The 140,247-nt window shown below is 40.9% G+C and overlaps 7 protein-coding genes across 11 annotated transcripts; 4 read left to right on the forward strand and 3 right to left on the reverse strand.

The window, feature by feature from the left end:
• The first annotated feature begins 9,047 nt into the window (after positions 1 to 9,047).
• Positions 9,048 to 13,150, forward strand: LOC138211316 (uncharacterized). Of its 2 annotated transcripts, none has more exons than XM_069171093.1 (4): positions 9,048 to 9,268; positions 10,049 to 10,251; positions 10,349 to 10,708; positions 11,773 to 13,150. In XM_069171093.1, the coding sequence occupies exons 2-4, from the start codon at positions 10,062 to 10,064 to the stop codon at positions 11,808 to 11,810; spliced, it is 588 nt and encodes a 195-aa protein (XP_069027194.1). In that variant the 5' UTR covers positions 9,048 to 9,268; positions 10,049 to 10,061; the 3' UTR covers positions 11,811 to 13,150. The 2 variants fall into 2 exon arrangements, with proteins under 2 accessions (XP_069027194.1, XP_069027195.1); XM_069171094.1 differs by having other exon boundaries at positions 10,055 to 10,251.
• Positions 13,151 to 16,972: 3,822 nt separating this feature from the next.
• Positions 16,973 to 23,539, forward strand: tmtops3a (teleost multiple tissue opsin 3a). Its single transcript, XM_069170974.1, has 4 exons — positions 16,973 to 17,385; positions 20,027 to 20,355; positions 21,877 to 22,110; positions 22,930 to 23,539. The coding sequence occupies exons 1-4, from the start codon at positions 17,019 to 17,021 to the stop codon at positions 23,152 to 23,154; spliced, it is 1,155 nt and encodes a 384-aa protein (XP_069027075.1). The 5' UTR covers positions 16,973 to 17,018; the 3' UTR covers positions 23,155 to 23,539.
• Positions 23,540 to 27,272: 3,733 nt separating this feature from the next.
• On the forward strand, positions 27,273 to 29,200 carry cd40lg (CD40 ligand). Its single transcript, XM_069171142.1, has 4 exons — positions 27,273 to 27,710; positions 28,215 to 28,242; positions 28,332 to 28,427; positions 28,550 to 29,200. Exons 1-4 carry the CDS (start codon positions 27,510 to 27,512, stop codon positions 28,921 to 28,923), a joined length of 699 nt encoding a protein of 232 aa, XP_069027243.1. The 5' UTR covers positions 27,273 to 27,509; the 3' UTR covers positions 28,924 to 29,200.
• A 1,434-nt stretch (positions 29,201 to 30,634) lies between these two features.
• On the reverse strand, positions 30,635 to 57,116 carry arhgef6 (Rac/Cdc42 guanine nucleotide exchange factor (GEF) 6). Of its 2 annotated transcripts, XM_069170836.1 has the most exons (22): positions 56,483 to 57,116; positions 55,305 to 55,388; positions 53,375 to 53,459; positions 49,819 to 49,937; positions 49,284 to 49,491; positions 48,447 to 48,499; positions 47,610 to 47,704; positions 47,236 to 47,331; positions 46,258 to 46,380; positions 43,820 to 43,958; positions 43,465 to 43,524; positions 42,444 to 42,590; positions 41,396 to 41,482; positions 40,432 to 40,513; positions 39,847 to 39,962; positions 39,505 to 39,684; positions 37,406 to 37,426; positions 35,170 to 35,266; positions 34,541 to 34,627; positions 34,253 to 34,352; positions 33,587 to 33,641; positions 30,635 to 33,280 (listed from the first exon to the last, which is right to left on the reverse strand). In XM_069170836.1, exons 1-22 carry the CDS (start codon positions 56,645 to 56,647, stop codon positions 33,161 to 33,163), a joined length of 2,319 nt encoding a protein of 772 aa, XP_069026937.1. In that variant the 5' UTR covers positions 56,648 to 57,116; the 3' UTR covers positions 30,635 to 33,160. The 2 variants fall into 2 exon arrangements, with proteins under 2 accessions (XP_069026937.1, XP_069026938.1); XM_069170837.1 differs by lacking the exon at positions 37,406 to 37,426.
• A 310-nt stretch (positions 57,117 to 57,426) lies between these two features.
• On the reverse strand, positions 57,427 to 63,064 carry rbmx (RNA binding motif protein X-linked). Of its 2 annotated transcripts, XR_011179299.1 has the most exons (10): positions 62,773 to 63,064; positions 62,555 to 62,676; positions 61,792 to 61,898; positions 61,545 to 61,710; positions 61,289 to 61,432; positions 60,932 to 61,049; positions 60,425 to 60,553; positions 60,248 to 60,339; positions 57,828 to 57,920; positions 57,427 to 57,575 (listed from the first exon to the last, which is right to left on the reverse strand). XR_011179299.1 is itself a non-coding variant. In XM_069170384.1 (9 exons), the coding sequence occupies exons 2-9, from the start codon at positions 62,661 to 62,663 to the stop codon at positions 59,196 to 59,198; spliced, it is 1,182 nt and encodes a 393-aa protein (XP_069026485.1). In that variant the 5' UTR covers positions 62,664 to 62,676; positions 62,773 to 63,064; the 3' UTR covers positions 58,255 to 59,195. The 2 variants fall into 2 exon arrangements, 1 of the variants encoding a protein (XP_069026485.1); XM_069170384.1 differs by lacking the exons at positions 57,427 to 57,575; positions 57,828 to 57,920 and adding an exon at positions 58,255 to 59,512.
• A 2,644-nt stretch (positions 63,065 to 65,708) lies between these two features.
• On the forward strand, positions 65,709 to 75,714 carry tm9sf5 (transmembrane 9 superfamily protein member 5). 2 transcript variants are annotated; one of them, XM_069170381.1, is made up of 18 exons: positions 65,709 to 66,012; positions 66,495 to 66,562; positions 66,693 to 66,786; positions 66,904 to 67,031; positions 67,118 to 67,247; positions 68,318 to 68,445; positions 68,599 to 68,713; positions 68,803 to 68,882; positions 68,991 to 69,096; positions 69,657 to 69,707; positions 70,050 to 70,182; positions 70,908 to 71,027; positions 71,127 to 71,184; positions 71,363 to 71,522; positions 71,625 to 71,776; positions 71,915 to 72,026; positions 72,941 to 73,112; positions 74,904 to 75,714. In XM_069170381.1, the coding sequence occupies exons 1-18, from the start codon at positions 65,875 to 65,877 to the stop codon at positions 74,969 to 74,971; spliced, it is 2,013 nt and encodes a 670-aa protein (XP_069026482.1). In that variant the 5' UTR covers positions 65,709 to 65,874; the 3' UTR covers positions 74,972 to 75,714. The 2 variants fall into 2 exon arrangements, with proteins under 2 accessions (XP_069026482.1, XP_069026483.1); XM_069170382.1 differs by lacking the exon at positions 69,657 to 69,707.
• A 1,962-nt stretch (positions 75,715 to 77,676) lies between these two features.
• On the reverse strand, positions 77,677 to 81,592 carry gpr101 (G protein-coupled receptor 101). Its single transcript, XM_069171438.1, has one exon. It carries the CDS (start codon positions 80,795 to 80,797, stop codon positions 79,451 to 79,453), a length of 1,347 nt encoding a protein of 448 aa, XP_069027539.1. The 5' UTR covers positions 80,798 to 81,592; the 3' UTR covers positions 77,677 to 79,450.
• Between the last annotated feature and the right edge of the window lie 58,655 nt (positions 81,593 to 140,247).

A 140,247-nucleotide genomic window follows, 5' to 3' on the forward strand; every position in this document is an offset into this window, starting at 1 on the left:
GGAATAAAGATCGACATCACAATTAATATATCACTTACAATTATGCATAATTGTGTTCTTCGGGTTCCCTTTTCCTTTTCCAGACTTCCCATGACCAACAAAAGCGGTGGGTGACTATAAATATTGACAGATAATTTGAATTATGGAGAAATCTGCCGAAGTATCTTCGTCATACTGTAACTCAATGTGATTTGTATTACAATTCAGAATAGACATTACTAAAACACTGTTGTTCAAACCAATGTTGTTGTTATAACTAGTTGCATATTTCACCAACAGATACTACTCTGCCTTCCATGTTCAGGATTACAGCATTAATACTGTGGCAGAAATCAAAACATTCATTGATGCTGCCTTGACATCAGACTACAAAAATGGCTCCATTATCATTCAAACTATGGGAATGGAGATCAAGCATATAAGTAAGCTGTGTTACTAAGACAAAGAAAAAGAAAAAGATGCACTAAGTTATGAAATAAGACTGTCAATGTACACTGTTTATTTGTTTTCCTTTCCAGTGCCTGAAAACTGTTTAGAAGAAACGATGTCAACAATCTATGGACAGTACATATGGGCTGAAACATTTCCACAAGTCATCGAAGAAATGGGATGCAGGAAGCCACAATCAAAAAGAGCCACCAGACTTTGGTAAGACGTTTCCAGCTCTCTTTTACGCAGTAGATTTAGTATTTGACCATAAACAACAAAAATCGAATTGCCAGATTTCAAGATAACGACATGAACATAAGCCAAAAATTAGTTATGACACTAACATAGTTTATTCATGGGTTTATTCACAAAAAATAGGGACATCCAAGCCAGTATCAGTAATAATTTGAGGGTTGAAAAAGGGGGGTTCTTTATATATTATTCTTCTAACTTGTGCAGATCATCTTTGTCAGAACAATCTGTTTCCATAGAGACAAGAGAAATCACCCATTACAATGTCCTGTTCCAACCAGTCATCCCACGCCATTGCACAAGCTCTGACCCCCAACACATGTAATGCTGATGGATACCTGCCAGCCTGCAACTCAAGGAAAAATCTATTTCCTATTAGTGAATTAGTAGGGTAATGAAGGGCTTTGATTTCCATGTATCCCATCTGCCAAATGTGACATGAATATCACTCAAGGGACAATGACTGAGTAGTTTAATATGGATAATCAGGTTTATGGTCTCCTGGTAAAACACTGGATTTATGTTTATTAAGTAATTATTATTTTTTTTTTTTACTCTTTATCACCCTTTGTCAGAAATGATCTGACAAACTCAGGATGAAGATAAAGATACAAGAATATACAAATTTAACTACATCTCAATCAATCAGAAATAGATCAGGGTGTTTTTTTTGGTTGTCTTCTGTCTGTAATATTTCCTGCTCCCATTTTTTCTCTTCTTTCTTCAGTAATTTAGACATTGAAACTGACACGACCAGCTGGGCTGAGCCTAATATGACAAACTGCGCCCAACTTGTGGAAATATCAGACCTCGACAACATCACTGTTACTACTGGTAAGAGAATCGGTCACACATGCAGTCTGGTTAATTTCCATTGCTTCAAAGCATGCCCAAATTTAACAACGTAAATGATCTCCAGGTAATGCGGCGGAGGTCGTAGACGTGATTCAGGACCTTGTAGAGGCTCAGTTAGTTAACAGTGAGGAGCTCTCTGCCTCCCAGCTGGATTCAGTGGTGGAGAAGCTCAGTAAGGTGGTCGATATAAGCGTCATCGAACCCGCTGTTGGAGCCGACATTGTCAATATTGTTGCCAATATCCTGCTGTCCAAAAGTGATGTCACACCAGTGGCGAACATGTAAGGAAAAAGGGAAATGGTACATAACCTTTACACTCTTGTGTGTGAGATTTTACAGAAATGCTTCCTGTGTTTTCTAATTTTGTTTCCTTGTATGAACTGTGTGCAAGTGTTCTAAATCTGACGGATAGGATGGGCCACAATATGGATTTTGAAGAAGAATCCATGAGTTTGACAGCTCCCTCACTGGCCCTTTCTATCATCAACGTGGAACAAGGGGAATTCAGTGGCCTCACCTTTGGTGTGTCCTCTGTTTTGTCAACAATGAACCCAACGGTGAGATGTTTCAAATGCAATAATAGAGGTGACAGTAGATTTAACTTAATAATAATAGTAGCAGTTGATAATATCAACAACAAAAGAAATGCCTGATTCATGTTTACTCAAAAAAACAGTTCATCCTGACTGTTTAAGGAAAACATCAACTGCATTACTGTACTTAAGCAACCAGAAACAGTTGGAAACGGCCTCAAGCAGTCACAACGCATCTAAAACACAGAGTTTAGATTGACAAATGATTAGAAAAACTCCATGAAAAGATTCATGGACTTGGTTTTAAAGTAATTATTAGCTGTGTGATTCCGTTTTACTTTTCTTCCTCAGGTCTTTCTCAACCAGAGCTTTGGGAGTGGACCAATCCCTGAGACAAATGCAAGCATTTCACTGCCTTACACACTTCACGAATTTTTCCCTGTTGGAGTGAGAAATACAACTCGCATTCAGTTTCAGTTCTATGGAACTCATGAGCTTTTTCAGGTACTTTAAATCCTCTTATGTTGCTGTTTCTTATCTTGTTTCATTGTTGTTCTCACAATTCCTTTTTCCTTCTCCTTTTTTAAAGGAAGTATAACTTCATGTAGCTATCTTATAGACCACTTAATGTTTGTGGCATTTGAAAAGTATAGTTCAACATTTGGGGAACTGTCCTCCTTTTTTTTTTTCTACTGCGACTTAGATGAGAAAAATTTATACCACTCTCATATTTGTAGGATAAATATGAATTTGTTAGCTATAAATATGACAAGCCTAGCATAGCATAAAGACGGGAAAACAAGCTCCTCTAAAGCTCAATGACTGCATTTAATTGATGGGGAAAAAATATATATATAGCTGGTTCATGTATTTCATCCAAAACACATCAGTAAATGTAAGAAGAATCCTTTGTGGTTTAACAGGTGTGTTATGTACCAGACTATTTCTTGGGTGGGTGCAGTGACTTCCCGAAGTTGCTAGACAACCACTTTTACCGATTCAACAAACAACGAGAGCCAGATTTAGTTACCATTGAACAGAGTCAGCCTAGTTGTGATTTGTTTGCAGACTTTATGCTACATTAAATTTACTAGCTACTGGCTGTAGCTTCATATTTATCTTTACAGACCTGAGAAATAGCATCTGATGTTTAATGACAATATCTGAAAGACAGCGGATAAACATATTAAAAAATGTCAAACTAATTATTAAAAAAAAAAACAGCCACAATCAAAAGCTACTTCATTTACTTTTTAAATAACGCTTATCCAATAACCTTTTCCACTGCTTATAGATAAAATAATGAAAAATGTGCAATAAATATGACAACTCCGCTCTCTGATGTTTCATCATTTAATGCCCAGCCTTAATACAACTTTATTTGCTGTTTACTTACTGTGACTTAAAGCCCTGCTTGTTAATTTTATTAACAGGATCCGCTCTCAACGAATGAAACACAAAGCAGCTGGAAAATAAACTCTTATATAGTGTCTGCCAGCATTAATAACAGCCATGTCATTAACCTAAAGGATCGAGTTGTGGTAACACTCAGCCATCAAAATCCCACAAAGGTGAGAAATGAATGCTTTTCAGTTTGTAAGTTATACAAATCCATTTGTATGGAGCTCCAAAACCACCACCACTTCCCCTTATTTATAGGCAGACGACAAGGTACAATGTATGTTTTGGGATTTCCAGAAGAATGGTGAGTTAATCATTATCTATTATATCATGTAGAGTTAACTGTAACATGTATCATGTAACTGGGTCTCATTGTACTTTTTAGGAACCAATGAGAACAATAAAGGCTCCTAAACAAAGGAAGCTGTGCGTCTGTTGATAAGAGGGTTTAATCAAATGTTGGTGTGTGCTTTCACTGCTTTGTGTGTGTGTGTGTCAGATGGGCAGGGTGGTTGGAATGACAGCGGCTGTGAAACCCAGAGTATTTCATCTTATCAGACCAGCTGTCTCTGTGATCACCTCACACATTTTGCCGTGCTCCTGGTGAGTCATTGGTTTGCTATTTATAAATTAAACCAGTGAACAAACTCTCACAAGCTCCAACATACTGTCCGCAATATGGTCTGTTTGCTTGCGTGTTTTTCTGGCAACAATGCAAAATGCTGATATTAAAGCCACTATGTGTGAATATCTATATTTTTTTTAAATAATTGTGGTAGGATACGCTTCAACAGCTGCTCCCTGTCATATCATCTGCTTTCATAATGCTATAAGATGATGCAATTGTTTGACATTTTAAAATAATCACTTTAAATGTAAGATTTGTCCTGTTTGTATATTTTGTTTCAGGACATATCCAGAGCCCCCATCAGTGAAGTTAATAGTCATATTTTGACAGTCATCTCATATCTTGGTTGTGGTATATCCTCCATCTTTCTAGGCATCACTCTACTCACCTACCTTGCTTTTGAGTAAGTCACATACACAAAATCAACATACTGAATTTGTAATTTTGCAGTGTCGTCTTACTGCAATAAAATGACCACAAGGAAGCTGGAGGCTGAAATTGCTTTCGGGGAGACTGGAGATGCTGCTTCGTAGCAGCTTGTCTTACTTAGTCATTAAAGAATTTATAGAAAATGTTCTAGATTTTTAAACCACCTGTTATAAGCAGAACACTTTGAATATAACATGTTTTACAACAAAAAAAAAAGCTTAGTGTTAAAGGAGCAATTTGTAGGATTTAGTGAGCTTGCAGATTGCAACCAACCAAACACTCCTTACCTCACCCTCCCCTTCCCAGCATGAGAATCAACGGTGTAAAACGCAAAAGGCACTTTAGATTCAGTGTTTGGTTAGTCTCTTATGGGCTTCTGTAAAACATGGTGGTTCAACATATAAGGGGACCCACTTTTTTATATTTGTATGAGGGGCTCACTCTAAGGTAATGAAAACACAGCGACTCAGAGTTTCAGGTGATTATACATTAATGGAAACATAGAAACACACCATTTCTGGCATTAAATCCCCCCCAAATCCTGTGCTGAACCTTTAAGGTGGCCCTAAAAATAGTCGTATAACTAAACACTCTCAACTCGAGGTCCAGTTGCCAGCTACTGTTCCTGGAGTTTTTAAACACAATATAGAGTTGAGTTCTTGAAATCCTCAGGATACAGTTAAATGCTGTAGAAAAAAATAAGTAGACTCTGAGTAAAAATTGCTATGTCACGAAAGTGCTACATGTTCTCATTGAATTTTTGCATTTGTTAATAATTAATTGAAGAATTAGTAGTAATTTTGTGGTGAATATCAAATTTGCAGCATGAAGCACTGAAACCTCTAAACGAACTTTAGGACTATTAATTTGTCTTTCTGTCCCGGAGTCTCACTGTGCTTATCTGCCACTGTCATACATTCTCAGGAAGCTGCGTCAGGACTACCCATCTAAGATACTCATTAACCTGTCAGCTGCACTACTAGGGTTAGGCATGCTCTTTCTTCTGGACTCTTGGCTCTCATCCTTCTCAAACTATGGCCTGTGCATCGCCACTGCAGCAACGCTGCACTATTTCCTGTTGGCCTCCTTCACCTGGATGGGCCTGGAGGCTGTGCACATGTACCTCTCATTGGTTAAGGTCTTCAACACATATATTCCTTCTTACATCCTCAAACACTGTGCTGTTGGATGGGGTAAGACTGAACTTTATGCACCTCTTAATAGGGGGGAAATTTGTTAGGTTGATTTAGTTCTGAGACCGGATATGATTCGATGGGTGAACAGCATAAATGTGGATGTTTTCTGTTCTCACAGGCATTCCTCTGTTGATAGTCAGCCTGGTGCTGGCCATAGATAAAGATGCTTATGGCAGCACCGTGCCTGAAGATACTGCAGTGGTGCTTCAGTCCACTGACCAATTGTAAGTACTGCAGCACTGGGCTGGAGTTGAAACACACGCCAGATAGAGCCAGGCAAAGTGAGCATTAACTTGATTAAATGCACATTTCTAAAAAATATGCTTTTGTTGGAATTAAGACAAACATCTCTGGTTTGTACTGGCTTGTTTGCGGAGATTTGGGTAAATTATAATACTATATGTGTAGTTTGCTGTGTGCACTGTAGTTGATAAGAAAAACAAATTTCCCACCAGAGGCTTCGATAAAGACAGGAAGTCGCTGGCCTTCATCATTAATCCCTGTGTAAATTAAACAATGACCAATCCTCTCTCTCCCTCTCTCACTCCAGCTGCTGGCTGCAAAATGACATTTTCTTCTACGTGACCGGGGTGGCATTTGTTCTTCTGATCATGTTGTGCAACATGTCTGTGTTCATCCTGGTTCTGATCCAGATCAGACGGATGAGGGCCAATAAGCCGCCAGCAAACAGCCATAACACGCTGCATGACTTGAGGGCAGTGGCCAGTCTCACTGTGCTGTTAGGCTTGACCTGGTCAATGGGCTTTTTTTCATTTGGGCCTGGGAGAGTGGCGCTGCTGTACCTGTTCACCATCTGCAATAGTTTACAGGGTAAATATGAGCTGTATTTGGGATTAAGTAGACATTAGTTATAAAAAAGCAAGTAATTTTGATCAAATCTAATTTTTTTTACTTTTGTAGTTTTAGCAATATCCCTAAACATTCCTCACCGTGACATTTTTACAGTTTATTTCATTTTATCATAGTTTATCTAAAACTAGTTCATAAATGTCATTTTATCAACTCATAAAGAAGCACAAAATGAGGAGTTCTTCTTTTTGAGAATTAACACTAATGGGGAAAAAGTGCAGACAAACATAGTTCAATAAAAACGTATGAAAATGAGTGTTAAGAGAAACAAACGTCGATATCATTAAGTGACAGATTGACCGGGGATTGTGTCAACTATCTCTGCTTTGCTCCTTTGTCGCAGGGCTCCTTATTTTTGTGTTCCACTGTTTGATGAAGGACAATGTGAGGAAGCAGTGGAGAATCTACTTGTGCTGTGGACGTTTCAGAATCAGTGATTACTCAGGTATCTCGTTGCTTGTTCACATTTTTCACATCTTGCAATATAACAGCCACCTGGTTGTGAGAAGTATTTTCACTGTTGCACTATTTTCTCCTTTTTCTTGTGTCTTTTGTGCAGACTGGAGCCACTCAGCGACGGTGGGTGAACTCTGCAAAAAGAACAATCTCGTTAACTCAGTTTCAGTTAACTCTGACAACACCTCCAGCATGCCTCCTCTCCAAAATAAGCATTAAAGCACCACCACCAGGGGGCATGAATTGTCCTCTTCATGAGTCATTCTGTGTACAGTAGCTCTTCATGGTCTATTGTTAAATTCCATTCCTGATAGCAGTGAGGTTAACACAGCTTCCTGTCTGTCATGGGCCGGGAAAGTTCAGATAAACCACAATTTCAAGAAGATACAATGGATCCATCAGCACTCCTGCACCTTGCATTAAATTAGCCATGAAAATTACTGTAAGTACTGCATGAGTTCAAAGTCTCACTGTCAGCTCAAAGTAAAGAATTGTGTTCTGAAGAGTGCACAGTTTATGCAAGCAGCTCATACTTAAAGTTTAAAAGCCCAAATCTCACCTTCAAGGTTAACATTACTGCTTTCACTGTACTGATACTTGGCCAAATAATATTTTGTGCTCATATATCTAAAGTAAAGTAAATGTAACTGCACATATCAGATCACAGTAAAACTGTTCATTAAGAAAGCACATAATACAGTCAACTAATTAAAAACAGATGGGTACATTTCAACACATAAAACACTAGACCTGCATTCAAGTGCATTAAAACCATGGGGTGTGTTGCACAATTTTGTGCTAAGTTTAGAGAGTTAAGGAGGCGGACAGTGTCAGGATGTGCAATCCTAAAATCTGGATGTTCTGGTCTTAATGTGAGAGGGAGGTAAATTAAAAAGTGTTTGCGAGGAGAAAGGTGTCTTATAGAATTTATTAAGCTCTACATTTGTCATGTAGTCTTGTAGATTTCCACTTAGGATGGGAGATCATATTCAATAATTCTGGGTGAGGTATGTACCACTTTGTGTAACTCATAAACATTTTTAGGAATTGTTTTTAGGAATTTTGGTTCAAAAACCATATTTATGAGGACAAATATACTTTGTGAGGAAATTTAGGCTGGTCCTCACAAGTTTAAAGTGCAATTTGAGGGTTAAGATTTGAATTTAGGGTTAAGGTTCGAATTAGATTAAAGTTAGGGTAAGTGTTGAGGTTAGGCACTTTTTTGTGATGGTTAAGGTTAGGTAAAGGGGCTAGGAAATGCATTATATCAATGAGTGTCCTCACAAGTATAGAGAAACATGCATGTGTGTGTGTGTGTGCGTGCATGCGTGAAGATTTGAGGTCAAGATATAATTTTTCTTGACTGTAAACTAACATAAAGTAAAGTTTTGACTGGAACATTTCTGGGAACCTGTAATGCTGTGTTGAAATAAGATGAATATTATCTCCTATTTATATCCTGTATAAGATATTGTGGAAAATGAAATTATCTTATCATTTGCTTACAAACTACAACTATTAATTTCTGCATTAACCACACTGATTGTTTCATATTGCTTTTTTTTTCAATTGTTTTAAAGATACATTTCGTGTTGATCACTTGGTTTTAACAAATGCAAATGTCAGCCAAAGAATCGTTTTTTTTTTTACAGTATAGTAAGTATAAAATTTCTTTGTGAATGTTAAAAAATACAAACTGAAGATTTACTCAAACTGAATTATTGTATAATGAGAACATCAATTCAAATACAGACTTAAAATGGTTCATGGAGATCCATCTAAAAATGTATAAATTTATATTGTTGAATTTTTTTTAAATCTAATGAAAAGTTTAGCTCATGTCACTTCAGACTTGCTGTTTAAGTGGGTATAACTTTTTGACTGTTACTGAGGAATGTTTCAATAAGCTGTCATTCAGGTTCTGTGGGAACTTGCCAGATAACATTCTGCTCATAGCTCTGTGTTCATGAAGCTTCACACACCCTCTGAGGCTAACACATCGAGTGACTTTGGAGGCTCACTGAGCGAAATGTTTGTGTGTACAAGAGGGGAAAAACACTTGACGTTGGTTCTTCGAATCTAATCAATGACGCCGATGCTTAAACTGAAGTCAGGTGATATTTTTCCCAACAATTTTGGCTGGTGTTAATTTTTGCATTGATCAACCGGTCAATGTAAGGTTGTGCTCTTTGGTCACCTTTGGTCAATCATCAGGTCAGGTAAGAGAAGCAAGTTACTTCAAATACAACCGCAAATCGTTTGGTTCTTTATTCACAAGCAGGGTTAACAATTAAGTTATAATTAAGTTTACAGTAGGATAGACTTCAATATTTTCAGTCCTTTATATAGATTTAAGCTTTAAAAAGCTGATGTTTTCTCCAAAACATGGAATATTATTATGAATTTCAGCCCCTTGATTTAAACATCTTTCAGTTCAAACCTAAACAATACATTTGTTATTAAGTATTTTTGATGAATCGTCATGCATTGTAACAACGTTAAGTAACAATAGTCACAATTTATGAGCCATGAAAAAAAAAAGTGCTTTACATTCACGTTTACTTCACAAATTGAGATTAGAAGTAAGAAGAAAATCTGTCCTCATGAGGATTTCATTTTCCTTTTCAACAGTGAAAAGTTAAAAAGACAAGGGTTGTGAAAAAAACAATGAAATAAAAAGATTATAATCTCTTTCATGTTATATTTCAGGTTTATTATTAACAACTGACCAGGGGTTAGGGTTAGGGTTTAAACATTTTTAAAATAAAAACCTTTTTATCACTATATGTAAAGTCAAACTGAATGTGTTATTTTGTTTACATTGAAACCTTTTAAGTAGGCCTGCTGCGTTATGATTTAAGCTGTTTTTTTGCATGTTTGTAAATACACAAAATATCAAATCGTTTGTTACATGTGGAGAAATACAAGATTGCGATTCATTATTCATTGCATAAATTAAGATTAATTTACTAATTATCCTGTCTTACCTCTGTGTTCAGTTACAGATGACCCATGGAGGACAATATGGAAAGTCCAATAGCTGTTAAGGCGGAGAAACACTCTAAGTGTGTCATCCTGACTTACTTCCAGGGGGACATCAACAGCATGGTGGATGCTCATTTCACCCGCGCTCTCAGCAAAGGCTACAAGGCCAAGACACCTGCAGCAAAGACAAAGAAAATCCATAAAACTATTAAATTGGGTAAACAACTGAAATCCCCACTGTATGATTTGGCTACTAATGAAACCTTTAATCCCTTTCATTTTCACTGCATGGCCTCTCTCTTTGTTCTCGACAGACGACAGCATCTCCTATCAGGGCAGCGTTGCTGACTCTTACATAGAGTCACAGGTCCCCCCTGTAGCAGGACGTCTCGTGACCTTGGGCGCTGCAGAGGACACCCCTGGCTCCTGGCGCTCGTTCACTACCAGGACGGGAGAGGGCCCAGGGTTTCCGTCCATCACATACTCCCTATCCCCAGAAGGGTTGGGTCTTACTGGGCAGCAATATGCCACATCCCTGCTCAACCTACTGCATAGCGACCGGGGTGAGATGGGACCCAGCATGGCCACCAGCTCCAAGCCTGAGCTGCTTCCCAACTGGACAGTGCCTCAAGGGTTTAGAGAGCCTGTGGACCCTGCTGTGGGCTTCGAACCTGGTAATCCTGCAGCAGCATTTCAGCCCCTTAACATGACCTTCTAACCAGTAAAATTTGAATAACTGTACCTCAGAAAGACAAACACTTTGAAATAAGGTCCACCAAATCCAAAGTGATTATTAAGGAACATATTAAGAAGTTAATTTATCATGAAATATGAAGTGATAATTAGTTAATCAAAAATTGTTCAATACCATGCAATCAGAAACGATTATCTGTGATTCTATACACACCACTTTCTCAATTAAGTTATCCCAGTTAAAAGGGACCTTCATTGATTTTATATGGTAAGAATAATTGTAAATTGTCCTCTGTGGTTCAGGAGGAGATTTGATAAACAACTCAGTAAATAACCACTGGTAGCGGCATCAGTGTTGTTTAGCTCAGAGTTAATGTGAAGATGGTATCCAGTAGCATAGAGTCCAGTATTTTATATTAGATTGTTGTATTTTGGGATCTTGACATATACCAGAGCCTGTAATTAAAGCTACCTCTACCTCTGTGTCGTTAGTTTACAGTGGAAAGTGGAAATCTAACTTGCTGGAGCACCATTTGAACTTGAAACCAGTTGCTAAATGAAACTAATAGCCTACTTTTTTATTATGTAGGTCAAATAGAGGCATCACTTACCCAACATTATTGCAAAGCTCTACATATTTATCTAAATAACTTCAAAGACAGTCATCACATTACATCAACCAGATTAATATTAACAGATATTGTCTGCAATCAAAGCACTTCCTTGCAACAGTTGTATCATTTAAAAGAACTAAGTGTTTTAAGATTTAATCTTAATCTTTGATTAAGAGAGTGGTCCGTTTTGTAGATACACAGTAGTTAATCATTTCACGACAGAAAATCTTATTTAGATTAGTTATTTAGAAAGTATTTGGTAAGTGTTTATTAATTATCAGTTACTTCCCGACTTCCTTAATTGCCTCTTAATCACTCAGGAATTTTGGGCACCCTGTTCTGCGAAATGCTACTGTATGAAAAACATACCTGGTTATGTGCATCTATTAGAACTGTTTTAAATTGCTTTGCATTTGTTTCCACTTTGTCAGGACGGCGCCTGGACAAGAAGGACTTGTACTGGTACTGAGGAGATAACAGCAGAGACACAGAGCTGCTCCAACTACACCACACACCAGTGTATCTACACAGCCACACGTCAAACAGCCCTCTGAGTGTCAGCTGAGAACACAACTGGAAGAGACAGCAGTGTTTCCATTCCCTGCCTCGCTTTCTCCATTCCTCATTGAAATGACCTCAGTACCTCGTCAAGTACTAACTGGAAAACCAGTCTGACAAACTGGTTCTTCAACTCGGTCATTCCTCTTGTAAATCTCACAGCACTGTATATTTGTAGCTCCCTTTGCAGTGGAGTTGAATGGAGGGCATTTTCTTGGGCCTTTCTTTGCCAATTTTCTGAATGGGCCTACACTAATAAATAGACCAGTATTGATTTTGAAAGTTGTAAGCTTTAGTGTAATAATATTGATGGTAATTCCAATTCACATGGGCAAGTTTAAGTTGCTGTGGGGATATTTTATATGTGCGACCAAACAAAAAAATGAAGGATAGTGATGTCATATTCACGACTTGTTCTCTCTGATCTTGTGAAATCTTTAAAGACTGTTTTGTGGTGTACAAAAATATTGTACACAATTCAATAAATATCTAAGCAGACAAATAAAAATGTCAAAAATCACTACTGTTGAACACAGATAACTACTTAATGTATACATTATGACTATAAAGGGGGAAAAAAAGGTACCAGAAACCTATACTTTTAAAAATAATGAGCAGAGGGCAGCAAACCATTAAAAAAAAAGATTAATACTGACACCTAAAGGCAAGTTTGATATTACAGTCTCCCTGATGTATTATGCAAGATTTTTAGGTGAAGTCATAAAAGGCTTAAGAGCAGTGGTGAAGAGTAACTAAGCCTATTTACTTCAGTAATGAACTTAAGTACAGTTAAGTACTCTACTTGAGTACCTACTCTACATTTCTGCAGCACAATGGGAAATTATGTGTAATGTACTTCTTTTAAAAGTATTACTTTTCTCATAACAGTTTACATCTAAAACACATGGTTTACTTCAAAAAAATCAAACTATACACAACAGTAAAATTAGCATTAAACATTAAACTACATTAAGTTACATGTTAATCCAAATCATTCAACAGGAGTCACTCTGTACACTTTAAACTTCTTCATCTACTGCTTATGAATTATCCTGACCATTAATTATTGTTCAGTATCAAGTAAATCAACTAAATATTATAACATTCATGATCTTGTGAATAATAATTACAAAATGCGACAGTCTGTATGAAATCACTGTTAATGATTGTACTCCATTTGTCTTGATTGACAAAGATGTCATTAATAAAAATCATATTAATATGTTTTTATAATAAAAAACAACAACTGCTGGACCCAAAAGAAAAAAAACGATTTTTCACAATGTTACTGTTTCCCTACGTTGTTTATATATTTAGTTTGCTATGAGACGTTATATCATGAATAATAGTTTTATTCATTATTGAGTCAGGTCTCTCTAATTGCCATTTTTCTTACATTAAAGTTTGTCAAGCCCAGCAAATACAATATAGATCAAAATCTGTTATTTTATAGTTGAACAGAGATCTGCTGCTGTGTGAGAGGCAAACACATTAGAGCTACATTAGAGTGCCACTCATGAGTCAGTGATTTCTTGACTGGACTTTCACTATTATTTGTCTGCAGAAAGTGTCAAGCAGAGATGAGTTTTAAATTAGTCTGTGGATAAGCTGCTTTTTTTGAGGATACACACCACCATTACCTGATTTTCACAGCTCTATTCACCTGTTTGTACTTCTGTCTTTACACATCCAGATGACCTATTTCATTTAGAGATCCAGGAAGAAGATGCTAAAAGAGTTACCTAATTAAAGCTGTGAAAACCACAGTGGGTGTGGAAAGTCTGGTGGCATAAATAGCGGTTATGTTCACACCGCAAGGTTGGCTCTGTCAACAAGAACTTTAGCCTTTGTGAGGAAATTAAAACGAATGAACCTGATCAAGTTTATTCAAGTAGAACACTGCTTATTTTAAGATACTCTCATCTTATTGTTATGTTGCCGAAGACAAACAAAAGTAAACAACTGCAAACAAACAACCATAGCTCTGTGAGGTTGTACTAACCCAGAGCAGTGCTTTGAGCTAAATGCTAAAATTAGCATGCTAAGATTCCCACAATGACGATGCTGACATGAGGATGTTAAACAGGCATAATGTTTACCATATTCACAATCTAGTGTATTTAGTGTGTCAGCATGTTGATTAGCACAAAATACAAAGTGCAGCTGACACTGGAACGTTCTTAGTTTTTCAGGTATTTGGTCATAATTGTCGACTTGATGAGCAGGAAGAGGAAAGTTTTAGAGATGACCAAAGTTATCACAATTCATCCTGAAGGGGACATGAATGTCTGTCAAATTTCATGACAATGAATCAATTACTTATTATGTTATTTAAGTCTGTGCCAAAGTGGTGGAGCAATCAGCCGATGCTGCCATCACCGGAGCCATGTTGTTAGTGTGACTTTTAGGATGCATATATAAATAACCTTTTTTTTTTTTTTTACGAAAATCTTTCTTTTTTTTTTTTTATATTTTAGGTGTGACTTCATCCACACTATTAGCATTTACTGAAAGCTCTGTTTTTACCTTGGACCATGTTCAACAGTCCGGCTAGAACTACTCCTGCTGTCTTGTATCCATTACTATATGTGCATACGTCCATGAAGACATTATTACTCATATGCAACTTACTAATTACTAATCCACCCTCATCATGAGGAGAAAGCTCGTGTGTGCTAATATTCGTCACTTCCCATCTGGTACTGCATTACCCATGGATGGGCAACCAAATGGGCCATCTGGGCAGTGTTCTGAGGGCTCATGGACCTCAAGCCAGGAGCAGGTGGACAAAGAGCCTTTTTGGTGACTGTGCCCAGGTCCCAACATCTCAGAATCAGACCAAGAGCTTAACAATGCCTGTATTTAAAGTACGACAATGCCAAAGCTGGAAAATGTTGCAGCCATGGTTACTGAAAAACACACAACATATTTGCTGGTCAAATAGACAAAAGCATATGCACACATGATGCTTACAGTCTGTACAGACACCTCTGACGATAGATCTGCACAACATCAATTCGTCAGTTCAGTTAGTCATATGCTCAATCATTTACACAGAGTAAGTCTTATACACACAGACAGGCTGTTCTTCCACCATAATCATAACATTAGTGTCATTCTGAGGCAGATCAGAACACAACATTGCTCTTTGTCTGATTGAGGCTGACATGGAGTCAGTTCTGAAAAGCCAGAATCCAGGTCTGAAAGAAGCTGTAGCTGCTGTGGATTGGAGAGGCTTCACGTTAACAATGTAAGAATCTCACTGGTGGCTTTTTTTTTTTTTTAAATACTGTAGGTAGAAGATTGGCGTGGGTGGTGGAGGAACAACAGACAATCTGCAGTATTCAGAAGGCTTGAGTCCATAATTCCTCTTCTTCCCCTGTGTCAGGCATAATCAGGATCGAAACTCCATATTTGGGGGAGGAGAGGGACATGCAATGGGGTCTGAATGCCCATTGATCTTTCAACAAGCCAACGATGCTGATTGCAGAGCAAGAAGAAGGGGCATTAGGTGATCACGACTGCTACATGTGGGTTCCAGCTGACACTATCATGACCACAGATTGACAATTGAGAGTTACAGAGATCTCCCCTGCAATGGCGGGATGAATGAGCAGAATGACGTCAGTCCTTACAGCCATGTATCCACTGTGATTTCACTTAGCTCATCTTTACTGGCGCAACAGCATCTCTCTTCTAGATAACCTAGATAAGGGATTGAGTCGGGATTTTCCAGGTACCCTGTCTTAATTAAACCTTTGTTCGTTTTCAAAAAATCAGTGGCATACAAATTACCATGGAGATTTAATCTGTGAAACTAGCCTGGTCCAGGCCAGGTTAACAGCTAGGTTTACTTAATCCTGGTGCCTTTCAGTCAGTGTTTACTCTCTTACAGTTATTCCCTGTCAAAGGGAAGTTTTTCTAGATACATAGGTACAATATATATATATATATATATATATATATATATATATATATATATATATATACACATGTATATTCTCTGTCATCCTGGATTTCTTAATTCTGCTTTTGTGAAACAAGCCCCAGGTTTCCATTTATATCATGATAGATCAACATTTGTTTGTATTGATTTGTAATCTATTACTTTGCACATCACGTCTGCTTTTTCCTTTGTTGTTTATTTCTGTTAACATGCAACAAACAAACTTTCACAACTTAGACTATTTGACATATTTACCTATCTCAAGTGTCAATAGTTTTGAGTCGATAAATTCAAATAATACTGAAATCAATGGGAACTATTGGCTGCCTTTGAGGACAATTTAAAATGGTTAAAGTAATTTGAATAGAATATAAACATTAAAAAAAACACTTGAATAGTCCTCATAAGTTATTGTGGATGCTGGTTTATTCTATAGTGGGATGTGCAGAAAAGAAAATGCTGAACTGATGGGAAACTCTCTTTGGTGACTTTCTTTGTGCTCAATTGAACCTGCTGTATGCAGCTATACACAGGAGCAGTCTGGCACAGACAGCAGCAATGAATATGAAACGCACAGCTTAGCAAAATCATGCAACAAAGTTTGTATTTCTGGAGTGGAATGCCTCGAATAATTTCCTCCAGTGTGATTGTAAAATTAGAACTTCATTTTGGACAATCACTTAATCTGGCCTATATCTGCCATGAAAAATCAAGAAACCCAATGGAACTCGGTGTGACTGCGAATGTGAATCACGTCTCATGAGCTCAGCACAGTGACTTGAAAAGCACTGCGTCTGCAGCTGGAAAGCTATAAATCTAGGGGATTTAACCTATTTACACAGGCAGTTGTGATCAAAAGGACTTGTTATAATAACTGGAGAGATTCCAAGAAAGAAAGAAGAAAACACCAGTGAGTGTGTGTGTGTGTGTGTGTGTGTGTGTGTGTGTGTGTGTGTGTGTGGCATGGTGGAGGGGTTGGAAGTATTTGCATATATTACAGAGCAGGTATAAAGAAGTGACAGGGCACGCTCAACTCTCCTCACACTTTAATAACTGTGTTATACTGGCCTCACAGCGTGCAGAGCTGCTGTACCGGGGCTGAGCAACACTTTGTGCATCTTGCTGTCCATCGTGTCCAGCTCCTCTCCAGTCCTCATCTCTCGCCTCACTGCTATGGTCGCCTACCTAAGCGGTTGCAATTCCAGCACCACAGACAGCTCCCTCTCCAGCTCCAGCTCCAGCACAGACGCCACCCTGTGGGACTCCGGTGGTTTGAGCCGGAGCGGGCACACGGTGGTGGCAGTATGCCTGGGCTTCATCTTCGTGGCTGGAGTCCTCACCAACTTTCTCACTCTGCTCATATTCGCAAAGTTTCGCTCCCTCTGGACGCCCATCAATCTCATCCTGTTGAACATCAGCCTGAGCGACATCCTCGTGTGTGTTTTCGGGACGCCATTCAGTTTCGCTGCGAGTCTGCACGGGAGATGGCTCATTGGAGAGCACGGCTGCAAGTGGTACGGGTTCGCCAATTCCCTCTTTGGTGAGTGACTGCACGACGTTTTGTCTGTTTACTCTTGTTTTTCGCCCGCTTGTATAGTTGTAGAAAGTTTTATGATGAATTCAGAAAGTTGGGAGTCGAAAATGTGTGACAGTTCGTGGTAGTCATTTCAGAAGAATTCAGATAAAAGGTCAAACTCAGGCAACAGTAGTCTGCCGGTAACAACGCCGTCGTGTGAAAGTACGCAAATAGGCTACAAGTAAAAGTCCTGCATTCAAAATGCAGAAAAATAAATATTAGCAAATATTTTAGTTGAGAATAAAGTAGCCATACCCAAAGTAAAAGTAGCCTACGTAACTCCCTTCAAAGGGTTATATTTTAGAGAAAATACATTTTTAAATGTGGTCGATTTGTATATAGTAACATAACTGTCAATGTAGTGGATGAAAAGTAAAACATTCAAAGTACCTCAAAACTCAACTTAAGTAAGTACTTAAGAGTAAAAGTACTTAATGCATCCACCACTTGATGAATAAGCCAACAACAAGCAGAGGTATTTAGTTTGAGTTTTTTCCATTTGTTTTAAACGAGTTTGTATCATCAATACAGTTGACTGGATATTTAAAAATAACAAGACTGAGATTCATGAAAGCTCAAAGTTTGGGCATCTTTGGACAAACAGCATTGTTAACTTTTCGAATCAAGTGAAAAGAGGTAAATGCAACCACTGCGGCAACCACACCTTAAAAAAAACAAAATTATTGAAATGTAAATGCATTGTTACTTTTTATTTCATGAAATTAAAAACTGTAAAGAAATTAAACAGTTAGGCGCCCTTTGAATTGTAAAATCCGACATTTTCATTGACTTATTAGACCTTAATTGTGTCATTGGCACTCAATTATCAGAAATGTTCATCAAGAATTGTCAACTGATGACAGTTTCAGAGCTGATTATTTCTCTGACTCTTCAAAAACTCAACATCCAAGGGCTCCTCAAAGCTACTGACTGATCTGGACCTGAAAATGAAGCTAACTGATGCTACAAAGCAGGGTCAGGCCATACAAGGATATCAACATACTTTCAATTTCCACTGTTCAAAATGTCATTAAAGTAGTATTAAAGTGGGCCTGTGGAGGTCAAGACAACTTCTGGAATATCAGGAAAACTTTCAAAAAACTGTGCCACAAACTGTGTATTTTAAAATGCAAATAAAATATGAATTATTAATTTTACCTGGGGGTACCTAAATGTTTGCTTACAACTGTATGATGCTACATAGGAAGCCAATGACAGAGACATAAAGTGCTGATGCAGCCTATTGATCTTGTGTCAAGGTAAAGATGACTGAGGTCTAACATGTCCTTTCATGAACTTTATTCAGTTTTGAACCATTCACCTTGTTTTCTGTTTAATCCTGAACACCCCCCCCCCCACTACAGTCCAAAACACACAAACACAAATACTGCAGGACTGCATAGGACACATACAAGATTTAATCACAGCCTTCAGCTGAAGGTTTTGTTGCGACTAAATTTGAAATTCCTTCAAAATGTGTTTCCTGAAAACAAAATCTGTATCTTGTCATCCCACTGATGTGTCACAGTCAATACACAATATCTCTGTTGGCAGTCTGAGGGCAATATGGGAATTTATTCATTGAAGTAAGGCTGGAGAGCTGGATAGGAAAAGTGGGATAAGAAATAAACATGTCTGCAGCCACACTTGCGGCCCTGTAAAGCTGTATTTAGACACAGTAGGGCTTTTCAGAGAATGCTACGGTCAGCATGCTCTTAATGTCAATATTAGCATGCAGCAAGCAGGAATAATGTTTAACAATGTTCACCATGTTAGTTTCGTGAGTTAGCATCCTAATATTTGCTAAATAGAACTAAATAAAAGTTACAGCGGAAGCTTGAGGCAATCCGTTAAACAAGACAAATCCCTCAAAAATACAATTGCCAGCCTTACAGTGGAGCCAGAAGAAAAGTCAGGCCTATACGAGTAGTCACTAACGTCTGTAGAAAATATCTGTACAAATCTTTACCACCCTGTGAGAGGCTAAAAGAAAAGTCAGACCATGAACAGCATGTGAGGATGTATGTTGCTATGAAAGAAGAAAGAACCTGCTTTCCTCACACATTCACGAGACCTGCTGTCTTCCCAGTCAGACACACCGCTGCTCCTCAGTGAGTACCTATTAGGCTGTAATGTCTACACTATAATTACTCTGCTGATTATACAGTACATTTAGCACCTTCCTGTCTAAAATTTGTTAGAAAGGAGTCAATAAAACATTGTAACATGCTGAGAGGTGGTGGGGCTGCAGGTTGCCATCATGCTGACATGAGACTTTAAAAATGAATTTAATGAGATGAAACCAGCTTTATACAATTTTTATTATGACTCATAGTTTCTGTTTTCTGTATTTTTTATTTTTTTTTGTTCAAATTAGTGTTACATGTCTGAGAAAGGAGCAGCTCTATTCCTTGTTTTACAGTGAATCAAGTCTTGGTGATGAGCAATTTGGTGAAATGGAGTATTGCTCAGTTGGTGAACTGGTTGCCAGTTTGTAGAGTTGCTACAGGGCCAAATGGGAAGCATCCTTGTAAGGATTCATTAATAAGTGGCCTCTAAATTATGTAAACTGCTCCTTCTGTTTTTTCCTCTCTTGCTTCATTAGGGATCGTGTCCCTGGTGTCCTTGTCCATTCTCTCTTATGAGCGCTACACCACCGTGCTGCATTCCTCCCAGGTTGACATCTCGGACTTCAGAAAGGCCTGGCTGTGTGTTGGAGGCTCTTGGCTCTACTCCCTCTTTTGGACACTGCCACCCCTCCTGGGTTGGAGCAGCTACGGGCCCGAGGGTCCTGGCACCACTTGTTCTGTCCAGTGGCACCTCCGCTCATCCACCAGCGTCTCGTATGTGTTGTGTCTCTTCATCTTCTGTCTGCTTCTGCCCCTTCTGCTCATGGTCTACTCTTATGGCCGAATCCTATTTGCCATTAAGAGGGTGAGTGACGCACTTTACGAAAAGGAGGTCCATTTTACCACATCACTTGGTATAACATGTCTGACATAGGATTAACTAACCAAATATACTGCTTCTGTATTCTGTGTTCATATACAAGGAAATCATGTCATGTAAGTCAGAAGGGTGTAACACAGTTTCCAGAGACTCATGCACATCTTTGTGGGGCTTTTATAAACCTGCCAGTCACACAAATAATTGGTAATTAAATTCTTCCGGTTGGTGTTGGGTTCATCCATGCTCTTGGCTTATACTACTACAATCAGTGAATCACCCAGAAGGTATTTTTAGATTGTGGAAGCAACCCGTTACTATTGGATACCTGCTGTTATGCAAGCACCTCCATTAGTTAGAAAACTCTGTGCACCCAAGGGAGTCAGGGTAGAAAAGGGCTTTGCAGACTTGATTACTGTACCAGTGAATTGCGGCTCAACTGCACACCAAGTGAGAGCCCTGCTGTATTCTTTTCTTAGAAACAGAGCAATCTGTCTGTTGAACCTTCAGCTGGCTTCTTAAAGGTGACTTAAACTGACACGTCAGAAGGAGAGATGACATTTATATCAACATTATTAACGTGGATCAATGTTGAATTTTTCTCTTCTCCGCATGACAGAATCCCATCTAGATTGCAGTCAGGTTGCTGTCTATAAAACTTTTTCTATGAACTCACACACATTTGAGCTTTACTGTTTCAATTGTGTCCTGTTGAATTGACAATTGAGATATTTCTAAACATAAATAAACAATTTTGGACCACAACAAAAGACTATTTCATATACTTATAGAAGAACAATTCTGCCACTTGATAGTTCTGTAGTCACAATAAGCAGATATCAAACTGCAAAATTGGATATTTTGGTAGGAAAAAAATTGTCAGTGAACATATTACTGATACATATCAATGTATTTGCTAAGTGCCAAATACCTTAAAATGTACTCATAATAGAAAACATAATCCAGCTGCAATTAAATGTATTTGGTGTCACAGTTTAGTTGGTATTTAATTTCTGGGAGACATGTTTTGGTCTCTCTGTTGGGATAAGACAGAATTCTGCATTAACATTTACCTTCAAAATCAGTGTCTTGCAGGATTTAAATGAGACACTACACAGATTGACTTATGATATATCTGAGCTCATTTTAGCCCACTGCAGCACATCAGGAGAAACCAGAAGAACAGATGTAATAAAACACACCAGAGCATGCTATGTCGCCAAAGAAAGAAATGTGCAAATGGCTCCTACACACATAAAGGCAAACTGAGATAATGAATGCAGCAAATCAAAAGACACAAAATCCAAATAAAGCACAGAAATGCACGCAGAAGAGGCATGAAAACCCGAGTCGATGGGGCTCCATCTATCTTTGTCACTTAGAGATCTGTATTGCAAATGTGCCTAACAAGATCCATGCCTTTTCTTAAACTGTGGTATTTAGTTGTTAAATCATCATCCAGACATTTTTATCCTCTGCATCTTTTACTCTCCTGCTTCATGTCTCCAGGTGGTTAAAATCAATCTGCTGGCAGCTCAGCGCAGAGAGCAGCACATTTTGGTGATGGTGTTTTCCATGGTGTCCTGCTACATGCTGTGCTGGATGCCCTATGGCATCATGGCGCTGATAGCGACCTTCAGCAGGTCGGGGGTGGTCACTCCCATCGCGAGTGTGGTGCCCTCCATCCTGGCCAAGTCAAGCACTGTTGTCAACCCCGTTATCTACGTCTTCTTCAACAACCAGGTGAGAGCTGATGAATAATGATCCATAATCCCTCTTTCCATTTTATTTGTTACTATATTGATGTAGATTGTTGGTCTAGGTGCCGTGTAAATACTGTGAAAGAGTCAAAACACTGAGTCCATGGACAAATGCACACAGCCACAGGATTCTTTTTTTCCTTCCATTCAGTCTTTCACCAGATCAGATCTCTGCCTGCTCTTCTTTTATTTGTATTTAATGTCCTGTGTGATTCTGCTGAGCGGCTGAACTGTAGCCGACTGACAGCAGGAGAAACTTACTGCAAACTGACGTTATGAAGCAGAACAAAAGAGATGTGAGATATGATCTTAAGTGGTCACTCAGGATGCATGTTGATGCAAGATGGAAACCGTTGTGCCTTAAAGATACAGACACAAAGCAGCCTGTTCCTGATAGAGTTCCGGCGTGTAGCTTAAGAAGATATAAAACTATACTGAGATGGTTTTTGGTTCTTAAAACCACAAAAATAATACGCTTCTACAAGGAGAAGGACCCAAATGCACGGCACAAGAGACAGGTTGTGGACAGGAAAAAGTAAACTTTACATACAAAAACCAGATACACAAAACACAAAGGCCAGCTAGAGGCAAAGGCCAAAATCTAAGTAAGAAGTGAACAAAACAGCTGGTAGAAGACGAGTCCAAGCAAAAACGGGATCCTACGAACTGTCAACATTGTAGTAGTAGTAGACTACAATGGAAACAAAAATAGGTCATAGCATTATCAGCCAATGGAGGGATGAAGTGCTAAAGTGTAGTTACGTTCTCCTTGACATTGTTGTTGTTTTGTATTTCTACACAGTTTTATAGCTGCTTTGTGGCCTTCATAAAGTGCAGTGAGGAACCCCACTCTGTTCAAGTAGAGGAGCACCCAACACCCAGGACAAAGTTTTCAAATTTCTTCCACAGTCAGAATCCAGTGTCCCTCAGCTCTTCACAACCTCAGATCCTCAACAGCCCGGGACACACTACCGTCTGCAACCACCACAATGACCGCCACACCCTTGTTGTCCACTACACTCCATAAAAACTTCATATTTTTCATCTGACTGACTGTGAAGCTAAAAATGAATGTTTATTTTTATTGTCCAGAATCCGAAGTGCTACGAAAACACACCTATTTGCCTTCTGACTCTTCATTATTATTTTCACTTAACAATTCATATTAATTGTTTAACATTGAATGTAAACTCAGTGCCATGTAGTTCAGCCTCTGCTTTCATGCTTGTTTAATTTGGTCATACACTGAGCTTCCATGTATGCAAGTATCATTGTATATATTTGAATGAATGCTCTGAAAATACAATATGAATTTGCTACAGGTTTGACCTCGAGCATGTACATCCAGATACATTTATAGAAAACAGAATATAAATGAATGTCTTTCATGGTTTACAAAAAATAAAATCCCATCCACACTTTCTCCTGTTTTTTGGTCTCTTGATCTTGATCTTTTCTGTAATAAACAGCAACCACAACCAACAGCCGTGTTGAATTCAGTAGCTAAATAGGTAATAGTAAAACATTATACTAAGTAGAGGCCGGCGATATGGCCAAACAATAATATCACAATATATCTGGGTATTTTTGCGATAATGATATTCTTGACAAAATACAGAAAAATATGTGATTATTAATATCAATTACATACAATTTCAACCAAGTGTTACAGATTTATGTCAGCATAAATGTAACATTATGCCTTCAAATATTAATTAAAAACTAAACAAAAATCACCTCTTAGTTCTTTAGTTTTTAAAAACATGCATCCGTCCCTCGCCTGTGCACGGTCACATAGGGAAAGCTGATCACACTGGAGAGAGGAAACCAACTCAAGTGTGTGTGTACAAGACCTCTCACTGGTGGACTATGATGAGTGTAAAATCTTACATGAGCACATGCATGGACCAAAGCTGAAGAGTGGAAACTAACAAAGAGGACAGACTTGGATTTAGATCTACTGAGAACACTTGTTAGTTAGACTGAATTTGAGAGACAAAGACCATACTATGTAGTTCAGCCACTGTTATAATGCTTGTTTAATTTAGTCATGTTCTGATAGGCAAGTGTCACAGTATATATTCTAAATCAATACTCTGAAAACAAAATCTGAACTTGCTACAGGTTGTACATCCAGATTTTTCACGTTTTCTTGTCTCTTGATTATTAACTTTTTCTACAATAAACAGCAGAATTGAATTAAAGGAAAAATAAAGCTACCAGTACAATATAATACTCAATCATATGCTACTTAAATGAAACTAAATGGTAATATCTCATTGAGATCTTAGCGCATTAAATATAACCCTATGCAATTATTAAAGGCTCATATATTGTTTAGTACCATGGTAATACAGCAAAGTAGAACATTAATGGAAGGTTTGTGTTTGACATTTAGTATATCCGGGATTTATATATCTACATATAAATATTCTGCATGAATAGATATTTACAGAAGGGAATACTTGTATCCACTAGGGGCAGCTGTGAGCCGTGAAAGATGTCTGCATGAACCATTCTATTCACATAAACATTTGCACTCTTGGAGCCTTGTTTACTAAAGGTTTGTGTGTAAAATCACGTGCAAACTTCACATCACCCGCAAAAAAAATTTTCCCAGCTGATCTACTAACCGCGTGCAGTGAGGATTGCGTCTTTCAAATGTGCAATTTAACACACGTTGTCCATTTTGCGTGTCCGCCTGAATAAATATGTAATATTGGGCATTTCTACTTGAACGTGTAAAAATACTTGGAGGGGAAATGCAAATACATACATTTAACACCTGCAATGATATTTGCTAAACCTGAAAGTAGAAACAGGAGAAGAGATTGCGTGTGTATTTTAGTACGAACTGAAAGGAACGTATTAATCAGGTGACCACATCAGGAGAGACGGCTGCTCTTATTGTGGTGAGAAGGAGACGCAGGGGAAACTAAAGAAGATGTAGGGAACGTGGTTTTACACCCGTGGGGGAAAAAAATTTAAAGACAGAGGGAAAAATTATTCCGATTTTTCGTCTGTCCACAGATGACATTTTTGAGTTATTGGGTTAACTGAATGATGATTGACAGCCAACAAGAGGATGAGCCACACAATACTAGCAATTAAAAAAAAAAACGTCTTACGACTCTGCATTTACTTTCTTCTGGGTTGTTCCAGCGTATCTCTGCTTGGATATCCCACCCGGTCGTGTTATTCAGGTATGCTGTCACAGGTCCTGAATGTGTCCCGCAGAATTCACAGGTAGTTGCATAAGGTTCCCGAGCACTCGCGAGGCACTGAACGAAACTAACTCACTTGCTCATCACAGAAAGATCTGGACCTGTTGATCGATGTTTGATCTCATACTCCTCTTTTATTTGCCCAACGTTTTATCATAAGCCGGTTTTCTTTTTTTTTCTCCTAATATCTTGCCATCTTCTCATAATTTCATCTATAGATCTTTTTGTTATTCCCATTGACTTCCTCACTGATAACCTCCGATATAGCGTTGCGTTGCCTGTTATAGGCCCTATTTATGTTTATCAATTTAAATGGGATCAGATTTTCTTCCTGGTTGTTCTGTTAGAACGGCTGGAATCACGTTAGTAAATCACACGCAAAAACGGGTGCAAAATAAAGGTGCAAACTTTTTAAACAAGCACGCAATTTAGTACCCTTTATTTGAGATCTTAGTAAATCAGGCCTTTGTTGTAGTGACTGCATGTTGTTCGGACAAGTGCATAAAAATAACCTTGGTTGCTTTGCCTTTTTTTTTTTAGGTGTTTTTTGAGGAAAGATTCTTGGAACGTTTTGTGAATCAGAGATGGGGCTTTTATCCAGCGACGCTGTGACTGTGCTCTATTGTACAGGATCCATGCAGTGTAGTATACAGATGGGTTTAAATCCCAAAACAATGCAGCATAAAGAACTCATTAAAAATCACTGGTTTGAGATTTTACCTGCGCTGCATCACAATATGTTCACAACACTTGGTTCACTTCCTTTAAATTCCAAATCTTTTTGATGTTGTTTTTTTTTTTTTACCCCATTTTAAAATATGGCTATTTGAACACAATAACCTTTGCAACGCATCAAATTTAACCCCCAAAAATGTGTGCATATTGTCCAACATTGAAAACAGCAAACAACACACATTTAGCAATCATCCACAAATTGGGACTTGAAATTTTAAAAGTGCTACAGTAGATATGAGATCACAAACATATGGTATTGTGGTTCGGGTAAATAACCCAGTAGTGATATAAAAATCAACACAGGGTCACATAACCAATTGTCTTCAAGCGGTTTTCTATTTATTGGTTAAAGGTGAGCCTTTAGCATGTCTTAATCTGGATTTTAAGGCTCCGAAATTCACACGACACTTCTAGATATGAAAAGCAGTGATTTGCTACAAATCGGACTGAAAGCAACTGATTCCAAACCTCATACAAGCTAGACCACCATATGACAATGACAAAGTTGCATTATGCTCGTACACAACACGCTGTAAACTACTGCGTGCCCATGCCACATTAAAAACCTTTCACATTGGCCAAACCAGGTTGTGTGGGTGCACTAGAAAAACAGCAGTGGGTCTCATTGCAGACGAATTTACCACCGCAACCAACAGATTTCATGTACCCTGCGGTTGTTATCAAAGATCGGTGCCTTTGTATCTGAATAGACCATGTCAAGCTGAACTGAACTGAGTTCAGAAAGCTTTTCACAGCCTGTAATGGTCTGGAGTTTGGTTACTGCAATCTCGTCTCTTGATCCATCTGGATTTCTTATGAAGTAAGTGACTGTAATAAGTAAACCAATATTGAAAAAGCAATAGTGATGACCCTATGGTCATACAGCCAGCTTGTCTTTAGTGATCACAGAACCATCGAATCCATGTCTTATTATAGGACATGTTTAATACATTATTTGCTGCTGCTGTTATAATTTATGCAGGTCAGTTATTTGTCTCTCAAAGTACCCACCGCATCAAAACTAAATTAAAATAGCACTGAAAACTTAATATAGATGCCCTTGAGTATGCTCTGTGTAATGCCACTTACTTTAGACACTATTATGATACCATAAAATTATGCAAGATTTTATGGGGCTTTAGTGTTTTTTTGGCCAAAAATGGAAATACTGCCACCCTGAGATATAAATACTGAGTAAAAGGTCATGATGCAGTGTGTGCTATTTGGGTACACCTACCCGTCTGAACGGAAGAAAGAAACCTACTCTCTAAACGTCACAACTTTGACAGATCTGCATGTTGAAGAGTGTAGAGCTTCCAGGAAGTAGTAAGAGAAAAACTCAGTGGCTTGAGAGCAACTGCTAAAAAGTGCATGGGATGTCACGGACATCAGGCCTCTCTAGGTGTCACCGCTCCTCTCCACCATGATCAACACTTACCAGACCAGCCTGGCTCCACCGCCGTTGCCTCCGCGCTACAACAGGTCCCACCCGGTCCTCATCCCGGCTCCACTTCCATCAAAAGGACACTCCAAGCCTCTCATCCGTTTTTTGGTTGGTGTAGTGGTGCTGCATTTATTGCTGTCTCTCGGAGGATTCATCTATCTGTACCACAATGAAAAAATGGTAAAGTTTTTCTCTTACATTTGTGGATTTAAACTGAGTAGTTAGGATGAACTAAACTAGTTAGTGAGAGTAGTTTACTTTGAATCTATTTTTATAAAAGTGATAGCTTAAAGAAAACACAAAAACAATTCAGTTTAAAATAAAAATTAAACTATCTTCCACTTTGATGTTAAGATGTATTCAGTTTTATTCTAAAACATGATGCAATAAAATATAATGAATGGTACACAAGTTTGCTTATATTACAGTATTGAAAAATATCTTCGTTCTCTTGGTTCACACATTTTGCTCTGTCTAAAAATATACCAGTGCGCCCACTTCAACTGCATTTGAAGCGCAGGAAATGCTCTCAAATAGATGAGATGTGATAGTCACAGCACAGCCTCAGACAAGATGAGCCATTTGTGAACAATGAAGACATTTAATTGTTAGTATTATAAGAAAATCCATATTCAGTATATTGTGTTACCTGTTTCTGATGTTCTACTTTTTCAATTCTTACAGGAAAAACATTCTTCAGCTGAAGGAAGAGGTACATTTTTTTTTATTAATTGACTTTATACGTAGAGTTGGAGAAAACTCAATCTCAACCATATGTCTGACATTTGTACTCTTTTCCAGCTGCTCCCATCTCATCAGATAAGCAGGACACATCGTATAAAGTCTTGGCACACATGGTAGTTGATCAGCGATCAATCACTGCAAAAAAGCATACACGTAAGAAACTATAAAAATGTTTCAACTTTTAAAAATGCAGTTATAATAGATCAAATATCTATGTGAACGTTAAAAGTATTGTCCAAAAACGTTTGCTGAAACTTCTCCTTCTGTGTCTCCAGCGGGTAATCTCCAGTGGGACATAAGCCACTCAGTTCGTAGGAACATCAGCTACTACCACAGCAGCTGGTTGACTATCCTACAGCCTGGTGATTACTATGTCTACTCCAGGGTGACCTTCTCCAAAGGTGACCCCGTGCGGCCGCTGGTCAGCAGGGTCAAGCTGAGGAAGAATGAGACAGGAGAGGAGAAGATTGTGATGCAGGCCTACTGCAGCCTGGACAGCAGCTCTGAATCCTCCCCTCGCATGTGCACGGCCACACAGGGAAGGCTGATCACACTGGAGAAAGGAAACCAAGTCAGTGTGTGGGTACAAGACCTCTTACTGGTGGACTATGATGAAGGTGCAACAACCTTTGGGATGTACAAACTGTAGGACTCTTACACGAGCACATGCATGGACCAAAGCTGAAGAGTGGAAACTAATGACGAGGACGGACTTGGATTTAGATCTACTGAGAACACCGTTAGATAAATGGGATCTTTTTCGTGGATTTGAAAGACAAGGACTGCATTTTCAAACTATAATTTATTAAATCAGATATGTCAATTTTTTTTTTCTATATTTCAGTGGTATTATTGTAGATGTTTGTTCTGTATTTATTGATATAAACAAGGTTGTATAACTGTGAAATGAAACTGATATTTCATTTATAATATTTCTACTCTTCTCAGTTTTTCTTCTATGCGCCACCTTTCAGGAGTTAGTAACAAGTAAAGGAGATAGATACAGTGGACTAAAACATCCACATATTTGACATTTCCAGTGTTGGGTTAAATAGCTTCACACTCAGAACGAAGCAGAATATTTTAAATGGTGTAAAGGAAAGGCATGCAAGCAAAAAAGTCAGAATAAAATCAACACTTAGTGATTAACAGGTGAACTTAAAGAAAATATCCAAATTCATGACCAGTATTAACACAGCAAAGCTATTGATTATTAAAGCCCACAATAACTCACTCTGCTGTAGATTGCTGTGAGGAGCAACACCTGGCCGCATGTTGCATTCTAGCTCCGTCTGTACTACTGTGGTTTTACATTTCTAGAACACAAAAAAAAAACACATTGCAAAGATACATTTTCTCATGATGTCAAATATTACCACTGGCCATGCAGGTTACCACTCGAGAAAGCAAAGTAGACTCAGCAGTAGATTAGCTTTTTTTTTCCGCCGAAGTTTCCGCACCTTGTTTTCACTGGCAGAAGATAAATATCTGGCGAGTATTTTCAGGGGCAACACCTGATTCTTTTTTTAGAGCCACACTAGTGATTTACAAGTTTTACCTTCTTAAGCAAAGTTTCCACTTTCGACATGTATTTTTCCTTCTTTCCAGGTAGCTGGTGGTTTTCATTATTTTCTGAATGGTGTATGGATTTTTTTTATCAGACTTGAAACTTGAGTTGTGTCATGCATCCCAGTAAGTTTTAAGTCTTAATTTTGTATTGTTAAAGTGGTAAACCAGGTTAAATGTAGATTTTAATCTGACAAACATTCACTGTCAGGAATTACACAACTCAAGCAAGACTTGAGAATAATGTGATATTCAGGCAGGAAAAGACAGGCTCATTAGTAAATGACCTAAATCATTAACTTTCCAGTTAAAATGCAAAAGTACAGTTTAGACCTTTGGCAAGTTTTTATTTTTATTTATTTAATCAGTTGCTACACCTTAATGAGTTAAGTAACTTTAACCTGGTGACTAAAACAAGGTTTTAAAACCTGTACTTGGTGAGTAATATTGCAAAAAGATACCCCAACTCATCAGAAGCAAAAAACGTGTACTGTGCAAGTTTAAAGTTAGCACCTAAGACTGTCTAAAACCCAAGAGTGTGTTTCACATGTCACCATTGTGATGGGGGTAGAACAGTATGGAAAGTGTGAATCTCTATGGACTCGTGTACAGATGCAGAGGTGATGCACTCTTACAGGATGTCATCTATTTTAGTCACTCCTTCCATCATGTAAAGGGTTTCTTGCTACTGAATATGAACAACCTACAAATTCCTGAATCGCACATGTGCTGAATGCAGCGTGGAAAAGCCAGTCTTTGTGGATTTCCAGTATCAATGAGAGAACACATTGAAACAATCTTAGGAGTTTTTCATTTCTCACTTACTAAAATTCACATGAAAAGCTAAACTCAACTTATTATATTAAACTTTTAATAAAAGAATGATCATAGCAAACATAAAGTACAGGGTTTCTAGAAAAAAAAAAAAGCATTACAATACTTGCAACAACAACAATTGCATAGAACAATCTTTCAAAAACAATACACACAGTGGTCTGGAGACATAACTTTAGACAAACAATTTGAAACCGGAGTTCAACCCCTTCTCACCAGTAAGTGCTCACTGAGGCTATTGGGAATTCAAAACTACAGTATGTGGTGCCGGATGAAGACAGTTGTTAGAGAAACGACAACAATGTTAATCTCAGCAGCGAACACGTGGTGAGCCAGAGTCAGACATAGCAACAGGAAGCAGCAGTGATGCTGAAGAAAAGCTGGCTGCTAACTGAGGGTCCCATAAGAAAACCAATTGAAAATCAGCATCACCAACAAAGCAGGCATTTACCGTGCAGAAGTGCCCTTAAATTAGCACAACAGTGACTCTTCTGCAGATGTACCAGTGCTGCCTTGTACCCTACACAGTGCTCGGACTTCCTGTAAGAAGGTGTACGCAGAAACAACTCTTCTCAACAGGGACTGTACAGTATTATAACATGATTCAATTTGGGATCATTTGTGATTTAAAAAAAATAAAAATAAAAAAAAATAAATTGGGACCTGCTCAGTTTCCTCAAAACAATAATTATTAATTGATTAAGTAAAGGAAAATTAAACACAATGAACAGACTAACTGTGTGGTGGCTAAACCACATATTCAGGCTCTTTTTGGTTAAAAGTAAATGTGTCTATTCATTCATCGTTATTGACATTTCTCCAAAATCTGGTTTACCATGTTGGGACCGACTCAGGAGTCAGTCTTTAATGCAATCAATTATTGCATTACAATAGCACTCACTGCTTCTGTGCAGTACAGCAAGATTAGATAACCATGTTGCCAGGGCACAAGCTCAGCCCCCATGAAGAAATGTACCGCTGTGGGTCCTCCAAAAAAAAAGCTGTAACAAACCACCTGTGACATTTTCAATATGAATTATGCATTTTATCCCAGTCTGATCTTAAACTCTCTGTAGTTATTGACCCCTTCGGGAGGCACTTAAAACAGTCAAGCTCTAATCTACACCGAAAAATAAATCTCTGTTTATTTCCTCGGTTTGTCTGTCAGCTCTGCAGGAACCGGCCAGGACGCCACAGAGGCTGCAAACAAAAAAAACTCTGAATTCTCAAGGCAGACTCATTCAAGTAATTTTTCCTCTTTCGTGATGAAAACATGTCTATTTTCTCTCGGCCAAAACAAAGACATTTTTTCTGCCTTTAGTTTAGTAAAATTCCAGACACATGTAAAGGCAGCAAAACTAAATCTATAAGGCTAAAACTTTACTTAAATGCTTGGGTGAACAATAAATAAAGAATATTAAAAAAAAATTTAAAAAAAAAATAAAATAAAAAAAAATTCTAAATAAAGCAAGGCTATGTATTTATTATGTTAAAATGATTCTTGAATATATTTTAATAAAAAGAGTAAGGGTAGCATCTTTGTCAATATTTGTGACCTCCTGTATAATAAATGAGTTAAGTCTTTCCTATGTTAATATGCAGCTGTATCCCTGATAGCTTTCGACTACATATCTGAATATCTTGATTATCACATTTCTGATGCAGAATTCATATTGTAGAAACACTGTACATCCATGCAGTTATTTAAATAAGCGGTCAAAGGCTCTGCATTTGGAAACTGGATTGAGGATGATGAGCTGACCTCTTTGATTTGCTTAAACGCCTAAAAAAACAGCCTGGAAATGTGTGACGTGAATGTCTCGAATGTTACAAAAAAAGCAAATCACACATACACATGAAAACGCAACAGATCTGTTTTCCCCGCTGGGGACCCCCTTATGACAAATAAAATACGACAATGACAAAGTCATGATGTGAAGAGAAGAAAATCAGTCCCCTTAGTAACAGAAGTGCATGCAAGAGAAGACTTGATAGCCTCGGACTCCTTTTCTATTTCCAACTGAAGCAAATGAAACAGTGGAGTTTTGTCCTTGTCCAAAATTGTTCCATTTTCTGGGGAGTGTTCACAGTGCCAGTTGCCATCGGGCAGTATGTATGAAACGTCTTGGTGTAGCTGAGCTGCTTTAAGGGGAAGCATGTTTTCAATCTCATCTAGTGAGGCTGGATCAGGAAGACAGATCAGATTTCATCACAAAGTCAAATCAAGCTCCAGAACTTGAAGCGAAGAAGCTCCGAGTATCATCGTCAGAGAGGGAGTACAACTCTGCTCTGTGTGATTGAAATGCGGAGACGCAATATAGAAATAGAAACACACACACACACACACACACACACACACACACACACACACACACACACACACACACACACACACCTGCCCATCCCAGTCCCTCTGCTAACATGCTTACCAAAATGTACCCATACAACACAGCCACACAACGATGACAATGATTGACTGGATGTGTTCAGTGGCTGTCATCCCAAGTACAGTCATTCTTCTGTTTGGCCAGTTTTCGGACCACTCTCTCCAGCTCTTTGCGAGACTTCTGCTCCTCCTCCAGAAACTGCTTCATCCACTTGTTCTCCTGTAAAATATTTGGGCAGAAACAGAATTTAAAATGTTGTGTGACTGTTTCTGTTTGCAAAAAAAAAAAAAAACCTGTAGATTGTAATCAACCAGTCTCAGGTTATCATGGATATATATTGGTATTGAAATCTATTTTGGCTGGTAATATGAATAAAAGTAAAAATTATAAACTGTAATTATATAGCACCTTTCATATGAGATGCAGTACTTCAAATAAAATGAAACAGTGGAGGTAAAAATATTGAGTAAAACACTTGAGAATGTTCAGTTCATGATTGATTTGTCAAGTCACAATCTCACATACCTTTTTCAATTCATGAACCTCGTCCTTTAAAGCATATACAGCATCGACCAGGCTCCTGAAAGAAAAAAACAACAACAGAAGCCATAGTAATCGCAGCGGTTCCCATTCTCAGGCTCAACTTGGGTTACCCCGCAGGTAAATTAAGACCTGCTCATGTAAATAAAATCATTTGGTTTTAACTTTGGCAAATCTTATTTTAGAACGCCTTATTTAATTCTTTTCAAACTACCAAATTTTTGGCCACACAGCTGTCTGAGTTTTGTGCTCTGCAGTGACTGAGTCTCTGTGTGAGCTGATAGTCTTCATGTGAGACATTTAAGTAAATGACCAGTAAATTGTCACTTCAGAAGGTACCCTCTGCAGCACACGAGTCTCTGCATGAACATTTGTCACTTGCTGCACCACCTATAACCACAATTAACCTCTGCGGGAAACACTGATCTGTATTATGCTGCACGGTGGGAAATCTATAAAACAATTACCTTCTTAAGAACCTGGTTATTCTGGGTGAAGATGCATGTCTCAACAGCCTGAACAGGAACAATATAAAATTTGAGAACCTAATTGTAGAATAAAATTAGGATCTAAGTAGAAATAATGACGGAGCCACACGGTTAACATAACACGTAAATGAAAACCTATTTTCCCGAGTATTAATATCCTTACTTTTCCTCAATAACCGTCTGCCCATTGCTCTTCATCTCCTCCACAATGATCTTCTCTTCCTCCGGCAGAAGCACCTGAGGGACACACTCTTTCCGCACGCCTACACACACACACACACACACACACGAACGAATGGGAATGCTTTATTCATGGTTATACCAGTTGCTGAAGATGTGCAATCTAAAGAGGCATTAAATAAACCATTTATCCACGCACACGTGCGCGCGCGCACACACACACACACACACACACACACACACACACACACACACACACACACACACACACCTGTGGTGCCCTGGTGCAGGCTGGCTCCTGTGCAATATGCCTCAATCACCCTCAGTATCTGAGCATCTTCCTCCAGAGCGACTGTGCCTGTCAAAACCAGAGATTAACATTACAATAAATACACACTTAGAAGTTTCATTCAGCACAGGGTGTCATAGTGGCACACATTATGTATTTTTTTTTTTTTTTTTTTTTTAAAGGTACTCACCGGACACAATCATCAAGAACAAATATACAGTATACAGATAATTATTGCACCAATGCATTGGTGCAGTAAACATAAAATCACATTAGAGGTTCTCTTGCAATGTTTGCACTCTTGTGACTATTATGTATGTAAAGAATGAGCTTCAGAGGCCCAGAAAGGTACAACTATTTTTTTTTGACTCGATTTGTGTTACAGTCATCAAGCTGATATTTATCTTAGCTGTACACCTGACATTTACTTCTGCTTGAATTTCATATTCAAAAACTATTGCAGACGTACACATAATTTATATCAGTGATCTAAATTATAATCAACAACAGTATTAAAAGCACAAAACAACAGAGAAATTCTATTTGAAAAAGCAATATAAGCCTATTAAACCTCGCAAACAGTTGTTGTGACAGTAAGATAAAACTCCTACTTTTTCTCGTCTGAACTTCGTCATCAGAGTGCTTGCGCTCTTTCTTCCTGTTGCCTGGCAGGAATTTCTTCATCGGCCGCGGGCTCTTGCTGGAGTCCTGAAGGAGCGCAACAACAAATTCAGTACATCTTTGCGCACAGGTACACAAACACACAAACACACGGCTACAAACACCTGAAAGCCGAGTCTCCAATCCAAACGGAATGCAAGCTTACAGGGACGGGCATCCCATATGAACAAACAACATCAAAGAACAAAATACCATTAACAGACAAGGCAGCAAGCACGTGGTGATCCTGGTAACCTGTCTGTGTTGATATGCATCCTGCCTAACAGGGCTTTAAAGAAAAAGTTGAATCACATTTATTTAGTTCTTTCAAAATAGTTTTTACGTCTTTACCCACCACCGACTAGTCAGGAGAGGAAGAGTACTTTAAATATTAAAGTTGGAATTCAGAGTTTACAGCGCCACGGGAAAGCAATTCAAAATCGTATAATTTTGACACTATGAAACCCCAATGATGTGGTTTTATGAATGAGAGATTTTCTGTTTTTCTGCTGCGTTTGAAAACAGGTACAATAATAGCTTCCTCTAAAAGCTGAGGTGTGATGAATAATAAACTCTCTAAAATTAACTGTCTCGTCATATGATGTGAAGATTGGTTGCGTTGCTATGCCTTACTAACATCCTGTACTTTACATGAAGTCATTTTCCCCATGCCCAGGGCTGGAACTGGGAAACTTAGTCAAAGACATAGCTGGAAACAGATAGTGAACCCACTGATGGGGCACGCCAAAAACTACACCGGAGATCTTTTCTCATGACAATCAGGAGGAATAACTGACTGCAACCGCTCTTGTGAAACCTTTGAAGAGACTCAAAGTTTCACATGAATGCAGGTGCACAGCGCAAAGGTTGTTTCCTCTTTGGTTTGATGTTCTGGGGACTCCTGTCCCACAGTGGGAGGAGAGAGCGCGATCTGATTCCCAAGGCATGAGAGAGATACACAGAAGGTGTCTTTTACCATTGGCACCGTGACAACTTAAAACCTCAAAGAAGGGGGTTTAGGGCGTTTGCATGGAACAAACACAGGGCTTTCACCCGGAGGACTGGTGTTTGAGTCCGTGAGAAAGCAAAGGGCAAGGTGGATTTCTTAATGTAACATATTTAACTTGCATAACGTAGGATAAGTAACTTATGTGATGTACGCAACGTGACTCAAGTAGAATTACTCATTCTAACCCAATCTCTGGTGTTTTCCTAACCCTCACCACGTAGCTTTTGGTACTTAAACCTAAACCTAAGACACCTTGTGCGTATATGAGATGCCAAAAGGCTTTGACGAAACAACTATTTGCGCCCTGCGATGAGAAAAGGTTGCAGAAGAAGTGGAGCTGGGTGGCGTGCCAATCGTAATTCAGTGGCACACTGTAAGGTTAGTGTCGAGATTGCCCGTGTCCCTCACCATCCACCAGCACACTGGCAGCGGATTATGTACAGTACATACATGTTGCGGGACTCCGACGCCACTTTAAAGAAGTACAACTTGTTTTCATGGCAACTTGAGAGCAGAGGGACCTCACAAAAAGCTAGCAGGCAAAAAATTCTGACATATGATTGCCTTATAAAGTTGCCAACACATTCAGCAGGTTGAGAGGAGCTTTACAATTATTTTAGGGTTTAGTGTTTAAACCCACCTGGCGAATGATCACAGTGATTTTACAGTTTTATTAGACGTCTCAAAGTATTGAAAACATTGTTCCTTCCAGGTTTTCAAAAAACATGCAATCAACTTAATATTTCAAATGTGCAAATACATTAATGGCTGAATGACAGTAAACTTGACTGCACTCTGTCTAGTTGTAAAAAAGCACCTCTAGTAGAATTTATGAATTTTTGTTTCATCACAAGTTTTTTTTTTTTTTTTCTTTAAATGTTGACTGACAACTTGACTTGCTACAGGGAACGAGAAAAAAACCACAAAAAAAAAAAAAAAAAAACGACTCGCAGGGCCACAGAAAACAGGAAACCAGCAGATGACAAAGAGAGAGGAGTGATGCAAACAGCAGAGCCAAGACATGCCAGCTCAAAACTGGGGTTAACACAGACACGCACGCACGCACACACACACACACACACACACACACACAGAGACAACCCCATCCCACCTCCCCAACCCACATCCTTACCACACACGCACACACAGATAGAAACAGAGTGAGGGCTAAACCTTACCTTCATGATATAAGACATCCTCTAAAGAAGGCAGAATAGAGAGACGAGAGAAAGAGAGAACAAGGGGAAAATGTATATGAAAAATACGATGAGAGAAGGATGTGATCGAGAGTAAATGGCGAACATTTTTACAATCCCTCTGCTGTTCACCTATTCTTGGTCCACGCAGAATAGGGTGACTATTTTGTATAAAAAGAAGAGCGAGAAATACGGGGAAACTGTCCATACAGACGGTTATGCATTCAGAGGACTGTGTATGCAATCTCTGTAGGGTAGATAAAAAAAAGCCTGCTGCTCGCTTCCATCGTCACAGGTGTGAATGAGTTTGTGTAGACATATTCAGGATGCGTGTCTATTAAAAAGTACAGAGGCATTTTCTAAGTACAGTTTTTCTGAGAAGCACCAACTTAACTTCTGATATATATATATATTCAACACATCGCTGTAACGGTGGGAGTCCATCGTAACTGAAAGTTTTCAAAAGTGCTGACTGATAATGTCAAAGCTTCCGCCTCCCACACAGGCTAGAAAGGTGAGCGAGCATCATCTCTCTACAAAGACAAGTAGCTGTAACCCACGATTGCACTCATTGTCCTCCAATGCCAGACATCTCTGTGACCAGGCTGTCATTACTGGAATACACGTCCACAGAGCAGCATCGTACCCTGCCTTATTCCAGGCACACCTGCAGCAATATAAATCTGTTCTGTTTGCAGCACAATCAAAAAAGCTATAAAAGTCAGTGTACATAAGCTGGCACACACATTGTGCTTTTATCTGTACAGCCAGTACAAGGTTTAGAGAAGCTGTGAGCACGATTGTAAACACGTCAAATTAATGAAGGTTTTGTTGCCTTGATGAACCGCAACTAAAGTTATTAAACAATAATAGCACAGTCTTACTACTCATAGGTGCTAATGTTTAGCAATAGAAAAGTTATCTATAACCACTGAAAGCTATTTTGGTACTAAGGCAAAAAAGGATATTACATGTGACAAGAAATTATAACTACATAGTTAATCAAGGTGTTGCAAAAAAAAAAAGTAATTTCAAGATGAGATTGAATCACTAAATCTATTCTCATTCAATTGCAGTACTTTTAATAGATTTGTTTTTGGACTTTCTGACCAAGTCTGCGTCAAGTCTTGTGTCTCTTCTGGTCTGTCAATGCTTGGAATGAAAATTATAGTGCATGCTATGCTACAGTGCATGAGGGATCAGACTTGAAAATAACCGGAAGCCCAGCCTAACAAGCTGAATAAAGTTAACATATTGTCGTTAAGTTGATTCAATGTGTGTAACGTTATGACATTATGATTATAACAATTGACACCTTGTTTTTACGAAGTATTCAGTCCTAGTTCCGTCAAGCTTTTCAGTTAGCAGTTTTTTGGAGAAGTGATGTCATGTTTTATTGTTTAATTATTTTTTTTTTTTTACAATATTTAAATTTTTACAGTGTAAATGTACGTCACTTTGGTGCTGAATTTTTAAACTGAACTAAAATGTTTTTAATTTTATATGTCAAAAGAGACTTAGGATATTTCTAATAATTATAATGACAGACCAAGGAAAATATATTAATAATAATAATAATAATCTCAGATAATTACCTAAAAGGAGATGGGTTCTTATAATAACTAAAAGCAGGAGCTATCATAGATAAATAATTTGTACATTCAGGATCATTTTCACAGCAACACGAAGAGAAAAAGACAACAACATGGCTATAAAAAGGGAAAATTATTGAGCTACTCTTTTATATGTATAGGCTAATAATTTGATTATAACCACAACGGTTATGTTACACATTTTTCAGGACAATCTGGCAGAACTCCACCTATATTCAGTAGATAATTTTTCAATATTTTAGGCAAGTATTCACAGCGGACTCATTTGTGAAAACCAACGCCACGTCCAAGTCTCATATGTATGTACAGCACTCCCTGTCTTGACTGCAGGATGAATAAATTAGAGAAAGAAAAAGGGCACATGGGTGGACTTGAAGAGGAGCAGGACTTTTTGCAGTTCCTGACAAACTCTGTGTTGCGTGACTTACTTTAAGAGGCTGGTATGGGTTTGTTTGTGCAACTTCCTACCTCTTTGTAGCCCAGTGCAGCGGAGGGTTTGAGGGGAGGTGCGGGGCGCAGACAGCTGAGAGACCAGGGCTTGCTGATCTTTGGCGGCTCCAGGGGGCCACGGCTGATGACGCTGAGGCTGCCCAGGTGGGACAGATGGGTGGGGGTACCGACCATGCTCAATGGCTTTCCATCTACATTCTGTGTAGCATAGTGAAAGAAAGGAAGCACATGTCTGAAAACCATTTGTGCATCGAAAGGAGTCCAAAGTTTGTCACCTCAGACTGAGAATTAGTTTTTTCACACTTCTGCATTGTGTGAGGTATACTTTTGGTATTGTTTTGACTGTGTTTGTGTCCTAACCTTTGAGATGGTTCCTGCAGGGCTGCCTCCTTTTGTAAAGGGCTGCAGGTGCTCTAGCCACTCCTGTAACTCCTGGCCACTACTGCAGAACACTGTAATGCGATCAATCATGCTTCCTGCAGCAAATAAACACACAGGCAACACATGAACACAGACCTCCCTCAGTGACAGTTGCATACAATGTGGCTGATAGATACGACCAATACATATCACAACTACAACAATTAATTTAGGGAGTACGGGTTTCCTTTACATATCCGGTTACTTTTTTAAGTCTAATTTCACCCTTTCCAAAATACAACAATTCATGGTGTAGGACAGTAACAAATACATTATTAAATACAAAATGAACACTGTCCTGGCTCAAAAAGATGCCTCAAACAATTAACTATATGCTCTGAAAATTTTACATTCAAACATTCTATAAGAAATTGTGCTGCCCACAACTATTTGAAAGGCAAATTCAGAGCAAATTATTGGGATTGGGGTGGCTTTTGTAAGAACTTATAAAAGTTTATAGCACTGCTATCTCAAGTAGACAAGTCTTCTTTCTTTTTTTTTTTCTCCAGTACTTCAGATGCAAACCTGTGATGTCAAAGGCATAGTGGGCACTGTCTGCATCCTCTGCATGTCTTGTCAATGTGGTGCCCGTCAACGGTAGTTTTCCCTGAATGGGAGGGAAAACGAAGGAAGAGAGAGGAAATAAAATAGTGCGTCAAAAAAAAAGAAGTGCAGCATATAAATTAATGACTTTATCATGACAGGTTTCTCCTTTGCGCAACTGATCTTTTAGGAATATAATCACAGATGAATTGCTTGCAAAGACACATTCGTACAGGAGCACATTCGGGAATGCCAACTGAATTATGTTAATAAAATATAAAGTTGATTCAAATTTAAACAAATACAAAGTAAAAGGGTTGTTTTACCCAAATTGAAATAAATACTTTTAAAAATATATATATTTTTTTATGTTATGAGCACAAATAATGTAATCCCATTCACCCCCATTGCTGTGGGTTGGGAGCAGATATCTCATAGGTCTAGTGAAAAAGGAAATCAATATGTTTATAATTTGGGTGAACTAGCCAATTAAAAGTTCACATCTTTTTAAATCTGTCTTAAAACAATATTTAGCCATATTCTGAGGGAAATAATTATTGGACACTGAAATCGTTCCACCTGTTAATTTCTCAAGCAATGGAAGAGATAGGTGACAAGAATCCACAGTCCTCCTCCAGTGTAAAAGTGCACTATAAAGTTCAGCTGAAAATAACGATAACCTCCAGCACTTTGTCTTGGACAAATTAAATGGCTACCTTCTAAAGTTACAGTTTTTGATCGAAGATACTCTCTTTGTGCTTCTCTTGATAGTGTGTCAACAGATGGAACATAAAGTGAGTGGTTGGTACCCAAGAGACTGCACATTTTCTGCAGAGTTGCTCTGAGCTCTATAAACATCAGATTTGACACGAGCTATAATTCGAAGGAGAGGATTTTCATCGATCTTGACCTACAGGACTGATGTACTGTGCACACCATAGCTCACCTGATAAATAAAGCCACTCATCCGGGGACTTGCAGAGAGCATGATTAACACATTAGGAAAAAGCATTAAGTAGCGTTCCTCTTTTTCCTGCAAGAGAGATACATGAAAGATTTGATGAGAAAGGTTTTAATCGACAGCCATTGTTTTTCTTTTTTGAATGGAAGGTGACTGCAACTGAACGGGTTTAATGTGTTGCTTGTCAAAAACTGAGTGTGTGGTACTTTAGGTTGCACCTACTAACGCAAAACCATCATTACAGCTGACACTTGCACATCTTGGCTCTGATTAGCAACAAGACACTAACTTGGCAAAGCAGTCGCTTGATATTGGAATGGAAAATAAAATGAGCTGGTGAGAAGTTTGAGCTGCGAAACCAATAAGAGGACTGGTGTGGTGGTTGGAAAGCAGTTGTCAGTGATTAAAAGAGGTGAATCCAAATGTATTTCTTCCAACCATGGTCTTAAAGTCAACCCCTACACAGAAACCACACAAAAAAAAAGAACTGGTTTGCAGTCTGCATGTGGCCTACATAGGTTTCTGTTTTGACACTTGAGGAGGATATCAAATTAGCATCAAAGGAGGACGGATTTCAGGACGCCGCAGACAATATAACACATTTAGGCAATGATCAACTTTTCAGATTTGTTTTAAATAATGTTATACTACTGGAAATGAGTACAGAGAAGAGAGGAGAATAAAATCAATTGCATATTTCAAAAATCATTTGCATTAAACCATTATGCCAAATGTATGTCTAACTGGTAGTTTTTCTCAAAAGAGCAGGAAAGGTAACCAACTGAGAAACTGATGCAAAAAATAAAGTCTTTCTGAGATGGGAAAAGAAGCACCTGTTATAGTGCACATACTTTCTGTGCATGTAAAAGACAAATTGTCTGCCAAGTAATGCAATAAATCCTGCAACAGTTTTCCTTCTGCGACACTCATGTATCCTCTTCGACTGAATGAGCTTTCCCTCCGATTGACAAATCGCAACCATTGATGTTAGTCTGGTCGTGCTGGGCTGCATCAAACCCGACACATCTCTCACCTCACTGCATCCATTTCTCAAATGGACCTGGGACATGTAAACCACGTGACCCAGGCTCTTCATGCTGTCCCCCTCCCAGCCACGCACTGGTTCGGACAGGATCTGCAGCTCCAGATTCTTGCGTTTCCGCAGGTCCTGGCACTGTGTCTAAACACAACAAACAAAAATATATGTATAAGTCTATTCAATTTCACAAAGACAGAAATGTGGGAGACTGAGTCATGAGCAGCGGGGATGTTTTTCTGCTGTGGATTTGGCTTTAGAAAATGTATTTGTGATATTTACAATGTATGGGATTATATTTTAAACTTCTTTTTCAGTGGTATATCAAGCCATCTGTAACATAAAGTAGCACTTTTTTTTTTAGGTGCTATGGAGGGGTTTTCCCTCTTCAAACAGGACAAATGACAATGCAACACCTATAATTCCCCACTGAATGTAATTTAAAAATGAGCTTCTGCAGTCTGCGGAGATGTAACTACCATTTTTTGAGTTCCTACCCACCCAACCACACATTCAGAAGAAAGAGCAATTTAACTTGCAAATCACAATAGACAGTGTTGTGCGATGTTTTATTTTCCCGTTTCCTGTGTAGACCTGCCACTGAGACGTGAGTCACTTTATCTGTATCTCACTAGGAACTCTGAGCTACAGCATGCGGAAACTGTGTCTCAGAAAGATGTTCGGTACTAGTAGTGCGGTTGTTTGCATGCAATCCAACTCTTCTACAATGCCATTTGAGTTCACACCCACTGTAGGAAAAACACAATCACTACATAAGCAGAGAAAAAGATGAGACACTTTCCTTAAGTTTCTAAACAAAACATTCAGGAAAATAGTGTGAATTGGAATTTATTTACTTTTATTTAACAGTCAACCAAGTGCCTTAAATTTGATGAATAAATGACCAGAAACCAGAAAATCCAGCATCTTTAAAATCTAGTAATTAAGAATTGACATGACAGGATTAGAGGTCGTTTAACTGAGGTCTGCTCTGTACTGATAAAACATCCATACTCACCACGAGGCTCTTAAATGCTGCTGTTGCCTTTATAATGTCAGTGTAGTCTGGGTGGGCCTCCTGTGGTGCAAAAAAAAACCAATATCAGGTCAAACATGGCAGCATGAATCAAATCCAAATCCTCCAGATGATAAAGCAAGACAAGTGTATGTACTAGGTATACTCCTGCTGTGATATACAAAGGAAAGTTTTTAACTTTACATCCACATATATCGTCAGACATTAGCGGCCATTTATTTGTTGGGAGTAAATTAAATTACCAAGACAGTACAGGTATGTATACAAATTAAAAATATATCTCCTAAATTACAGATTGTTTCAGTATATGTTTGGACATGTTTGTTTCCTTCCGTACCTCCACATGTCTCTCCAGCTCCTGCAGCAGGGTCGGGTATTTGTCGAGCCTCATGAAGGGCTTACTAAGGCTGGTGGTCAAGGTCAGGATTCCTGGAGCACTTGCTCCCTGGCTCTCCATGAACTTATCCAGGTCCTCGCTGTTAAACACACACAAATGCACTTTTTATGCACAGTTCAGAATAATGTTTTATCAGACTACTTCTATGTGGTAGCAGCACCCTGAATGTATAGAAAAAAAGTTCAAGGACACTTCAAAGATGTAGGTTTCTGGTGATATTAGAACTTGAAGGAACCATGAAAACATCAGTGCTAATCACCAAAAAGAGTAGAAATCCCTGCGAGTCCAGGTGGAACAGACACAGTGGGGCGTCCATTTACATATCTTTTTTTAAAACAATAACAATGTTTTTTTTTACCATAAAGTCAATGTTCAGATATGCTTTACATTGCAAGAATGCCATGTATTTAACATTATGTTTTCTGAGTAGATTAAATAAAAAATGTACCTCGAAACTAAAAACTAATCCTTTAGAAAGGTACGATAATCAACTGTAATTTAATCATTTACTCTACTTATTCACTGCATTATTAAGAGTCTCGCTGCCACGACATTTTACAGCCAGTTAGATGAGACAATGTGTGCTGAGATGCTAAAAATATGAGTCTTTTTAACAATGACATAGAGCGGCATGAACATAGTTTATGACAGTGCAATGCCGCCACATGACAAAAGGTGAGAAATAATTTAAATGTCACAATGCAGACATCTCTGCCTCAGTTACCAAAGCAAACAATGAGTGTCAGCAATGTATAACTCAAGTCCATATCTTGATATGGTCTATGAATTGTTCACAACAGTAGGAGGAGGGAAATGAGAGAAGATAAATGGACTCGACTTCGCAGTTTTTAACCACAGACAGAGATGCAGTTTGTTTTTGAAAAACAGATTGCAGCAGTCAGCTCAGCCAGCTAGTGATAGTATTAAATAAGACTTCTATAACTTCATATAGTTGCAGTTCTTAAGAAAATTAAAATCAATAGAAGCTAAAATACAGCTTCCAGGTATGACCACATTTTACAACATCCTAAATTCATTTATGTGGCATAGTAATCAACGTCATATTAAAAATGCAATTTTGGTATTCAATTCTGATTTTACGACAGGAAACCCAAGAAATAAAAAATAATCCAGTTTCTTATAAATCCTGGAGAGTGGCTCACACGTAAACCCACACGTTTCCATTTATTTCCATTTACCTGTGGTACATGTGTGAATATATCACAAGCAGCTGTAACACTTTAAACATGCAGCACAAATTAGGTCATCAATTGTTGTGTAATTTTGAACTCAACAGCAACATGATCACTTAACTGCAAACTTGCCAACATGCTTTGAAAGTAAAACCATTCATGAGTTTCCATGATCCTAAACTTCAATCACAGTGTATGCCATAGCAACCCTGACCGGTAGCAATGGGTAAATATGAATGTGACAGGAAAAAGTTCCTTCAACTGAAATGCAAATGTGCTTACTGTGAAAAAGTGTCTTGCTCGCCTAACATAACCACAACTCTATATATCCTGTCAACAGTTGACTTCCTGTGTGTAATTCAACTTAACCTTCAGCTCACAGCATAAAACCTGAACAGACACCGCCGCAGTACTCAGGACTGTATCATTTAAACTGCACTATGGCAATCTTGCTCTTATTATAATATTATTTAGCACATAACAGCAGCCCTTACTCAATGAGAATGGTGCATTTTAATAGTAATTGGAAATGAAGAAAACTTTGAGCACAAAGACATTTTGTAACTGCTGAGACCACGTTTTGCCTCCTGTTCATTTACAGATGGGAAGCCTGACACCTTGTGGCTCAAAGCTAGACTACCAAAAACAACAACAGAAAACAACATGCAGGAAGTCCCAGATATCACATATTAATGATCAAAGTCAACTTTTGTGAATTTTGCTTGAGACTGTTTGATATGAATAACATTTTGCGGGGTTTAGCGAGTAAAAGCTACACATTATTTCAAAATAAAAAGTTAAGAAAAGAGAAACGTTTGAAAAATAAAAGATAATTATTTTTCTCAGAATTTTGTTTTCATTCCACCGTCCTTCAATTCATCTTGTGACCACTTGTGAGGGTCCCTACCAGTGGAATTCATTATAGTTTCACAGATATTACCTCCATTTCAATAAAACCTTGTTAACTAGTTAATTGACGCCAATAGAATTTCTGAAAAGTTCAACCTCGGAGTTAAGTTAAATTAATCAAACTGCAATCTAACTTAAAACAGTTTTCATGTGACAGAATGGCTAGAAACCTTCAATACACATCCCAATGTTTCCCTTTTTTTTTTTAAAAAAGATCTCTTTCTAGCATCAGTATAATGTATAGCTGTAGTTGGTGTCCTGTGTGCAGGATCTGACCTGTGGTCTGTGAGGATGCAGACAGCTGAAGGGTGACTGGAACAGTAAGCCATGTACAGAGTCTTGATCTGACTCATCAGGTTTAAATAGCAGCCCGCCACTCGCTGCTGCCCCTCTGGGACCCTGCACGGTCAGAGAAATAGAGACAAAGTCAAGACACGTGAAAAAAAGTCAAGAAAGAAAAAAATAATTGGTGAAAAAGACGGCGATGTGGAAAATTTATAATGATGATATATTGCATCTTTTCCCAACCTGATAAGCTTGTCATTATCTGGGGCATCTGAAGTTTTATTGGGAGATTTTGACTGGTAACTAGAATAGTAGTTTGTTTTGAAAGCTAGCAGAATACAGTTCTTTTACTCTAAGCTGATTTTTCAACACATTAAAAGAGCAGCATAATAAAACATAGTATTTTAAGGACTCTTTAGATGGAATTTGAAAAAAATGCAGATATTATAAGAATCCAAGAGCTATTTTAGACTGCACACACTTTCTACTGGCCATTTTCCAACGTATCCCATATATTCAAACATGAAACATTTAACTTCCCCCAAGGCAGCCATTTTTACAGTAGTTGTGGATCTCAGATTACTGCATGAATACACCAAAAAACTTGCTGATTTTTCAAATAAATGTGTGCAAACGGTAACTGTGAGATTACCAATTGCAAAAACTTTTGCAGTCTTTTCAAGTTGATTTTTTTTTTTAACCATGAATTAATGAACAGCAAGAGATAACGGAGAAGGAAGGAAGTGATTGCAAGAATATATACAGTATGGTAAGCTTTGCGGAACAGAGAGTACTCTGAGTACAGAGAGCACACAGAGAGTGTGCAGTGTAGATAATGAGCTAAATTAAAACTATAGAATGGTCTCAGAAAGGCTTTAGATTATGTTTTACACAGACTGTTTGGAATAGAAGTTAAATATAATAGATCAAAAAGGTTTTGAATGGAGGTCCATCTCCTGCATGACTTACTTGGTACAGTCCTCCAAAGCCAAACAGAGTCCCTGCTGGAAGGTCAGGATCTCCTCTAGGTTTCCAGACAGGGTGGCGCTGTCTGCACTGCTCAGTCTGAAAACACACAAATTAGCATAAACAGAGACAACAACGACTGTCCTACAACACGCACAATAAGAGAAAGTGAAACATGAAAGTCCAATAAGCATTGTCGTCAACTATAATTTCAGCAAATTTAAGAATATAGACCTTAATCTGTAAACATGAATTTCATATGTAGCGCAGCATTTAATGACTCATCCAATGAACCAAAGACATTTCCCTGGTAATTAATTTTTTTCTGTCTTAGGTGTCCATGAATGAATGTCATATCTCCTTGACATTGCTCTTACTTGTCGCTGCCTTGCAGGGGTCGAAGGTAACAACTCAGCACTGTTTGTAATTCTTTGACAAACTCCCGCTCATGTTCCAAGATGTCCTGTACCACCTGCAAAAGCAGCACAATCGGCAAACTACTTAAAGTTGTCAAATTCTAGAAAAGCAGAGTATTTAATACAAGTTAAATTAATAATCAATGGTAAAACTGGCTAAAAATCTGAAAAATCCAGAGGATTTTTGTCCACAATTGTTCATCTGTACTTTGGTTATTTTTTGTTCTCTTAAAAAGTGAGAAAACCAAGTGATGCAGTGCTGGTAAGAGTGTGATTTAAAATGTAAAGGTTATACTTCTCATAGTATTTATGGAATTCAAAAACAAGAAAAAACAGAAATACAAATCTGGAAAAAAAAAAAACATGCACAAAAACTCATATGACAAGAGTCCCAAAGAGACTAAGTGTTTGGATAATGCAACAGTAACAAAAGCAGCTGTTTAGAAGAATCTAAAAAACTGCAGAAGGTTAAGCTGCAATTCATCAATTCCCATATCTTGTTCAATTTACACAACCAAAGACAGATGAAGCAAACAACTTAATTTCAATTGTTATTTATTCTTTTGTAACCTTCATCCAGGGCAGCTGTGGCCTTACTACCACCATTTTAAGTAGTAAGAAAACTACATTTCAAACAAACTCCAATAAACCGCTAAAATATACAACTGACAAAAATGTATTTTACATTTTTGAAGAGGTATTTATCAAATTTGCCAAAAGCATCTATCTTTGTACAGAGTAACATAATAATAATAATAATAATAATATATTTTTATTCATAATGCATGTTTGACTCACCACACTATAGTAGTTCTTGGTCAGCTGAGTTCCTTTTGGAGACACTGGCTTTTCTGTGGAGGAGATGAGTATTTATCTACTATGTATAGTATCTAAGTATAAGGGATTGGAGATCTTCACAGAGTTACTTCTTTATCACCATCAAAATAAAGTATTTACACTAAATATACAGACACCAATGACCATCATAGAGACCAGTTTGAGAATTAAAGTACAGACAAATATTTTCCTAATAAAGAAAGGCCATTCTGGTTCAAGTTATAATCCAATCCTTTTTTCTGACTAACAAGACCTCAGCAATTTCTCTCATATTCTTCCCTGCGAATGATTAAATCCAGTATTAACTGGTCTTTTAAATAACTTTTGGTGTACATATCATTTCAAATATGTTGTGCTACATATCTATTTTGCAAGATCACAGCTTTTCTTAAAAAAAACAAAAAAACAATGCGACTGCACCATCATCCTCTACAACGACACCATCATTACACTTCCAAAATAAAGCACTAAATGCAAATTATCAGGGACGTTTTGAAAAATTTACACTTTGTATTTTATATGAAATGTTTGCAATCAATTTTACACGTATGAAAGATAAATGTGGGCAGCAGAGCGTTGCAGTGGTTAGCATTGTCGCCTCACAGCGAAAAGGTTCCGGGTTTGAAACCTGGGCCTTTATGTGCGGCGCTTGCATGTTCATCCTGTGCCTGCCTGGCTTCCTTCCACCATTCAAAAACATAAACAGCTGGGATAGGCCCCCCCATTGACGCTGTTCAGGGTAAAGCTGAACCAAGATCAACATAAATTTCATGATCCAGACCATATAGCCCGACTCACCGCAGGGTTTGATCTCGCGGACGTAATTACTGGGAAACCAGCCGGACTTGCTGTTGAGCAAGCCCTCCCACCATCCTCCCTCCTCCTGCCGCGTCACAAGGATCACATCACCTTTACCGAACGACAGCTCGTCCTCATTGTTCTGCTTAAAGTTGAAGCGAGCCTTCACCATCAGCTGCCCGCCACCACCACCATTCTCAGACATTTCCTGTTACAGAGATTGTCAGAGAAACGCAAATACCAAATATATCAGCAACAATATTTGTGTGTTTGTACATTCGTGCAGCACAATGAAACATTATTGAGTCTATCTTTGACCTGCATTTTTTTTCAGATCATATCTCTTTATATAATTATTTCTTCATTGCAAGCGATTGCTATCTGTAGTCATCTGGGGTAACGAACCACTACAAATGATCTAACAAACGAAATTAGAACATTTTCAATCTGGAAAATTGAACTGGAAATGAGCAAAAAAAAATTAAGCCTGTGATTATGTGTGAATATACTGTAGATATACAGAATGAGACTGTACCACTGATTTGGATTGTCTACGCAGAGAGCCTTTGGGTTTGGCAGAGGACAGTGTGTGTGAGGACGTCGCCTGGTTAGGAGAGGAGGCACCAGACTGCGGACATCTCTCAGCGGCACAATCTACGGACACACACACACACACACAGGAAATGTATTTCAGTTACATGTTTGAATGTATCGCTCGCTGCTCTCATCACATAACCTCACCTTGAAAATGTACATACACAACATCATCATCATCATCATTATCATCATCATCACAGTTCAAACAGGTGCACATACTTTGGGAGCTGACAACTTGATGATAATTCATACGAGTGTGGTCCATTGCTCTGCACAGCCCCGGGACAGTGAACACAGACGGGCTACGACTTTACAATTCCTCATAGAATAATGTGATTTTAACCAAAACTGACACGCTGCTCCAAAAGAAGATCAAGCAACTGTAAAAACAGAAAACAATTTGCAGCCTTTAGATATTAATCTATATAAACATATCACTGACCCCTCATACATTCTCCATGCTTGTCCAGCATCTGTCTGCTGTGACTGACTGACATACTTTGACATAACTTCTACAGCCCTGTCCCTAGTCCAAAGTGTATTTCAGTGAGTGACTTCATGGAGAAAACCTAAATCAAATTCATTTTAGTGACACCCAACCACACCACAGTGTCATCACTCAGCCACTGCAGCAGAAGAACTGTAATTTAGGGTCAGTAGCTGCCAGCTGTCCCCGCGGTATGAGTGCAGCTCTGGAAATGTACTGGCAGAGGTATCAATTTGTTCACTTGAAAAGTGACACATGGCAGCACGGCAAACCACTTACATGCTAACAAGCAGAAACACTCACAGAGAAGTACCTATCAAATGCCAACTGGAGGCCAGCCAAGTCCACTGTCTAACCCTTGTGCAAATTACGAAAGAGCAGAAAAATCACACGAGTGCACAATTAGCCTGCGTAACCTCATATTCAGGTCGGAGAAAGAAAGTTCAGACTTTCTGCACATCATATTGAATCTGTGTTACTGTGACACACTGTATGTTTAGATGGGTAAAAGCTAAAGATTCACTTTAGTTATCCATATGTGGACGTGTCAGGGTGCATCGCACTGAGGCCAAAGTGACACGATGAAACGGACATTGAATGCAGTGGCAGGTGGAGCTTATGGACCCTGCATGCTACTCCTCACACACAGAGAAAATCCCAACAAGCCCTTCTGCCAGCTCAGCTCCGTGGTTACCAGTGTTGTTTTTGTATGCATACGATATTCAAAGCATTTAAACTCCACAAGCATAAGTACAGAGCACAGAAAAAAAAAATAAGGCTGGAGTTAGGTTTGGAAGAGGATCGCAAGTAAAAACAGAAGAGGCCTTTTTATGCTTGATCATATCCACAAACTTGTGACTAATCCACTTCAAATGAAGTACGAAGACAGGAGAACAGCTGGGTATAGCTAGCCTCTACAAGATTTGCATATCAATTAGAGCCCAGCACTGACAGAGGCTTCTGTTCCACATCTCAAACTGCGCCATGCCCCTTCATTTAAATGCATTCAAAACATTGATCATACATTACACAAGGTCAAGGTGCAGGAAGTGACATCATGTAGTGATGAAGAAATTAGCAGGTTAATTCAAAGATCGAAACACAAACAAACTGTTCAAAGCAAAAATGCTCACAATTTGTTGCTAATAGTTTTTAAATTGTGAATATTTGGCACCTTTTTCTGTTTTGCGTCATTTTAAACTGACTATATGGGACTATGGGAAGACATTACCTCTGGCAAACTGTGATGGTCAAAATGTTCTGATATTTCTAGATCATCAATTAAATCAGAAAAATAAACTAAATATACTTCAATAATGAAAATTATTCAGGCACAATCTAAGGCACGTATCACACTACGCTGTTTACATACAGAAAAGCTACAAAACACGCGTTCCCAATAGCCTGAAACATTATGCATCTGTCATAAAGTACGCACAGCCGGTAGATTGGTCTAAAAAGGCTGCGAAATCATTTTAAAGCTGCTGGTTCTCTGTGAGTGGGATAGGAGAGAAACGGTATTATCTCTTCTGTGCCCCCAAAACAAGGACGCCTGAGTAAAGCAATTTGTACCAAATTGCTGTCGGACTGCTGCACTGCAAATTATTTTATGATATGCCCTTATTAAAGAAATGTACTTGAGAAGGGGGGGGGTGTATCTGTGTCTGCACTGCACTTCTATTCAGTGTCATATTTTACCTCATTCTGCAGCCTACATACATTACAGAATACAAAAATGAACAAAACAGGATATCGTTCGGAGCGCATCAAGCCAAGGATGCACGAGAGTAAAATATGGCACACAGTGTGGCACAGACACACACTGCCATGCCAGCTGGCCATCTTCAACACACCCTATCAGGATATTGAAGAACTCCGTAGACAAAACCAGTGAACTGTAACATAGAACAACACCAGTCGTCATCATGGTGGATACAAATGGCATTAGACCTCATTGGCAACTCCTAATATATTGTTACATGTACATGTATTCATTATCTCCATGAGTGGAAGGTTTACACCAAGCTAAAATGGAGAACATTGAAAAAGGATTAAATTTTTTTTTTTTGCTTTACCTAATATGTCGACCTCACCTGATTTCTTTTCATGACATTAGATGGCTCATTTTGTTCAACACATCTATACTGATGTGCTTCCTGCAGTCGCTGAAGAAGTTCAACTTGGCCAAGGCACTAAAGGTGCACTTCTACACTGCCATGACTGAGCTCGTTCTCACCTCTTCCATCACTATCTGGTGCGCTGCTGCCGCTTCCAAGGACGCGGGCAGATTGCAGCGTTTCGTTTGCTCTGCTGAGAGGGTGGCTGGCTGCAACCTGCCGTCCCTCCAGGACACTGAGGCGATCAGCAAAGATCATAGACGACCCCTCATACCTCAATGATAAACTTTTTCAATCACGTAACTCCAGCAAGAGGCTGAGATCTACCCTGACCAGAACCTCACGCAACAAAAACAGTTTCCTCTGGGCTGCACTTCACATCATCAACAAGGTCCAAGACCCCAACTGACACAGACACTACTTTACTTATAAATACTTCATATTAACATAAAATCTGCAATCTTATATTGCACATCTGTAAACTCATCACATCTAACATGGTGCATTAGATTAACACAATTATCAGTATTCCTTGTATTATTACACTTGAACATTTTACACACGGTTTACATTGTGTGCTTTTGCACTACAACATGTTTTTGTACTCATTCTTTATTGTGAAATGTTGTTCATATACCAGGTGTCTTTGGTGTTAGTTGCCTTTTTCTCACTTTTTTCTCTTTTAATTGTTGTTTAATTGTTACACACCACTACCCCAAGACAAATTCCCTGTATGTGAAATCTTACATGGCACTAAATTGGATTCTGATGGTGAAATCCCACATGAAGAACTTTCTTATACTCGTATTGTATTCTATACTCTCAGAAAGGACAAAATACTGTCAAACAGTACCCAATGTGAGAGACGGGCAAGACTGCAAAACTCTTACCTTGTGTGGCAAAGTTGACTGCCAGCAGAGTGGTCAGGACCTTGCCAAAATTCTCACCAGTGTATAACCACTCTGGTTCAAACCCCTGGATGGAATAGCAACAGAGAAGATGCTGTCAGACCAAAAGATATCCCAAACGATCTGTTCATACAACCTGGAAGCTATTACATGTAAAATAAGAATAAAGACTAAATAGACCTTTTTAAGCAGATTTTAGTAGTAATGCGTGCTGAGTGCACACAGAGAGAGAGACACTCACTACAAGTTAGAGCACAAACAATAGAAAGACACAGACATACAGACACACACAAAGAAGGATTTGAATAAGCCTGTAACAAGACAGAGATATAAAAAAAAAAAACCTGACATGTCGAGCATGACCCATATTTTCTGACTTAGTGGTTTGCAATAAAACAGACAGCGCCAGACTCATTTGCCATTCTCTGTTCACTTGCGTGCACACACACAGATGCTCACACTGCCTGTATGCTCAGTCTCTTCTTTCCTCCGGCGGATAAGGTTTCACATTTTAAATAAAACATCTTAAATATAGAGTTTGAGTAGTATAACCTCGGCCATGAGTTGTGTACAACGTCATTCAGAGTTAATGGCGATAATTACATCTCTAGGTATGTGATCAGCTTGCTTTTCACCAAGAAAACAAAATAGTGAGAACATAATGTTACCTTTTGTGCATAATGGTTTTGTGTCACCCGTTAAAAAAATCCAGTTCCTCCAATTAAACAAAATCAATGGGCAGATGGGTCTTCCATCACAGTATTGACATTGATAAGTAGTAACGGTTGCCGGTCTTGAGATCTTGACCATGGTTAAGGTCAGTAGTTTCACTGAGACATGTAAATAATACACACTACTCTTAATGAGTGTAGAAGTTCATAAAATTAAAGCAAATAAATCCTCTCATGTTGTTCATAAGAGTAAAAAACATCTGAGGCCTGGAGCAGTAATTGGTGCTTCCTCTTTCTGCATCTCACAGCAGAAGTGAAAGCAGTATGACTACTTTCTTTGTGTAGTCACGGGACAAACAGGGACTATTTGTTACAGCAAAAAAAAAATAAAAAGAGAGAAAAAGTTCTTTAACCATGATCACATCACTGACCAAAGGATGGGCAGGGTTTGCTGTAGCTCCCCAGACATCCAGTTGACAGTGACTCTCCAAAACAACATCTGCCCATGAGCTACTGGCTGGCTGCAAAAGGTCTAATTATGGGCTAAACCAAAGTTGGTGGATAAAAGCAAAGGGGACCTCCCAGACATAACAAGCCAGCTGGGCAGAACTACTGAACCACTGGACTTTGCTTGTGAGCCAGAGCTTGCTGAACCAATTAGCTGTTTGAAGAAACCAAGTGATGTAATTCAAGACCAGAAAAGATTATTTATAACGCTGGAAGAGACATAAATGCCCAGTGTGGTAGTCACAAAACAGGCTGGTACAGAGACAGTGAACTCCCAAAATCTGGAAATGCTTTGTGTCTTTCTAATATTAGGACATCTTTTTAGCAATACAGGCCTGAAGGGTATACAGAGGGGATGTTACTGTAACCCGCAGCAAAAAGTCACTGCAGCATTAAAGAGTAAAATAATTTATTAGAAAGTAAACACTGTTAAAATCTTAAGTTTTGGCCATTTAAAAACAGGGACTGGGATCACAAGAGCCAATAGCCCACTTCCTCACTGGTCAGTGGGAGTGAGTGACAGCATGCCTGTTTTGTGTGGCACACTCCACATGGACGTGCAGAGAAAGCATTTGCCAGCAGGTTAAGTAGATCACAACACAAGCAAGAGTGTGGTCAAATCTTCTCTGTATGCACTGCACCAGGCTAAAGGGGCTACGTTAAGGAGATAATGTAAGGTCAAAAACACCGCGCGTTTGTACATAAAACTTGGCAGACACGCTGAGGCAACTTACCTCCACTTTCAAGGACGAGCATCCTCTCAAAAACTCCTTGATGTTGGAAATACAGTCGGCTTCAGTTCTCGGTTCCTGGCAATACTGAGCACACGAAATAAATATATAAACACATGCCTCGGCTTAGTATGCCAAACAGACATCTGTCACAAACACTTATCAAACGCTCCGGTCAGTTCAGTCGCACATGAAAGAGCATTAAAGTGACATTGTTGTAGCAATCCGAGTGTGGTAACCTGCAGTTCACAAAATAACTGGATTTCTTCCTACGTCTCCTTCATGCACACATAACCATTAACACCACAGAAAACGTCAAAGTAGCCATATTTAAGCTACACATCCGCTCACTTTGCAAACTTTCAAAATAAAATACCTAATAAGGAGCGAGTCGCAACGGAAGAAAAGAAAGAACAGAAAGAACACTTTGGCTTGGCGCTGTTTGGAGCCAAAATCAAACCCGCACTTTTAAGAGAAAAGTATGTCTAGCACAGAAAATAATAATAATAATAATAATGCAAGTAATATAAAGGGATAAGTTACAACTTCCGGTTTTATAGTCGCCGTTGCGTTGCCTCCGCTTTGCGCTTTTTCAAAGGGGGAGGTCGCACCGGGAAAGAGCAGCCGCTCAGGAGGAAGTGACGAACTGCCTTTGCAACTGTTATTTATCATTATCAACTTTGTCACCTCAACAACTAAACAGAAGTTATTTGCATAAATTTAAGTTTGAAAGGAAATATGTGGGTCCAGTGAATCCCCCTGTTCGATCTCGTCACCGTGGTCAGCGTCCAATGTTTCGTGCGCTCTCTTGCTGCCGAATTTGTCCTGTTTTGGTGTGTGTGTGTGTGTGTGTGTGTGTGTGTGCTCACACTCCGGTCAAGAATGCGGAACATTTTTCCTCGCTTCACAGGAAACCACATCTTGAAATTTCACGTCTGAAAACTCACCAAATGTTGCTGTAACTCGATGCATCAACGCATCGTACAGAATGAACAATAGACGGCTTGTGAAAACTTCACGGCTAAAACACTGCGATCTAGAAAAAAAAAATACAAGGCCTGCTGCGGGCTTGAACTTCTTCACGGTATCACTTTCATCAAAACCCCTCCCTTCTTTTCGCCGAGAGCCGTCGATCATTCGGCGTTTACGGACTTTTAAGTTAACTTAAATCGTCAACTCACCTTGGGCGTGAAGCCAGGTACGAGCCGCTCCGTGAGCTTGCACAAGACGACCCCATCCTTCAGTGATGTTTTCAGAAACTCCTCCGGGTCCGCTATATTCTTTTTAGGCGAGCTGAGCACACCTAATGATATCAACCACGTTACCGTCTGCTCCTCTGGATTCATAGCTCCACAAAATGCTCATTGCCTAAGCCTGCATTGCAATAAAATCAGATAAAAACTGGCGGCCTGTTCCGTATCAATATGCAACTCACATCCGCACTTCTGCTACAAGTTAAAAGAGGCGGTGGGGGAAGGACGACGCTGTTTCTACACGCAAAACTGATGATCACCCCTACTGGCAAATAGGCACCTCAACAATAGACAGGGGATCTTTTTTTTTTCTTTTTCTTTTTTTTCCTCTGCAAAGTAGCACATGTTGGCAGAGGGCAATTTGTCTCATTATATTACAAGTTAGAATGCAGCTGTGCTCAGAAAACACCATCAGGAAACTGATATCTGATGTGCATCAGCATATTCTGCAAGAGAAAAGTCACCCATTTACTGGAGGAGTAACTCAGGATATGAAATCAGTAATCCTGTCACGCAGTCTGTTAACACGCAAGAGCAGTATAGTGGAACTCCACAGCATCTACAGTATACTTCACTTATCTATATGGATGCAAAATAGGTCATACTGCGTGTTTCAGACACAATTGAAGCTGTATGACTATTGCTTTGTCAGCGCATACATAATGATGACAGAACTGATGTATCTACAACAGAAGAAATATGATTACAACAACAGAGCTTCAAAAAAAATGATCCCGGTTAAAACTGAAAAGCTCAATGGACAAAATTATAACGACTACAAACACAGACCCATCAATTACCGTAAACATCTAAAACACCTTCAGGGCAGAACTGTACTCACGCATTCTTGTTTCATGACAAGATAAAACCAAGTCAACAACAAAGCTCCTTTCAAAGTCTTTATTAAAAACGTAATGGACTGTGAATTTAAGCAAATCCTCAGACTGCGTTCTTTCAACTTTGAATGCGCTCCACTCGATAAGATTCAGCCGGCACTCTGAACAGAAGGCTGCGCCAGCACCTGAAAGACAGCAAGCATGACAAACAACTGATTACATATCAACAATTGAACGTTGCAGCAATAGAAATCCATTAAAGCACAATCTCATGGGTCGTTTGTAACAACTTAAATGCACCTTTTTACATTTTGTATACAAAACATGAAATTATTTTGTAGAGAATTAACTTCCACCGTAGTTTTTTTTTTTATGTCACCAACTCTTTGGTTTTTCAATATGTAGTTATGGGACCGCAGTTCGTCTGCTGGACATACCAACACTGGTGCACTGCGGTCGAGTTGGTCCAACAACTTGAGGACACAATTCAGGTAGGTTTCAAGGGCAGTGGCTTTGGAGGGACGGTCATCCTGTAATGAGAACATAATGTTAATATTTTGCCCTTTTGTCAATTATGTATTCATAAAGGATCTGAAAATGAAATCGTAGCCCTTGGTCCGACAGCAAATTCGCTTCAGTGATTGTTTTCCAGTTTGACGGTTAGGACGATGGTGTTCTTCCAGAGGTCTCCATTGTTTGAATTGGCATGCTTGTGGAAAAGGTTTCGACACTTTTTGACACTGAGCAAATGGTTCTTAATTTAAAAATGGCTTTTATATGTTTACCAGGAGGAAAAAATTATAGATATCGTTATGCATAATGTTAAAATGCACTGTTGCCAATCATGTTACTGAGGTTTGATGATTGGTTTTGGGAAAAAAAAAAAAAAAAAAAAAAAGGATCACTGCTTTGAGGGATCAGTTGGAAAAATGGCTTTTAAAAACTTTCATTGCTGAAAACGGAAGAAACTTCTTGGGATGTTGCTGCACTTTTGACAATTTTAGAATGTAGAAAACGGACTACATGGAAAAAGGCTCATTTCAGTTGACCTCCTTTTAAGTCTCCTGAGGGAAAAGTTGTCTTGAATATCGCCCTTGGAGTGGAGATTGCAATACAGGACAATGAGAAACTCATTTACAGATGAGAAACAAAGAGGTTTGCTTTGCTTACCAGCAGTTGACTATCGGTCGAGTTGCATTTGGTTGTTGTTGCCTTTGGTTTTGTCGTTGCATGCCATCAAATGGCTCTAGGATGATGGATCCATTTCCAAGGAAACTATATTGGAACATTTTGACAGTGACATTTGCCTAACCTTGAAAACAGTAGCGTCCAGGTGGAAGCACATTTGTGTTAAGAACTCATGTCAGTCGGCTATTTCTAGAGCACGAGCAGAGACTCACTCAAGCTTTTCAGAGATCATGTTACTTAACATTTATGTTACGGTCTCTGGTCTTGTTGTGGAAATTGATGAGCAGTGGTCAAGGTTCAACTAAAAGCTTTATTGGAGTAGGAAAAGCCATACTTATAGGGCATTGCAGGTTCCAACAGCACTGAATGTACAAAAACTAACACTCACTTGGTAACTGTACTTTGACATGAGCAAGAGAAATACTAAAAAAAAAAAAAGAAACACGAAAAATAACTTTTTACACATAAAAAACTGGGAAAGTGAGGATACAGGTCAAAGCTAAGCTTCATAAGCCACAGATTTAGACATGGCTAGTTTGTCTTGTCAAATTTCTTCCAAAACAAGTCACGTTTTCACGGAGCCTAAAGTTTGCTTTAAGGTGGTTTCCAAGTCCAGTTCAGTATCTGCTGCGAGCCATTCCCCTATCGGCTCGATTGCCACCACGGCCACCGCGTGGCCCTCCACGGCTTGAGCTGCTGTATGAGTCACGAGGAGGGTAGCCTCTCTCGGCCGGGGGAGCCGGGCCCCTGTCCTGCCTGCCCATTCGCTCACCACGGCTAGGTGGATATGTGTCACTCCGACTGCTGGGGTAACTGTCACGACTGCCATAGCCATCCCGGGAACTGCTGCCATAGTCATCGTAACGACTGCCTCCACTGCTCCCACCATAGGATGGTGGGGGGCCCCGTGAAGGTGGGGCGCTGCGAGAGTTACCTGCAGGGTCAATGGTTCAGGTAATTGGCAAGGTTCAATTTATACATTTTCTTGCACTGTCATGTGCTCAGTTTTTGCCAATAGAATTAATTCTGTGAACAATAAATTTAATGGATGGCATGATTAAATTTTCCACCATTTTATCATTCTTTAGTTGATATGCGCAGAATTAAATCCAAGCACAGGGAATAATTAGGCAGTGTTACCCATTTCAGCATGCCATTGATTTGAGTAGCCATTTTTCCTCTTAGAGCTCCAAGTGTAGGACGAGGTTTTCAGAGTTGTCTTGATGGTTTTTGAAGGTTACTCCTTGAGGGAGTGCTTTGCTAGGCAAACTGGTCAACGGATGTTTCCAAGGATTATTTGGGGTTCCTTTCTGAGGCACGTAAAATATTCTGCGATATTGCCACACATTGATTTTCTTGATGAATGCGGCAATTATAGGGAGTGGGAATAGATGGCTGTAGTGTTTGGACATAATTTTGTTTTTCAGTTTAGATGCCAATAGTTCTGTATTTCTAATAGCATGGAAATATGGAGCTTGGATTGCAGGCCAGGAAGAGAGAGAGAGGGGAAAAAAAACTGCAATGTTGTTTCTTCTGAAGAGGTGAAAAACTGTTTCTTGTGACTGGAAGAGGCGTTGGCCAATGCTATGAATTGATTGTTATTTGTGCAGCTCTCCTTTGCGCCACAGTGATTATCCATTGTCAGTACACTCATGGAGTTGTATCTTACCGTAACCATCGTACGACTCTCTGTAGGAGCCACCACTGGGACGGTCCATATAGTTTCTTGGTTCCCGACCTCCTCCATAACCATCGCGGTCACTGCATGATGGGAGCAACTGTTATTTGATGACCAGGTGAGATCTGTTCTCAGTTCTTAACCTTCTGTATCAAACCACACTCATACCTGTACGCTCTTGACATTGAGCCATAGTCATCTCGGGAAGTGGAATTAGAATACTCTCTGTACGAGTAATCTCTGGGAGGAGGTCCATAGTCTCTCGAGTCCCTGGAATTATAATCCCGACTGGAGTAGCTGTGAAAACATAGAACAATTAACTGCAAAGCTGTTCACATTTGATAATGGGTTAAATAGTTTTACTTGTTGATAGTTAAAATTCTGATCAAAATTGTAACATTAAATTTCAGTTGATAATTAAATGTGTTGCCCAAGATTGATACAGATATAGTTCAGTTTTCTATTACACTAAAGTAACTGAATAATTATGTCAAGTTTTGTTGTGTTATATTATAAACCAAGAAAAGAATACCAGCATCAGATTTAAGAAGTGTAGAGATGTAAATCTGGATTCATTAACTTATTTCTATTAGTTTTAAATTCTGTACAGAATCCTGGGTTTGTCCAAATAATTTACCACTACGGTGAAATTTGACCAAATATACCATGTCCTACCTGTCTTTTGAGCTGTAATGTTCATCTCTTGGTGAAGGATAATCATCCCTCCTGGACATCATGGAGTCTCTGCGAGGTGGGGGTGGACCATATGGATCCCTGTCCCTTGACATGGGGGCTGGAACGTGATGATAAACTGGCTGATTAATCACCAAACAACCATAAGACACGAGTAGCCTATCGAGGTACAGGCAGGGGAATCAGATCAATTTAATCTGAAGGCTGTTAAAGTTTACAGAGAAGTCAGTGCAGGAAACCAACAGATATCCTCACAGTAATGTTTTTTTAAATTCTCCTGCTCTTGTCTTATCACATCTCTAACTATATTTTAATTGACTTCTGTACAAACACACTTACGTCTGCTCATGGGACCAGACAGGGCAGACCTCTTAGGTGGGGGGCCTCCATTTCGAACTGGGGGCCCTCGCTTCATCGGAGGGGGTCCTCTGGATGACATCCCTTTAAAGAAGGGTTCTCCATTCCCTGTATTATCGTAGTAGTCTTTTCACAGACAAGAAACGGAGATATTAGCACATTGAACTCAAAAGATATTATTTTAAACACATTGTATAATTTTACAAATTCAACTGACCAAAGCAAGTTGTTAACTTACCTCTGGATGGGGGGCCTCTCATGCCCCCAGGGCCTCCTCTGGAACCACGGGGCCCTCTGGGTGGACCACGGCTGCGGGAGTGCATGGGTGGAGGTCCTCGTCGGCCAGCACTTTCAAACTGGGGCTTTGTAGCTTGTTCCACTTTGATAGGCTTGCCGTCAAGAGACTGTAGTTGAAGAGTTACAATTAAAATCACTATTTCAAGACAGACTTCTTCAAATTATGGCTTATGAAAGATTGTATTTACTTTTCCATTCATCTCGCGCGCTGCATCCTTGGCGTCGGCAGGACTTTCAAACGTAACGAATGCGAAGCCTCTTGATTTGTTTGTTTCGCGATCCTTCATCAAAAGAACTGGAATAAGGAAATACAAGGTGAGAAGCGGGCTTGGGTCTGTGAGTTAAATCCATATATTTGTACAAAGGGTACAAAAACAGTTTAAGTTATACAACAGCGGACTGGTTACTACCCCCCGACTGTAACCAAGAGCCATAAAATAATTTTGTTCTGTTTTAATGTGTTCTGTTCACAGTTCAAAGGTTTTCACGTCTCCTGCTGCAAGACTTTTACAGTTAACGAGGTTATTATGCAGTACGTGTAGTGACGAAAAGGACTTAGGGTAAGTTGAAGTGAAAATGAACACTGGTTCAAAGAAAAACAATTGGTCGGGTCGCTGTGCAACAAAGTTCGTAGATGAAACAGAAAAATGGCAACAGATTGTAAAAAAAAGTGGTACATTAGCGCTTAGGTTTATTATTAAAATCGTTTTTTGTTTTTGTTTTCGTTTTCGAGTAAATGCACAGATTGATTCAAAACCAACCCTGTATGTAATTCGCGGTTTCCAAAAAGCTGCGATGCCTTAACAACTAACACGTTGGGGATACATATTTGACGTGAACAAAAGGCGCGAATAAACAAACAAAAACAAAAACAAAAAAAATGGACGGTTTCAAAGACACATATGAAACATTACGAACTGGTAATACGGGCTGAACTGGCTCCCTTCTCACCTTCGACGATCCTGCCATATTTGCTGAAGTACTGCTCCAGGGCCTTCTCGGTGGTCTCTGTGTTAAGCCCACCGATGAAGAGCTTCCCCGGTCGGTCTGCCTCTGCCATGCCGCAATATCCACTAATTGCAAAAAAAAAAAAAGAGAAGGGACTTTTAGAGTAAGGGGAGATTTGAGCATTAAGCACAAGTACTTCATTGCATTTCTGTTGTGATTACCTTGCTGCTGGCCAAAGTCTTGGGCTGTTGAATGCGCAAAATGGCGATAAACGTGCCAACGGTTACTTGTCTTGCGGTAGCTAGCAAGTATCCCAGAATGCAACAAAAGGACTATCTTTCACAAGTTTCAACACCTTTCTATGGACAGATATCGAACAATATTACGATCTAAATTATATGAAGCATGCAAACGCGCAGCCAGCCCAGACCAAACTGCACTAAACCGCGGGTATGTGGAGTTACAATGACGATTAACAACAGTTCGTCTCGTCCCTCGCCCCTCGCTCCTTCTTCGTCTCTTCCGTTTTCGGCAGACCAGAAGACTTCGGGCTGAACGCTGCCGCCTACAGTCCAAAACGGGAATTACAATAGATTATTCCATTCTCTCCAGCCGACGCAGCGTGAGCAAATTCAAAGCAATACGTTATTAGGGCCCGAGCACCGAGCGATTATTATGATTCTCCGTAAACAACTGCATTTTTGGAGGCTTTATCCTCTATCCTTTATCCATTTCCTATGGCGAAAATGTTTTTTATTTTAGTGAAGTCGTGAGTGGGCGTGGCCAAATGGCTCGCCAGCGCCCCCTAAACAGATGCACCCCCCGCGGCGCCATTTACCTACATGCACGAAATTTGGTGGAAATGCGTATCAAACCTAAACGTACAAAAAGTTCCATTGCACCATTACGTCAACTCATCAGAAAGTCCGCCATTTTGAATTTAGTCGCCATTTTTGGCGATTGGCACATGTTGTACTTTAACAAACTCCTACTTCAGATTTTGTCGACTTTGAAATTGAAGTCTGTGCCCGCTTAATATGTTTGGAATGAAAAGTTATCATAAGACTTCGTTTTGGTCGATCGGTGTGCCCGTGGTGTGGCGGCCAAAAAGTGATCCAAAAGTCATACTATAGCGTGTCGTCCAAAATATGATATAAAAGTCATGTCCAAAAAGTGACCCAAAAATGACTTTTAGGTCACTTTTTGCTGTAGTATGACTTTTATGTATGACATAGTATGATCTTTTTTAAAAGTCATAATGATTGGCCATTTATGATTTAAAAAAAAAAAAAAAAAGGCATATCAGAAGAGAGAGAACCTTCTGAGTGAGAGGCAGCAGTGCTAAACACTGCGCCACCAAGAATTTAGAAAGCATTGTGACAAATCTTTGGCTCACTGCAACCTATAACTCCACTGTCCATAAATATTCATTCAAATGCGACCAAAATTGCCGCAGACATTCTTTGGATAGTAGATATACGTGTTTTCAAGGGGGTCTGCAGTGATATTAAATATCTTCCTGTAATGTGTAGTGTATGCAAAACTTTCAGAAAAAAGTCATACTCCAAAAAGTCATCCAAAATATCCAAAGTATGTTGTCCAAAATATTCAAAGAAAAGCCATACTAATGTCGTCCAAAACGTGACCCAAAATTATTTTTTGTATATAGTATAGAGTATAGAGTATAGACTCTATACTCTATACTCTATACTATAGAGTATAGAGTATAGAGTATATAATATAGAGTATAGAGTATATAGTATAGAGTATAGAGTATAGAATATATAGTATATAGTATAGCCAGAGCGATGCAGCTAAGTTTGATGTTTCGCCGTGACACAGGAAGTTGATGTTTAAGGTCAAACGATGCTCCAAACCTCATGAAACATGCGTCAGGCACCAACTTTCATGAGTTTTTGAAGATGTTAAAGCTGCCAAAAAAAGCATTTAAAAAAAAAAAAGATGAATAAGGAACAAGATTGAGAAAAAAAATAAAACTGCAAGCTGGAATATGCCGACCCTCGCGTGCTGCACGTCGGGGAGCCGGCGGCCCCGACCCGTTGGATCCCAGACGGGAAGCTTCGAGGGCCCCCATATCACTGCTTGCAGTTTTAATTATACTTTTTTTTTTTTTTTGCAACTCAGAAAACTTATATTTCACTTATTTTTTTACAATGTGAATATTTAAATGTACTTTGGACATATATGAAAAACTTGTAAACAGATAAAAATGTTAATAATGAAGACTACAGATTAATGTATTGTATGTAATGTTATATTTTGTGTTTCATGGAGTGAATAACAAGATCAACTATTTTCCTCAATCAATTTGTTGTTGAACTCAAACGGTATGTCACCTTTTTAAACATGTAAAGAACAGAAAAGATGCAAGGACTTTCAAAAGAAAACAGAAAAGGTCCCAAATATAGTCATTTCCACCAATCATCCATTTCAGAGTATTACAAAATATGATATATGTGTTTGTTTTTTTCACAGTGGGTCTACCTTTTATAACAGTTGAGATCACAATAATATTAATAGTTTGATGACCTGAAGGGCATCGTTCTGCACTTCTGCAAACGTCTGTAACATTAACTATTTGCTGCACACCTGTTCTTGTTTTTCTAGTCAAGCCGGTTATCATTTGCATTATCTCGAAATTTAATCAAATAATCTAAATTTAATTTCTCTATATTTTTTTATCCTCTCCTTTCTCTTGTATCTTATATTTTGTAACACCACCAGGTATTTCCACAAGCAAATTTTTCTTAAAGAATGTTTTCTAACTTGTGTATGCAAGTAAAACAAGGTTTTGTCCTCATAAAGGGAACAACGACGTCGATGGCGCTATCGATAAGCAACGTCAGTCTTACCTCCACCGTGTCAATAGAATTTGACTACCGATTATTCTCCTTTCAAATTAAAACCATGCACAGTTTGAACACGTAACACAAGTTGATAATCTTCCTCATAACATACATTTATACAAAATGATCCTGCAAAAATATATCACCAGTACATCTACACCGGTTTAAAAACTCACAAATTCTGCGTACTAAACAGATTACTGATCGCACGCATTTTATTTCGAAGTTATTTTTTTTTTTTATTTCCGGCGATAACATCATGACTTCCGCATAGCTTGACAGTAGGTGGACGTCACAGACGCGCTGGTTTCTCCAGACTGTCCAGCTCGGTCGTTTACTCTCCTCGCGGTTAGCGAACCTCGCACAGCCAGCAGACATTACCTTCCGCCAGAAGAAGGAGCGTCGTCCTCTGCGATAGTAAAAGAAAAGCTTCGAGGAAACCGCGTCCGCGTTAAAATGAAGAAGCGGATACACTTCGGGTTTGTGCTGGTTTACTCGCTCGTCTCGTATCTCTGTTCGTGCTCGGCGTTTTATCTTCCGGGTTTAGCCCCGGTGAGTTTTTGTGAAGACGGAAAAGGTGTCGAAGATTGCCAGGTAAGGATCGCGAACAAGATTCACAAATCGTGTCTGGTATAATGGATTTTGTTGTTGTTGTTGTTGTTGTTGTTGCGGAAATTGGAATTGGGATATTTGTGTCGCTCCTTTATCCCCCGTAGGCTCGCTAGCTAGCAGGGCTTGTCCGAGGCCCCGGCTATTACCTGGAACCGAGGCACTGCCATCATATTCTGATATATTGCAAATGGCTTTGTTGGCACTCGCTGCAATTGCCAAGGGAATATGTGTATTTCTTGTGTGGTTTTGAAAGTAATTTTTTTCATATTTTATATATATATATATATACACACACACAGAATTTACTCTTTAGTCACAATTGAGTTATTTACTCCTTATGTACACATCATGAATGGGCTCGAAACATGGGCAACTTGATTGGCTTGTGAGGAATTTTTTTGCTATACATATATAAACTATAGACTGAATAAAAACTCTGTTTTTTTTTTTCTTCTTCTTTGCAGACAGTGATCCAGCTGTTTGTCAATCGCTTGGACTCGGTGGAATCAGTTCTGCCTTATGAATATGACGTGTGAGTATATTTAGTCTATTCCTGATGCCATTTGTGTAATGTCTGGATATATGTGTTGTTGTTGTTTTTTTTTTTTTTCATGCTCTATCGTCTTTTCATTACGTATGACAATCTGAAAATGTCTTAAAAGGTTTGACTTTTGCAAAGACGCCAAGGAAACGAGGCCATCTGAGAACCTTGGACAGGTGCTGTTTGGTGAACGAATCGAGTCCTCACCATACAAGGTCTGTAAACAAAAACAACAAAAAAAATCTTTGTGGTGGTTATTTAATCTTCCCAATGAGCTCTGTTTGTTAATTGTGGTCTCGTGATACAGCATGACTCTCATCTACTTTTTACAGTTCAACTTTAAACAAGATGTTAAATGCAAGACAGTGTGCACAAAGACCTATACGAAAGGCAAACAGGAGGACATAACCAAACTGGATTTTCTCAAGATGGGAATGCAGCTGAACTACCAGCACCACTGGTTCGTAGAAGATCACCTCCACTGGACTCTAGTTCCTTACAGATGAGTTCTTAGTAGTTTGAAGGTAACCAGTTTTGTTTTTTTAGGATCATTGACAACATGCCGGTAACATGGTGCTACGACGTGGAAGATGGTCAGAAGTACTGCAACCCGGGCTTCCCCATTGGATGCCTCGTCACAACGGACGGCAGAGCAAAGGATGCCTGTGTTATTAATGTGAGTTGGGATATCCGTCTTTGAGTCTGTACTCCCCTTCACATGCTACGTTTCACCTACAGGAATTGGTCCTCGGCATGTGAAATGGTCGTCGATTTCATTTATCAAGTTACTCATAGAGATGCATCATATATCAGTGGCCAGTAAGCAAATACATTACATTGTTGTTATTCTTACGATTGAAGCTGAAATTTTTTAGCAGGAATGTCTTTGGGTGCTAACAGTGAATCGCTATGAACTAGCTGCGTGCGTACTGTTGCCAGGCACCAGTGCATCCCCTACACAATACACAATCCACTCGTGGATATTGTGCGTGAAAGGCTGTTTATACGTAACAATGGAGCCTAATGAGGTAATAATCTTAATCTTTGCTGAATTTGTGTCGACTTTGAGGCCGAGACCGACCAGCAGCACCTGTCGAACAGTGAATCCCTTCAGGATCAGTGAAGCCACAGGGCTGTTAACCACTTTATTAGGTCAGGAGTTTTATGCGGCCATAAAGTAATCAAACAGTGTTTTGTAGTTATGGTTTTTTGTAGCCGGTAATTGCATGTCAGTTTGGAGATGAGGTCTTGTCAGGAATTAGTCTATATATTAAAAACAACAACATGGTTCTAACAAAGTTACATTAAATTGCTGTAATTTTTCTCTCTAAACATTGGTCAATTTAAGAATAGGAATTTCTATTTTTTTTTTTTTTCACATTTTGGCATTTGTAAGATTAGATATCATCGGCCCCGAAATGACATAATGGTGCAACTCTAGTTGACCGGCATCTTTGAATTTGTCGGTGCTGTCTGAGAAAGATATCGTTATATAATAACTCCACCTTATTCTGTGTGTGTAAGTTTAATAATAATGTCAATTTTTGTGGGAATATTTAACCAGTATATAGGATTTCTATCCGACTGAAACAAAGTCATTATTGTCACCAAAGATACGAGATGATCAAATTTTAGGGGACCAGGCCCAAAAGATACAAAATAGAATTTAAATATGTATGATAAAGGTGAAGTTGGAAGTCATATTAAATAATCATTTTACAACCTTTTTTTTAAATTTTATTTTAGTCTGAGTTCAACAAGAAAAACACCTTTTACGTCTTCAACCACGTGGACATCAGGATCACTTACCACAGCGGAACAACAGAAGGATGGAAAGGAGCTCGGCTGGTTGCTGCAACTCTGGAGCCAAAGAGGTAAATGTTGTTTGGTAGTAGATGGATATATATGATGCCACCATATTTTGATCTGATCTACCTCAACGTTTGAATGACAACAGACCGTCCGAAACCGATATCGGGTTCAATAATAATCTGACGCGGAGGAGTTTGGCGTTTTGTGCTCAACAGTATCAAACAAACAGATGAGAAAAACCCAAACTGTGAAGGAGGAAGCCCGATGGAGGTCCCTGGACTGTTTGACAGTGATGTGTCGGTAGTTTACACCTACTCTGTCACATTTGAGGTAGGCTTCCAAACAATTACCACCTGAAGAACTATATAACTGTTCGAACGAGAAAAATACCGTCATGCGCGTGACATTCTCTTTCGCAGGAAAACAATGCTATCAAGTGGGCCTCTCGGTGGGACTACATCCTGGTCTCAATGCCTCACACCAACATCCAGTGGTTTAGGTCTGAATATATTTGTTTACATTGTGCACCAGAGAAATACTCTCCCTGAAACTCTCTGGCTGTTGGTGCTTGTTAGTTGATGTTGGAATGTGTCTCGTCTTATTTCAGCATCATGAACTCCTTGGTCATTGTCCTCTTTCTTTCTGGGATGGTTGCCATGATCATGCTGAGAACCCTACACAAGGACATTGCCCGATACAACCAGGTGGACCAGGTAACAGCATTGATCAGCTTTCTCTCTCAGCTGGAGCGGATCCAGATGTGTAAATGAAGCACTGGCACACATGTGAAGGGCCGTTGTTAGAATGAGCCAAAAACAGATTATATTTCAACAGGTACAAATTCAGTCTAATTAGAATTTGTCCCATGTGTGCGCAGCTGGGCACAACATTTCCACCATGCAAATGAATATTCAAAGTATCAGCATGACTGTGAAAACCTCATATTTTCAAGCCAAAAGCTTCATGTTCATTTTGAAGAGCTGCCTGGTTTTTAGCCCATATATTATTGAGTTCATGTTATTGGGGCCTAAAAGGTCACTTTAATCTGTGGGTAAAAAAAAACCAAAAAAAACATCGTCCCCCAGTGGACAATAAAATTATTCAATTTTAGCTGAAACATTTGGATGTTGAGGTTTTCACCCGGCAGTAAGAGAGATTCTGCTGGTCACCTTCATCACACTTACCTGCCTAGTGCTTTAATTGTGCAGTATGAAATACCCCCCCAGCACGTTGAGTGGACACTACCCAAAAGTATGAACATTTTGTTTCACAGGGAGACTTGATAAAGATTCCGTTGGCCAAGGAAAAATCCTCTCTACTTTATGTAAGCTTATACGAAGCTGTTTTGAACAAAACTTTTTTTGGTAACTAAATCAGGTGTTTGGGTGTGTAGAATATGGTGTGGATATTTGTTTTAACGAGAAGCTAAATTCCAAGGTTTGATAAAGGAACTTGTACTTAAGATTTGACTTGGGTGTTTTTATTCCACACCACATTTTACAGCTTTTGGAAAAAGAAGTCTTGACTATTCACCTTATTTGGCTGTTGAGAGCACGTGTGACATTGTGAGATAGCATTCACTGATTGGTGGTTGGCAAACCTTTAACTTCCGTCATCAAGGTAAGCGCCACACTTCATTGTTGCGCTGTGCCTTCTCCCTTCCCAGGAGGACGCTCAGGAGGAGTCGGGGTGGAAGCAGGTGCACGGCGATGTTTTCCGCCCCCCCAGGAAAGGGATGTTGCTCTCTGTGTTCCTCGGACAGGGCACGCAGATCTTCATCATGACCTTCATTACGCTGTGTAAGGATTATTTCTCAGTGGACTGTGATATATAGCGATCATTCTAAGCTGATGGGAGAAAAAAAAAAAAAAAAAAAAAAGATTCTTAGTTTCTGGTGATTAGAAGCAAATGAAAACATAATTATGATTAGATTTCGTTTCCGTCCATAGCTCCCACTAAATCCTGCACACTGGTCCTTTAAACAAATGCTGTTAACCGAAAATGCTAATATTCGGTTGATATCAGCCAGTTGAATATTTTGAATGTTAAAACATAGTATGTGGTAAAACTGAAATGACATACCAGAGGGTATCTCCCACTTTCAAGATTATGCAGGTTCAGCTTGTTATCCCCCAAAATACAACATGGACATCATTATAGCCAGCGGGGCCGGAGGACACTTCATGTCAAAATATGACAACTCAAACTCAAACGGTTTTCAAAATATAATGAAATGAAATACGATCAAATTCAATGTAATACTAATATTTCCAGGAGTAAAGAACGAGGTTGAGGTTTTAATCTACAGGAGCCTTTGAAATACAGCGAGCTACATTATCCACCAAGAAGATTTAGAAAGAAGACACAGTCGAGCTGACCGTAGCTTGTTGTGTGCAGCTGAGGTTTTTGGACAGCAAGATAGGAGTAGCGTCAGCAGCTGTTTGTGCATTGGTATTTCAGCACTTCATTTCCATGGAGCTGATGTATCGGAATGAGAGCACTGATGCCAGTTTCTCTTCTGTAGTCCTGGCCTGTCTCGGTTTCCTGTCACCGGCCAACAGAGGGGCTCTCATGACGTGCTCCGTGGTACTCTGGGTTCTGCTGGGCACACCCGCCGGCTACGTGTCTGCCCGTCTTTACAAAAGTAAGAGTCCAGTGATGACGTTGTATTTACAAACTTACGGCACACGGTCAGTGTGACTGTTCCTATCACGATCGCATTCTTCTCTGTTTCCGTTCTCAGCTTTTGGAGGTGAAAAGTGGAAGACAAATGTCCTGCTGACAGCTCTCTTGTGCCCGGGGTATGTTTACTCGCCACATTTGCTGAGCTGCTGTTCATTTGTCTCATATTTGTACTGGATTTCTGTCCTTCAGTGCTGCATTGACCCGGCAAATGCCCCCTCTTTAGCGCTGCATGCTGCTGTTTTGACTCTCGCGTATATTATCATTCTCTCTCGTTGTCTTTCGTCTCGTCTCTAGTATCGTATTCGCAGACTTCTTCTTGATGAACCTGATCCTTTGGGTGGAGGGGTCCTCAGCAGCAATCCCCTTCGGTACCCTGGTGGCCATCTTGGCCCTGTGGTTTGGAATCTCTGTGCCCCTCACCTTCATTGGTGCCTACTTTGGATTCAAGAAACCTGTGAGTTAGGCTTCCAAGTTTATTAATTTGCCTCACTTAAGAATTGTAGATTGGAGGTGTGTTTGTAACCCTTTAATCTGTGTTTTTTCTGCCCCTGTGCAGGCAATCGAGCAACCAGTGCGAACAAACCAAATCCCCCGTCAAATTCCAGAGCAGTCCTTCTTTACTAAACCCATCCCTGGTATTGTCATGGGTGGAATCTTGCCCTTTGGTTGCATCTTTATTCAGCTTTTCTTCATTCTCAACAGCATTTGGTAAGAACACAGGAATGCTGTCTCTCCTGACTGGTCTATAAATCCTGTTATGAAATCCTCTGCAGTCTTTTCAGCAGGGAGGAATTTCATCTTTTGTCCACGTGTAGCTTCTTTTAATATGAAGTGTGTGTATTCCAGGTCTCATCAGATGTACTACATGTTTGGGTTCCTGTTCCTGGTTTTCATTATTCTGCTCATCACCTGCTCTGAGGCCACAATTCTGCTGTGCTACTTCCACCTGTGTGCCGAGGTACCTGAATGTTTAGTCCTGAATTTAGTCTCATTTATCACACTTAAAGCAACACGAGTGAATTGGGTAAAAAAAAAAATAAATAATAGATATTACCATGAAATTTTCCCAGTTGATTACTTATATTGGAAATATATATATTTTTTTTGTATTACATGTTTTCTGGATTTTTATATTTTAAGATGCAAATGAGGTATTATCTAATTAAATATTAACTAATTTGCATACATTTCCAGAACAGAAATCTGAACTGGATAAAGCCAGGTTTATTTATTATTGTATCATTTTGTTGACACTCCATAAATTAGAAAATATTGTCAACAGACATAAAAAAAAAAAGAATACATTTTTACCATATTTTTAGGAACATAAACATAAATAATATGTGAGAAAAGCCGTCTGTAAAAACCTTCAGCATATGGATAGGAATAAAACTGGACGGTTTGGTGTATGCAAGTACTATGAAAAAAAACTGACTACTTGGAGAACAGCATTTAAAGAGGTGTTGTAAAATTAGAGGCCGTTTTCTTTTCGGGACTTTTTTTCTCACTCAGCCTGAAATCTCCATTTCAGCAACACTTTCATACGCCAAACTTTCCATTGTTTTCCCGATCTATATTCCTGGAGGTTTTTCGAAAAAGGGGTTTGTTCATATGTCATTCCTTATTTTATGTTTTATAAATCCAAACTTTTTGTAAAATAGGAGATATCTGTTGACACATATAGGCAAAGTGTAGTCAAATATACACCAACAAAACCTTTTTATTTTTCTTACCTTAAGCCCTATCGCAAAATTGACCAGTTTATGAAAAAAAAAAAAAAAACGATGTTTTTGCTTGCAGTGGCTCGCCTTAAGTTCCCATCTGGTCCCGACTTTGGACCCTAACATAATATCTTTTGTTCCGTGTGTGAAGGACTACCACTGGTGGTGGCGTTCCTTCCTGACCAGCGGCTTCACGGCAGTCTATCTGTTCATCTACGCTGTGCACTACTTCTTCTCCAAGCTTCAAATAATCGGAGCGGCCAGCACCATACTCTACTTTGGCTACACGATGATCATGGTCCTCATCTTCTTCCTCTTCACAGGTGAGGCCTTCAGTTTGTAACATTTGAGCTCTTTTAGCAGCCATAGTGATTTTCTACTTGTTCAGACAAATGTCAAATACGTCATGTTGTGCCGTTATCGATTTAATAAGAGATCATCTATACACGTATTATCCTTTATCTGAAATATAGCTGCACTGCGTTGTTAATTTTGTATGACCGTTGAAGGAGCTCCAGTGTCTTATCGTACATCAGAGGCAGAAGGGGATGGGTAGCTTGTAAATGTCGCTTGCTTTGTTTGTTCAGTGTTTCTGAAATGACATATTACATCATTTAAACGGTGAAAGGAGGATTCAGGATCCTGTTCCCAGGAAATATAGACCAGGAAGCTATTTGCACTATTGCGCAACACTTGCCTGCTTGTCATTTAGTAAAGGCCAAGTCTTAGCCTTTTCATTTATACACTGGCAGAACTGAAGCTTTGTGTCAAATGAAGTTAAAGAGCATTTATTTGGAAAGGTCCCATCTGAACTTTCATTTTGGAGTCTGTTTGAAGTTTGATGAAAATTAGAGAGACTTTAGGAAATGAAAGTCGAGTCCCTGTTGGTCGGATCCAGTTTTGCAGACTTATTTGGGTCATTCTTACTGCCCGCGGTTTACTGTTTGACAAGCGGGAGTCTACTTTTATCAGGGAGTTCCTCTTTTTTGTTCTTTTGTTCTGTAGATCAAAATGTACAGCAAACCACATTCCCTCGTTGCCAATGGATAATAATAATAATAAGGCTCCGTATTCCTGACCATCTTTGTTAATACAGTTATTTTGTGTGTCTAAGATTGTGCAGATCTACAGTATGCACCACACACACACACACACACACACACACACACACACACACACACCCACGTTACATAAAGCTAGGATGAATAGAGCATTGTTGTCTCTTTAGTCTCCATGTTAAACGAGACAAAGACTGACGCATGCTGATATGGTAACAGCTTTCTGTGGCCATGTCAAGCTTTCTTACACACCAACTTAAATGAGACAAGGGGTGTGTGTGGAATGAGGATAATATTAAGTACTAGATAACAGGCGGATACACGCCTAGTCTAGATGTCGCCCAGAAATACACGGCTCACCATGATGTCAGAGGATGACATACTATCTGGTGTTATACTGTCATTAGGCCAGATAAAAGTTCGACTGTAGCCCTGTTTGTCACTGCAGCACTGTTTGACAATATCTTAAGACAGAGCTGTAAGTAGTACGGGGGGGATGACGTGTCAAAAGATTATCACCCAGAAGTAATCCAGGGATTCAAGGAAAAGATTATCAGTTGCCCTCCTTGCTTCCAATTTTGATTTAAATAATCCTAATCTCTGTCATTTCCCTTTTTTCGGTTTTTATTTTGTTGTCTGTCTTTTTCACCTCCTCCCAACTTTGATCACCGTTTAATTCGGGATTGGGCTGCGTGGCCCCCATTGAGCAGTCAGATAGGACTTTTATACCCAGATGAAATGTCAAAAGTTTTTTTTTTTTTTTTTCAAGCTTTTAGTGGAGGAAATATGGCTGTGCAGTGACACCCAACTGGCTGTAAAACATTGCATTTAGTTTGCTCCCCAGAACTTTGTGGTCTGAAATCTCTATTGTGCTTCATTTATTAATGTCCAGTCTCCTGGTTTGAACCACGCATGAGTTGCAAAGGCAGCCAATACGCCGTAGCTTTTATAAGGTTTTTGAAGTGGTTCGATGCTCCCTGAGGGCTGGCATCTGTGTAAAAAGCTTTTGTGATAGCATTTGTTAAGCCATTTGTCTAACCTGTCTTCTGTTCTCAGGTACAATTGGCTTCTTCGCGTGCTTCTGGTTTGTAAATAAGATCTACAGTGTGGTCAAAGTGGACTAGAGGACTGGGGGAAGGACTAACTCCTTGCTGTCGCAGCGCTGAAATCCTCAGTGCTGACTGTGATAAAGTGGTCCGAGTGGACCTGAACTGAAACCATCACTTGTCATAGAAAAGAACCCTGAAGAGCAGAGCCCGTCCTCTTTTGTGCTTTAAACTTCTGTTGCTATTTTCTTCATTAAAATATATATAATTTGGTGTTCACTGTTGACCAGTAATATTTTGAATGGTGCCTCGAAAATCAGTGTGGGTTCCAATGATCTAATTGTCATAGTGAGCAGTTTGTTTGCTGAAATGTTTTTGTTAATTTTCTAAAGGAGGTCAAATGTTCTGTAGTTTGCTTTTCTACTCCCTTATGGCTAAATGTTTTGTTTTTCATTACCTGTATTGTAATGATGAAAAAAAAAAATGTGTGTACATATTCTGTATAGAGAGAGAGAGAGAGAGAGAGAGAGAGAGAGAGAGAGACGCGCAAATGCTACTTAAAGATTGTCACCATTATGAAACCTTTAGGAGTTTTCTTTTTGTTTTTAAGGTAAAACTGGGGCTATAATTCCTTAAATATCAGCCTGTATTGTAGTTCAGAAATTATATAAAACACTGACCTTGCATACATGTCCATTCTCTTGAATTGAATTGCTATATTTAAGTTTGCATAGAATCAAAAGGATAAGAAGCACATCTGTATTATACACCAATCAGCCAACATTAAAACCACTCACGGGTGAAGTGAATAATATTGATTACATGGTTACAGTTGCCGGGTTTTTTTTTTTTTTCACAGCAGGCATTATAACTTACAAAATAACACGGGTGTGTTAACGATGGCCGAGCTTCATCAAGCGCCCCAGTGTGTCATGACGGTGAGCTGACAGTGCAGAAGAGCAGGACCGCCGCTGAGTGGAAGGCAGCCATCATTAGTACACCCGTGCTTTCCCTACAATGACAGGTCTCAATGTCTGTTGTGAAAAGGTCTACGGCTCCTGTCAAAGGGTGTGAATGGTCATGGGTGCTCCGGGTTCCCCCGATGCACGTATCCCCGTGATCCCACAGAAGAGCTGCGGGGTGCCCGCAGACTGCTCACGGCGACCCCGGTCCACTGCTTTAGAAGCCCCTGTATTGGGCACCACGAGCATCAGAACTGGACAGTGAAGCGATGGAAGACGGCGGCCTGACCGGATGAATCACATTTGTGTCACAGTGTGTCGTTTGCCCGGGGGACAAAGATGGCTGCAGGATGTACTATTGGAAGAAGGAAACCCGGCAGAAGGCGGCGTGATGCTCGGCGCCGTGTTCTGCTGCACGGGAACCCTCGGGTTCTGCTATTCATGCGGACCTTATGACGAGTGCAACCTGCCTTAACATTACTGACCACGTACACCGCTTCACGGAAACAGTATTCACTGATTGCGTTGGCCTCTTTTAGCAGGATAAAGCTCCCTGCCACACTGCAAAAATTTGTTCAGGAATGGTTTGAGGAACGTGACAAAAGAGTTCAAAATGTGGACTCCGCCTCCAAATTCTCCAGATTGCAAACTGATCGGGAACCTTCGGGATGTGCTGTGAAAACAAGTCGGACTTAAAAGATCTGTTGCGAACGTTTTTGTGTCCGATACTGCAGGACACCTTCAGAGGAGGCACGGGGGCACCTTTCAATATGAGACAGGTGGTCGTAGTGGCCGATCGCGTATATGCTACAGCTGCAGTGTGCTGCACATTAAGGATGATCTCTTCATAGCATGCCGGATTTCTTTGGCCACCAGAGAGATTCCCACCTAGTCCATCAAAACGCAGTCACCGTTGAGATGATCCCTTTTAGATTTTAACAAGTGCTTTGCTCGACTGTTTCCTACATAAAACACTGCTGCCTTTTGCTTCAAGCAGTGTGGAGTCATTACCCAGGGTGATAACATTTTTATGAATAAATGCGATTAATTCAAAATGAAGGCCATGTTTTTGTCCTTGAGCCTCTTGAATAGATAACGTGTTGATTTACCATGTTCCTCACTATCTGTATCTGGACATGAGGCCATGGCATTCAGTGTTCAGCTCATACTATTAGTTTTCCTAACACCAAGCAAAATGAGAACACTTAGTGGTGATGCTGTTTTAAGAATAGAGATACGGAATCCTCTGACACTCCCATGAAATGCCGACAAATGCAGTGTAGTGCGCTATTCTTGGTCCCATTTTAAACTCTTTGCTCACTTATGATCATATATTTAATTTAAATTGTAAGAGGATGACACCCAGTTATTGTATATATCTAGAGACGGATATATATATATATTCACCAATTTACATGAATTTCTTTTGTACTGACTTTTTAAAATATGAAATGTTTTTTATGAAACTACACATTTCAAAAAAAATCTCCAAATGTGAAACTAGCTTTTCTAAATTGATTTGTGCAAGGTTTTTAAAAGTGCTCTGCCATGCTTTTTTTAAAGGTGAAAAAAAAAATAAAATAACGAACAGTCTAACATCTAATTTAGATCTCATTAGTTTTGTTAATTTCCTTACTCAAATGTCAAATGCAAAAAAATATGATTCCACGTACTCCGTGTTAAGTATTTTCTTTTTAAGATCCAGCTCATATCTGAAACCAGGCTTTGGTTGATAGGGACAAGATGGGAACATCCTCTTCAGCATTTTTTTTTTGGTATGAAAAACCCTGTTTTAAATATAATGTCACACTTTTACACTTATTACATATAATTTACTTTTATTAAACAACAGACAGTGTTTGATGTTGGATACTGATACCAGAAAATACAAAAGCACAATAGAAATCACAAAAATATGTAGTTTTAAAGGACTTATTTGCTGACATACTGTAATACACACTGTTCTTCACAGAGCCTCTGATACTCAAATTATGCAAATTTGATTGTCAACTATAATACTGTAGTTTGGATTTCTCCAGGGATCTGTTAATACACCAAGGACCAAGTCCATTGCAGGTCCGATAGGTTATAGATTGGTTCCAAGAAAACTATTACAGTCCCTATTATAATAAAAATAATAATAATAATAATTACAATAATAATAATAATAAAACACCAGAAGCACCCTGGCTAATTCTGCCAACCATTTTTTTTCTTTTTTCACAAAAGGTGTAAAAACTTGACAAAACGGCGATTAGACACTTTTCAAATTATGCACATAATGTTTTGATGAACCCATCGAACTCTTTTAACTCACTGAACTGCCTTTCTCTGAGATGAGTCACAGCAAGCACACAACACCTACGTGAGGAAGCATCCTCTCCGTGGCTTTTCCATCAAAAATACTGTATCTAGAGGTATCTTTACAAATCTGCATGTGTTCAGTGGAACATAAGAAATCTGTTACACAAGATCTTGCAGCATGCGGCTTACCTTAAAACACTGGCGCAAAGAGACCACTGGGGTTATATTTTTTTTTTTTTATCACACCCTGCTCTCTGCACTGTGTTTTTTTCCACATATATGCTGTACTACCTCAAAGAAAGGCTGACATTACAAAGGCAGCAAATACTGAGTCCAAATAGTGGCACATTGAAGTAGGCGGCAAAAATGTCCACATCAGTTGAGCTTTAGTTAAATGAAACAAAGGACTAAGACAAACAGTATATCTGGCCATCCCGTTAGGGGAAGGGAGTCACCAACACTTGTGTGTTTTGTAACTGACAGGCACAATGAATCACTTTTTCTACTTATTTGTTCAAAAGGCGCTTTGAGACTAAGGAGAGTTACTGCGACAGGGACGTAAACACACATATTTTCACTTACTCAACGTGATTCAAGAGCAGAGATGAGCACTACAGATTCTTCTACAAGCAATACCCTGAGTTCTTAAACTGCAAACAAAGCTTGATTGCACACAAGCACAGTAAATCCTGCGGCCTTTGGCAGGACTGAAGTGATTTAACACACAAATAGTTTAAAGGAGAGTGTGAAATTGTGCGAAACTCTTCAGACTGATGCCTTTATCGGACACATCCGTGGCCCCTAATCAGAGCAAAGTGGTCAGAACACCATAGTAATCTCTACCTAGACAGAAGTCCAGGTTTAGATTGAATAATTTGAATTTACATTGATTTAAAAATCTGTCTTAAAGCTAGTACGAAATAGCATATATTTAAAACTGCACAGTCTGATGTACGAGGCCAATTGTGGTAACTCCTACCACTGTATTTACATATAAAAACAACGTGTCTGTTCCCTCCCACAACATACATTCATTATGCAACAATGACTGGTCCAAGTATTTTTCTATGAGCTATAACTGACCACACATTAATCATTTAAACAAGCTTATGACAAAATAGTGAAAGTTCATTATGTTGGTGATCAAGTAGGTAGTAACACTGTTCCTAATGACAGAATTAGGCCTAATAATCCTGCTGTCAAACTGGTTAGTTTATATATGAACACACCACATGACAAAACTCTTCAAGTAAGAGACAATATGATCTATCCAACGAGAGCTCGAGGCAGTTTATGTGCTTCGTTTGCTGTGGACTGTGAGCTCCCTCTCAGAGCTGGCACTGGTGGAGGTGGTCTCTTTTCGACTGTCCCTTGACTTCCTCTCAAAAGTGGGAGAGGAAGATGTTGTGCACTCTTCCCAAGTCCGCAGGGGGTAGACCCGAGCAGCCAGGCTGGGCAGGTGAGGGTGGGGACCGGAGCGTCCCTCGGTCGTGGTGAAGCAGCTCTCCACAGCAGAGCTCTGGTTGGGACGGCCCTGCTTGCAGAACAGCCCACAGAGCAAAGCCAGGAACTCTTTCCTCACACTGCGGTGCATGTAGCCATAAATGTAAGGGTGTAGGCAGCACTGTAAAAAGAAAAGTACAAGGGCAAGGGAGGATAACCATTGAGGTACAGCTGCTCTGGTGCTCATAGATATAGTATTCAGAATGCTGTAAGGACCCATGCTGAAGATATATGAAGCCATGATCACAAAAACTACTCGAGCTGCCTTGCAGTGGTAGTGGAAACGTCTGTGTCTGACTCGAACAGGGTATCGTCTGGCTGAGTAGGGGCCCTCGGGTGAGCTGGCCTGCTGGGGCTGGGACTGCCGCTGTGGACTGCTAGCCCCCTGGAAGTCCTGCGGGCAGGGCTGGGAGTAGGATTGGGTCTGTATAGGATGCACAAGAGCGTTCTGCCTCCGGGCTGCTCTGAACACCATCCAGTAACATCCAAGCATGATGAGCACAGGCAGCCAGAAAGAAAAGGTGGACACCACAGCGGAGTAGGAAAGACTGGAGGACCACACCACCGAGCAGACATTGTAATGGCGGTCAAAGTCAATGGCCCCCCAGCCGTAGAGAGGAGGTGTGCTCTGCAGGAAACTGAGCACCCAGGTGCAGATGATCAGGTTGGTGCCCAAGTGAGGGGTCATGCGGGTGGGATAAGACAGAGGGTGGATAATGGCCAGGTAGCGATCCACAGAAACAACTATAATGGTGTTGACCCCGGCAAACGCAAAAAGGTGCATGAGCACCACCAGAGCCTGGCACAGCCGAGCATCCAGGGGCCACACACCTGGCACGGTGGCTGCGATGGCGAAGGGCATTACTAATACGGTCTGGAGTAGGTCCGCCAAGAGAAGGTTGAGGACGAAGCGGTTGGCCACGTGAAGGAGCTGAGGCTTCCTCTGGAACACCAGCAGGACGACCACATTCCCAAACAGGGACACGCACACAATCAGAGAGATGAGCACGATCTTCACCACGCTGTTAGCAGTGGAGGACCAGACTCCAGGGTCCTGGCTGGAGCCGGTGAGACCCAGCTCCCGGGGAACATCAGTGAAATTTATGCCAATACTGGGCTCCTGAGTACTGGACATTGTTCATCTGACATCTGACATACAGCAGAGTGTTGACATAAAGTCAGGTCATTCCCATGTATTTTCTTTTCTCAGGGTGTGGGAACAACAAGCTGTTGTGGCTGCTGCTCCTTGTTCAGTGGATTTCAGGTGCAAAATTCAACATGCATCTCACATTGTTCTCATCTGACACGACATAGCATCCATAACACGGGGGGGAAAATAGTCCAGGAGACTCATCCACGAGTAGCTGGAGATTGTCAACACGGACTCGCTGCTCATCGTGATCAGTCATTAATCCCTGAACGTTTCACCCAGCGAACAGGCCTTTCTCCTTCTTCGCAGCCCACATCTGCAGAATGGAAAATGGAATTTGGCGACACTAAATGCCACCTTTCAAGCCGACGGCATCGACTGCGAATGTCCAGACAGTGGCGAATATCGCAGATTGCTAATCTGTAATTGATGGATAATACCTTGAAATGATCAGTGATGCGATGCTTGAGGATGCTCACTCCCCCAGCGCTCGGTTTTCATCGTTTTGCTCCCATTTCAGCCTCAGCACCAGTCAATGGCAGCGAGCTTTCACGGCTCAGCTAACATACGCTGCGTGTCTTCACCCAGCGGGGGTCTCTCATCCAGACGAGCATATCTTCCCGTTGCTGCTTTTTTTTTTTTTTTTTTCGGATTTCATGGCAGATCAGACAGTTATTATTTTGATAAGCTTGGATTCCTCCTCAACAGTCTTAGGCTACTTACGGTCGGGTCCTGTCTCCGAGGTGTCAGAAAAAACAAGGACACCTGCACTGAAATCTCTTCTCCCCCCCCCCCCCCCCCGCTGGAGCTTGTCACCGACCCCCTCCCATCCTCTTTTCCTCTTTTGTTGTGAATGTGCAAGTGCAGTTCAGCAGGTTGTATTCATACATAGTGGAATCGCAAACCTGTTTCTATATTTTTCATTGTATCAAATCTGTAATTTTCTCTTACTGGTTATTAGAAATTGAAATAAAGCAAAAACCACCAGGATGAGCTGAACATGTAAAAAAGGCTATACATATGTATCATTGTAAAACCAGTTAACCAGCAATGTCCTCAATTTAGTCTTTTTTCCCCCCACAGACAAAAAAAAAAACAAAAAAAAAGAGCCTGGTTTTCCATTTAACCATTGTCCTCAGGATCTCAGTCAGTCTGGCAGATCTCCTTGGTAACAAGTGATTCAATCAGATGACTGCTGTGATCTTCACATAATGGGATGCCTATCAGGCCAGAGAACAAAATAGGACTAAAATCAGCCTCCATTGCAGGCATCTCTCCAGAGCACCATGCACGAGGTCTGGAATTATAATGTTAAGAGGGTATCAGTGTTTTAACACTCCAGTTGGTACATATGGCATATGTGGTGAAATATGTTTTGTAGCCCAACACCTTATGGCACTAACAAAGCAAAATACCAAAACTATAATCCAAACTAGATTGCCTTAGAGTCCTGATACACACTGTAATTCACATTTACTCTTACCTTTCTAATTTCTTTTGGTAATATCACAAAGCCGAGACATGGAGTAAGCACTACTTGTAGCTTTTGATCAAATCAAACTATCTTCATGAGTATTGCCAACAACATATGACAATCCAATCTTATCGCTCAGGAGGTGCATTTAGTTCCCCCTCGGTCATCTTCGTCAGCAGATACAGTAGATAGCTAATTTCATGCATATTTCTTGTTTCTTTCTGGACCACCTCAGGTAAGCTCTCCCACCCATCTTCCGCACGATGTATACAGACAGAAGTTAAAACACAGAAGTGTTGGCATCAGACCGCACCCTCGAGCATTTCCCTAAACTCGACAGGGAGACACTAGTCCGACTTCTGGAAAGAAAACCATCCTGCTGCTGAAAAAAGATCAAATGCATCTGCACCACACAAGCACTTCGGCAAATTTTACTGTCCGATATACTTGAAAATTAAAAATAATATATATATAATTCTGCATGAACCTAATTTAAACTCCACATTTATTGTTACACCTGACTGCAGTTCTGTCTGATCTATATCAAACTTGCAAATTCAAAGAGTGAGATATACACAGTCTCTAGCCATACTGTGGATAAAAAAATGACATTTTGTGGATCAAGCAATTAGTTTTATCTTTGAAATCCTCACTTTAAAGATGAAAAAAATAAGCAAACTACTGTACAATATGTCTTACAACTCTCTGTCCTTGTTATCCAATCTCTATGACAGGATAAAGCTGAAAAGTCTAACTTGATTCACTCTAAATGCAACAAACGCTTTCGTATTGAAGTGAAACGTATTTACACTGAACTTCTGATGGTTCTTTCAACACAAAAAGCTTTCACATTCCGTGTTAATGATTATGTGGATAGCCCAGTTTTGATCAAACCACAACGTTTGAGGTGAATGGTCTTCTATGAATCTTTGTACGATATGCACATTTGTGTGAACCACCATTTTTTTATTGCTGGAAACACAGGAATGGCGTCTACATTTCAGCCTTTGTAGAAAAAAAGAGACCTCATTAAGATGCGCAGAAAACAAAAGCAGTACTACATTGTGCAATCCAATTAGTGTGTGGCTTACATGGCCTACTAATCAACACTCGTAATTAGCCATTTTATTTCAAGTCTTTGCTCTATCCTAGTTATCAAAAAGCTCTTTGATGTGACTCTCAAGCACCCTGTGTTTTAGATTTAGATTGCAAATGAAATGCTGGTGACCGCAAAGGGGTGGGGAGATGTTTCCCTGTTTTTATGTTGAATGGACTGTGGTTCAAAGGGAGACCCATAGGCCTGCTGCCTCATGGGATTATTAGACTGACAATACAGTATGAATGCTCGCAGTGGTCTGAAGTGATGATGTCTCTGTCTCTAGCTCTGTCATTCAGTTTCTCCCTGATTCACTGTCACTCACTGACACCCATGAGCCAACAAAATTGAACTCACAATGGGCAGCAAGGACAAGGAAAGCTTACAACGGAGGCTACATTTTTATGAATTAAAGAGATACAGACAACGTAAAAATCTTGCTTCATTATCACTTGAAAGAAAACAATGCATTATTTATCTAATTAAGTCAAAGAAAAAAATTGCGGGACTGACAAATCTAAAGGGCTGTAGGCCTATATTGATAATTATTTTTTGTTTGTTTGTTGGGTTGCTTCGTCTTTTAATTTTTAGTTGAAAAGACTAATGCATCGGTAGACAATTTCACTTAGGTACAAATTATTTTGCAATGCACGTTCAAATTTTGTTTATTTAATTATTTGGCCCCTGAGAAGTCAATAAACTACAAAACCAGAGCTAAAGAATGCGCGCAGGCCTGGACTATTCCACACTCCCGTCCAGTAGGTGGCGGTAATGCACCTTGAAGTAGGTCTGCCCAGAAAACCTTCAGGAAGAAGAAGAAGCCCTGGCCCTTTACCTTGGCCTGTTACCTTATCAGTGATATGGTTGTCAAGAAAACAGCTGCCCACTGCCTAAAAACATCATTACCTTCCTTTCCGTACCCACTACCACTGTCAGACTACTGTAACTCCACGTATGATTGTTGTTGTTTTTTTTGTACCCAAATGACAGACTTATGCCTGGCAAACACAGCAGCTACTATCTATCAAACTAAAGACCCAGATATTCTACTCAGTTGGAGATAACAGACCAAAACAGAGCGAAGAGGTGAGTAAATGTTGTCAAGCGAGATGGAAAAAAAATAAAATACAACGGGCTCCATATGAATGCTGAAGTGACTTTGTGTCTGAATGTGAAAGTGGCAAGTGTTTGCCAGCAGGTTAGCCATTAGTAAACAATTTCCCTTTGCCCACAGGCCCAGACCACCTGGTCCAGGAGAAACTTACCTGAGTTTGTTGCCTGCCATGCCCCCCCCCCCCCCCCCCCCCCCACACACACACACACACACTCCCACCCCAACTATGCATTCTCACTGAATTTCAGACTACAATATTTATTTAACAATTATATCCACCGCACATTGGTAAAACAAAGCTTATAGTCAAGCTGTCAGTGGCTCTGGTGCTGTGAATCAAGGCTTTGGTGTTGAAGCCAAGTGTTATAAATATCATAATGGGAGGGAAAACCCTGGACATATTGCGTCGTGAAGTTTTCGCAGCTAATGTACTCATGGGATATACGGTATATACGCCCACACATAAACACATTCACACTGCATTCTGTGCATTGCTGGTTAGGAGATGTTATTGTATGGCTCTTTTCTCTGTACTCTCTATATTGCGGGTGAGGATGTAATGAACAGTGTTCTTTGTGTGTTTTAAGGTTTTAACCAAGCAGGACACGGATCTACTCTTCGTAGCTTCGGTTTTAGTATATTTATTAGACCCTATAGGGAAATATGTTTCTCTAACAGTGTGTGTTTTGTTTCTACTTGTATTTGCTCTTGGTTAGTTTAATTATGAGTATAACAACGCATCTTGTTTGCTAAGCTCCTCGTATGTCCTTTATGTGGAAAAACCTTAATTTTGTAAAGTAACTAAAGTTATTAAAACGTGAAAGTAAAGTGGCAAGAAAAAAAAACAAAAAAAACAAAAGTAAAGAACAAGTACCTCAAATTGGTATGACAGTACTTGAGTAAATTGACTTAGTGAGCTGTGAGGAGGAGAGCTATATATAGAGCAATATGTAAACAATGAGTTTTCTTCACTTTTCCAAACCATGTTATCTAACTTGCCAGATTGCACTGCCTCTTAGAAACGATGGACTTGTGTAAATTAAAAATATTTATCAAATTTCTCATGTGATTCATGTCTTTTTCCTGACAGCATGGAAAGCCCTGCTTACCTTTCAAGTTAGGCCCCACATGACCGTGTCAAACTGACAAGATGAGTTCATGCTGAAGTTCAGGTGAGTGGAGTTGGTGTTGCGTGAGTTTTCCATTCAGTAGTGAAATGAAAGATTCTTTCCTGAGACCATTTCTTTGAAATGCCTTTTCTTGTCTGTAGTTATTGTAAATCCTTGTAGTAATTGAGAATCTTTTTATTTCACTCACATACACATGTAAAAATCTGAATATTATGTAATGGTTGGAGAGAACATATGTTTGATATATGATATTAAAGGGATTTCAAGGAAAATTAAAGTCTTATGACATCAGAGCCAATTTGTTGTTGTCATAGGAACAGTTTTAGAGATTAAAACGATTATGTCTTGGTCTATTGGTCACGGTGATTTCAACAATTTTCTTTACTGATGCAATGTTTGCAGTAGTGAACTAACTTTGATTGTGGTTTAATCAACTAACTTTGACTGTGGTTTAATCTCTAATGAGACGTACAGAAAAAGTCAAGTTATATTAAAGTCAAAACTGATCAGCGCTCATCCCGAGCAACTCGGAGGAAACTCATGGCACAAGAAAGGCTCCACATTGTCACACATAATCATATATTTCTTGATATATTGAACTGACTGTAAAAGATAAGGTACATTACCTGTAAACAAGCTCAGTGGAGTTTGGTGGAGCTCAGAAAATGGTCTTTTATTAAGTGCCCTATAGAGGATAAATACAGGTATCATGCAGCTTGATTATGGGTACGTGCTTAATTAACTCTTTAGGAATGAAGACATCAGGCCGTTATAATTGTCTGATATTAAGAGACTCATCATAATAGCTCATGTAATGCCAAGGGTCTTATTGTACGCATGATGAATGTAGATATAACCTTTCTGGTGTCAGGAATACAACATGCCCGGGGGACACACGTTCAAAACACATGCGCGCGCACACACACACACGCACACACACACACACACACACACACACACGTAAGATAAAGTATGGTAGCAGTGGGCAACTCCAAAGCAAAATCTCTGTAAACAAACAGATGACAAACAGATTGAGAGCAACCATCACAGCCCTTCCCTCTAAAGGGAGCCTTTCATTTTATTGCACAATAGCAGTTGTCTCCGAAGCCCAAACAGTTTAGAAGTAATTACTAGTGTTTTCCCCAGAAGGTGATTACTTTGCCACACTTGGCAGCCATTGTCACCGGCCGCGCACCACACTCATCAGCCCTACAAAGGGGAGAAGTGCTCGATTGATGATGAGCCCTCTGTGGCTCTGTGGAGAATTTAAAAGTACTTGTATGAGGCTCTTTCAGGAGATTAACTTGCAATAAGGGCTACCTGCCATGGACACATTCCCTGTATTCATGGTGTCTGCACAAAGACTTTTTAAGAAGGGCACAGCTGCATGAAAGCAATTGGTGAATGGGGATAATAGTCACAAAAGACAACAAACCTCAAGTGTAAAGAAATAAAGTGTTTTTCAAGATTGGAGGCTTCCATTCAACGCTAGACCATTCCTTCTTTTGACCATTGAGGATCCGGCCACTCCACCACCCAAAGCCTCAACCTAATTATTTTAGGACAAGACATGTTATGGTGCAAAGTGGCAAAGAGAGAGCACTCCGGACCAAAGTGCACTTTAATTCAGCCATTCTATTTGACAGATTCCCCCCCTCAAACCCCCCCTTTTCAAATGAACGTCACACACCAGTTGACTGGTACAAGGGAGGCTCCTCCAGGCAAGGCCCGAGGCCCTTTTGGCGGTGGTCAATAACACAGAAATCACTCTGCACTTGTAGACAGAAGTAAATGTAGAAATAGATATGAGTAGATGTCTTAGTTACTGGTGTATTTTGCCAAAGAATATAACTAAAGAAGTTCAGGTTTATTTTTTATTTTTTTGTCTGTAAATTGTCTAATCTTCAAAGACAGATCAGACTGCAGCCACAGGGGCCCAGATCTGATTCCATTCATTAAGCAGAGAGAGAGCGAGAGAGAGGGAGAGAGGGAGACTGCATGTGTCCTTGCTTGCCTAAATGTGAAAATTGCTCATGCCATTATTTCAGATGAGAAAGTGGGAACTGAATGGATTTGCTTTAATATAACGGACATGGGATACCACATACAGAGAGACAGAGGGGGGCCAGACTTCTTTGCTTTTGCTCACACAGTGGAAGGGCCCCGACAGGTGTGCTTTTGTATGCGTATGTCTGTGAGGGCGAGGCAGATTGTGTGTGTGTGTGTGTGTGTGTGTGTGTGTGTGTGTGTGTGTGTGTGTGTGTGTGTGTGTGTGTGTGCGCGCGCGTGCGCGCACGTGTGCGTTATTAAACACAGACATTAGGTATGTGTGTGTGTTAAGCCTTTCCACGTTGTGCTGCCACTCCCTGGTGAAGAGAAGGGCCTTCTCACTTCTTCTTGGTCTTGTCTTAATAGCAGGCCAGGATTCAGTGCTGACCTTCTCAAGACTCAGACTAACTCGTCTTGGGATGGAGAAATAAAGAATTTAGTGGATGTTCAGTGTGGAGACAATGACATAATTAAAGGAAGTAACTTGATTGATTCTCAGTGGTGTTTTCTGGATTCGTGCCAAACTGTGCAAGAAAGTCCCCAAACCCGTCTTGAACCTCGGCTTTTTGGTAAGAAAATATTTAAATTGTCTACTAATGTTTTAAACTAATCGCATGTTACTTTGATTTTTTTTTTTTTTTTAACTCAAAAAGTGTAATAGAATATCAGGCAAGCTCTATTGAAAATGTTTGTGTTATGCGAGGTCCTGCTTAACATGCCCGTATGCCAGCTCTTGCCTCTTCAGAAACTTGGGTGTCCGTAAGTACGAGCTCATCGATTTTGACGTCAGCGCCATGGTCAATAAGGTGAATGACATTTAAAGGTCAGAGGTCATATCAGCTAATTTTGTGATCAGGGATCACAGATCAGAGAGTAATCACAAAGCTGAATCTGTTGAGCTCCTTTGTTGTCAGCCTATTGTTAGAAATGTTGGACGTCAGTTATATCTATATCACGTTTAAAGATATGTTTAAGATATATTGCTCAAGAAAACAACAAGAAACTGGCTAAACTTTGCTGCTATTATTGCAGCTGGAGGCTGATGTAGTTTTACATTTGCCCACTAGATGTCAGGGTTTGACTAGTAACAGTGCACCACCCCCCTACCTCTCCCCTCCACCAGCACCTGAGGGGGAAACTTGTGAGTAGCCTACACATGGTGTGACAGCTTCCCCAGGAAGCTCGGGTGACATTTGCCTCACTTAATGACACAAGCTAATTAATCATTAGCTGTCCCAGAGGTATTGCTGTTAGAGAGGCTTTGTCGTGCCTCTCCCCAGTAGGGGGTCCCAGCCTCAACATGTTATGTATGCATAACTGCCTCATCCCACGCTACAACATCTTAATTCTCACCCGTTTAGCTAGTTTGACTGAACTACACACGTTCTTTTTCAGCCCTTCATCTCGGATAAAGTATAATCTGCTCAGAGATAGATCACCTTAATTTTTGTCAGCCTCTTGCCTGTAACATCGGGCCCTGCAGCCTCTTCCCCTATGTAAGGTAGGGCTTGGCCCGTGTTGTAATTGTCAGCAGTGGTGAAGAGGAGTGATTTTATTGATGGTTGATTGAGCAGACAAGGGGATGGGGATGGGGATGGGGATGGTTGGGGTGGGGTGGGTTAAATTTGCTGCATCAATGGTTTTAACCACATCACTTTATCAAGGCCCAGTGGACACATTCACATATCAAATGAATGTAGGATTAGTACGAGGAGTATTCCCCTCTTTTTAATGATCGTCGTTCGTCGTCCTTGTTTTTAAGCAGGTGGCGATTCAGGTTTCTTTCTTTTTTTTTTTTGGTGTCGCTGTCTGCGGTCAGAAGTTGGGAAGGGAAGATCTCTCTCTGCCGCCAAGTAAACTGCAAAGCTGTTTTGTGACTTTGCCGTAGTAATCCTACAAATGATTGAAATTTTTAAGACAACGGGGCCACGTGGGTTCAGAGTAATTATCTCTCGCGGGATGAAACCCTCTCCATATAGTCTCGGAGTCCAACAAGAATGGGCGAAAATCTTGTGAAATATGGAGAAAATGAAACCTGCCCCCTGTACGTATTTGCGCCCCTTCAGCATCATTACTGCCCCCCCCTACTGGGTCTCGGGCAGGTTTTAGACAGACCAAGCCTGTTCGTCACGTAGTGGGGGCTCCAGGTGATGCACTCAGGTTCCCCCTTCACCCACCAGAGAGGAGAGCGGGGTTGTGCGTATGTGCGCAAGGGCACCGGGGCCGGGCGCTGATGAGGGCCTGGGCTGCAGGAGGGCTCTGAAAAATGTTGGAGGTTTTGGGATGAGACCTGAGGTACCCTTGGGATACCGTGATCCCTGACACCTGCCCGCTGACCCTTGTGCTTTGTTCTACCACCTCAGAGCGGCGCATACATGTGGAGAGATACCGGACGGGTTTATAGCTAATCCAAAAGTTTCATTTGGACACAGGTTGTGGCGGTGAGTCACTAAATGATTGCCGCACACTGAAGAAACTACCAATGTCCAATTTATCGCGTTGTTGTGTCGTGATGTTACGACGTGTTTTCTCTCTTTTGCACGTAACATTGATTCTTCATCCACTGCCTGCTGCACTAATGGCAGCCATTGTAGTACGGCTTGACAACATTCGTTCCCTTTTTTGAGGACGATGTATTCTATTTTATCTACGCTGGCTTTACATGCATGTTGCGTCTCCGGCAGCAAAAATAATCATCGTATAACATTTTTGGCTTGTTCTATTTCATGGGATTGCCAATTTATATATATATGGAACCTGGCGCTGTAAGCCTTTAGTGCCCTCCTCTGCCAGTTCTCATTTAATATCTCATTTTAATATCACTTGGACAATCAAGGGCAAGGTTTTCTTTCTGCGATGAGCAGCCATTATGAGTCTATGAGTATAGAACCAACATGGACTCTTTTACTGTGTAAGCTTAAATTCTGATGTATAGTGATGGGAAAGAATTCACTGAGTAAACCCATCCTGCAAAGATGGGAGTGCACTAAGGTACATTTATATGCTATTACTGTGCTCACTCTATGTCACCTTGATGAAGCGCTACAGGATTTAGTTTTCTCTGTTACATTCAAAATCTTTTGTGCATGACATCTAAGCCTTGACCTTGTGGATATAGACGCCATAGTCTCCACATTCCTAGCAGGAGGCCTTTGGACATGACAGATGAAGAGATAACAAGACGATACTGTTCTCTGGCTACAGAAGTATCTGCTGAGCCTGTAAGATGCAAAGATGGATCTGCTGCATTGTTTGTCTTTGTCTCTGTCTTGGAGAATACCGGGGCGTGTCCGTCCTGTGGGAACCCTGTCTACAGGCCTAAAGTGACTGCACCACCCTTTCCTCCACACCCATCCCTCCACACCCATCCTTGTTTACTGTCACGGCACCCATGCACATACCTACCTACACACACACACACACACGCACACGCACACACACACACGCACTCACACACACACACACACACACACACACACACACACACACACACACACACACACACACACACTCACTCACTCACTCACTCACACACACAACAGGGAGCACCTGTGCAAATGTACCTGACAGTGGCAGCATTTGTGCCCGGGAACATATTTAACGATGCACACTCGACACCCGTCCCATCTCAGCAGGAGGCTGCAGGAAACAGATGAGGACTAGTCAGGTTGATCAGGAAAACTACAGCCTACCTACAGCATACTTGCCATGCACTGCCAACCTCTGGGCTTATTAACAATGAATCAACATAATTTTCTGGAGAAAGCATTGAGGCAGACTTGAAAGAACCGACACCGTGAAGCTGATGGTGGAGCAAACAAGGGGAGGGTAATCACTCAGAGCAGTTTCCACCGTTCTTGATTTATAATGAGGACAGCCAGTCGTCCTGCATCTATCAAGCTCGGAGCATCGCGTTACCCTTTTCGTGACAACGAGTTTGTACCCGAACCTTTAAGAAAACTTAACTACTTAGTTATTTATCGTGCATCAAAGTGAAGCAAACTTTTCCGCTCACGCCCCCTTTTGCAGTTGAAGCTTCTTAACCATGGCCCTTTCATGGTATCAGGGGCGGGGCTAAGGATCGCATGTGATCCTCTATCTTCAGGAACCCCGCAATTACATCTGGCACAACTCTGCATGAAGTAACGCTTTATAAGCCTTTGTGTATTGCGGCTTTGAAGAGCCGCAGCCTTCTATAAGTTTGCTTTTTGTCCCCCCTCTGTTGTACCCCCCCACCCCCACCCCACCCCACCCCACTCCCCCCAATCTCCCCCCAATCTCCCCATCCCCCAGCTTGGGACAGAAGACAGAATGTGATGTGTCGTCTCCCTCCCCACACAAAGCCCCAGTGCATTGGACACACCTTGGACAGCACAAAGGATGAAAAGCACGACGAGGCTTGGACACGCAAGACCACGCTGCCAAGCCCGATAAAGACGCTTCAAAAGTCGAGCAGCAAACAGTGGCCTTCTTCTCTTCTGCTCTCTTCTTTTTCTTCCCAGGGCCTTGCAGTGGGAGAAAAAAAAATAAAAAAAAATAAGAGAGGCTGACTGAGTAGCAAGACATTTTTGTCTTCCGTGTTTTTACCCGGCCTGAGCCCCATGAATGTGATTTTGGGTGATGTTGTGTCTACAGCAAAGTAGACAGTGTAAATGTGCGTGTAAACGCATAGATTAACATTTGTATGTCTGCTTTTGGTATGAGTACAGGATTAACCAAAAACATCCCGGCTTTGAGGCAGGCGTCCCATAAATAAACTCTGCTGCCCCATCTCCAATCCCCTTGTCTCTGCCACCGTCTGCTCACCGTGGCAAGCTCGACAGAAGCCTCTCGTTTAGGCTGGATATGGACACCATTTTACCTCTGGTCACGTTTGGCCAATTAGTCTTTTTTGCAAAGGTTTGTTGACCCGGAAATCATTTTCTTATCCAGCCATCAATATACGTCATGGGCTTGAAAGTTTTTGGCGTCGAAAGGCATAGCAGTGTTCTTTGTTCTAATTGTGAATTTAAGACAAGAGAGTTGACAGTGTTGCTGCAAATTTCTTCCTTTTCACATTTGTCTCCTTGTTAGTACACAAAATTGTCCAGACATCATAAAACATTACTTTTCACCAGTAGCTCTCTCTCTCTCTCTCTCTCTCTCTCTCTCTCTCTCTCTCTCTCTCTCTCTCTCTCTCTCTCTCTTTCATTGCCTCATTGAAACAGATGGCGTTTTATGCTGGGCACAATCAGGACTATTCAGCGTCAGGCTGGGCAGGCCCTCCCCACCTGCGTTCAGCCCAATCACAACCTAATGAACACATTGGGAGCAGTCTGTTCCAAATTACTCCCAGTTGGAAACAGGGCCACAGGTAACCCCACCCTCCCCACCCCCCACCTCCCACTTCTTGCCATCACACTTTGCCCCCTTCCTCTCCACCTCACCTCTTTTGCAACAGTTGCCTTGCCCACCCGCCCGCCCGGCCTGATATTGGCGCCTAGACTCCAACTCTGACTCTTAATCAAATCAAGATTCCTATCTCTGTGCTGTCAGCATTCCAACACAGCTCAGAGAGCCTGTGTATGCAGCGACAAGCGTATACGTTACATGTGGGGAGATGTGGATTGACAGCTAACGTGTTTATATGTTGGCGCTGAATTGTTTCTATTTGATATATCTCTGAGAGCTGTTTTTCCAGAATAGAAATCTATGCTTTTATCGTTAATCGACTCCCCCCCACCTGTACAGACACACACACCACCCCCCCCCCCCACACACCACACACCCCCACACCCCACACACTACATACACATACACCACACATACACCACACACACACCACACACACACACACACACACACACACACACACACACACACACACACCACACACACACCCCACACACACACACCACACACACACACACACATACTCTACATACACACACTCTACACACACACACACACACACACACACACACACACACACACACACACACACACACACACACACACACACACACACACACACACACACACACTATACATGCACATATAAAGAAGCATTCAAGGCTCCTGTAAATGCGGTGGTGTGAACCAGATCAAGCCTATCTATGAGTGTTATCAGCATGTTTCCACTGCTTCCAAGGGAACCATCTATGCATTGGTGTTCCAGTCACTTGTACTCTTATCTTCGTTCAAGCTGCATTTGCAACATATATGTTCCATACGTTCATGTTTTATTCATGTTTTGGCAAAGTTACTTATTTCTTTCATTTCAAAGGTACAGTCTACTTGTATGTCAGTGCTTTTTCTTGTTGATGTATGTCAGGACAAGTAAGGGTCAGTTATATATCGTAAGCAGTTGACACCAGAAGTGTGCTGTAGCCAAGAGCCGCTGACATTCTGATACACCCGCCAATGTCCCCAGGGACAAAAGAACGAAACCGGGGAGCTTGCCTCGTCATGTCCCATCAATTGCTATAGGACCTCGGAAACCACAGGCCAACTAGCAGCTGCCATGTGGGTGTCCATCACTGGATTTGACAGGAGCACTGCCCTGCTGGCTGCCCTTCTTCACTGTCCCTCTGGTCAATCTACACCTCAATTGGCCCTGCACTGGTGGGTAATGCCTGCTCCTTCTGCCGCATGTCAAAAAGAGCCAGGAGCCACAGAGGAAGTGCAAATATCCTCTAATGGCCTTGATCCAGATGGATGCGCCCATGACAATAGGCCCCCGTGCCTTTGGTTTGGGTTTTTGTCAGTGAGAAACACAGAGGCCACCACAATAACAGCAAAATTATGCATGCAGGCCAAGTACCATTGACATGTTAAAGAGCACTGCCAGTTCCTATGATAATTAAGTTAGCTCATTCCAAGGCAGAGAGTTCTTTTCTCTTAACATGTCTTTAAAGGCACCCATGGCACATAAGGCAGGCTCTAAGACAATGGACATAGAATAAGAAATAATGGATTCAGGGGTCACCATTTCTCTGCCCATTTGCTTAACATAGGGCTATACATCTTGGAGTGAATGCTGCTTGATGGGATTGCCTCTGAAGGTGTGTTTTGTGGGTTTTAAATTCTATCAGTCAAGAAATTGACACATTCTATGAAGTCCAGATGGACGGCTTAAGAATAAGACCGATTAAAGGACTGAATATGAAATATTCAGATGGCTGATCTTTTCCACGACAGTGACACACATTGGATTCTCTTTGTAGACGTCTGTGGGCTTGAACCATTGCTCACAAGTATGATATTACTTTCTGTAATATCACACTTGCCGCGAGTTAAGGCTGACCTGTTTAAGTAAGCAATAACATCAATAGCATCCCCCTCCCTTCACATTGCTTTTAACTGGGATGTTTGGTTACGTCAAGGGGTGTCTGATCTCCCTCGGCCTCCATAGGGTCTCGTTGAGAGTGGCCACTCTGTGTACAGCTGGGGCATGTTTGGCCAGTAAAATAAAACCAGGAAGCCTTTGAAATTTAACCAAAGCCTCTTCGGGAAAAGGTTGGAAGTTCACTGTTATTTGGAGACACCAAAGCTTTCTCCTTGGACACACTGAACTGGGTCAGGGACATCAGAAACCAGTTTCTCTTTTACGTCCATGCAGCTGTAGGACGAACTAAAAGTCTGAGAACGTGTCATTTCTCTCTAGATTCGTCTGTTTCAAGGTGGTACTCAACTGAATTGCATTTCTTGAATAATGTTTCAGCCAGTATATCAAGAATAGGTCATCAAAATTACCTTCAGTGGTCAGTATCCTGTTCATTCAGAGCAGATATCTATGCATGGGGGGTGTCTACACTGCCGCATTCATTTTTTTTTTTTTTTTTCACTTTTTGCTAATTGATGCCAATCTGCCACAGCAGACAGGCGCTGAGTAAAAAGATTTTAAAATGCGACTCAAGCACTTTCAAGGCAGGTCCTCTGTGTTAACAAGATGGTAGTTAATGGTTTGCTTTTATGGTGGTGGTCGCATGTATAATTAAGCTGCTGTTGTATTTGTCATAAAAATCACCAGGGGAGCAGGAAATGTTGCAGGAGCCATTTTTACTTTGAGCAGTGGAAAATTAAAACCATCAAACCTCACAATGTTGTTTTGACATCATTCCAATGTTTATGGATTTTCCTGTGTGTGGTTGAGGTTTTGGTATTAAAAAACACTTAAGTGCCTCACCTTGTGTTTGTTGGGGGAACAAAGGTTGTAATGTTTGCACAATGCAGATTGTCCCTTCTGGGAGGTCTTGCCTCCGGTGCTACTTGTTGAGAAACATGTTGCATGTCTGCCATTAATGGATGTCTGGCTGTTACCTGCATTGTTCCTGAATCATATAGTTCATGTAACAATCGTTGTTGTTTTTTTTCCCATTTATGGCACAACCATTCATAACTCTATTGGGGATTTGTGCCTCTAGCATGCCACGGGTATGATACCAGACCAACACTTTGAAACGGGAGGGCAATCTCATGAAAACAGATTTTGCAAAACCATGTTGATAACCTCTCACCCTAGATATCACCACATCTCCAGCAGCTGTGTATTCAGTCAGAAGAAGCAAGGACATAAACACTGATGTTTAAGTATCTTCTCCAGAATGAGGTGGTTTGTGCAAGCAGCCACCGCGCAGACGGTGGAACCATCTCAAAACAATCACTCTGCCAGGATACATTTTTAAAGTAGTTTTTCATTACTTCAGTTTGGGGACAACCGAAACGGTATTTAGAATTAGTCACTTACAAGGATTACTGAAATTTAAGGTGGCAGCTTGTTGGCAGACTGTCGTGCACCACAGACTCAGCTTAGATAAGCCTGATGTACGATTTACATGCATGGCCCCGCTGATATCTATGGAGATGAGTTGGGGTGTCATGGCCCTGGTGTCACCTCTACAACACCAGTTCCCTGCTATGCTTATGACTCTGTATCTATGCTAATATGGGGATCAGTGGGGTGGAGAGCTAATCTGTCTCGTGCTCTTGCTTTATCTTATCACTTTACTTGCCCTGCTCCTTTCTGCACTTCATCACCACATACCTGGCATGCTGTGCACATGAAAGAAGCGCAGCCTCTTCTTGCTCATCCTCTAACGCTTTTCCTCTGTTTTGCATTTCCACCTTTCATCTTTCGCTTTGATTGCGTCAATTTCTTTAATGCGTTATTAAATCACCACCCATTATGTACGTGTTAGACGTGGAGTTGAAATGACAACAACTCTATCAGATGTATCTAGTTTATTTTATGAGCGCTTAATCCATATGAGCCAGCGCATGAAACAATCAAATCAAAAGACTATCCAAAAAAGTTGTTGTCCATGTTGGTTTTTGATCAGGGATGGGTCAGTCCAGACAGTAAATCCTGTCTGACTTAACTAACACCCCCGCTTCGTCCCGCTTAGCCTCTTTGTCTCCATCGCGCCCTCCCTCCCTGGCATGATTATTACTTATCATGTATTTATTTGTTTAATCCACCCCTCCCCCCACAACACTTGGCGGTCCGCTCCCAATGCACGAGCTGCCTGTCTGGCAGTGAGGCCCCTTCATCCCCCCCACCTCCTCCTACTTTTCCATATCCAGTCCCTATGCCATCCCCAACCAGCTCCAGCCCAGCCACAATGGGCGGATGTTGCTTCCAGAGCCTCAGAGCTTCATTCGGGGGGAAGAGACCCCCACCTCCTCATTTCATCCTTACATCCCTCCCACTTGCATGTGGCCACCACTAGCCAGCATAGCCTCTATGCACACCATAAATAATGGATGCATTAGCATGCATGAATATCTTTTTAGAAGATGGGGTGATGGGGGGGTAGAGGGAGGGGTGGGAGTGCCTTAATTCATTATTAATCCCCTTCAAGGCAAAATGGGCCATGGCTCTGGTAGAGCTAGGCCCCTGCTAAACCCCGCTTTTAGACCTTGACTTGTCTATGCTGTATTCCAATTTTTCCCAAAACTGGTCACCAGCTCCACCCACAACTCCACACAGCTCCCTCTTTCTGAAAGCTCCTCCTTCTGTCCCCTCAACCCGCTACTAAAACACATCTGGATGGTGGGCTAATCTAATCTAATCTAATCTAAATTGAGATGCAGGCTGATCATCTCCAAAAACATGTCTGTTGGTTGATTTGGGCAAAGGCGGACCCCTCTGCTTAGTCATCTGGTCCACTTATAATTCCCCAATATTCCATTGCAGAGGCAAAGGGATGTTCTTTTTTGAAGGTTGGGGAGTCACAGAGTTTATGACTTTGATGTTAGCACCAGTGCCATTTGGTTCAAGAGCAGGGTTTGGTGGTGGAAGAGCAGAAGTAAGAGCAGAGGGTGCGAAGTGGCGGGGCGAGGAGGGTGGGCTGACACAACAAACGTGCTCTAACCTGGTTAGATTGCATTAAATCACGTATGTGGGTGGGTTGTATGGAATTATGTTATTTATAAACCTGGATCACTGTGTTGGGTATTTGGGACATCAGATCAAATGCATGGGTGAGAGGTTAAGAGCATGTGTTTCAAGGAGATAAATACAGTGAATTAACAAAGCATGTGGGTTTGGCTCTGAGTACATTAGCACGTCCGTGTGTGCTTATGAACAAGATAGAAAGTGTGTATTTTGAGTGTATCCGTGTGATTCACAGTGCACACACCTTTGCACCACACACCCCTCTTCCACCACTAGGTTGCACTGCCTGCTTCGCTGCCTCGCCTCCTGCCAGCCACAGCCCTCTGACTGATCCAGCCATTTGTATACAGACAACAGAGCCACATGAGAGCGTCATCCCATCAAAAATATACCACACTGCACGCATGCATGTCTATTTGTGCACAGTCCTACACATGTTGGATATGTGCCCACCTTACTCACATTCATACTATGTACATAATCCAATTTGTTTAAATCACCATGGCATATAAATGTAACATCCAAATAACAAAGTCAAACACATCTTCATTATTCCTGTTTGTAATACAGTTATGTGTATTTCCCCCCCCCCCCCAGAATATTGATACAGTAAAGGATGAAATTTAAAAAGTGCTTGTTAAATTTAAAAGTTTACTTCTCCTTTAAGGATTTTGTAATCGAGCTGGAGTGTGCCAGGACTTTTCACCAGGTCAAAACCAGTTAGAGGACATGCTGCCAAGATTTTTTGTTCAACTGTTAAACTTTTATGCTCAACAAATATAAATACTCGTCTATGTTGTAATAACTCAAATGTGACTGACAACGACCTAATGATCCAGACGGAATATTCACTTTTGAACAAAGCAGTCTTTTATCTTTGGAGTGAGGCTCTTGGGTCTACTGTCAGTGTCCTCTACGCTCCTGTCTGTCAGTCAGGACGGTGGCGGCAGGGGTTGTTTTGTTGACATACAGAGGACCTGGTTTCTGGAATGTTCTCAGCTGAATGTTTGGATCTCGGGTCCTCGGTGCGAGGCTGGGGGGCTGGTTGTGTGCTCTAGGCACCACACTGTGCTTCTGAACTTCGCTCAACCCCTTAAATTCCTCTTCCTGGGCAGGAAATTGAAATATTGTGCAGTATTGGCATGCTGATGGTCATCTATCACGGGGGCCTGTGAGGGGATGGGAGTAAGGGGAGACCCTCTGTAGATCAGAGATGGGCTGCTGGGCTTGGGTTCAAAGGTAAAGAGGAGAGACCTGGGTGAGGAAAGAAGATAGTGCTGTTGGCAGGACTCTCAGACTAACTTCTGTCACCCATCTTGCATTTCACCTTACTTTTCACTTCATAATCATTATAGTGTCATTAAGGCATACCGAATAAAATATGTGTTCTCATTCTGACTCCGAGTTATCTTGACTGGGTGTCAGAGGACAGACTTCTTAAAGCATTGCCTGACTTAAAGATTAAACACAGCAATGAGGTCAGAGGCCAAATATAGGCCATGAGCTATAGCTCCTTTTAGACACATTAAGAAGAGGGAGGCTGAGTTTTGCTCCATTAGTTTTGTTTATAGGATTTTAATTTGCCGTCAACAGGTGTTCCAAATATTTGTGATGAACTGTAGCTTTAATAGTGAGGTGTGTGCTCCATCATTTTCATAACAGTTGTGATGCATAGTATTTCTCAGAAAAAAAAGTGGTGATGCTGCCTTTATTGCATAATAGTGGCCGTAAACGCGCGCAGCTTACCAGGAAACGAACCTCGCTGGCGCATCGCGGGGGTAAGATGATGTGGATGTGACTGGTTATGTAAACGTATAGGGCACCGTTGGAGTGAGGCAGATGGGATGATAGCTGTCATTTTTTATGGGTAACGCAGCTTCTTTGTTTTCTTCGTTTGGACATATTGCTTCCGCATGACCTTGTGAACTTGCCGTGACCTCGACAATTCCCTGTCTGATGCCTCCCCGAACACCCTTCGGCATGTCTAGGCTCATTTGCACAGGCTATTACCCAGGCAGGAAGTGACATCAACGGGTCCAAACTAAAAATATGTCGCAGGACGGGCTGTCTAGGATGTCCAGGGCTGGTGTTTGTCAGGGAGGATGCCTCGCACCGGCTCCACAAAGTGATACTCACTGAAGGATGCAGGAGAGCGCCACACAGGCGAGACAGACGCACGGGAGGCTGAGTGAGTCGCCTGCTGACTGAGTGCTTTAATACCGTCACTTTCATTCATTCATTCAAGTTCAGATATGGTGCCATACTTTGCCCCCTATCCGAAGTCGGTGACGCAGCGCATAGCAGAGGCGAGATGACATACTGTGTGAATTAAGGAATTTTGTCGGTGTCGCTCTTGTGAGACGGGAGGTTGAGTTGTGTGGTGCGATGGAACAGAAACCACCTCTACTTTGATTGGCTAGTGCAGGAGAGAAGAGTTGGAAGTCCGTGCGGGGTTTTGTCGGTGCGCCTTTGGGCATTTTGTTACAATAAACTATACATACTATACAAAAGACTGAATTCTAACGATAACAGTAATACCATTTTTTTTTTTTTGGAAGTTGGACAAGTTGGTTGTCGGCGCAGCTCTGTAAGCGACTCCTCAACACATGAATGGCGTCTTTTTTCTTTTTCTTTTTTTTTATCCGTCCTGTGCGTGCGTGCGTGTGTCGTCCTCACCAGGGAGGCTCTGACAGACCCTGCCGCGCGTCCAGACTGAAAGTGCTGCAGTCACGTGATGTCTGCTATTATCCAGCCTGACATCAGGTACAGCCGCCTGTTTGTTTAGAAGTGTTTGAGGGAGTGTTTTGTTGCACAATTCAAAATGAGCCGGTTGAATCGCGAATTGAGGAGGACAATGAACAAGAATGAAATAAAAAAGAACATAATTACATGACAATAATGGTTCATTTGTTTTCATTTCATTTTTTGGGAAAAATATATATTTTTTTAAAAATGTTTTAAATTTTCCCTATAAAGTCCTCACTGACAAAGTACTGCAAATAATAATAATAATACGAGTTCTTGATAAATGTATATCACAAAATTTACATTACACTACAACGGCACAGCTTTGCACGCGTTATGCAAACTTTACAGTGTTAATAAAGTAATTCCAGTTAGATGTGTCATTACGAAATAGCTGGAAGTCACAGAAAGATGGTCAGATGGACATTTGTTCTGAAGATGATGAACGGGTTGCCTTCATCACCTCACCACCTTCTGTCCTGACACCCAGCACTCAGCTTGACATGAGGCACAGAGGTCATCGTTTGTGTACAGGTAATAATTATTCATAATATTGTACAGATACAGTGTTCAAATCTAACAATCAATTCCTGACACCTAACAGCTCAAACGGTCCGATGTTACCTGCTTATAGTTCACATTTGAAAATAACCTGTTGAACTGAAACATTAGCACTCTCTTAGTGTTTCCACAGACATATTATGTTGATGTCTTACAACACAATCATTCTACTTTTCATTTATCGCCCATTACTGTTAACGCCTGTCTGAAAGGATAGTGGCACACTGTCACTTGAAGTAGCTTCCAAAGGCACTTGTGCAAAATTAGTGTGTAGTGGGGGCCACATGACACTTCCTGGCACCTGGGCCCCTCAGCTTTTCACATCATTGAATTGTCCTTTTGTAAGATTGTAGTAAAGCTAAGTTAAAGATCTTATGCTACAACTTGAGGCCACTAAAGATCTTCAATTGGTTGTAAGTGAGTCTTCTGCAAAGTGAAATAATGCATGAGCTGTACAGTCGTCCTGCTACTGTACATGTTTGGCACGTGTGTGCAGCCGCCTATAAGTTGACTGGTGTGTATAACTCGCGCTGCTGTTGATGCCCGTCTGGGGTGATAGCTTCATTATTCATGGTTGCGTGTAGACAGCAGTGCTTAATCTTTGGGTTGAATGGGGCAGCCTCTGACTCTGGAAGTAAATGCTTGTGCTCGGTCAGCTATATCTGGCCCTTGTTGAGGAATGGATAGGCACCAGAAAGAAGCAGCTGAGCTGGGCCTCAGGGTGGCAACAGCAGCTTAACGCCCTGTCCCTGTTGTGGCATTTGGGGCCAGATCGAGGCCAGTAATTAGCCAGACTGGACCTGGGAGCATGGGCCATATATTCTCGGCGGTGAAAGGGTCTGGGCAGGGGGTCTATTGGCGCTCGACAGGTGCAGCGGGAGGAAGGCGTCAGGAGTTTAGGGAATCGAAACCAGAGATGAGGCCAAATGACAGCATCTCTGGCCTCTGGGGTCAGATGCTCTCTTTCACCTCTGGAGGCTCCAAAATGCAACAAGAGCCTCTTTCCTGCCCCGACACTCTTGTGGATGGGTGTGCATTAGGGCAGAAATCTTTTGTGCCTGTGCAGGCAGCGTGTGTGTGTGTATATGAGACGGTTACTGGTGTGTGACACTGGGGTGGGGAGATCAGGGGGGCATGTTTTGAGTTGCGGTAATCATCTGTCTTACTTTATCTGGCTCACACTTGCACAAAGAAATTGGGAACACTTTTTGTATAAACACCCACGTGTCCACTTGTATTATACAATACTCTCTGAGGAGCTTTGATCGTTCAGCTGTAATGGCAACAGAAAATAAAATCCTACCATGATGTGTTTTGACATGTTTTTGATGACAAGAATCTGCTGTGTAACTAAGTTGAGGAATAATGGGGAATGTATCTGTACTGTAAAGGGGACACACAACTCATTGTACTGGCCGTTAAAGGGAGGAAAAGCAGTGGTGCCGACCATGTTGTGTTTTTTTTTTCTTGCTTCCTGGCTGTTCTGCTTGAACTCAATAATCCTGGTTACAGCCATTACAAATCCTGCTGTCTTGACTTGAGACCCCAGACAGGAGACAGGCTCTGCAACTTGGTTTCATTTAGCATTCCTCTGGGCTTTACGGGCAGGTGTTTAACATTACTGGCAGGATATTTATTGGCAACTTTAAAGGCAACTTTTTTGCTTACCTCTCAATTAGGCACACACACATACAATGTGTGTACTGTAGGTGCAAGCATACACGTAGACAAGCATAAACATATATAAAAAAGGATGTTTCCATATGCAACGATCTAAGATTGACAGTAGGGAAGCTTTGCAGAACATCGCTTCTTTCTCCAACTCTGTCACACACTTAATGCCTTTTGAGGCGCAGATCCACATCCCTAGAATCCACCCTTGACCCGTGACCATCCCTCTCTCTCTGTGAGCACCCCACTTCCCCTCTACCCATTATGCCAGGTCAGTGTATGATGTGGGGCAGGAATAGGGTTGGAGGCACGATGGGATGTGTGGCCTGTAATTACCGAAGCTTAGCAGGGCCAGTGGCTGTGATGTGCAATTCTCAAATCAAGGTGCAGCCTGAAGACTCAGCCGGCCCCACTGCTGCCCTGCGCTACTTGATTGCTGGCAGCTGGGTGAGCCATGTCAAGTGGCAGGCTGGGAAATGTGAAATCCCAGATAAAGCACAGAGCCCTAAAAAGCCATGAAGCTCCAGTAATGAGGAAAGTGATGGGGTTTGGGGTTTGGGCATGCTTACCAGGCAGGCAGCAGCCAATGGTAACTCTTTCAACCTCTCCCTCTTCTTGGTGTGTCTGTATGTGAGAAAGAGAGGAGAGGTGAAAGTGTTTGTATATTTGACTTTTCTAATCCTGGATTTGGAAGAATCCACCAAGCTCCAACAATGCAGAACTGGTGGGTAGGTCAGCAGAGCTCTAGATATACCCAGCCTAAATCCTGCGGGGTCATCCTCAGACATAAATCATAAACCTACAGAACATCCTGCCTTTCCTTCTCATGTTTTCCCAGGACCAGTTCCTTTGAAAACCATGTTAAAACCCCTTGTAATGTTCCCCGCTCAAGAGCAGCAGAATAATTCCTGATATTAATGGCGGTCCGATTTTGAACAATTCTGGAGCCGTTGTAGCAGTTAAACGCATTCCTAGTTTTGTGGAGGCCATTATTCCTGCTTTTTAATCACCCCTTCGGCTTTTATAACCTCCCCAAGCCGTAGTGTGTGGCTGGGGGGACCACATGTGGGCAGAGAACAGGGCCTGTATTTATCAAACCGCTACAAGTCAAATTGTGGACTCGAGTAAAAGATAAGAGTAAAAATCCTTCACTTTTTACTCCTACTCGCAAACTTAAGAATTAAAACTATAATTGTTACTATTGTTACTTCTAGTCACTATATAATGACGAACAGAGTAGTTTTATATTAATCGCTTCTGAACAATTGATCCGATGTGTTATACCCGCTTTTGTTCTTATTTTTGTTTTTTGTCAGGGATGGAAACAAATGACAAGAATAAATAAATATAATACTTCTTTTGTTTTGTCCTTTGTACGTCCCTCTAAGCACTGTCACACAGTTTGACAATACATTCTACATACTATATAATTTCTCTGGCATACCTCATCTTACAACAACATAATGTTTTGTGGCCAAATTTTGTTTCCATACCAGCCAACATCCCGATAGTTCATATTTTTTATACATTGTAAGTAAATACATTTCTATATACACATACACATCTTCTCATAGTATTTCATGTCAGAATAGTCATAATATTAATACATATCAAACAAATACATCTTTAGAAAGGAGTCACACATATGTGTCGCATTAATTTTATGCAATGCCTTGTACTTTTCTAAAACAGCTAGAAAATATCACTCTAGCAATCATGCATTTGTTAATACAATCTTGAGCCACAGAATAATACACAGTTGGTGCACTAGTGAGTATTTACAGCAGCAGGATGATGTATATGCGACTCCAAACATTTAAAACTCCTTTGCCAGTATTGAGTGCATTGACAGAACATGAAACCTAATACAGCGATGGGACTCGTTGGTGTGTTTTTAATATTTTCTGGGCAACAGTGGAGGTCAGGATCTCAGAAGAATTATCTGCATCAAGATTTGGCAACACATAATATTTGTTTGGATCAATCAATGAATTGTAGGGTTTGATGTTGTGTTTTTTTTTATGTGATTACGGTATCGCCAGTCTTGTCCTTTAAGATTTTGTTGATTTTTTTTTTTTTTGGCCCAAAATAGTGGGATTTTATAGTTTGAATTAAGCTGCAAAATTTTCACCAGCTGGCTTTTGTTTCACTGAAAAGAATAAAATCAAATCATATGTGGACATTTTAATGAGGGTGATACGGAAAAGATGGAGAGGTATTATTATTCTTGGAAAAAAAAAAAGTTTGTTCTGTTCTGAGTGGTTCCTCTGCTTAGCTTAGCTCCCTGCTAATAGTATTGTTTTATATGTCTATTCATGTCTGTCTGTTTTGTTTTTTTGCGCCCTGAGGGAGAAGCTACAACCGGAGTCAAATTCCTTGTATGTGTAAACATACCTGGCCAATGTAGCTGATTTTGATTCTGAATAGTCCCTTTAATGCAGCCAGCCTTTAGCCTTCAGCTTGTAGCTGACGGTATGTGTGAAATGGCTTGTCTTGCTGATGCTGTAGTTACAGTTAACTGCGACACCTGGATGCTCCGACACTAAACAGCACCCATTGCACTACGATGGGTGACATGCTGTCACGCCAGGCTTGATGTCATAATTTACTGAGGTCACAGTCATGCATACTGTTTAGCAGGGTGGGAATGGGGGTGTGGGGGGGGAGGCATAGGGAGTCATTGCTTGTTTACCCTGAGCCTGATGGCCCCCTGCCAGCAGCTACAGCAATTATCACCTTGGAGGAATGTGGGACCTTCGTGTTAAATTCCCTTTGACCCCCCTGTTGCAGGAGGTCAGGAGGTGGGCGTGCTCCCTGGGGTGTGGTGGGTGTGTGTGTGTGTGTGGGGGGGGGGGGGTAGGGTGTGTGTGTGTGTGTGTGTGTGTGTGTGTGTGTGTGTGTGTGTGTGTGTGTGTGTGGGTGGGTGGGTGGGTGACACAGTCATTGGTTGCAGGGTCCTGATTGTGTGTTTACATATGGGTCGTGATCCAGGAGGCATCCTAGATCTGGATCGACAGTCCTGCGGCCAACCACTGTGCCTGCAGACCCCCAACACAGCAAACAAGATTTGCATGGTGTTTTTACAAAGTAAATTGTTTTCTAAAGATCTTAATTTCTCCTAGAGAAACACCAAAGGTGGTGTTGGAGCACATGGCACACAGGTTTTACGTATGACAGAGGGTTATCTGAGGGGAACTCAGATTTCACCTCATAGCCAAAGGGGAAAAAAAAAAAAAGCTTTTTGATACACAAGCGTTGAACAAGTTTTTGTCTCACGATTACATTTAGGACCTCTAAATAACTCAGCCCAACCACCAGTACACACTGAAGACCTCAACATTTGTAATTGTAATGTGTTTGTTTGTATCAAGCTGTTTTTAGTACACAAGTGTAAATCACAACTTTACAAGTATGTGTAGCGCACTGTAAAGGGTGGCTGTTAATGTGCATGTGTGTGAGAGAAAGTAATTGGGAAAAAAAAAATAAAGAGGGGGCAGAAGGGGGTTTTAGACATGAGAAGTGAATTACAGTATATCTGATGCCTTTTTGCTATTGAAAGGAATTAGATGTGAACATATGACATGTTTGGGTACAGGAATGTACCCAGACACACACATCTTTCTTTTCCTCTTCCACCTTTCAGTGCTCCATATCAAATGTCTCCACAAGTGTGCAGAAAATAGTTGGGAAATAGTAGCATATGTGCTGTAGGGAGTGAAGATGCCATGGAAATCGATTGCATATGGAATCACTATTTTCTGACCATGATTGATGCTCCGAGCTTATGCATTTTTATCTTCACTTTTACAGGCTCTCCACCATGGCTGTCTGCTTAAAGAGGTGCTGTCTGCTATCCACTTATGGCTGAGGTAAGATACCAAAAGCTTGTCTAGTGCTCTGTCTGCTTTAGATGACAGTGTTGACATAATATATCGGTACAGTTTCCTCTGTGATGTATTCCTGAAGGTACAGTTTCTGTGCCGCAATCGCTTCAAAGTCAGCAGGGGAAGTAAGCGTCTTCCTGAAATGCCTCGCTGATTTTGACCTCTGTTATCCCATGACCAGCAACTGTGCTCTGTCCTGAGTAGTCTGCGTTAAGATGTGCATTGATTAACTCCTCCTTGAAGGCAGCCACCCTTGAAATGTGACGCCTTTACACATTGTGACAAACCAAAGTATCCCTGCAGTGTCATTAGATCACTGCGCCACTTCCAATTAGCGGTCATTTCGGGCCCTTTTTACTCATCGGGCAGCATGGAAGAGCTACAGCGGGCCAGACCAGCAGCTTGGTCCTGTCCCAAAGGTTCAAAACTCTCATAGTTTATTCATCCACACGCAGGCGGACAAAACAACACACGCCCATCCTGTACCAGGACCAACAGCTGCCGGCTAGAAGAGAGTAGAGCACAGTTAGGGAGGGGTAAGGTGGAGAAGGGAAGGCACCGTCTCAACCAACATGCACTCTCACACAATCAGCGCATCATCTGCACCTTGTCAGGAGTTGAACTTCTCCATGTTGTCATGGCAACGTAATTTACTCTGCCAGAGGGGCTGTTCTTCTCTGTTTCAAATTGCACTGTAATGTTGGAGGTAGCTGAAGGGATGGGGGTTGGGGGGAGCAGGGGGGGAGAGGGGGGGGGGCAGAGTGCACTTCACCGTGCTCTGATAAGGAATTCTTTGAGGAGTCGGCTGTGTGATGTGCTGAACTTGAGAAAGCGTTTTGATCTTGGTTTGTATGCTAATGACTCTGGTCTATGGTATATGCATTGTAAAGCAGCTCTTTGCCTTTGTTTATTTCGATTAATGTGGAGCCTTTATCCCTCTCACATTATTATGTCATTTGTATTACCCTCATTCCAAAGATGTTGCAGCAGTTGCAGCCTGTCTTTCTATTTGCCTGTGTTGTGTGTGCCGGGGCAGACACAGACAAACTCCCTAACTGTGGCTTTTTTTTTTTTTTTTTTTTTTGCCTGTTTGATAGCCTGACTGTAAGTAAGCCCCTCTCTCGCTTTGGAGACTCCTGTCTCCCTCAGCTCAGCCGCTGCTGCAGCACTCATCCACGAGCAACACACTCATTCACACTCGCTTTCGCATGACCACGCAAATGCACAAACAGGACTTCAGCCTCGACCGGCTCACGCACACGGAACACACTCACTTACTCACTCACTCAGGAATTATCGTGGTAGTAAAACTATAAGAGGGGAAGAGCGAGAGACGACAAGAGAGAAGGAGGGACTGAGACGGGGGAGGCGGAGGCGGCAGAGGAAGAGGATGAGGAGGAGGAGGAGGGCGGGGGGGGATGCTCAAAGCAGAGTGATTGCCCCAACAGAAGTATTTTATCCCCAAGCGGTTTTTAAACACTGCCATGTCCATGACCCAGTCATGAGGACAAGCCATTGTTCCCTCCTGTAGCTGCTGTGGCAAGGTCGATGTAAGGGATTAAAGTTGCAGTAGTTCTTTATTTAGGTAGAAAACTTACATTTGTACCCCAAAACTCTTCCTACACGTACTTTAGCACGAACAAAAATACAATTAGATGTTTGTTGATTTGTGCTGCAGGTATGTAGTGTCACTGTTTTCTGTTCAAGTGGCTGGTTAAAGGCTGTACAGCTCTGCAGCTTACTCGTGTCGTGCCTTGAAGATGTGACAGACGTGTTTTGGGGCGTGCGGGCGTGCGTACGTGTGTGTGTGTGTGTGTGTGTGTGTGTGTGTGTGTGTGTGCGTGCGCGTGTGTGCGTGTGTGTGTGTGTGTGCGCGCGCGTGTGCGTGTGTGCGTGGGTGTGCGTGGGTGTGCGTGCATGTGTGTGCGTGTGTGCGTGCACTCTCTCTGGTCCGCTGCTTTGGCACAAAAAGGAAGACCAGGACGCCCCATTCTTTGTTTTGCTTCTTGTAGGAAACTAGCAGCAAATTGTGGCTCAATGAGGCGTTGCTGTTTTGTATAGTCTGATAAAGTGCAAACGAAACCGTCTGGGCTGAACTGGCCTGCTGCAGTGTTTTCCATTGTAGCTCGGCCTATGAATGTAGGTCTGTGTGATGGTTGGTTAGTGTTGAACATTAGGTGATGGGGGAAGGAGGGGCGGGGGAGGCTGCTGGGTTTCGGGACCATTCACACAGTTTTAAGATGTCACCCAGTGTTTGGAGCTGTTGTCCACTGTGTTTAATTGTGATGAGGGGTGATTAGAGGCCTGCTTAAGACTGGAGGAGACGGCTCGCTTACTTTCAAGGGTTTCAACATCCCAATATTGCAGAGTTCTCATATCAAGCCAACATGACACACTTGTCAAAGTGATCAGAGCAGGGCATATGTGTGTGGGTGTCTTGATATGCATGTGGGAAATATCCCAGTTTTTACTTCAATGCATTCATCCAACACCTGCAGTAACTACTTAAGTTGGAAATGAAAGGGGTGACTCAGAATATGCAATCATTTCGTGAGGATTTTGTGGTCCTAGAAATTTGAGGAAGCCAAGCTGGAAGCAAACAAACTACTTTGACATGATCTTAAGAGTTTGTTTGATCAACCTTTTAAGCATTTCCAAGCAGTGAGGTGTAGAAATAATTTTTTTTAAACGTACTTTTCAGGGAGAATGATGCTGTGAGCGGCTAAATCACCGATACATAAAATCATACCTTTCTTAAGCGGGCAGCTTTTGCTTTTCAGTGTTCTTTTGTGACTCGGTTGTAGCAAACTATATTCCAGCAGCTCTGGGATGCACAGAGAACAAAATACTGTTAACATCCAAAGATCAAGTTCATTGAGTCAAGTAAAACAAACAAGTGGTTTTAGAGATAGACAAAGAAGGAGGGGCTTGGGTGTGTCACGGCCCTTGTCTAAAGCAGTTATGGGGCCCACATGGGCATTCGGCTCTCCAGAGGCTGTTGGGGTAATTATCTGCCAGGGTGCACGCGTGGGTGGGTGGGTGTTGTTTTGTGTTGTTGTGTGTTGTTGTGTGTTGTTGTGTGTGTGTTTCTTTGCTCATGTCTGCGAGGTGCACGTGAGATTCTTTGCAAGCATCCTGTCTTAGTGTCTTAGTGCCTCGACCCCAAACAGGATGAAATGCATATCCACTCGACCTTATATACTTCTTCACGTAAACCCGGACACACGTACACACTCTTTATGCCCGTCTTTTCCTGACACCCCAGAGTTGAGAAACAGGATCTGGGAGTCTCAGAGGAGGAGTGTGGCTGGGGGAAGAGGCTGAGGAGCCATCTTTGACATGGGGCATGTGGCCCAACGGCACAAAGCCCCATTCCCTGCTCCTCCATGTGGAAAATGGCAGGAGAGCAAAAGGAGGAGGGAAAGGAGGCGAAAAAAAAAAAAAAAAAGAGGAGGAGGGAGCGACAATTAGTGGGATCTGCTAATCACCAGGGCAACACTCATTTAATTGACATGTGAAATTTGAATTCATCTAACAAGTCGATAGGCATTACGACAATGGACCAGTCGTCTGAGGTCTGCCGGTTGAAGCCAGGGAGGGGAAGCGACAGCTGAGGGCTGAGGCCAAGGTCTTTGTTAGAAGTAGCAGTGTTGTTGGGTGGGAAGATTGTCCACAAGGAGATTATAACCCATTATGCCTTTGACCCTTTTGGATAAGTTTCTCCACGGCTGCTCTTAAACACTGACACAGCAGACACACACACACCATAGCAAGGATTTTTACATGTTCTTTTTTCAGCAGAAGCATGAGTGAGTAAACACAATTTTTTTAGAACACAATAAACGTGACCCTGATAATTCCAATGGCTTGGAAGACGAAAAACACAAAAGGAGGTGCGCTGGTGAAAAGAAACGTGCAGTCTGTTCATTCCTGCTTTTACAGAAATCAATAAGCTATTTAAGGTCATCAGAAAGAAGCATCACTGTATACCACCTGTTACGGAAAGTGAAAGCACACCAACTCTTACTACCGCCTCGAGGAGGGACGTGGAAAAGTTGCTAATCTTCACCTTTATGCTTATTTTAACAGGTCACTCTCTGTTCTTTAACTGTGAAGTCAGGATTGGCTTGCAGAAATGTACATTCAACCACAAATTCATATTTAGGAAACAGTTTTTAGCAGTTAACAGTTGGACACGATGGTTGGCACTGGTGGTCAGTCCACGATTTTGGTCCAGATGAATATATCTTCAGCTGGACTGACATGAAACTTTGGTACAGGCTTTGTCGGACCTTACCAGTAGGAACTTTATTGGTCCTCCTAACTTTTTTTTTATTTTTTATTTTTTTTTTTTTTTATCCAGAACCAGGTCAAAAATGTAATTTCTTTTGATTGTGACTGTTATTTGTGACAGTTCATCAGGAAGAATAAAACCTTTTACAAGTGTTAGTTTTGTACTAAAGCTTTAAGTTAGAGAAATAATAATTTAACTCCCAACAGTGACTTATCTGTTTTTCAATTAAAAAAAAAAGGAAATGAATGATCACCATACTAATCATTTCAAAAAATGCCAATCAGAACTAAAACTACTTCAAACTCACTAGTTAAAGGTGTTAGAATAACTCGGTTATGTGTGGTGTTTCCTGTTTAAGACACTTGTCAACATTCAGAAACACTCTATCATTACCAAAATAGCACACAATTTGACATGAATAGTGCAATGACGGACAGTGTGTCTTACTTCAGTTAGAGAGCAGGGAGTAAATCTTTTTACAACCTGGGTTGTTTAATTAATATCATTCCTATCAGTAATAGCCATAAGAAACACAGGCTGATACTCATATATAACCATTAACCCATTGTGTTTGGGACAAAACAAACAGTAAAACTGTCTAAAATATCTATTGTAAGTGTCCATTACAGTTTACTGACAAACTTCTCTATTCAGCTTCGACCTACAGTATTTATAGTAGCTGTGTACATAATAACATAAACTGACATTTCAGGAGCTCTTACTTTTAGTTTCACTCGAAAATAAAGCAGTTTAATCTGAGTAAATAGCTGGTTTGTGTACATCCTGACTGAATGCTTGCGTTGCTTCCCCTGTCAGACTTTGTTGCTGCCAAGTCCCATGTTTCAAGGGCTCAATACTGCAAAAATAAGACCCGCAAATTAAATTTTCCTTTGAGATTAAACTAATGCAGGATTACTTTTGTGCTTAACCTTTGCAGATAATGGTTTAGTCCCAAATGGCCTTTGTACTCTGGCTGAAGCTGACTGACACCTCCTGTCTTAAATAGTGTTAAACCAGCTGTCTGTATCACTGGTGAGTTTGATGTAAAGAAAACAACATCACAAAGCTCCCCATCTCCCTGCCTCCTTTTCTGTAAATCTCAACCTTTATCTTTGATTTGTAGTGTTTGAACATGCTACAAATGAGCAACTTCACCATTGTACCTCGCTATACTTGTGTGTTTTCTTTCTAACCACTATGCCAGCAGAAAGTTCCATGTCCAGGGTGACTTTGTAGAAGTGGCAGGGAGTCAGAGGAGACTCAGAATACTTCCAAGTCTTTCAGAGTTTAATCCTCTTCCTTTATCTCTCTGGCTGATCTGGGCCAAAGCGTTGTGAGAGAATGATTCAATCGCTGCCTGCTTTTCTGTAGCTCTCAGTCACGTTTCCTCTCGCTCACTGTCTCTCTCTTGTTCTATAATTGTCACTTGTATGTCTGTTATTGTGTCACTGCCTTTTCCCAGTGACCAGCACTCAGCGTTCACCTCCTGTCTGTTTTGTTTGGGGGCAACAATGGATCACTGATATAATGCTGCTCTCTTTTTTATGATGGAAGATCATCCTTTTCATACGCGAACATTGATGCCACCTTGCACTACACACCAGACAGGCAACTTGGATTATGTCCAGGAATCACAGCTGGATATTAGTGTGTGTGTGTGTGTGTGTGTGTGTGTGTGTGTGTGTGTGTGTGTGTGTGTGTGTGTGTGTGTGTGTGTGTGTGTGTGTACTGTAGATATGTGTGCATTTCTGTGGGGGGTTGGGGAGTGGGCTGCATCTGGGACATCTGATTGGCCCACTGGCAAGGGAGCCAGGCAAGATGCTGATTGGATAGCTGTATGGAGACTAGCGTGCAGGTTTGTGTGTGCCATGTAGCTTTGCCTCCCAGAGTGCTGGCCAATAGCTCCACATATTGGATACATTACAGATTAGAGCCAATGCAACTGTGTGCACATAAGCCTGCATATGGCTGTGTGTGACTGTGTGTCTACATAGCTCATCTATGCAAGAGCACTTTTTATCCCCTATGAACAAATCTGCACTGTCTCCATTCACCAAAGTGATCACGAAATGCATTTGCCTCTCCCAGACTAATCATTAATTATTAACGGCAGATTTGACTCGACATCACAGATCGATGCAGAAGCTGCAGACTGTTAAGGCTGCTTTTAAATACATTTTAAAACGAGCAAAATGTGAGAATTTATTGAAAATTCCTTATTATAAAAGTAGGCAATTACTACTGGATTTACTGCAGAGTTTGGGAGTTCATCTAGCTCCAATTGAGGCATTCAAGCACAAATTTTCAACATCATGGTACAATTAAATTAAAAAAAAAAAAAAAAAAAAAAAAAGATATGTTGAAGTGATGAGGGATTTTTAGTGAGCTTGAAATCTGAACAGGAAGTCTAAGTCTGGTCAGTTTGATTCGAATGTCTCTGAAAAATGTGATAAAAGCTAACTCATATTTTACTTTTGTTTGGGTTTTGTTGTCTGCAAAAGCTGCCATGAAATACTCCTTCGACTGAAATGAATTTCAAAGTGTGCAAATATTTCATACTTTCACTAAATTAAATTCCATTTGACCTTCACCGCCATCAAAGAGCCTTAACATAAGTGTGAAATCAGTGCCTCTTCACCCACATTGTCGATGAGTTTACATCAGGGGTCTCCAACCAGTAGAACTCGGTAGATCAAAGGATCTCTGAGGAAAAAAGGTTCGATACCACTGGTCTACATGGTTGAGTCAATATCAGGGGTTTTCAACTGGTCCAGTCTCAGGACCCACAGTTTTTCTTGTCTTTGGACCCAAATTTCGAAATGTTTTTAGCTCCTCAAAGTTATTTCTCATATCGGCCCCTTAAGTGTTCTTTTGTTTTGAGTGTTTTGTTTTTAAATGGCGTTTAATTTTCGGCGTCCTGCCTTTGTTTCAGCGTTTTCTGCTCACAACACACGGAAGTTTTGGTCCCTCTGTTTTGTCCTCACTGTAACAAAACCCATTTTTGATGTGGTATTTGTATATGCGTCATGTTTACAAACACTCGAGTGAGATTAAATTACTGATGTTAACGTTATTTTCTAATATTACTGTCATCACAATACTGACAGCATCTGCTACTGCATGCACGCTGTGTAACGGGAAGCATATATCCTTCAAAATAAAAGCACTACGTCATAAATTCTATAGACTTCAAATGTTTTACTCTTTTTTTTTTTTTTTTTTTTTTTTTTTTTACACAAAAACACGACCCACTTAAAATGGACCCTGTGAACCAGTTTTGGTTCCCACCATTTGAGAACCACCGCTCTAGATTATGACTTTAGAAAACAATATGTTTTGCTTCACCCTTGACAGTGGGACAAAAACTTCTTGGGTACAAAGAAAATCTGGCAGTAGCTTTGAGAAGCTCGTCAACATCTGTCATGACCTTTTTAACCCGACGGTAGACACGAGAAGTAAAACTAGGGGAAAAGACGAGAGGAAAGAGTAAAAATAGCACACGGAGACGAGTGGACAGAGGACGTGACGAGTGCTGAAAACAGTAGCTTACTTGTCTCTGTGACAGACTAGCCTATTAGAGGTCCAAACTGTCATTACACTTGTCAACACCACTGTAATTGACCGGGCTAAACCTCCTAGGCTTTACTGTACATTAGGCAGGCACACACGCGTTGAAAAAGTAAACTAAATGTGACCATACACGCACACATATTGCCCATACGGACACGCCAAAGCAGACACGCATACATATTCACGCACAAAACCAGTCGCACCCTCAGCACGGCTGCACATGCCACACGGTAGCTGCTTATTGGAAACATGGCGGGGCTGTCAACCCCAGACGGCTCTCCTCTGCCCACCTGTCAAAAAACATTTAGAGGAAAATTCACCTGGCTGGGATCTCAATCTTCTTCAGTGCTTAGCTTAGCTTAAAGCAGCCATCTGGCTCAGCAGCTCTGCTTACCTCCCTCCCTCCTACTTTACCAACTCTCACTCTCTCTTAGTCTTTTTAAGACATGTCAGCAGTTACCCAGCACAGCGGTCTTGGTGAGGCTGCTAACGTGGCTAAGTGTCCCTCTGCCTCTTAGTTAGCGGGTACTGTGTGTGTGTGTGTGTGTGTGTGTGTGTGTGTGTGTGTGTGGTGTGTGTGTGTGTGTGTTGTGTGTGTGTGTGTGTGTGTGTGTGTGTGTGTGTGTGTGTGTGTGTGTGTGTGTGTGTGTGTGTCCGTCCGTGTCTGTGTGTGTGCGCGTGTGTGTGCGCGCGCTTCACAGATGGCAATGGGAGGGGAGGGAGAGTTGGAGGGGGTGATGGAGAGAGCTGTCTGAGGCTCCGGCAGCTCTCAGGCAAGGCGGTCTGTCTGCGGGCATCTGCACTGGCAGGCCCTCCATGCTTCACCCCCCCCCCCCCCCCCCCCCACCAAACCCCTTTTTTTTTTTTTTTTTTTTTTTTTTACACCATCCACCGTCACCACGGCCACCTCACCATCCAGTGCCACAACTTGGCAACAACCCACAGCGGAGAGCAGTTGCGGAGAGATGGTTTCCTTTGACCTCAGATGTGTTACTTCACCACCAAACCCCTCTGTTTGCCCCAGTGGATGATTATTTTGATAAATGATATGGGTGAATTATGCATTATGGTTACATTGAGGGAAGAACAGACTGTGTGGGCAGAAAGGCTAAAAATTGCTCCGGGAGGTGTGTGTGTGTGTGTGTGTGTGTGTGTGTGTGTGTGCGTGTGCGTGTGCGTGTGCGTGCGTGCGCGCAATGCAGATGAACACATCTGCATTGATTGCCCGATTTCTGGGGAACGATGGTCTTAGACTTTCGTTGTTGAAATTCAGCAGTTGTGCCAGAGTATGCGGTAAAGTTCTTTTAAAGTTTGACCTTTTCATCCGGAGGTGGAATCTGCACACAGAGAACTTGTCATGCATCCATTTTAAAGCGTGTTGTCCTCCTTTTTTTTTTAATTATTATTTTAACTCACGCGGACAAACTGACCGGATTTCTGAATACATTCAAGTATATTGTACCCCACTAAACATATATGCATCCACACACAATAATAAACCATGCAGATATTCTCTTTGAGGACTACAGTTCTGATTGGCTTAGACACTGCAGCAGCACAGAGTAGAGGCTGACACATCTGTTCCTGAGAAATTCATGGAGGTTTGGGCACTGGAGGTGTTGGTATGCACTGATTAGCGCAAGGCTGTCTTTACCCAACCGCCGGCTTTCCTACTGGGCTTCCATAAATTGTTTACTGAGGAGTCTGTTGCCATGGTTTTCAGCCATGTTCCAATCAGTCTTTTTTGACCACTCAGCTTTATTTATTCCTCAAAAAAAAGCCCATGCCTTCTGCATCAACCAACTGTTGTACCCCTCAAACCAATTGTTCATGTGTATCATGTATATACTGAATTTCATTTATTTGCAGGATAACAGGCTGGGATGATGATTTGAGCCTGATTGGATGAGCCTTTACAAGCTGACACCTTTGGCTCATGGATGGATTTGAAACAGAGGCTTTGATGAGAGAAAGAGATCACTATCATAACAACCTAATAACACCACACTCTGTGTGTGTGTGTGTGTGTGTGTTTGTGTGCGCGTGCTGGAGCTCTGGTTAGAAACACATGCTAGCCATATTTTTTGATCTCCCTTGAAAACGACACTTTTCAGAAAACTTACCTTAATGACACCCCTGGGCAAGATCGATAAAAGTGAGATAAAATAAGACAGGGATTTTTTTAACAACCAAAATTGTCTCTTCCCTGTTGCTACATGTCCCTTCTCTATCATTCTTTCATCCTTTCAATTTACCCTGTTTTTCCCTGCCTCTCTTCCGATTTTCTCTCTAATAACCAGCACCGGCTCTTTCATAGATCTGACAACACTAAAGCAGCAAATACATGAATCGACTTGCAGAGGTCAAGTCACACCTGAGGAGTGGATTGATGCTGCGTTGTCAGTAAGGTCAGGGGGGTTTGTCCTCCTGCAGTCTGCCGGCTGCATCTTTAGTGTTTAATAGTCTTGTAAGCTGTTTATTTCGACCCTTTGCACCTCTCTTAACAGGAAGCCGTATCCCTCAATTGGATTACAGCTAATTAAACACAACACACGTGTAGTGTCAACAGACAGAGCCATCATATGCCCCCATCCCCTGCCTTTGTCTTCCTCCCTCTACTCCTCCCACTCCACAGAAGTACAGCTCTACTTTTAGTTGTTCTTTTAACTTAAACATTCTGCACAAGTGATGAATCTTTAAACATTTACCCCAATTTTACTCCAATTGTCTTCGCCAAGTAGGCTAAATCTTCATCCCTTCATGTCTTTTTTCTCTAATAAATGTATTACAATGAAGCCAGGAGAATAATTTGATTGTGGTCTTGTCAAGGAACAAAATGTAAAATGTTAGTGATGGATCTTGCATTTTAGCTGACAATGACTTGTGTTTTTTTTTTTTTTTTTAGCTATGCAGAAACTGACATATATCACTGTGTTTATTACAAAGTCATGGAATTGTGTTTAAATAAATAGTTGCCTTCATGCTGAGAACGAGATGTCAAAATCCTGCAAATGCATGCTGATAACACCATTCAGTTGTTGGTCTTCAAGAGATACTTGCACCATTCAACTTTCCATAAAGCCACAATTTGTTATTTTTAAATTTCTCTTCACATAGAATACACTAAGCAGATACATCACTGTAATTAGTGAGTTTTAGAGGTGTAGTTTGATGGGTTTTTGTATTTGTAGCTAAAAGATGTCCTGCTCTGGCTCCATGGTTAAGAGGGGATGAATCTCTCATGTAACCTCCATGAACTATTAAGTCAGCTTCAACTTGTATGACGGGAATTGACTTCGAGTAAATCGATTGTTCTTAGCAACAGATAAGTAGGTATTTGCAGCTATTTTACACGTTTCATTCTTCCTCTTGTGACTCGATTTATCCATTTATTTTACTGCGCAATTGAATCCAGGTAATTGTTTTTTTTAATAAGCCCCTCCTGCTCTCCCATCCCCTGCCTTTAAACAACCAGTTTGTGGCGACACAAGGTGACGTGTGACTTGTTTGCGGAGTGTAAAGATAATCCCTTGGGAATTAATTGTCACCAAAAGGGAACCATTACTGAAGTGTAAACTTGAAATACCTGCCTGGTGTGTGACCGTGGGTTGGGGCAATGGGGTGAGAGGGAGGTGAGGGGGAGGAGAGGAGAAGAACTGTGAAGACCTGCGAAGATAAACAAAGTTGGAATTTGAATTGCACCCATGCAAATGAAATGAATTGAGACATAAAGTTCATTGGTCTCTGAGGCGTGTTTATTTTGATGACTGTATTTATCTGCCAGATGACTGCAGCTGCAGAAGGGATCTTGTGAAAGCTATGGTGCCAGCTGTTGCACTGCTTTGACCTACTGTTTGTCTTGCATTTGGGCTTTTAACATATGCAAACTAAACTGCATTACAATCAAAGGTATAATGCAGAGTTCATTGCCGCTATGAAATGCAATTTACGCTTACATACACGGGTTTCCTTTGGAAGTATCTGCTCTTTATCAGCTCTCTATTGCTTTTAAATAATACACCAGTCTCTCCCATCTTGGAAAAGGAGATCAGGAAACACTGACAGCAAAGAGGTGAGATGATGGACTTGAAAAATCTGTCTTCCCTGGCAACACGCAGCTGCCACTCCTTAATCTATGGCCTCCTGTGTGGCAGCACAGTCATTGTGGTTGTTGTTGTTACTGCAGTTTGAATGTTCTAAAGAATAAACCATTTTGCCTGAATGGGTGGCTGGAAGTGAGTGATGGTGGGATCCAGTGGGAACACAATGAATACGAGGACATGAAGGATGCTGGAAGCTTTAAGATTCTTATCCCCCCCCCCCCAAAAAAAAAACCTTCCATTGGATTCAGGACCCTTCTTAAAACCACATGTATATTTATACACACAAGTTGTCATATGATTTCACAAACCTCCTCACACACATGCAGGCACACACTCTCGCATACAAAGCCTTTGAAAGACTCGGGAGAGTCGTCTTCTTTTTCTTAGTCTCTAAATCTTTTTATTTCCACCGCTGTTCGGTGTAGTGTTCTCGTGTGTGCACGTTTGTGTACTCTTCTATAATCACTACTACTGCCCTACATATCAGAGCTGAGGCAGACACCCATCAAAGGAGATGTTCCAGCCAACAATGTTGCCATTCTCACAGGCACCTATCTCTGGCAATATCTCCTCAGCTTCCAGCGTCCTCAGCTCAAAAGCGTCCATTCAACAGGGAAGGCACAAAACACACACGCGGGGTTACGTCTGTTCTTTGCTGCAAGAAAAACCTGAACGCTGATCTAGGCAGGAGTTATTTTGTGGCAAATAAGACAGTAAGGGGGGAGAGAAATGCAGGCAGGCAGGTTGCCACGAAGGGGAATTACACACAGATGGCCCTGACAGACTGACAGACAGAGGATGAGAAAAAAAAGTACATTAACGAAGAGACAAACACAAAGACACATACGTAGAGGATTTGTGTGTCCACAGCTACCTGCGCTAAAGTGTGATCACATCTGTGCGTTGTGATTTAACTACACAGGATTCTGCGTTCACGTGTGCACACTTGATTTATTAGACCTGTATGTTCGACCACTGTTGACTTTTTATTAAATCCCTACTAGTAATGCCCTGGTCTTCATCTGTAGCCAGCAAGAACCTGCAATGACATAGATTTCTGTGAAGTTTTAAATTAAGGCTTCATAGATTTTTAACTCGTTGAAGCCCTTAACTAAGCAAAAATCCCAAACATTTGCTGATTCCAGCTTCTCAAATGTAATGACTTGTGACTTTTTCCTTTTGTTTTGTTGTAAAGTGAATATCTTTGGGTTTTGGACCACTGATCAGACAAATCAAAAAGATGCCATATAGGACTCTGGGAAATTGTGATGGGATTTCTTTTTATTATTATTTCTTTTATTTTTTTTACATTTTCATCAACTAAACTGTTGTTTAATTAATCTAAGAATTTGGATTAATTTGGATTTGTCTCTAAGAATATGAAGATTAATGGACAAATTAAGCACTTAATTGGCCATAGTTCTTTATTAGTTATTTAACAGTAAAAAGGGATATCTAAAACTTCCCGTTTCAACCCGAATCCCATAGAAATGCATACAGAATACCACTACAACAAGAGTAAAATCATTTTGATAAAAATAAATGCTGCTTTTTATATATATATATATATATATATATATATATATATATATATATATATATATATATATATATATATATATTATAAGTAAATCAACATTATAAGGGAAAGTGTCACTGATCATATCCAAGTAACAAAATGTTCATCCTGAATGTACCTGAAAACTGTTTACTATGGACGTATGCAAGTCATGCAATATGCCTGGGGCAAGTAAGGTATGATTAATGCTGTTTATGATACAGTTTAGGAAGTCAAAGCACTTGGTTAGGGTGAGGGCAAGATTACGACTTTGGTTAATTATTGAAAAAGTCCACAGTGACTTGAAACACTCAAACTATAATCTTTCCCCAACCTCAAACACAGTGCTTTTGTTGTCTAAACCTCACAACACGCTACTGTCATCAGGTAAATTTCCCTCAGTCATATTTGGCGAAACAAATAATATGTTATCACACTTTACCATCTCCATAATAACTGAGCTAGTTACACCGGATGTAGCATGTTGGTTTAAACCTGCAGCTGGCCGACTAATTCAGTCGACATTACCCTCACCTTCCTTTATCTGTGTCTTGCAGTTTTCAAAATCCCTGTTGCATGCAGAAAATGACAGGTTTTGACATAGATTTGAATCATACAACAAGGCAGGCCAGCTTGGTTCTTTTCTGCCTTTTTTTTTTTTTTTTCCATTTTAATGCCAGCATAGACCTCCCCATGTGCAAATTGTCCATCAAAACAAGCATTGTTCCCTTCTATATCAGTGATATATAAGAGCAGCCAGGCCGTTTTCCCGCGCTGGCACAGCGTGGTGGAGATAGGTCTGGCGATGCGAGACCACAGCTGAGCAAACCTTCATCCAGTGAAAGCTCCAGAAATGTTACACATATTCTACACATTTTTGCTCAGTGGCTAAACTGATTGAGTGGTTGTGCTTTAAAAGCTACTGAACCTTGGATAATTTCACTTTTCAGCATGCGGCCTTTTTTCTGCTGGACTAATCTAAATCCTGTTTGTCATTTGACAAAAATGATGGGAGCGTCTTTGGATTGTTTGGCATAAATGTAACACATGGAATATTGGTACAAAACCGCCATGTTCTGTAGCTTCAAAAGAAGAACGTTGGTATCAGCTCCATGGATGACAACGAACAACACATACACAGAGGTTGGTGGCAGCGGGTGGGCCCCTGCTTGTGGTGGCTGATGTTCTGTCAGGGCTGGGGGATGCTGGGCCGGATCCTGCTGGGTCTTTTGTCACCCCTGCTAATTGAGTGATCCTGGTGACCTTGTCATCGCTGCCTGGTAACGCGTCAGCAGGAGCTGGTGTCACTGCTCTCCACTTAAAGTCATAACTATACGTCTCGCTCCATTATAGGTGGTGGTTGTGGGATGTGCCAGATCACTGATGGATAAAATGGTGGAAAGATAGCTTCAGAGTGGAAACACTAGTCAGGAGGAAAGGTTAAGTGCAGTTTAGCACTGATGCTCTTAATGTTTCTGCTTGTCTCCTTGTACGGCTGGCAAAGCTAGAATGATTGAAATCACAGTGCTTTAAGGCATATTCAATAAAAGCATCCAGCTACTGGCCTGTGACTTCATTGTGATGTGGGTGGATGCATATAAAGACGTGTAAGGGGAAATAAAAGGTTTAATGTTCCTTCAGGAATTTTCTTTGCTGCAGATATACGGAGCATGAAGAGGATGCAAGGACAGCTAGACAGTTTTGAAATTAGTATGCTGCAAACATATGAGAATAACACTTGACAGATGCTCACAGGGTGATATCTTGCCCCGTCTTATGATTTTTCATTAAGTATGCTATAACAGCTGCACTTGTACATCTCACTCAGTGGCGACAGCCGTAGCATGCCAAGTCTTCAAAAAAAGAAGAAAAAAAATCACTCATATTTCAATGCATGCCTTTGGAATCTCTTTCAGTGAACATGTGACACTTTTCAGATAAGTGTTTTTGTGTTAACAAAATGGAAATCTTAATTTTGCTAAGCTAATTATAGCCTGTAGCCCGTTGCTAAGCAACCTAATGACAGGAGACAGCAGGGAGTCAAGAATCTAACCTTTGGCTGGATAGAGCCAAGAGGTGACATTTGGATATCCTTCATATCACCTTCTATTGATGTGCCGTGTTCTGACTGTGGCTGCATTGCACTTTAAGAGTGTTTTAAAGCAAATGCTTTTTTTTTTTTTTAATATAGTAAACAAGATGTGAGTGAGAAAATTTAAAGCATTCAATCAGAGTTAGTCGGCTTTTACAGAGTGCTGTTATGAAGATGACAGTCCCTCTTTATGGAGGTGTGTGAGTCATTTTGAGCTGTAGAAATATGCATGGGCTTTAGTTTTCTTCTCGCACTTTGTCAGTGTGAAAAATGTCGTGGTTATTTCCATGACGCAAAACTGAAGAGGGCTAATGTGCTGAGTTTTGAAGCTGTGGGACTTCTGTTGTTACCTTATGGCATAATCATATTGGATTTAATACTGGAGCACTTCCACATGCAGCAGTAGCCACTGTAGAAATGTATTTGCACTGACAGTGTTTGAGATTGATACCACAATATTTAGAAATCCTCTCGTTTTAAGGACTGGAGCAACACAACGCAGAATGTGTAAATAGGGACATCTAGCTTCAAAGTTAAAACTTCATATGTAATCATGAATGAATTGCTGTATGTGTGACTGTGTGTGATTAAGTGGTATTTTTGATCTACGTACGATGCGAGCACATGCATCATTTTACATCTCGGACTGGCCGAAGACGAGGCCTGTATGCTCTGCAACTTCCTTTGTGGGTGTCTGATCTTTCCTCCCATCAAGGGGGAGAAACCGTAGGGAGGTGGTGGTGGTGGTGGTGGGGGGGGAATCCATGGCTCAGCGCCAAAATAGTTTTGAAGTATCTGTGAAAAGACTCTTCTTAATCCGTTTTATTTGCTCTGCTACCTCCGAACCATTTGTCCACGCAGAGCTCCAAACCCTCCACTCCACCCAGCCATCTCAGGGATTTAGTGTGGTGGAGCAGAGGTGCAAGAGCCCACAGACAGACAGTTTAAAAAAAAAAATAAAAAAAAAAGCCATCTGGCCGGTTGGGGGAGGGGGGGTGGAGGGGGGTTGCGAGGTGGGGGTGTCGGGAGGTTTGGGGCGGAGGAGTCATGCTGGGCAATCAAAATGACGGACAGCAGTGAGAAGTGTTTTGCGGGCACACACATACATGCAAAGTAGCCCGACTTGTGAGCATTCACAGCTCCCTCTGGTCTTCAGGTAAACACTGACCAGCCAAGGTATGTGTGGTGTTTCCCCACCTCAGTGTGTTTAGGTGTAACTTTGTTTGTGTATGGTAATAATGTGTTTGTTGGCAGGCTCGTGAGAGGAAAGAGCGGACTTTCTTGTGTTTACGTCGGTGTCAGTGGCTCGTGTATTTGTGTGTTCTACAAGAAAGACTGCCAAATTTATTTCTGTAGTTTTTCTTCTTCTGTTTTTTATTTTGTATTTTTTGCAAGCGACAGTGTTTGCCAGTGGAAGGTGTTTGAGCAGAGAAGGCAGGGTTAGCAGGTGAAACAAACAGCATCCATATTTCATGAACCATCAAAAAGACCTCGGATTCGACACAGGCTCAGTTCTAAGGACGCTGTGAAAGGGGCACACAATTGTTCCCCTTCGCTCTGAGCAAATATTATAATCCTATTCTCTTATGCTTTCCATCTTGCCCTTTCTCCCTAATGTTCACCCCGATCGCGGCCCCTTTCCCTGAGTGAAAACCCGCCTCGAATGTGTGGAGGCTTCATTTTTCACTCTCCCTTTGGGGCTCTGTTGTCAGAGACTAGCCCTTAGGAAGTCTTTATTTCTGCCAGGCAGGGCCTCTTGCGTTCCTCCACCCTCTCCCTCCGTTCTCATGGCTGTCCCCCCCACCTGCTGGGATCCTGATCCCAGCCGGGGCAAGGCTTCAGCGGGGGACAATTACCGCTGCTCCCCAGCTTTGATCATCTGACCACATGGAAGCATAACAGCTGACCACATGTTTCAACAGACAAGAAGAAGAAGAAGTATAGAGAGAAAAGAGGAAGAGTTAGAATAGGGTGAGAAGAAGAAAAGAAATCCCCTTTTCATTTAAGTTGGGCCCAAAGTTCTATTCCACTCTGGAAGCTTTCCGAGGAGTTAGTCAGACTGCTCAAATCTATGTTTCAGGCAGATTCCTTTGATGGTGATTATTTATTTGGATTAGGGCAACCATACTTATTACGAACTACGTCTGGCTACAGCCTCATATAAAGTTCAGTTTCAATTTGCGGCTGAGAGAGAAAGAGAGAAGCAATTTGAGGCAGTCCTTGTAAAAAGGGAGTGCTAAGTCTGCTAGTATTGTCGGCCAGATTGTCAGGAGGCCAACTGGGCTCTGCTGTCGTGTTCTGGGCACTGTCTGGCTTTTTCTCAACCTAGGCCTCTGTTTCATTCAGACAGCTTCTCCACAAAGTCAGAAGCTTTTCATGTGGGCCAACAGGGGTTACCGTGGTAAACTGGCTCAGTCACAAAGTCACCACCACATCCACACCACAGATAATAAATAACACAGGGGAAATGGCCACTAATTGAGGATAATAGTTGATAGAAAGGTTAGAGAAATATGTTGTCAATGAGCCAAAAATGTATTCAGCTGCATTCAGAATATGTTACTATCCAAAATTCAATCAAAGTACTGTATAAAGTATATAAGTGACGTTTGAAAATGGGTACAGAAACAAATAGGGTGATATTAAATAGATATAGATACAGAAGAGTACTGATCTAATATTTTATGGTGACTTAATTACTATATTTTCTTACATGGATATAAGGAGTCCGTGATGTGGGAAATCTACCCACAGAATGCAGGTTAGATGGAGACTGACAGGGCAGAGTGAGAGGGGAGGGAGTTTGCTCTGCTCCGGTTGTCAGGGATGGCCTCTTGGAGTGTCCCAATTGTGGAGGAGATCACTTTACCACATTATGGGGGCCTCAATAGAACCTCTTCAGTAACACTTTGGCCCAGCCTGGAAGAACAGGGCTTGTTTTGACTGGTCTGTCATCTATTATTGTCACCACTCTGCCGACCAACAGCTTGCTGCTGCCTCAGCTACACTGCCACCGTGGCTCTCCGAAATGTACTGTATGTGCATGCACCTGTGCAAAAATGCATGTGTGACAAAGGAATTTAAATGTGCACATACAAGCACAAACACTGTACACACGTGTACACACACACACGCACGCACGCACGCACGCACGCACGCACGCACGCACGCACACACACACGCACACACACACACACACACACACACACACACACACACACACACGAACACACACAAAACCCCAAGGGCTACTGGAGAGATAGGAAAGATTGTAATTTGCTTTGATGTTAGCACTGGTCAAATAAAGCATACAGAATAAGTATTATAAATGTACTGGAGGGTGTATGAGAGATGAAAAGGGAGCCAGACTTGCTACTGTATCTGTAATGAACAGAAGAATCTCATGGTAATTAATCATCAATATATATATATATATAATAGATCTATATGACTACATCTCTCTGCACTAAGCTGATGTGTCAGCAAAAAACACATTTTATTATAACTGTACACAACACTTTAATAAATTATAGTCATAAATGAATATGTGCATTTCAATTAGTTGAAAATTGTCCAAATTTTTTTTTTTTTTTTTTTTTTTTTTACTTGTGGTGACAGCTATGTGTAACAATTTCTGAAACGTGCATTATGCAAAAAAAAAAAAATCAGTAACATAAAAATTGCTCTGGCAGGGATTTTTTAAACACAGATACTGATACAAACACACACAAAACAAAGAATCACTTAATGAAATACTTGTTTATTAAATTGAAAAGACAATTGGGATTAATGGTTTCACTTTCTGCTGTAATTAATAAAGCATGTCAGATCAGAATGAATTAAAAAAAATTACATGAACTTAGTGTATTTCATTTGTCGTCATCATTTAATATGCCATTAGGTATTTAAGTTTAATTTGTTATTGTCATTTTATAATCTGATAAAAACAGACAAGCTTGAAAATATTCTGTACATTTTCAAAATTTCGTCCTTATTTAACAGGAAAAGATGTCTCGTCCGTAAATGTTTGTGTGTAATGTTATTTCATTGTTTTTAATTAGATGAAATACAATGCGTTTTATAAGATGACCTGAAAGTGTGTTGTTCTACTTGGTGTATGTTCACATTTCCCCTCTAAAACTAAAGTTATTTTATTCTCCAGAGACAGGGAGTCACTTTATGATGTGGCCGTGGCCCTCTGTGTATCCTGCCTTACTTCATAATCATTTTTATCCGGCAGTTAAAAATAATTAACAAGTCATGCTCTTTTGTCGTCCACCATTTTAGGTCCTCGCTCCGGCTATGAAAGGCCTTTCCATCAACATGGTCACGTAATAGTGTCAGGATGCATTTTAAAGTGCAGTAATTCAGTGGTTTACACAGCCTCATAAAATACCGACATGCCCTGATAATGAGAAGCATGAATGGAAACTTAGAGTTCCCTGTGGCCCCTGTGTGTGCGTTTGAGTGAGCGGGGAGACGTAGCTAGAAGGAAGAAAGGAAGCAAGCGAGAAAGAAAGACAGAACCAGCGCGAGCAGGGGGGAAAAAAAGCATTTTCAAACCACACAGTATCTGTACTCATAGACGTAAAAGAAAAAAAGATGAGAAAAGAAGTCCTTGGATGGATGTAGATGGATGTGCTGCCAATGCAGATAGTCTAAGACTGGTATGCAGGTTCAGAGTGGCAGGACTGAGACTGAGCCTTTCCATGGTTCCCTCCCTTCTGAGTGATATCATATGGACAAAACAGCTAAGGTCACAGACAGCTCAAGCACATAACTCTTCATCTTTCAACGTGCTCTGACACTCTTTATGGCGTCTTGAACCACTGACAGGCGGGCTGTGTGTGTGTGTGTGTGTGTGTGTGTGTGTGTGTGCTGGTGTGTGCATATGTGCACTGTACATGAATGTACCTATATCTGAGTATGCACAAGAAGAGGGTGTGTAGAGGCTGTTTGTGTGTGCGTGCTTTCACACTTTGTCGACGTGTTTTTCTTAACCAGGTGATCAGTGTCGGGCAGCTTTCAGAACGTGTCTTAATCTTACAGTCCCAACATCTTGTTGTCATGGAATAAATCATGATGCAGCGTGGAGGTGGTGGCAGGGAGCGTGAGTCAGAGAAGCAGTCTGCTTGACTTCACACTGGCTGGGGATCTGGTAACTCAGCAGGTAGTCCGAGTACAGATTGAAACTAACTCTGCCTTTCTGCACTCAAGACACCCCGAGAGCTCTATTCAGGAGCATGACTGTTCCTTTATTGTAGAATAAATTGCAGGAGTCCTTTTTTATTGTGTACAGATGGGATAGGATCAGGGTTGCTCAGCTCTGTCATTTTTTCACAAGGTGCGTGTGTGTGTCAAAGACTTGATGTAATTCAGGTTTTACTGGGATAACCTGTGAGACTGAAACTTTAATTAAAAAAAAAAAAAAAAACTGTTTAAGTGATACTTAGGAATTAGGATGGTGGAGTAAAGTCACGGCTGTGCCAGTGATTTGTTCCTTTCAGATGGTCACTGTGCATTTGAGAGTTAAATCCTGGAATCAGCCCGCGACCTTTCAGTAAGGTTACCACCACAAGGGCTGTTTTTCATCTCCCTGGTGTTTTTGTTAGCACTAACAAGATTGACTTATTGCAGATTTGCACTACCGTGCATGTCGTATCCACCGACTAACTAGCAGTTATTCATCTGTCCAGCGGCGTAGTCCTGGCACAAATGGGGAAGTCTGATTTACATTAACAGCTCAGCAGTCACATCTGTGTTTATCAGGCAGCAGCTTTGAACATGACTTAACCAATCAAAACTGTCTGTTTTCGTATATCTTCTATTGCTGAGGTAGTGTGTAAATCAGTTTTTCTGTGTAGCAAGCAGTTGCTGGGGCCAGTGCCAATGAGTGTGTGAATTACACCCATGCATAAAGCTGTCCTTGTGTCCTGCTGGCCAAGAGCTGCAGGGAGGCTGGAAATGATCGTAAATTAAGCAGCACTTGGCTGAGGAAATCATACAAAATCTGGGATTGAAAGGAACATTTGGAATTATTACTAGGGACCATAAGAGGAGTTCCCATAAAGTGAGGAAGGCCAACAAAGGTGGGGCACAGGATGTACAGTATCAGAGCGCTAGACTACATAACAGACTGGTGAAAGAGACGGAGGAAAGGTCCGATTTGAGATGTGTCTCTCATGGTAACAGTAGTAGTCATAAACTGTTGTTCCAGCTGATGCCTGCCACTAGAGATGAATTATTCACTCACTTGTCAAATCAATAATGCCCGGTCTTTAGTGGCCTACTCTCCCCATGCCCTACTTATCGGTTTTGGGGGGAGAGGACACATCATTTGACAAAAGCTTGTTATGTGTAGGAAAGATTTTTTTTTTTCTGTGGTTTGCATTCATTGTAGTGGACATGTGGCCCCTCGCTGGGGGAAATTGGCTGTCGTTCATTGTCATTTTAAGGATTGTTTCTGGAAAATTGGAAACTTTGCACAGAGTTAGAAAAAATAAAAAAAAGACTTGTGAAGCTGGATTGAAGTGAGCACACACAATTAATATGGCAGTTTTGTTGAAATGGAATGTGGCAAATGGAGGTGGAGAGAAGGGGGGGGGCCGCAGGGGGTTGAGGGAGGATGGAGGGAGTCGGGGGGGGGGGGGGGGGGGGGGGGTCTGGCAGGATATTGGGAGGAGGTGGGGGGGGTGTTGCCATGGCTTTAAGGGCATGGGCATGTTTGGATGGCACGGCCCACCCCCTGCCCCTCTGCCTCTGTTCATGTGTCACTCACTGTCTTCCAGTCTGTAATTTTCCATCTACTGTAACAGTCTGGGCACATCGCCACCCAGGGAACTTTTAAAATAAATAAAGAATTCATTAAATAATTAGTATCTCCACAACAATCTCTTTTGTTCTGTCAATCTCAGAGAGCTCAAAAGTCACACTGAGAGATGGAGAGAGAAAAAGGGTGAGGAAGCAAGAGAGAGAGACAGGGGGGGAGCAGAAAAATTAGTGGAAAAATCAATTTAAAAAAATTAAAAGCTTTGAATTTTTTCAAATGCTTTTTACTTATCTGCCACTGATTACATCTAATTGGACCTCATTTCCTGAAAAAAATAGTGTGTGTGTGTGTGTGTGTGTGCGTGCGTGCGTGTGCGTGTGTGTGCGTGCGCGCGCGTGCGTGCGTGTGTGTGTGTGACATTTCCTAATGGTTGGTTGCATAGATGATAACCACTTGGCTTGGAGACAGACATATGAAAGGCTGTCACTCTGAGCAGAGACAGCTATAATGGCTTTATGAATGCCTGTGTGTGCGTCTGTCTATAAGTGTGTGCGCATCTGTCTATAAGTTTGTGTGTCTGTGCGCGCGTGCTTGCGTGCGTCTATAAGTGTGTGCGCGCACGTGTGTGTGTGTGTGTGTGTGTGTGTGCGCGCGTGTGTGTAACCCTGAAAGGGTGATGATAGGGGCCCACACTTGGGGCCTTGCTTTGCTTCCTAATCAAAACCTATCTGCTTGCTGGTTGCTTGTCCCTATGTGCGCTTGTGGTCTGGTGTTTACATAGGGTGAGACGGAGCAGAACCACCTCTTTGTCCCCTCCGAGATTTGACATCCCCCCCCCCCCCCCCCCCCCCCCCCCCCCCCCCCACACACACAACACACCCTCACCCTCAACCCCCCCCACCCCCTCGCCGCCTGCCACCCTGCTGTATGTGAGGTTAGCAGCCTGGAACATCCGTGTATTTATGAACAGCTTGCACAAGGGCTGCACAGAATAATGTCAACCAGTCATAGAAAAAGAGCTTAAAGTCGTCAAGTAACTTAATCACTAACACTCCTTGAAGGCGGGCCATAACAGGTGGATTTTCATATTATTTACCCCAAAATGTCACATGCAAAATAAAAAGCACTTTATAATTTTTCACTTACAAGGGATTTAATACAACTTACAAAACTTCATATAATCACATGTCTCATACCTACGTCTAACAACTGAGGTATCTTAAAAACACCTGCGACTACACAAATAATTTCTGATGCATCTAAATGTGTCAGCAACACGCATACACCTCCTTAAATGCTTCATTACCAAGTAAAGTAAGACTTTTATAGACTTCATTTTATCAATTCTATGTTACATTGACTGCTAAACTTACATTATAGTGTTTTTTTCCCCCCTTCCCGAACAGATACTCTATGTAGAGTTTTGGAATGTCACCTTTCACCACTTTTTGGGCAACCAAAAGCACTTGTCGCTTCTGTCTGTCACTCCTGTCGTTTTACTTTGTCTAAGGCACTATTCCGAGTCGACATTTCGGGTTTTTTCTGAAATTAATGGGGAATTAATGATTCCGTTATTCCCCTGCTGTGCGAGGAAGGGGGGGGGGGGGGGGGGTTTGGGATTCTGTTTTTAATCGCCCAACCTCTAGAAACTGATTGGAGCACGAAAAATACGCCCAGTCCCCTTCTGCCAGACCTCACAATGGAGGCGCTGATTTTTTTGATAGGGTTCTATGCTGTCAGGGGGCCAGCTGGAATTAGAAGTGGATTAATAATTTTAAACAAGGCTAAACCGCTTGGACTGTCTGTCTGCTCTTACCAATGCTTAGCCAGTGGTCCGTCTGCTCCCTGACCACATCAAAACAATCTAAAAACACTATATCTTCCTAATGAAGAGGGTTGGGTTTAGTTTAGGGGCTTGAGCGAACATGAAAACATGCTTATTTACACAGATTTCATGAGGTTCTGAGTCTGAGAACATGCCCAGATTATTGTGAACATCCTGGCATCACCAGAACAACCTCCTTAAAGGAACCATTACTGTAATGCACTATGACCTGCTCTGTTGACCCAGTCAACTTTTTTATACATTTTCAACTGCTCTTTTTCTCCTTTTATACTATTTGATCAAGCAAACAATTACAGTTTTTTTTTAGCATTTATTATTCTTTTATTATTTATATTTAAATGTGCAGTAAATCTACCTGATCCCTGCATTTCCAGCACCTTTTGACACCATTCAAACCTGCCTTGCTGAAACTTGTATGAAAAGAATTAACATTTCCTCATGCGTTTTGAGGTGGGAGACACCGGCGTGAGCTGGTAGGAGTTTGTCCAGTGGCTGGAAAAACTAAGATCACCAGAATGGTGACCCCAGCCTTAGGAAAGATTAAGTTTAGCACCACTGGGAGTGTTAAATGATGAGTCGCAGGGATTTGGGGGTCTATTTGGAATGATCTAACAGCAGAAGTATTACCAACCGAATCTGGGTATAGTAAAGCCTGACAAATCAGGCCCTGCTGGTGACATCCCTCACAGAACAGAACCATGTCTCAGTGATCCCCATGTAATTTATGTGTATGTTGTAGTACAAGTGTTTTTTTGTGTGTGTGTGTGTGTGTGTGTGTGTGTGTGTGTGTGTGTGTGTGTGTGTGTGTGTGTGTGTGCGCGCTGCGCGCGCGCCTGTGTTAGAAGGGCAAATAGAGAAGGATGGTCATGTATGTGGGATGATGGAGCAGAAATAGCACTCAATCATGACAGTTTTTCAAACTGTTCCTCCTCTGACAAAGCAGGCTGAGAGAAGACGTGTCCTAAAGAGTCCAAATGAGGGCCAGGACAGGCCAGACTGCACTTTACAAGTTATTTCAATTTTACAATTTTGGATCTAAATTAATTTACACTGCTTAATCCAAACAGGGCAAATGCTCCTACCGAAAGCTAAAGCACAGATAAAAACAGGCAGCAAGTGGGAAAAACATCTATAGCATAAATCTATACTTTTCCCTTTTTAATTTAGTCATTATAAAAATGTTCTGTGAATGTAGCAGGGACATTAGCCCCCTTCTGAGCTATTATCCCGGCTGTCTGGTGCTGTAATTTCACACTCCACTGATTCCGACGAGCAGTAGAGAGTCTGCATGCCCTAGATTTCACCTTATTTAGGTAATAAAGAAAAATCATTCCCAGGACTAGGTAAATTAAACTGGGTACTGGACTGGCACACTGTTTGCCAATTTCAACAGAATATCAAAAGAAAGCACAGTGAGAGCTTTTTCCCACCACAGAAAGCTGCTTTACACAGATTTTACTTCATAAACTTGCAGATTTGGAATCATTTAACTGCCTAAACGAAGCGCTGATTTACGCCACTGGTTACATATTCCAATAACAGCTCTCTTAAAAGCAGCCAAGTAAGTTTGCTGGCTTATTTATTCATATTCTATTTTTTTAAAGGCCACGTTTTTAATCTCTTCTCCAGGTGTGAACTTGGTCGTTGAGAGTTTGAGTCAGTTCCCAATGTCACGTCGTATAAGATCACCTTTTACAACAGCTTCCACCAGCTTCATTTCTAATGCATGAACGACGGCATATTGAATGTAACTGACAGACAGGAGAGGTTATACATTTTTTATGCTCCGCAAGAATGAAAACAAACTGCCTGCGTAGTAACGTTTCGCAGTCTTAAACTACATGACACACACGCAGCTTGAGTTGCAGCCCCCACATCCATTTGTTTTATTTAGAGGAGAAATCCATCTAAATTACGTTATCTTTATTTTTGCTCTTTTGGCAAAGGAGAGTAAATGCATCGCGTTTGAACGATTAATTGCAGACGGGAAACATCAAATATGAAGTCCTACATTTTAAGAGTTGACAGAGGCGTGGAAACGCTTATATTTTAAAAAGCCGCATTAATTTCCTCTGTACCGACGCAACACGGCTGTTATTTTAATTTTTCTGACCGATTGCTGGTTGTAGGAAAGCTTTTCCTCACTGTTGCACAGCAGAGTTTCCCTCCTCTGACACCGGGCCTCTTTGGATTGAACTCGGTTTCCTTGACTTCAGTGCGCCCAAACCTTTCAAGGACAAGACAAGTAGCTCGTTAATAATTAAAAGTGCGTACATTTTCTTTTTCTATTATTTTGAGTTGTACAACGCGGTAAGAGGAAGGCGCAGCTAAAAATAAATAAATAAATAAAAACTAAGACGAACGTAAAAAACCAGGCCTTTTGGTTTATGTTCAACTTTAAATCTGCAGAATCACACCAATAAAGTAAGCGTAAAAACATTAGAATTCAGCATTTAATAATAATAATAACAATAAAAATAACCTATATGACGTAGTAATATCAGTATTAATCTTGACATTGTAGTTTCTGTATAATTAATGTATATAAAATTACAATATAAATCTATTGACAATAGAAGCTAGGCAAATGGGCATTGGAAAAAAAAATATAAAATGAAAGGGGAATAGTTTATTTGGATAAAAAAAAATGAAGGGAAGATAACTTAAAAAAAAAAAAGGGTTGTTTTTGTTTGAGCCACAAGTCAAACTTTCCATTGACTTAGGACTTTTGCAAGAACTGTGGAGAGAGGTTTTAAATTTCAGCAGGCTGCTGAGCTTCACTCCCTTCATCAGGAGAGAAATATGTCATTGGTCATCATAGCAGAGGATGGATAGGGTGCCTCAGAGATGTTAAATATTTGGTTATGTTACATTTGAACAAACAAGAGATAATTTACAAACTCCAGAGGTCTCCTGAGTGAAAATGTGCTTTATATTAATGAGATCTGCCAATCACACAGCCGTGTATACTCTGCTCTTTGTGGTAATATTTAAAATTGAAATTCAAAATTGCTCAGTGTTTTACATAACTTGCTAAGATAAATTGTAGTGCTTTTTACAGCTATTTGGTGACTAAAAATGGCTCCACATACAACACAGCACACACTTTTGCAAAGGTTGTGGGAAACAAAGTCCCTTCTCTTTTGTTACTGGCCCTCAGACCAGAATTGAAACAGGAAAAGCAATTATTGGAGAGATTGTCCCACAGGTATTGAAAAGCTATCAGCATGAGGGTTAGGATTGGCTTGGGGGACACCTATGGCCCCATGCATTATCCTGGCATGAGGTCGCTTTGGCAATCGCCTGCCAATTTCCACCAGCACCTGGCTTTCACCCCCCCTCCACCCCCCACCCCCTACCTGGTTCCCTTTTCTCCTAAACCCTGCACGTTTGTTATTGTCCCAGGATGAGGACCATTAATAGAACCAAAAAAAAAAAAAAACTTGACCTATCCACTGAGTGTGGCGTAAAGTTGAAGGTGTGCAATCACATCACATGGTTTCCCTTCATGATGCAACTGATTGTTGCTACTTGGAGGGGAGAAAATGTTTTTGCCTCAGTTACGTAGGTGTAGCAGGAGACAGAACCGTGAAATATAACCAAAAAAAGCCACGGAATAATAGTATGAGTAGTGAAAATATGAGCCAGTGGTGTACTGTTTGGCCAAAAGGCACAGTTGGAGAGTCAAGTCAAGATTAGTGGAAAAGTGGGAGGAAAATAACTGGTGCTATGTCTAACACTTTTTATTATGGCTGTTGAAAACCAGTATAACACAGCTGTTGAATATCACTCTGCTTTAGCACCAGAACCCCCCGCCACCCACACAAAAACCTGGTCTTTTCCTGTTGGGCCCAGTTACCCAAACGCAGTTCTTATTACAGTGAGAGCACCTCTGATCATGGACTTACAAGGGCCAGGGCATTACATATGAAAATCCAGATTGTATTGTTGTTGTGATGGATTCAGCCTTCTGTTTGCCATTATGTGTCATGCTCCCTGTCTTTACTTATAGTAATCCTTACAGCGGTGCCTGCCATTGTGCAGATGTTAACGCACACAGAAATGGTTGTATAGCCTCTGTAACTGCCTTTAAAGATTGCTGCAAATGCACAAGTGGACACTTGTTTTCACAATGTAATTTGAAAAAAAAATATTGTGTCAAAATGTATTTATTTATCTATGTTCTTTACATATATTTAGGTATCCCAAGAAAGCAATGATGTGTGAGAAAAGTTTAACTTGGATCACCCTTTAAATTATTGTAAAATGTTATTCTCTTAAGTGAGTGTGCAGAGAAAAAAAAAAAAGTAACATTTGAAACAGGTGCATGATGAAGAATATTTTCATTTCAAGTCAGTATAGCAGCATGTTAGTTGGAATACGTCTGTCCATCTTGCAGAGCATATTATCTTTGGGGAATAATGGCTGTTTTCTGGGAGAAAGTGATGGTCAACAGCTTGTGATGTTAACTACTGATTATATTTGAAGTGAGTGTTATTAATACGAGATAGAGATAGTGATGTAGAAGTAAATTCAAAGTTGAGTAAAGAATCACGAAATAATCACAAAACAAATATTTCCCTCAAAATATTAATGTACATCTTCTGGTTGAAGGACAGTCTATTATAATCTCGGTGAAAACGATAAGCACCACGAATTTACATCACAAAGATATGTGTCAGTCTTTAAAGGTTAGTAAACTCTATTCCAAAAAAAACTAAACTGGGTCAACCCCCACCACCTGCCTGAATGGGGAGTTACAGAAAAAGAAAAAGAAAACCCCTTTAAGAGTAATTATCTTTCATTGTTTCTTGCTGCGTGGTAGAATCACGTACTCACGTGCTGCGGTGTGGAAAGATCAAGCGCATTGTTATTCATGGTGCTATCCCATGCATATCCATAACGGATTAAAGATTGCGCAGACATTATGCAACCAGCGCTCCCTTTTTTATTCGCGTTGATTGGCATTTCTGGGACACAAATCGGAATTGTGCTACTTTTGTTACTGGTTGTGTAGTAGTAGTAGTAGTGACATATTTTATTATTTTTGTGAAGGAACAATTGCTACAGACGGATTTCGTTGTTGTTTGTTCCTTCGTGCACTATTTATCTATCTATGCATCTGTCTGTCTCGCGGGAAACCGCTTTGTGCGCCACCGCTGTTCAACATGTGGATGTCGATATAAAAAACACGCGCGTCCTTTCCAGTCACTGACGTTGCTGCAGCCCAGTTAGAGCAGTCGGCTAAGACCATTGCGCAAGCGCTAAGAAATCACCACGAAAGGCGATGAATGAACCCTTTAAATAATGGAAAGGCACTTTCCAATTCTATTTCATTGTCTTTAAGGGGACATTAAGGAGCATTGTCCTTTTTATTTTGAAAGAACAATGAATATGTGAGCGCTGCTGTCAGTGCCCTCGGGGGAGAACCCGTCCTGTGCGGCTGTGGCTTTCAAGTGAAAAGTTTGGAAATGCTGACTCACGCTTTTCATGCAACCTGAGCCAAATGTAATTTGTGTTGACTTTGCAGGAGATATAATGCTACTACGTGGCTTTGAACTGATGATTTAATTGCAGTAGTGAAAGTTAAGGTTACATTGCTTAACCTCAGAATTGCTCCTCCTTAAATAATGTGCCGCTCACTGACAACTGATAAAACAACTCTCTCTTCCTCGGGAGGACTTCTTGTTATTGCGCCTGTTTGGTTGGGAGCAGTGCCGCAGCGTTCATAGCAGAGCAACGGGTCATTAAAAGCATGTCAATTGCTCATTTACCCATTTGCCACCTCTCAAAAGTGCTGAAAATATATCTATCAAAAGACAAACGCAAAGCACAATTGCCCGAACATCTGCTTTGCTGAATGAGCTTTTGCCAGAGCTCCTACTCCGGGGACCTATTAGCAGTGATTCCTGCGCCTGCTCTGATAAGGAATTCATCAAATTTCTGACACCCTGCCAGATGTTGGGGAATTGCCGCTGTCTCCTGTTGGACATCCTACTAATAGATTGTCTTTCAGCCCACAGCATAGTAGAAATATTATTTGAGAGGTGTATTGTTTTGTGTGTGCAGGGGGAGGGGGGGGGGGTAAATACAGGGCAAAACAATTTATTATAAATCCGATAATGAAGGTCCTTTGTTACTATTTTTATTATTATTATTTTTTTTTAAACCTTTTGGGCACATGTGGGCCCTGTCTTGGGTCGAAGCTATGAATTTGAGTAATCTTCTATCTTCATCGAGGCTACTGGTCTCTTTATGAGTATGGCTATCAAAGTATGATTGCTTTAGGAACTGAGCTCTGAGTATCGGCTAACTTTAACATTTTATCATTTTTCAGAATTGGCAGGCCACTTACTTCACTCCTCTCCTTATCAGCAAGAATGGCTGCAGGCCACAGTATCACTATGGGGGTAAAATGTCTCTTATGAGTCAATTGAGGAATAATTTAACTCAAACACAAAGCCATTGTGTTAATCAGTTTGCATCACAAAAGCCATGAAACACCTACAGACATAAAGACACACCGTGGATTAAGGTACTTTATGAATGCATATTCAACACCCTGCTGGAGGTGAAATAAGCATCGATAATTGGCAAGCACATCAACTTCCGCGCAAATGGAAGTTAATTATCAGATGTATGTCAACGCTTATGCAATTACTTGTTTATCAAGCCATATTTTGCCTTACGATGTTACAAATCTATCTCATTTCAATCTAATTGACATGGTGCGTTTAGTGACACAATATCTCCGTGCAGGCTTAACGTCTTGGATTAATGTAACGACTTCTATAAATATCAGCAATGTTAACTTGCAATAAGTGAAAAGATAAGTCCTGTATTTCACACACACACACACACACACACACACACACACACACACACACACACACACACACACACACACACACACACACACACACACACACACACACGCAGTCTATCTCTCAGACGACTGAAGAAATTCATGAAGATTCCGTTTTGGCGGCATCTTGTTGATTTAGCGCAGTGATAGAAGAAAATCTGAACACCCGTGTATGTGACAGACAGCAAAGCAGGTCATGTGCAGAAGTGGAAGTTCCATGTCCTGCACAAAATGTCTCAGATTCAGATCAAGTGGCCAAGTGCCATGCTAAAGTGCTTTTGAGCAAAGCCAAACAGCCTCACTCGTTGCAAGATACGTCACTGGTTCCAAAATAAAATCCTCAAATGTGAATTTGAATTTACTGCCATACACACTTGATTACTGATGAATTCAGTGAGATGAAGTATGTGCATGTTTCTTCTAATAATGACTAAATTATTAATGAGTGATACATTGGCCACTGGGTCTGTTAAGATCACAGCCGCCGTTGCGTGACAAAGGGCAGTGGGGACCTGCTTGTGTCAGTTTATCCTCTTAGAGCGCGCTCTCCCGCTTAGCCAGCAAATACTCAGCGACTGAGAAGACGCAGGAAGGTAAAGGGGTTGGGGTTGACCGATCAATCCGATACTAAACTTCAGCGGCAGGCGCGAGCCAGGAGTAGATCTCAGTCCTATTTTTTTTTTCTTTTCCTGCAGAATACATACCCTCCGCTCCCCCCAGCAATCTCTGATTCCTCCCCCCTTCCCTTCTTACTACAAGCCCATTCTATAAGAAGAGAGAGATTATAGGCTACTGCACGCTGCCGACAGTTAGTTGCCATCCTGCGGGTCCACACACCGCAGCCACGTATAAGCTATCCATTAAATAACTTGAGATGAATGAGCGCTAACGTAATTCAGAGCCAGTTGTAGTCTGCTGCAGAGCATTGTTGTTATACAGCCGCTAGTCTTTACACAACTGCATCCACGTGACCGTCACTGCTTTCTAATCCATTGAGAATCCACCAGAAAGAAGCCTTTCATGTTTTTTTTTTCCCCTTCTCTCTCTTCTGGATTGGAGTCGGCTGCTCTGGTTTTACATATCATCTGGAAACGATGGCTGCTATTCGGCGTCAGCATAAAAACATCATTTGCATGCGGAATTATTTTTTCAGAATTACACTTGACCCATAATGACCTAAATCCATATCAATCTGGTGTGTAACGGCAAATAAAAAGAGATGAGACCCGCGTTAAAATGCAGACATGTACAAGTTTTGGGTATTTTGTAATCACATTTTTCTTCTCCCCCTGTGATGATCACCTGCTGCAGGTCAGAGCGCAGCCACTTCTCTGTTTAACACTTCCCAAATGCGTGCGTAAAAGTGCAGCCTACATGTGAGCTCGCCGCATTTCGGAGAAAGCCGGGTCTCGATGATTTGACGTCACTGTGTCTGAGAGGAGGAACTTGAAATGTGCGACTAGGCGAGTCGGGAAGGGAGGGAGAGAGAGGAGGGTGAGATGGGGAGGCAAGGAGGGAAAGGGAGCGAAGGAGGGGGTGAAATCAAACGGAATTCAAGGGATGCGCTTGCGCCAAAGTAAAACAAGAAGAAGGAAAAAAAAAAACTGAATTTGAATCAATATTCCCAAATCTGTTTATAGTTGAGTAATATTGGAGGGCTGGAGCGCGGGGGTTGGTGCAGAAATACTCCTCTCCCTTAGCCTGTAAGCGGAACTAAAATAGTAGATGCGGCACTTTACATCAGTCTTTCAAACAGCCCTCCATGGGCATTTATTGTTTTACTGCATTTCAAGAGTTGTAGTTGCAGGAAACATTGGATAGATGACTGTATAATATTATAGATTTTAGGCCGTGTGCATGAGCTCTTTCTGTGATTCAGTCGGGGTTTTTTTCGCCGTTTAAATGCTTATTATGGCGCCCATTGATGTGTGGTAACTCCATTGGTTGTTTTTATGTAGCGGTGCCTTGTTAATCGGGTAGTGGGAGACGCTGAGGCAGTGCCACTTTTGGCAACGTATCCCAGTCCACACGGTCACACAGTGTCCTCAGTTGCCCGTCCTCCAGTCGGCACGTTAGGAAGTATTTGTCAGGATTACGCTATTATCATGACTAGTGAGCGCTCATTAAGAAAAAAACTTCACATGAGCAACTTTCATAGTCATAAACGGATGTCCCACCACCCCTTCTTAACCCCCTACTCACTGCCAAGGTTCTTTAACTTGCCCCCCCCCCCTCC

Source organism: Embiotoca jacksoni, unplaced genomic scaffold, assembly GCF_022577435.1.
Source record: "Embiotoca jacksoni isolate LCO1_2020_lvr unplaced genomic scaffold, fEmbJac1.0.p SCAF_5, whole genome shotgun sequence".
NCBI classification, from domain to species: domain Eukaryota; kingdom Metazoa; phylum Chordata; class Actinopteri; family Embiotocidae; genus Embiotoca; species Embiotoca jacksoni.

Coding starts and splice junctions, on each gene's coding strand:
- rbmx (XM_069170384.1), bottom strand. CDS start 62,663: ATGGCAGAGGCAGACCGACCGGGGAAGCTCTTCATCGGTGGGCTTAAC. Junction 61,711..61,791: donor CGCGCGAGATGAATGGAAAA/GTAAATACAATC, acceptor CTTCAACTACAG/TCTCTTGACGGCAAGCCTAT. Junction 60,554..60,931: donor CATTACAGCTCAAAAGACAG/GTAGGACATGGT, acceptor ATGTTTTCACAG/CTACTCCAGTCGGGATTATA.
- LOC138211316 (XM_069171093.1), top strand. CDS start 10,062: ATGGAGGACAATATGGAAAGTCCAATAGCTGTTAAGGCGGAGAAACAC. Junction 10,252..10,348: donor CCATAAAACTATTAAATTGG/GTAAACAACTGA, acceptor TGTTCTCGACAG/ACGACAGCATCTCCTATCAG. Junction 10,709..11,772: donor TGCTGTGGGCTTCGAACCTG/GTAATCCTGCAG, acceptor CCACTTTGTCAG/GACGGCGCCTGGACAAGAAG.
- arhgef6 (XM_069170836.1), bottom strand. CDS start 56,647: ATGAATCCAGAGGAGCAGACGGTAACGTGGTTGATATCATTAGGTGTG. Junction 47,705..48,446: donor CCAAGAACTACTATAGTGTG/GTGAGTCAAACA, acceptor CTGCTTTTGCAG/GTGGTACAGGACATCTTGGA. Junction 33,642..34,252: donor CAGACGGTTATTGAGGAAAA/GTAAGGATATTA, acceptor TTTTTCTTTCAG/GAGCCTGGTCGATGCTGTAT.
- tm9sf5 (XM_069170381.1), top strand. CDS start 65,875: ATGAAGAAGCGGATACACTTCGGGTTTGTGCTGGTTTACTCGCTCGTC. Junction 69,097..69,656: donor GATACAACCAGGTGGACCAG/GTAACAGCATTG, acceptor TTTGTTTCACAG/GGAGACTTGATAAAGATTCC. Junction 72,027..72,940: donor ACTTCCACCTGTGTGCCGAG/GTACCTGAATGT, acceptor CCGTGTGTGAAG/GACTACCACTGGTGGTGGCG.
- gpr101 (XM_069171438.1), bottom strand. CDS start 80,797: ATGTCCAGTACTCAGGAGCCCAGTATTGGCATAAATTTCACTGATGTT.
- tmtops3a (XM_069170974.1), top strand. CDS start 17,019: ATGGTCGCCTACCTAAGCGGTTGCAATTCCAGCACCACAGACAGCTCC. Junction 17,386..20,026: donor GTTCGCCAATTCCCTCTTTG/GTGAGTGACTGC, acceptor TTGCTTCATTAG/GGATCGTGTCCCTGGTGTCC. Junction 20,356..21,876: donor TCCTATTTGCCATTAAGAGG/GTGAGTGACGCA, acceptor TCATGTCTCCAG/GTGGTTAAAATCAATCTGCT.
- cd40lg (XM_069171142.1), top strand. CDS start 27,510: ATGATCAACACTTACCAGACCAGCCTGGCTCCACCGCCGTTGCCTCCG. Junction 27,711..28,214: donor TGTACCACAATGAAAAAATG/GTAAAGTTTTTC, acceptor CAATTCTTACAG/GAAAAACATTCTTCAGCTGA. Junction 28,428..28,549: donor CACTGCAAAAAAGCATACAC/GTAAGAAACTAT, acceptor CTGTGTCTCCAG/CGGGTAATCTCCAGTGGGAC.